At 41.1% G+C, this 115,051-nt stretch overlaps 6 protein-coding genes across 6 annotated transcripts; 1 reads left to right on the forward strand and 5 right to left on the reverse strand.

The window, feature by feature from the left end:
* Positions 1 to 4,832: 4,832 nt before the first annotated feature.
* LOC124275897 (DBH-like monooxygenase protein 1) lies at positions 4,833 to 11,649 on the forward strand. The gene is made up of 8 exons (XM_046711580.1): positions 4,833 to 5,072; positions 5,564 to 5,699; positions 6,764 to 6,862; positions 7,124 to 7,306; positions 7,652 to 7,809; positions 8,576 to 8,819; positions 10,209 to 10,305; positions 10,502 to 11,649. The coding sequence occupies exons 1-8, from the start codon at positions 4,848 to 4,850 to the stop codon at positions 11,055 to 11,057; spliced, it is 1,698 nt and encodes a 565-aa protein (XP_046567536.1). The 5' UTR covers positions 4,833 to 4,847; the 3' UTR covers positions 11,058 to 11,649.
* A 5,509-nt stretch (positions 11,650 to 17,158) lies between these two features.
* LOC124275932 (DBH-like monooxygenase protein 1 homolog) lies at positions 17,159 to 68,686 on the reverse strand. Its single transcript, XM_046711634.1, has 10 exons — positions 68,664 to 68,686; positions 50,348 to 50,549; positions 47,033 to 47,168; positions 46,159 to 46,257; positions 45,716 to 45,898; positions 45,296 to 45,378; positions 43,994 to 44,237; positions 42,393 to 42,489; positions 41,492 to 42,053; positions 17,159 to 17,344 (listed from the first exon to the last, which is right to left on the reverse strand). Exons 1-9 carry the CDS (start codon positions 68,669 to 68,671, stop codon positions 41,498 to 41,500), a joined length of 1,608 nt encoding a protein of 535 aa, XP_046567590.1. The 5' UTR covers positions 68,672 to 68,686; the 3' UTR covers positions 17,159 to 17,344; positions 41,492 to 41,497.
* Positions 17,571 to 27,802, reverse strand: LOC124275898 (dopamine beta-hydroxylase-like). The gene is made up of 9 exons (XM_046711581.1): positions 27,780 to 27,802; positions 23,359 to 23,560; positions 22,703 to 22,838; positions 21,700 to 21,798; positions 21,257 to 21,439; positions 20,780 to 20,937; positions 19,507 to 19,751; positions 18,283 to 18,379; positions 17,571 to 17,946 (listed from the first exon to the last, which is right to left on the reverse strand). The coding sequence occupies exons 1-8, from the start codon at positions 27,785 to 27,787 to the stop codon at positions 18,376 to 18,378; spliced, it is 1,035 nt and encodes a 344-aa protein (XP_046567537.1). The 5' UTR covers positions 27,788 to 27,802; the 3' UTR covers positions 17,571 to 17,946; positions 18,283 to 18,375.
* Positions 68,687 to 78,748: 10,062 nt separating the features above from the next.
* Positions 78,749 to 85,291, reverse strand: LOC124275900 (DBH-like monooxygenase protein 1). The gene is made up of 5 exons (XM_046711583.1): positions 85,191 to 85,291; positions 82,561 to 82,804; positions 80,493 to 80,589; positions 79,595 to 80,156; positions 78,749 to 79,554 (listed from the first exon to the last, which is right to left on the reverse strand). The coding sequence occupies exons 2-4, from the start codon at positions 82,751 to 82,753 to the stop codon at positions 79,601 to 79,603; spliced, it is 846 nt and encodes a 281-aa protein (XP_046567539.1). The 5' UTR covers positions 82,754 to 82,804; positions 85,191 to 85,291; the 3' UTR covers positions 78,749 to 79,554; positions 79,595 to 79,600.
* On the reverse strand, positions 85,214 to 93,405 carry LOC124275899. The gene is made up of 6 exons (XM_046711582.1): positions 93,287 to 93,405; positions 87,697 to 87,898; positions 87,054 to 87,189; positions 86,099 to 86,197; positions 85,663 to 85,845; positions 85,214 to 85,347 (listed from the first exon to the last, which is right to left on the reverse strand). The coding sequence occupies exons 1-6, from the start codon at positions 93,322 to 93,324 to the stop codon at positions 85,229 to 85,231; spliced, it is 777 nt and encodes a 258-aa protein (XP_046567538.1). The 5' UTR covers positions 93,325 to 93,405; the 3' UTR covers positions 85,214 to 85,228.
* Positions 93,406 to 101,292: 7,887 nt separating this feature from the next.
* LOC124275892 (dopamine beta-hydroxylase-like) lies at positions 101,293 to 110,769 on the reverse strand. The gene is made up of 9 exons (XM_046711577.1): positions 110,716 to 110,769; positions 109,281 to 109,488; positions 108,344 to 108,473; positions 108,112 to 108,210; positions 106,473 to 106,661; positions 105,830 to 105,987; positions 105,111 to 105,354; positions 102,406 to 102,502; positions 101,293 to 102,021 (listed from the first exon to the last, which is right to left on the reverse strand). Exons 1-9 carry the CDS (start codon positions 110,721 to 110,723, stop codon positions 101,472 to 101,474), a joined length of 1,683 nt encoding a protein of 560 aa, XP_046567533.1. The 5' UTR covers positions 110,724 to 110,769; the 3' UTR covers positions 101,293 to 101,471.
* Positions 110,770 to 115,051: the final 4,282 nt, after the last annotated feature.

Consider the following 115,051-nt stretch of genomic DNA (forward strand, 5'->3'; position numbering starts at 1 on the left):
ATGTATGTATGTATGTATGTATGTATGTAGGTATGTAGGTATGTAGGTATGTAGGTATGTATGTTGATATGTATGTTGATATGTATGTTGATATGTATGTTGATATGTATGTTGATATGTATGTTGATATGTATGTTGATATGTATGTTGATATGTATGTTGATATGTATGTTGATATGGATGTTGATATGGATGTTGATATGGATGTTGATATGGATGTTGATATGGATGTTGATATGGATGTTGATATGTATGTTGATATGTATGTTGATATGTATGTTGATATGTATGTTGATATGTATGTTGATATGTATGTTGATATGTATGTTGATATGTATGTTGATATGGATGTTGATATGGATGTTGATATGGATGTTGATATGTATGTTGATATGTATGTTGATATGTATGTTGATATGTATGTTGATATGGATGTTGATATGGATGTTGATATGGATGTTGATATGGATGTTGATATGGATGTTGATATGTATGTTGATATGTATGTTGATATGTATGTTGATGATATGTATGTTGATATGGATGTTGATATGTATGTTGATATGGATGTTGATATGTATGTTGATATGTATGTTGATATGGATGTTGATATGGATGTTGATATGGATGTTGATATGTATGTTGATATGGATGTTGATATGTATGTTGATGATATGTATGTTGATATGGATGTTGATATGTATGTTGATATGGATGTTGATATGGATGTTGATATGTATGTTGATATGTATGTTGATATGTATGTTGATGATATGTATGTTGATGATATGTATGTTGATATGGATGTTGATATGGATGTTGATATGGATGTTGATATGGATGTTGATATGGATGTTGATATGGATGTTGATATGTATGTTGATATGTATGTTGATATGTATGTTGATATGGATGTTGATGATATGTATGTTGATATGTATGTTGATGATATGTATGTTGATATGGATGTTGATATGTATGTTGATATGTATGTTGATATGTATGTTGATATGTATGTTGATATGTATGTTGATATGTATGTTGATATGTATGTTGATATGTATGTTGATGATATGTATGTTGATATGGATGTTGATATGGATGTTGATATGGATGTTGATATGGATGTTGATATGGATGTTGATATGGATGTTGATATGGATATGTATATGGATATGTATATGGATATGTATATGGATATGTATATTGATATGTATATTGATATGTATATTGATATGTATATTGATATGTATATTGATATGTAGATATGTTGGTATGTGTGTATGTACGCATGCATACTGATAATCCTTCGCTATAGTGTTTGTGCTCAACTTTACTTCACACACACACTCACATACACATGTGTCCATATAACTACGTGCCACACATAAAAAGCATGTAAATATGTATATATTTACATATTTTCAAACGAGATATTATCAACGTGATAAGTACATTACCTCGGGGTCGGCAAACTCAAAGTCAACATCTCTTGCTGTTGGAGTGCCTCAAGGTTCAGTACTTGGCCCTCTACTTTTGAGCGACCATACATCCAGTCGATTGGAGATATTTTGAGGAGCCACTGTCTACATATCCAACGGTACAGAAGACCGGTTTTTCTGAAGATAGGTTCTAAATGAAGAAAACCACTTGTTCAAGTTCTGTAATAATCTTCAAAAAGCCATTTATACAGGTATGAAAGGTTAGGTGTTTTTCCTGATAATATTCCAGCCCAGTATGTTACCATACGTGTGTCTCCTTGTATATGCAGAGCTGTTCTGTCAAGCTCGCCATATGTCAAAAAACAGGTCGTACATATTCACTGAACTGCATCAGACACAGTGGAGTCCAAACATTGAAACCTACATAGCTGATATGAGGGTATGGATGACCCTTAATTACCTCAAAACAGAATTTCTGACTCAAAAATAAAAACAGCAGCTACAAAAAAGCCCCATCATCACTCACTGTCAATATCGGTGATATTGCATCACCTGCCTGTACCAGAAATGTGCCATCACCTGCCTGTTCCAGAAATGTGCCATCACCCGCCTGTGACAGAAATGTGCCATCACTTGTCTGTGCCAGAAATGTGTCATCACCTGTCTGTGCCAGAAATGTGCCATCACCTGCCTGTGACAGAAATGTGCCATCACCTGTCTGTGCCAGAAATGTGCCATCACCTTCCTGTGACAGAAATGTGCCATCACCTGTCTGTGCCAGAAATGTGCCATCACCTTCCTGTGACAGAAATGTGCCATCACCTTCCTGTGACAGAAATGTGCCATCACCTTCCTGTGACAGAAATGTGCCATCACCTTCCTGTGCCAGAAATGTGCCATCACCTTCCTGTGCCAGAAATGTGCCATCACCTTCCTGTGACAGAAATGTGCCATCACCTTCCTGTGCCAGAAATGTGCCATCACCTGCCTATACCAGAAATGTGCCATCACTTGTCTGTGCCAGAAATGTGCCATCACCTTCCTGTGCCAGAAATGTGCCATCACCTTCCTGTGCCAGACATGTGCCATCACCTTCCTGTGACAGAAATGTGCCATCACCTTCCTGTGACAGAAATGTGCCATCACTTGTCTGTGCCAGAAATGTGCCATCACCTTCCTGTGACAGAAATGTGCCATCACCTGCCTATACCAGAAATGTGCCATCACTTGTCTGTGCCAGAAATGTGCCATCACCTTCCTGTGACAGAAATGTGCCATCACCTTCCTGTGACAGAAATGTACCATCATCTTCCTGCGACAGAAATGTGCCATCACCTGCCTGTGACAGATATGTGCCATCACCTGCCTGTGACAGAAATGTGCCATCACCTGCCTGTGCCAGAAATGTGCCATCACCTTCCTGTGACAGATATGTGCCATCACCTGCCTGTGACAGAAATGTGCCATCACCTTCCTGTGACAGAAATGTGCCATCACCTTCCTGTGACAGAAATGTGCCATCACCTTCCTGTGACAGAAATGTGCCATCACCTTCCTGTGACAGAAATGTGCCATCACCTGTCTGTGCCAGAAATGTGCCATCACCTGCCTATACCAGAAATATGCCATCACCTTCCTGGGACAGAAATGTGCCATCACCTTCCTGGGACAGAAATGTGCCATCACCTTCCTGTGCCAGAAATGTGCCATCACCTGTCTGTGACAGAAATGTGCCATCACCTGCCTATACCAGAAATGTGCCATCACCTTCCTGTGACAGAAATGTGCCATCACCTGCCTGTGACAGAAATGTGCCATCACCTGCCTATACCAGAAATGTGCCATCACTTGTCTGTGACAGAAATGTGCCATCACCTTCCTGTGCCAGAAATGTGCCATCACCTTCTTGTGACAGAAATGTGCCATGACCTTCCTGTGACAGAAATGTGCCATCACCTGCCTATACCAGAAATGTGCCATCACTTGTCTGTGCCAGAAATGTGCCATCACCTGCCTATACCAGAAATGTGCCATCACCTTCCTGTGCCAGAAATGTGCCATCACCTTCCTGTGCCAGATATCAAGGAGTTACACCGCAGAGTAACATGCCCATGGAGCAACACGTAAATCAAGTGTCAAGCGCTTAATCTTTCTCCAAATTCACAACATAAGTCAAATACCATATCTTCTCAATACAGATCTGTCAAGTTGACAAACTGTCACTGACTTGGTTGATGCATGTCATCGTATCCCAAATGCGTAGATCGATGCTGATGATGTGAATCACAGGATTGTCACGATTCGATTATTTACTGACCGCCGCCATATAACTTCACAATAGCTAACCAACAAACAGACCTAAAACTTTCCTTTCATGAAAGGGAAACCCAGATGATATATCTGAGTTTAATGGTCTGTAAATGTAGCCTGTAAACCTACACAATAATTATGCTTTAACATGTGAAACCCGTTCTAGTTTGACAAGCCGTCAGGTAATTGCTGCGCTATTTATACCCAACTTGGCTGAAGGAGGATACTTGCGAAAAACTTGAGCTGAATAGTGTGTACACCCTAGAAGGACAGACACGACTTGCATATGCGAGCCATATGTACAAATATCAGGTATGGCGTATTACTGCCACATTGCTACCATCTAGGTAGGACCCGTGAAGATCCGGGTTACAGCTGGTGTTCAACAACCCATGCTTGTCGTATGAGGCGACTAACAGGGTCGGGTAGTCAGGCTTGCTGATATGGTTGACACATGTCATCGTATCCCAGCTGAGTACATCGATGTTCACACTGTTGATCACTAGATTGTCTGGTCCAGACACGATTATATACAGACCACCCCCATATAAATGAAATATTGCTGAGTGCGTCGTTAAACAAGAAATAAACCAAAACGTAGTTTAACCATTTACACCGTGAGGATTCCAGCTATGCCGGCCATAATAGGGAACATAACGATTTACCACGTCAGTGTTGATTTGCTCATTGCATCAACCACCAGTTTACCTGATCATTGTCAAAACACAAAATAGCTGGTTTATTGTCAAGTGCGACGGTAAACAGCAAACCCCAAACTAAAAAAACCAAAACAAATTTAACTGAAGGAATGCTTAATTCTGATACGACCCACACATGAACTGTTTGTTCCATCCTGTAGGTCCAGTGTTTGAATATCCTATAGTAGTAACGTAGTGAGCAAAGACACCACGAACCTTTAGCAAACATCATTCGTGAGCATCAAGGTCTCCATATATATCTGAGACTCCATATAGAGTTATCGCCATGATCTTTACAAATATCGCAACGTCTATCTATCTATCTATCTATCTGTCTATCTGTCTATCTATCTATCGGTTTTTTTTATTTTACTTTTTTTATTTGCCTACCAATACAATGCCACACTCGTGTTTCCGCAGGGTACTGACAATTTCCCTGCTGCTTCTGGGGGCGTGTGGTGTGTCGGGTTATGGAGAATACCGGAAGCGCCTTCCAAATGGCGAACGGGTCCCTCATCCCTGTCGGGCCAACTTCTACTGGCATGGCGTGGGTCACATCAACGCTCTTGGTGGAGGAAACCGAAACGACTTTGGCAAAGACTTCGCTTCTCAAGGTCACATGGTATATATATTTAATATTTATCTATTTTGTGAGACAGTTGTCATAATATCTCCATATCCGTGATGGGAATCAAGGGAGTGAGTGAATTTAGTTATACGGCGCTTTTAGCAATATTACCAGCAATATCACGGCGGGAAGCAAACCAGAAATGGGCTTCCCACATTCCACCTATGTGGGGAATCAGTAGGGTACGCTTGTGGTTAAAGCCTTCGCTCGTCACGCCAAAGACCTGGGTTCGATTCCTCACATGGATACAATGTATGAATCCCCTTAAACCACTTCAGCAAAAGGTTCATATCCTTATTTCGCAACGCATTTTAAGACAGATCTATCCTATTTAAAACGTCTCAGCAAAATATCCAAATCCTTATGTGGTAACACACAAGACTAGGGTTCTGTGTCTAAGAAAACTTTATTCATCTCTTGACCATGAGTCGCAAAATGTACTTTGAAGCATATTTCTGTTCACAATGGTTTATATTCTGTTTAAGTGGACACAAGAATTGTGCCGTTTAGATTCTGATGGTGACGGTATGACCAACGGTCAAGAGCTGGGTGACCCGAACTGCGTGTGGACTGCAGACAGTGGTAATCTCCCGTCACGGACAACCGACATTACTCACCCAGGTATGCAATATAAATTACATTGATTTCATCCGTGTTGATATGCAGTTGGTGATTCTGGGAACATAGGTTACAACTGCTCTCTGCTTTCCAAGATATATTTATGGATTAAACTTCAATCTTTATAATTTCCCTCACGACGTTTCGAGACCATTCCAGGTCCCTTCATCAGGTGACCTTGAATGGTCTCGAAACGTCGTGAGGGAAATTATAAAGAAGTTTAATCCATAAAAATATCTTGGACATCAATATACAACTTCTAAATGCCACTGAAAGACATCATAATACTCTCTGCTTGTTTTGGAAATGAGGAATGTGTCAAGGCTAAGTGGATCATTAAGTACCCAATCAGTGGTCAAAATTATTTACAAGTGTCCAGGTTCCCGTGATAAGGCGATAATATTACTGAGGCATAGAAAAGACAGTTTCACTGCCATCAGTCCTGTATGGAATCCTAGAAGGGACATTATCGCGTTGTCGCATTGTCGCGCATTTTAATGCTTATTTTACATACGAGGAGACAAATCGACAACGCGGCATATTTTGACCTTGAAATATGCTCAGTATGTCGCAAAGTCGCCGTATGGTTGAATTCAATATATTCTTCAAACAGCGCAAAAGGCCAAAATGTCGCGTGGTCGCTTGTACTTTGGTTAATTTTGACACTTTTTGCCCTTTTCTGTAAGCGCGACAACGTGGCATTGTCCCTTCTAGGATTCCATAGTCCTGATCTGTTTTACCAGGTAAAACTATCTCTCAAGGAACTATTTTGTAGTCTTTTAGAATATATCTCCTCCCTTAGATGCGCCAGGATCCGCTTATCATCGCTGCAAATCTCGTTTTCGAACAATGATAAATACAACTATTGAATCTTTTTCGCAAGAATTTGGTGACTTTGAACAATAGGTACCTTTTAAATCGCTTCAAGTTACTATGATCATCAAATCTACATTACTATTAGCTGAGGACTGAATAACACCCCAAAATAGAACTCATCATATGTGCATGTGCACACGTTCATACAATACCAGTTCGGTTTATGGAGAACGACCTTCTATATATTCCAGGTGTGTGTGACCCTTTTGACTCCCCTGCCTGTCAAGCGAAGAATGCGTGGGTTTCGTGTAAAGGGTCAGAACTGGAGTGCGATGCTCTCAACGCACCAGGTAAATCGTTTTAGTTGCATTCCCGAATGTATGTGCAATGCTTTCATCGTTGACACGTTGTCATGATTTAAGTGTGAAACAAAAGGGTATGTTGTATATCTGGACCCGCCAGGTAAGTATGCTTAGTCATTCATTCATTCATTCATTCATTCATTCATTCATTCATTCAGCCTTCAAAGATATGATGAAGCTCACTCACTCTAATACCTACCCAAATAATGCACATAGTGTCGTTCTTAAGTCGTCATCTCACCTTCACAGATGTGAGGAACTTCACAATCCGTTTCCCCGAAACCGACGTGCCCGCCGAGGACACCACCTACATCTGCATGATCTTCGACGTCCCCTCTGACCAGGACTACCACTACATTGGAAGCAAGCCTCTCATCGACAACGAAAACGTCATGCATCACGTCGTAGTCTACGGCTGCTCTGACACATCAGGTGAGTCGAATCAGCCTTCAATTGAAACCAAATCCACGCAGTGTATGCTATGCAGTGATGGTTATAAAAAACACAACATAGGAACATTTTCTTTATGATTTGCAATGTCTGGGGATTCAGGTAAAGAATAGTGGCCGTAAGTGGCGACATTAGAGATAGGATGGTCAGGGTCGGTAACGTCGTTATATTGTTTCATCGTTCTCCGACGTTGCTCATAATATCAACCATTGGGTCCTGATGGTGAGTGTGGCTCTGAGTGAAACAGCAAAGGTACAGAAATATTACCTTCCTAGAATTCCTTAAAAATGGTGACCTGTATATATCTATATATATCTTTGTTTGCAGAGGAACTACCAACGGAACCATACAAATGTGGCATGGATGCTGGAAAGGGATGCACAGCAGCTCTCGGAAGCTGGACAGTTGGGTCTCCTGGAGAATGCCTTAATGATAACTTTGGACTAGTTTTTGGAAAATCAAAATACACTCGGATTGCTCTGGAGGTACTATTGACCAAATTTCTTTCACTATATATGAGGTAGCCTAGTGGTTAAAGCGTTCTCCCGTCACACAAAAGACCCGGGATCGATTCCCACATGGGTACAATGTGTGAAGCCCATTTCTGGTGTCCTCCAGCCGTGATATTGCCGGAATATTGCTTAAAGCGGCGTAAAACCCAACTCACTCACTCACACTCTTTCATATACACTGTTGCTTATTTAAAGCTGCACACAGCGTATTCTGTGCCATACAAATAAGCAGTTCACACAGGCGCCATTACGATCTTTGTGTGTATTTTGAATGAATCAAACTAAGAGAGGATAAACCTTTCACACACTTCCAGTGATATAAAGAACATACACATTTTCCCGAAAGGGAGGTTCAAATTAATGGCGTTTCATTGTATTTTCATGTGGATTGTAATAATCAAGAAATATCTAATGTCGAGCAAGATACGCTGTAGAATTAATAGCTCTGCTGGATTGTGGTACCAGCCTATCTCAACACAAGTTTTTTCCAACATTTCCAATTACAATTCTAACGCGTGCAACGATATCAACCCATCACATCACAAGCTCTGTCCAACCTTGCCAACAACTATACAAACGCATGCACCGATACCAAGAAATCAACAGTTCTTTCAAACTTTGCCAACAACTTTCCGAACCCGTGAAACCATACCAGCCCAGCACATCTTAGTTTTCCTCCCAGTGTTAACGGCAACGCCCTTCACCACTGTGTGTTATATTCATTTTCACTCTTTATCAGTTTCACTGGAACAACCCGAACGAAGTGTCAGGCTGGAAGGACAGTTCAGGAATGACGATCTTTTACACCCCCAACTTACGAAAGAATAATGGCTCACTCATGTCACTCGGACAGATGAACCTAGCAATCCCCCCTGGACAATCAGAGGTCACGTTCAGAGGAGAATGTACATCTGAATGCACACGAAAACTTATGACAGAGCCCATTTATGTCCCAATGGCTGGGAATCATATGCATTATTTAGGTAAGTAATGTACATCTGAATGCTTGGTTGGTTGGTTGTTTAACACCGCACTCAGCAGTATTCGGGTGCTCAGACTCGCTGGCTTGCTTTGTGACATGGTATCGTATCCCAATTGCGTAGATCGATACTCATGCTGTTGATCACTGGATTGTCGGGTCCAGACTCGATTATTTACAGTCCGCCGCCATATAGCTGGAATATTGCTGAGTTCGGCGTAAAACAACAAACCAAACCCACTTAGCCCCTCTGGATTAATGTGCTAGATTATGACATCGCTGCATTCGGATAACTTAAATCAGGAAAATCTTTCAGAATGAAATTACAACACGCATCTCAAGGGACAAGTACGTTACGCACTGTCCTGTAAAATACCTGTACAAAGTTTCAATGCACGGGCCCTGGATTATAAAAGGGGTTCATTCCTTAAGGCAGATATGTAATATCGGATGCGATTTTCTGGTAAAACACAACTGAAACATTAAAGGAATGTAAAGACTGTGTATAAATTTATTCTTTCAATCATAAACTCACAAAGATGCAATAGATACTTGACCACTCACCCAAAATATATCTGGAGCTGTCCGGCGGTCTCATAAGGGCACGCCAGCATGTGAATAAAGACACCCTTGTGAATATCTTCCTAAACAGTCCCTTTAAAGTGAAATTAAAATCATATAGAGTCATGAATCCACACATTTTCATTTGGAGAGTAGGACGTGACATATGTTATATTTGGAATTACACTTTCTCCGTAAAGCACAGATTCTAGTAATTTCGGCTTCCAGAACTGGTGAGGTCATATCATCCGCTGTTACCACAGATAGCTAAGTACACTGGCTGACAAGACTATCTACAACACATCGGCTGTTACTATCACTCGTGAGTTAATTAACTGAACGCTCTATTGGCCAACTAACTAGTTAACTAACTAGCTAACAGACAAACAAACGAACGAACGAACGAACGAACGAATAATCCACAGAGTTCACTGTATCCACCGCTAAATAAAGTTAGCAAGTATAAAGCACAACTGTGACAATTTACATAGAACTCACATACAAAGCTGTACACTTTCCTTTTTAACTATTCTCAAGCTGATTTTGCCACACAGAAAAAACTGAAAGAAAAATGTTGATCACTATTTAAGCAATATCAGGGCGTGCCTCCACAGTGTGGGGCAAAAACCAACGTACAAGGACGTACATACATACCACGTGGGTGAAACGTACGAAACTGGTTATCATAAAAGACTAGAGCTTAAAGCTAAAAGGCGTCTTCATATATCGAGCGCTCAGGCACCGTGACTTGGTTTATGGTATGCTATCATTAGGAGTGTTGCCGCTTACAAACTGTTATGTTTAGTAAAAGGTAAATGTTTTATCTTCACAGGCAGATCAGCGTCCGTAGAACTGAGGCGAAATGGACAAAGGGTCCAATATCTTACCAATGAACCTGAGTTCAACTATGACAATCCTCGCTACTTCAAGTAAGAACCTCCTTACTAACTTTGAGAATCACGTCTTGAAATGATCTGCATAAACCAAGCGAGCGAGTGAGTTTAGATTTACTCCGCTTTTGGCAGTATTGTAGCAATATCACGGCAGGAGACACCAGAAAGCAGCTTCTAACTGAACTCACTCACTCACTCACATATTGTAATACCTTCATTCTATATATTACAGATATGACGATCCAGTTGAGATTCTTCCTGGAGATAGCTTAGTGACCACCTGCACTTACCAGTCGACGTATAAGAAGAAATGGGTATTCTACGGCGATGGGACATCAGATGAAATGTGCTTTGGGTTCCTTTGGTACTACCCAGAACATGCTCTGAAGCATGGCGTGTGTGTGTCGTGGAAGAGCATCAATTTGTGTGTGGGTGAGAGCCTCATTGAGGAGAACTGCAACGTCTGGGAATTTTTATTTGAATCCGATCCTGAGTCTAAGGCGCTCTCAAACGCCTTACGAGACAACTGTAATCTCCTGGCCAATATATGCACTCCCGAATGCAAGATGGCGGCCATGGACATCCTGAAACACCCTTGCTTAAGTGGAGGCGATATCTCAGACTATGTCAGAAATCTGATGCGACAATCCAAAGAAGGGCTGGAGTTCCTCGGCATGATGACAATATGTGATGTGAATAAGAATGACTTTACCTATCCCCACACTAGTGGCGCAGGAGCCCTTATGGCCTCCCTGGCGTTGATCTTCCTCGCGTTGATCATGGCTTAGATTCAGAAGACACGTTAAGGTTTTAATCCTTTCCAAACCTGTGACCTCGACAAAGTTTTTGCTTTTTTATAATTTAGTCTTTTTTAAAATGTCAGCTTGCATTTAAAGTCAGATATAGTACTATTCTCGGTGTATGGCAGTGTCAATGAAAATACCCCGGAAACAAAGTATTCTTATATGTGCTCAAAGCATATCCCTGAGTGACGTGGATGAGGCGCTATAACAGTACTCTTATTATTATTCAAGATATTCCGAATAATGGACACTTGCTGTTTGGAAAGTCTTAGTCAAGACCAACTATTTCTTTTTATACGTTTGGATTGGCAGTTTTTGGATGCGAAAAAAACTTCTGAAATGCATGATGATATATTTGAAATGTATGTACATGTAAATATTAGCAAATCAGTGTCTCACATGATGCTTTTAAGTTTAGTGATTGTAATCGAGGTTTAAATCAACAAAGATTCTATTTTGCATTATATTGATAATAATTGTTTGATCCATCATCATACCTAATTCACTGTACATGCATACAATAGATGTATCAAGCACTTATACACATCACACACACACACACATATATATATAAATATATATATTCATATATTTGTGTGTGAACATAAACATACTGTTCAGTTACAAAGTTGGTGAACAGGGAATCTTAGATGTCATATCTACACATAGTACTATTTACACCTATTCTGATGTATCCTTCTTTCTGTACTGTCGGTGACGTAATCTGGAGGTTAAGGCGTCGGTTTGTCTTGCTTCGAGTCTTACATGGTTGTAATATTTGAAACTCGACTACCCCAATCGCGCGCACGCACGCACGCACGCACGCACACACACACACACACACACACACACACACACACACACACACACACACACACACATTTCTGATGTCCCCCGCCGTAATATTGCTGGAACATTGCTAAAACGACGACGACTACAACTACCTATTCCAAATGTTTCATCCATACGTCTTTGTTTTTCGGTTCTTTTGAATAAATGTACATATTTTTTATATACCATCCATCAAAAGTTTAGACTCAGTGAAAGCATTCACTATATGTTATGTATATATATGTGGTTACATCGAAGATAAATTTCTCCCCTAACTTGGGGGAACCAACTGCAAACCTTATGAGGATCATGCATCAAATTGCTGAAAAGCATGTGTAAATATCGTGCATGTGAACAGCTGCGTTTTGGTGTAGAGTTTTGTTAAGAATTCGCCCATTTTCACTGAGTTTCATCATTTACTGAACTCATGACAATAATCTTTTCAACGTTACGAACTTGTTTACAATACATCCGTTCATGTGTAAACAGTACCTTCAAACAGTATGGAATATTTTACAAAATCTAGTTTATAACAGTTGACTGAAATTAGTGGCTACATTTACACTAGTGAGTCTAAACTTTTGATGGGTTGTATATTATTAAGCAATTCCTTTACACACTTTGAATAAAGAATGTTAACGCACATGGTCTACATTTTCTTGACAGTTTGCCATTCTCTACTCCAGAGTCGTCCTATTACCACACTCAGCAATAGTTCAGTAATACAGATTAACCATCAACGTGATGAACGTCTGTGAATGATGACACCCACTCAACAAACGGACTGCTCATGATGAGGGACTATGAGGTAGCATAATGGCGATGTTGAAACAAGCAGCGAGCCATGCCATCATGTTTTTTTAAGGTGTGCTTTTTGTGCCAAGGAAGGGCATCGAACAAGTTGTTTGGCAGTCTCTGTAAATTCATTGCACAATCGACATTCCATGCAAATATTTTCATTTAGTGAATCTAAATGAAAATATTTGCATGAAATGTCGATTGTGCAATGAAATTTAAAACCAGCTGACTAACGACAAGTATGGGTTGCTCAAGACCAATTCTACCGCGGATCTTAAAGGGTCTCGTGAAGTTTTAGAATAACAAGTTAATGTGACTTTTTATAATGATTTGGTTCTCTGAGAACTCAACAATATTTCTACTTGTATTTAAATACGAACTAAGTCACTCTCAAAGAGCACCTTCTGAGAACAGGTGTCTTCGTGAATTCTACCGGCAAAGTATGACGTTTTACCTTTTTCTCAAAACACGGATTTTCAGTGAGACATTAAATATTTTGTCAAGCCATGTTCGTTCCACACAAAATTTAAACGAACCAATAACGACTGATATCTTCATTAGGATCTGGGGCGGTGGGGGTAGCCCTAATGGTTAAAGCGTTGGCTCGTCACGCCGAAGACCGGGTTCGAATCCCCACTTGGGTACAATGTGTGAAGCCCATTTCTGGTGTCCCCGCCGTGATGTTGCTGGAATATTGCTAAGCGCGGCGTAAAACCCAAACTCAGTCAGTCAGTCATAATACATTTCCTACATAATATACAACTACCAGTACCCCGTCAGATTCACGTGAGCGTTGATGTAACACAACGGTAGAATTATTAGCTGGAATTATTCGCATAATTACTGTTTCGACAGTTGACGTTTTGTCAGTTGAAAGGAGGGGCAATTAGTCTGTACCACATTAATGCATTTATGTGAATCTGCTATTTGTGAACAGAAAAATAAAGTTTAGGTTGTAAAATTACGAAAAAATACCGAATCCTTTGATTGTGATTTCTTAAAAGTTGCGAATTGATGGACAACGGTGTAAATATATCAGCGCCTTTACAACGTGATATCGAAGTTGGTATCATGAACGCCTTCTTGTCATAGGTAAAAAATGAGATATATGTATGGTTTTAGCAATACTCCAGAAATATTATGGCGAAGAACGCTAAAAATGCGCTTCACAGGTTATACCCATGTGGGAATCAAACCCAGGTTTGTGGCGTGATCAGCGAATGGTATAACCACAAGGCTACCCAATCGATCCATGACCTTTGACAATTTTCGTATTCTTTGACAGGAAGAGCGTAACAATGCTGTCCTGCTCCGACCATCCCGCAAGTCCGGTTGTCTGACTGTCCGGCTAAGGATGTTGCGTTCTTGCTTGTGCGTATGCAAAATGTATGACAAATTCATGTACATGTATTCCAATATGTCTTCGTAAAGAAAAAGCAGACCTAGTTTCAAAATTTTGTATTTATATATGGTCAAATGGAGCTAAGTGAACCTTCGTTGTTCCAAAATCAATTATCTTAACTATTATGAACATTAGCCAACAAGATAGACTGGCACTGGTGATAAGTTCAAACATTTGACTGACTAGGAAGGTATTGATCCAGACTAATAAATCAGTGATGGTACCACAATCGGATATAAAAGCCACAAAACCCTTTTCTTCACTATCTCTGTGATCAGTGTACATGTACTAGCGTTAACAATACCCCATGGCGTCTTTAGAAAAATCCTCTCAGAAAAATGTTTGAAAAGTAAATACGCTCTAAGCGTCCGTATGTCTTCAAACAAATTAAGTTTAAGTAAAAAATATTCTTTCATGTATAGCCAAACACTTGGAGAGAAGGCGGGCATTTTGCCAGTAAGATTCCGTGGGAAATGCTGCAAGGTATTTACATAACGCACAAACTGTTTGATCGGGGCCTCAGATATATATCAAAGCTTTGGAATTTACACAATATTATGTACAATAGGTCAGGCGGAGTGGGACAAATGGGTTTTTCTGTGTTTCCCGCAGAAACATAACAATAATGATAATCAATTGTTTTCCTTGTCGAGTCCTTTTCTGTGATATTAGCATGACATTTGGACTCGATAAATGCAATACACTTCATTTGAAACGTGGAAAGGTAATTAATGATAAATCGGTCAAGTTACAGGGGGAAGGAATTTTTGAGCAACTTGTGGAAGATCAGGCCTACACCCATCTTTGAATGCAAGTTCGAGACAAGCTACACAGAATGCCCAGATTCAAGAAAAACTTAGGCAGAGTATAAATGTGGAACTCAGAGCTAAAATGCTCGAAACAAAGGTCAAACCACCAATAGGCTAGCTGTGTCAATCCTTTCTTATTCCTTTGGAGTAATTGATTGGACAAAACAAGACATCCAGAGTCTTGACCGCCTGACCAGAAGAACATGTCTGATAACAGAGCCCACCACCATCATTCCTCTCTTAATCGTTTATATATGCCAATCAGTTCGGGAGGTTTGATTAATGTGGAAGCTCTTCATGATAGAATTTTATTGTGTATTGTGTACGGATGATCCTTTGGTGATGCATGTCAAGACTCAAGGTGAAAACAAGGAATTTTAAGGACAGAATCTGAAATTTGATGTTGATTTTGTTGATGGCGATGTATTGCTGGACGGTACAGCGATAGGAGTAAACCAGGTGAAGTCCTTCACCAAGTCTGCCCAGAGTCGGTCATTTGTGGAAACGTTTTCTGAGAAGCCATTGCATCGTCTGTACAGGCAGTGAGTGGAGCAGAACTACAATTCCACCGACTCCTTCGCCTGAATGAAGTCGGCCGGTCTTAAATGTGAAACAGAGGGCTTTCTTTTTGCTGTCCATGACCAGTCACTTCCCACTCGCAGTCGCCTATAGGTGAGTCTTAAAGAAAATATCAATATGAAATTGTCGATTGTGCAATGAAAATACAGAGACTGTCCAACACCTTGTCACTGGATGTCCTTCCTTTGCACAAACAGCATATCTTAAACAACATGATGGCCTACTATCGTCTTCGCCATGCCTGTGGCTTTGACTCCGAGGTCCATCCATGGTACGACCCTGACCATGTTCAAGGCGCAGAGACATTATTACCCTGGATAAGCCAAACTGCCTGTATGGCACTAGAAGGTGAACAGTTATATGACTTATCCGACCGGGTACCCATTCACTGCTGAGGCAATTATAAACAAACTCACTTGCCTTAGGTTAAACCACATGTGTCACGTGTGCTTTGTTGTGGGACACGACTGAAGTCATAGAAGCTCACAGGAGTCAAGCTGCTGAAAAACGGTCACCCATCCAAGGACTGTCCATGACCAACGTTGCTTAACATCACCTGATTTGTGACCTGAGCTCTATGCTCAGGACCACATACTATAGAACTTGTTGATAATGTCAGAAGAACACAAGCTGACCGACCGGTATATCCCCGGTAGATGATTAAAGTAACACTAGTGAGTGAGTGAGTTACGTTTTACGTTGTTCTCAACAATATTCAGCAATATCATCGACAGGGGACACCACATTGAAAAATGTGGGAATCGAACCCGGGTCTTCGTAGTGACGGACGAACGCTTTAACTACGAGGCTACCCACACTCCTCATCATGAGCAGTCTGATTGTTGTCATCTATCACAAACGTTGTTCATCACGTTGATGGTTTGTCTGGTCCAGATTCGACAGGCCGCGGGTGTATGGCTAAAATATTGCTGAGTGTAGCAATAGGACGACACTGGAGTAGAGAATGGCAAACTGTCAACAAAATGTAGACTATGTACGTTAACATTATTTATTCAAAGTGTGTAAAGGAATTGCTTAATAATATCAAAAATATGTACTTTTATTCAAAAGAACCGAAAAACAAAGACATATGGATGAAACTTGGAATAGGTAGTAGTAGTCGTCGTAGTTGTTGTTGTTGTTGCAGTAGTTGTAGTAATCATCCTTGAAGTAGTAGTAGTAGTAGTAATAGTAGTAATGGTAGTAGTAGTAGTGGTAGTAGTAGTAGTAGTAATAATAGTAGTAGTAGTAGTGGTAGTAGTAGTAGTAATACTAATAGTAGTAGTAGTAGTAGTAGCTGTAGTAGTAATAAACAATGATAAACTATGTGCGCTTAACACATTGCAACCATGTAGGGCTCGAAACCCGCATCGCGAAGCAAGACAAACCAACGCCTTAACCTCCAGGTTACCTCACCGGTAGCACAGTAAGAAGGATATATCACAATAGATGTAAATAGTACTGTAAATGTTCAGAAATGACATCTAAGATTCCCTGTTTACTATTTTTGCTAAACAATTATCATCGTTAATTAAAACTGTGATCATGCCGTCTTGAGTACAATCACCAAACTAAACGCATCATCTAAGACATTGATTTGCTAATATTTATAGTACATTTTAAATATACCATCGTGCATTTCTGAAGCTTCTGGGATTTTTTTTCTCCAAAAACTGCCAATCCAAGCGTTTAATAATTGTCCAATATCAGAAAGATTTTGACTACTTGGGCCCGGGTTTTCGGGGTATTTTCATTAACACTGCCATACACCGAGAATAGTACTACATCTGACTTTAAATGCAAGCCAACATTTTAGAAAAGACTAAAAAATGGAAAAACCAAAACTTTGTCGAGGCCACAGGTTTGGAAAGGATTAAAACCTCAACGTGTCTTCTGAATCTAAGCCATGATCACCGCGAGGAAGATCAACGTCAGGGAGGCCACATGGGTTCCTGCGCCACCGGATTGGGGATAGTTAAAGTCATTCTTATTCACATCGCACATTGCCAGCTTGCCGAGGAACTCCAGCCCTTCTTTGGATCTACGCATGAGTCTTCTGACATAGTCTGAGACATCGCCTCCACTTAAGCAAGGGTGTTTCAGGGTGTCCATGACCGCCATCTTGCATTCGGGAGTGCACAAATCGGACAGGAGATTACAGTTGACGGTCACGGATTTGAAGAGCGCCTTAGACTCAGCATCGACTTGAAATACAAATTCCCAGACGTTGCAGTTCTCCTCAATGAGGCTCTCACGCCCACAAATATTGATGCTCTTCCACGACACACACATGCCATTCTTCAGAGCATGTTCTGGGTAGTACCAAAGGAACCCAAAGCACATTTCATCTGATGTTCCATCGCCGTAGAATACCCATTTCTTCTTATACGTCGATTCGAATTTGCAGGTGGTCACTAAGCTGTCTCCAGGAAGAAGCTCAACTGGATCGTCATAGCTGTAGCGATAAAAAGTAAGAGGTAAGAAAATACATGTGTATGTAGCAATTCAGAATTTCAGTAAATATGCTGGTCGTTACAACCCAATTGTGTTACGGCTGACGATGACTATTTATTGTTTTACCCAAGCAGTTGTTCAATTATATGACAGTGGTCTGTAAATAATCGAGTCCTTACCAGAAAATCAAGTCATCGATATTATGAGTAACGATCACGTGATACAATGATGTCAGCAGTCACCGAATCCAACAATCAAAACCGTTTAATTATCTCCCAAGACATTGGCTCATGTGAAACAGTTCAATTCCTGATTCTCAAAGCTAATAAGGTCTCACTTGAAGTAGAGAGGCTGGTCATAGCTGTACTCTGGTTCATTGGTCAGATAGCGGACCCTTTGTCCATTTCGCCTCAGCTCTACGGACGCTGATCTACCTTTAAAGATAAAACATTTACCATTTACTAATGATGCCAGTCTGGAAGCAGCAACAATAACAATGTTAGAATTGTCAAAAGGAGAAGTCTACTTCTTATTTTACGGTACATTTTATATGCGTTCTATGTAAATAAGTCCGTTGTCGTAGTTGTTCTTTATACTTATTTACTTATGTCCTTCCTTCCTTTCTTCCTTCCTTCCTTCCTTACTTATTTCATTCATTCAATCAATCAATCAATCATTCATTCATTCATTCATTCATTCATTTAAAGTTAGTTATTAGCCTAATAGAGCGTTCAGTTCATTAACTCACAAGTGATAGGAACATCTGATGTTTCTGTGCATGTTGATTGTCTTGCTAGACAGTGTACTTAGCTGCGGATAATCTGGCCTCACCAGTTCTGTTCCTCACTCTGACAGCGTGAGTTCGAATCCCGGGTGAGACTCAAAGCAAAAATTACTAGATTTTGTGCTTTACGGAGAAAGTGTAATCCCAAATATAACATATGTCACGTCCTAAATGAGAATGTGTGGATTCATGACTCTATATGGTATTATTTTCACTTTAAAGGGACTGTTTATTTGCATGTTGTCGTGCCCTTATCTATTGCATTTTTGTGAGTTTATGATTGAAAGATTAAATTGATACACAATCTTTACATACCTTTAATGTTTCAGTTGTGTTTTACCAGAAAATCGCATCCGATATTACATATCTGCCTTAAGGCGTGAACCCCTTTAATAATTCAGGGCCCGTGCATTGAAGCTTTGTACAGGTATCTTACAGGACAGTGCGTAACGTACTTGTCGCTTGAGGTGCGGGTTGTAATTTCATTCTGAAAGATTTTCCTGATTTAAGTTGTCCGATTAGGCTTAATGCAGCGAAGTCATAATCTAGCACATTAATCCAGAGGGGCTAAGTGTGTTGGTTTGTTGTTTTACGCTGAACGCAGCAATATTCCAGCTATATGGCGGCGCTCTGTAAATAATCGAGTCTTGACCAGTCAATCCAGTTGACATCAGCATGAGCATCGATCTCCGCAATTCGGATACGATAACATGTTTCAACCGCTGTATGCGGTGTTAAACAACCAACCAACCAAGCATTCAGATTTACATTACTTACCTAAATAATGCATATGATTCAAGGCTGTTGGGACATAAATGGGCTCTGTCATAAGTTTTTCGTGTGCATTCAGATGTACATTCTCCTCTGAACGTGACCTCTGATTGTCCAGGGGGGATTGCTAGGTTCATCTGTCCGAGTGACATGAGTGAGCCATTATTCTTTCGTAAGTTGGGGGTGTAAAAGAACGTCATTCCTGAACTGTCCTTCCAGCCTGACACTTCGTTCGGGTTGTTCCAGTGAAACTGAAAAAGAATGGAAATGAAAATAATACACGGTGGAGTGAGTGAGTGAGTGAGTGAGTGAGTGAGTGAGTGAGTGAGTGAGTGAGTGAGTGAGTGAGTGAGTGAGTGAGAGTGAGTGAGTGAGTGAGTGAGTGAGTGAGTGAGTGAGTGAGTGAGTGAGTGAGTGAGTGAGTGAGTGAGTTTTTATTCCACTTTTAGCACTGTGGGGGCCACCTGAAAGGAGCTTCACACATTGTACCCATGTGGGGAATCGAACCCGGGTCTTCGGCGTGACGAGACAACGCTTTAACCACTAAGATACCCCGCCACCCGGAAACTGAAGAAGGGTGGGCATGACAATAACACCAAGGTGTGTGTGTGTGTGTGTGGGTCTGGAGTGTTGTTGCTAAAATTGGAAAGAAAAATATGATGTGATGGGTTTATATCGGTACTCGCGTTGGAATACTTGTTGGCAATTGTGATGTAATAGACTGGTATTCGTGCATCTTGGCAAGGTTGGAAAGAACTCGTTATGTTATGGACTGGTATCCGTGTATCCTGGCAAGGTTGGAAAGAACTTGTTATGTAATGGACTGGTATCCGTGTATCTTGGCAAGGTTGGAAAGAAATTGTGATGTGATGGGATGGTACCCCTTTCTAGCAGATATATTATTACGACAGCGTAGCTAGCTCGACATTAGATAAGTATTTCTTTATTATTACAATCTTCATAAAAATACAATGAAACACCTTTTACTTGGACCTCCGTTTAAGGAAAATTAGTATGTTCTATATGCCACTGCGAGTGTGAAAGGTGGATCCACGACGAGTTTGATTCATTCAAAATTACACACAAAGGTCGTACTGGAGCCTGTATGAACTGCTTATTTATCTGGTACAGAATGCACTGTGTGCAGCCTTAAACAAGTAACACAGAATATTTATAAATTAATGAACATATATATATATATATATATATATATATATATATATATATATATATATATTATTAATATGAATATATATGAAAGAAATTTGGTCACTAGTACCTCCAGGGCAAACCGTTTGTATCTTGATTTTCCGAAAACTAGTCCAAAGTTGTCATTGAGGCATTCTCCAGGAGACCCAACTGTCCAGCCCCCTAGACCCGCTGTGCATCCCTTCCCAGCATCCATGCCACATTTGTATGGTTCTGTTGGTAGTTCCTCTGCAAAGAAAATAGATATATACAGCTCACCATTTTTAAGGGATTCTAAGAAGGTCATATTTCTGTACCTTTGCTGTTTCACTCAAAGCCACACTCACCATCAGGAACCAATGGTTGATATAATGAGCAACGATGAAACAATATAACGACGTTACCGACGCTGACCATCCGATCTATTATGTCGCCGGTTACGGCCATTATGATTAATAACCTGAATCCCCAGACATTGCAAATCATAAAGAAAATGTTCCTATGATATAATCATCACTGCATAGCATACACTGGATTTGGTTTCAGTTGAAAGACTGGTTCGACGCACCTGATGTGTCAGAGCAGCCGTAGACTACGACATGATGCATGACGTTTTCGTTGTCGATGAGAGGCTTGCTTCCAATGTAGTGGTAGTCCTGGTCAGAGGGGACGTCGAAGATCATGCAGATGTAGGTGGTGTCCTCGGCGGGCACGTCGGTTTCGGGGAAACGGATTGTGAAGTTCCTCACATCTGTGAAGGTGAGATGACGACTTAAGAACGACACTATGTGCATTATTTGGGTAGGTATTAGGGTGAGTGAGGTTCATCATATCTTTGAAGGCTGAATGAATGAATGAATGAATGAATGAATGAATGAATGAATGACTAAGCATACTTACCTGGCGGGTCCAGATATACAACATAACCTTTCGTTTCACACTTAAATCATGACACGTGTAAACGATGAAAGCATTGCACATACATTCAGGAATGCAACTAAAACGATTTACCTGGTGCGTTGAGAGCATCGCACTCCAGTTCTGACCCTTTACACGAAACCCACGCATTCTTCGCTTGACAGGCAGGGGAGTCAAAAGGGTCACAAACACCTGGAATATATAGAAGGTCGTTCTCCATAAACCGAATTGGTATTATATGAACGTGTGTACATGCACATATGATGAGTTCTATTTTGGGGTGGTATAGATTCCGTACATCGACGCTCAATCAAACTTTCATCAAATGGCTTGAAGTGAGTTATTCAGTCCTCAGCTGATAGTAATGTAGATTTGATTATCATACTAGTAACTAGAAGCGAATTTAAAAGTCACTCATTTTTCAAAGTCAATGTTTAAATTTGTCAAACACTTGCGAAAAAATGTTCAATAGTTGTATTTATCATTGTGCGAACATGAGATTTGCAGCGACGATTAGCGGATCCTGGTGCATCTAAGGGAGGAGATATATATTCTTAAAGGGCACAGGATAGTTCCTTCCGTGATCAGGACTATGGAATCCTAGAAGGGACATTGTTGCGTTGTCGCCCTGACAAAAACAAACAAAAAGTGGCAAAATTTGCGACAATGCAACCACGCGACATTTTAGCCATTTGTTTCTGTTTGAAGAATATTTTCAATTCAACCATAGGTCGACCATGCGACATAATGACAGGTTACAAATATGTCGCATTGTCAATTCGTCACCCTAACTAAGTTGTGTAAAATATGCATTAAAATCTGCATCGACAATGCGACAACGGGATAATGTCCCTTCTAGGATTCCATACAGGACTGTTTTATTTACGCCTCAGTAACATCCCGCCATATCACGGTCACCAATTTGAACCACTGATTGGGTACCACTGATTGGGTACCTCTGATTGGGTACCACTGATTGGGTACCTCTGATTGGGTACCACTGATTGATCCACTTAGCCTTGACACATTTCCTCATTTCCAAAACAAGCAACTGCATATCAATACGGATGAAATCAATGTGATTTCTATTGTATACCTGGGTGAGTAATGTCGGTTGTCCGTGAAGGGAGATTACCACTGTCTGCAGTCCACACGCAGTTCGGGTCACCCAGCTCTTGACCGTTGGTCATACCGTCACCATCAGAATCTAAACGGCACAAATCTTGTGTCCACTTAAACAGAATAAAACCCATTGTGAACAGAAAGAAACTTCAAGGTACATTTTGCGACTGATGGTCATGAGACGATAGAAGTTTTCTCAAACACAGAGCCCTGGTCTTAAAATGTGTTACCACATAAGGATATGAATAGTTCGCTCAAACGTAAACATATGACACATGACACTGTCTTAAACTGTGTTGAGAAATAAGGATATGAATATTTTGCTGAACAGTTTTGAACATAGGGCGCATCAGTTTTAATATGTGTTGAGGGCATAAACATTTTGCTCAGACGGTTTTAGGGACGGTGGGGTAGTCAAGTGGTTAAGTCTTTCGCTCGTCACGTCGAAGACCCGGGTTCGAGTCTCCACATGGGTACAATGTGTGAAGCTCATGAAGTCCCCCGCCGTGATATTGCTGTAATATTGCTAAAAGCGCCATGAAACTAAACTCACTCACTCGAATCCCATCACGGATATGGAGATATTATGACAACTGTCTCACAAAATAGATAAATATAAAATATATATACCACGTGGCCTTGAGAAGCGAAGTCTTTGCCAAAGTCGTTTCGGTTTCCTCCACCAAGAGCGTTGATGTGACCCACGCCATGCCAGTAGAAGTTGGCCCGACAGGGATGTGGGACCCGTTCGCCATTTGGAAGGCGCTTCCGGTATTCTCCATAACCCGACACAGCACACGCCCCCAGTAGCAGCAGGAAAATTATCAGTGCCCTGCGGAAACACGAGTGTGGCATTTTATCGGTAGGCAAATTAAGTATATAGCTTGTGAACAATAAGCCTCTGGTATAGAACCAGTATGTTATTATATTATATTGAAGTAAAAAAGATAAAGGATTGAGGATCGCATCTATCTTTGAGAACGACTTAACGGTTTCAATGATAGTTGTGTTGTACATCACGCAAACCCTGGCGCCCAAACGCTTCATATTCAATAAGATGGGTTCATGAAAATCGGGCACTTCGAGGTTTTCCATCCTTTGTCTGGTATAAAGGGTGCCTTAAAGATACAGATTAAAGTCAGCATTGAAAATTTGCTTTAAATGGCAAAACAGTACATGGATTTTCTAAAAAAATGGCAGGCAATTTGTATGGTGAGTTGCAGGACGCAAGTCAATGAGAGTCTTATCTCGACTATGGAACCTCTAATGTCAGACTGGTGATGTTGCGCTGACCTATGAAGACCACACCTTGACCGAATGATTATACGGTGTGCCTTACAGGATCGCTTTCAACCAGCATCCGAGATAAAGGCTGAGCTCAGGACAGCCACACAAGTACAGGTTTGTGACCGAACAGTACGAAACAGGCTCAAAGCAGCAGGTGTGAAAAGTAACGACCCGTTGTCGGCAGTAGAATGGCGCAGCAACATCAGCAATGGAGACAGGTATGGGTCCGGCGGCATGGTGTAAGACAGCTACGTCATTGGCGTTACATCATGTTCAGTGATAGTCCAGATTCAATCTGGACTATGTAGATGGCAGGGTACTGGTTTGGCGACGCCGAAATGAAAGGTATCAGCATAGCACCACCAAACAGCATGACAGATACGGTGGTTGGTCAGGCATTGTATGGGGCGGGATCACCTACGATAACAGAACCGAGCTCATTGCTATTGTGGAACTCATTCGTATTGTGGACGTTTGACAGGAGTGCGATACCGTGATGAAGTCCTCCGTCCTGTGGTAGAACCGTTTGCAAGGAGAACAGGGCGGCGGTTTAAGCTCCAGCAGAACAATGCTCGTCCCCACACGGATTATGTATCAGCTGATTGTCTAAGGAACAGTAACACAGTGTTGCCTTGGCCGGCTCAAAGTCTGGAAATAAACCCTATTGGACATTTATGGGATGTGTGTTCGTGTTCGTGGGCTTTCGCCACGAAATTTAGATGAAATTTTCAGTGTTTCCAGCACGAGTGACGTGGTATCCCAGTATGCCCATACGTTGCCAGACAGTTGCGGGAGCACGTGGTGGGGAACATACTCGATACTGACTCCCTTCATTTAAACTGAAAACAATGACTCAAGTCTGTTATGTTTGATGTGATCCCTTATCTTTCTTACATGTGTGTGCCTGAGGCCCCCCTCCCTCTCTCTCTCTGTGCGTGCGTGCGTGTGTGAGTGTGAGTGTGTGAGTGTGTGAGTGTGTGTGTGTGAGTGTGTGAGTGTGTGTGCGTGCGTGCGTGCGTGCGTGTGTGTGTGTGTGTGTGCGCGCGTGGTGTCACTCTCCGTGAACTAAAAGGACAACAGATAAATATCTTATTACTGCGTTGCCTGGTCGAACACGACTTGCAACACATGTAAAAAAAACAACGTTGCGAAATATGTACAGAGCATGGCGAAATACATACGCCTTGAAGCGTCGCCACGGCGCACCCCTTTCATTTGTCTGTGACGCTTGCACTTGAAGGGTAACAGAAGGCTTTCCAAACTCAGTACAGCTCAACTAAGACGCACTCTAACGTCTCTTTGTAAATCGAGCGATTGGAAACATTAAACCAGGTCAGGGTTGTACTGGTAATGTCAGTTCAAACAAAGTGCCATACCATTGGCTTTAGTATGCTTGTTCATAACTATATACGGAGTCACAGACAGACCTTGATGAACTCAAATAATGTTTGCTAAAGGTTCATGGTGTCTTTGCTCACTTCGTTACTACTATAGGATAGTCAAACACTGGACATACAGGGTAGAACAAGCAGTTCATGTGTGGGTCGTATTAGAATTAAGCATTCCTTCAGTTAAATTTGTTTTTTGTTGTTTTTTTTAGTTTGGGGTTTGCTGTTAACGACTATTAGTTTGCGTCTTGTAAATGATCAAGTAAACTGGTGGGTGATATAATGAACAAATCAATTCTGACCTCGTAAATCGTTAAGTCGCCTGTTATGGCCAGCACAGATTGCTTAATGATTAAAATGCGATTTGTTTCGGTTGGTTGATGATTTTCACCGCAAAGTCTATATGTAAGCAGCAAAGATGGTTCGGGTGATCCTGGAACTGTCATGCTTGTTAAGGACTGCATTAGCTCAGGGTCCTTATCCTGCTTACAGGCAATCCAGACTGCCTACGGGACTTCTCCCAGGCAATGCCGTTCAGTCCAATCAGACTCCGAAACACAGGGGCTTTCTGCACTGCCAAGAGTGTCAGAGTGTCTGTGTTCCTAGCAACAACACCGTGAACTCTAACAATGTCACTCAACAGATTTGGAGGCAACAAACCTAAGCCACCAAGAGCAATAGGGAGAACGTGCAAAGGTAAGATTTCGAAAGCGAGCTCCGGATACTTTGCCATGTTTGTCCAGAATCTTATCGGTCACAGGCGTCAAAATGGAGAGAACAAAATCAGTATTATATATAATTTCATTACTTTTATAACACAAACCTCCTTAACTGACGTAAGATGACGTTTAGGATGCATCGAGCCAAACGGGGCGGTGGGGTAGCCTAATGGTTAAAGCGTTGGCTCGTGACGCCGAAGACCCGGGTTCGAATCCCCACATGGGTACAATGTGTGAAGCCCATTTCTGGTGTCCCCCGCCGTGATGTTGCTGTAATATTGCTAAAAGCTGCGTAAAACTAAACTGAGTCAGTCAGTCAGTCGAGCCAACAGGATATGCCAATGTCATTGGAGAATAGATGCAGTCGTGAGTAAGAAGCATAATTTTGTATTCAATGCGCTGTTTCACTGGTAACGAGCGGGGGGATTGCAAGGTTGCAGAGATGTGGTTTGAGCATCTGGAAGGCGTAATGAGTCATGCAGCCTCTCTGAAGTTGAGATAGTAGGGTTGTTGGGATATTGTAGCGGAGATCGTTACAGTGGTCCAGCCATGATGGGGCCAGAGTTTTCAACAAAAGCTTGACAACTGAGCTTTCACTGATGCTGTGAATCTGGAAGAAAATGATGCTCTTGGGAGTTGATGTACGTGTTGTTCCATCGACATGTTACTCTTCCGCATAACACCTAGATTTCTGGCACAGGGTGATGACACATTTCTGGTACAGGCAGGTGAAGGCACATTTCTGGTACAGGCAGGTGATGGCACATTTCTGGCACAGGCAGGTGATGGCACATTTCTGGCACAGGCAGGTGATGGCACATTTCTGGTACAGGCAGGTGATGGCACATTTCTGGTACAGGCAGGTGATGGCTCACTCCTGCACAGGCAGATCATGCAATGTCACAGTCATCGATTCTGTCAGAGAGTGATGATGAGACCTTTTGTAGCTGATATTCTATCCTAGAGTCTGAGATTTTGTTTTGAGGTTATTAAGGGTCATCCATACCCTCATATCAGCTATGCAGGCTTCAAGCTTGGACTCCACTGTGTCTCAGGCGGTTAAATGGATATCTATGACCTGTCTACATAACATACGGCGAGCTTGACAGAACAGCTCTGCATATACAAGGGTACACACGTATGGTAACATACTGGACTGGAATGTTATCAGGAAAAACACCTATCCTTTCATGCTTGTATAAATTGCTTTTTGAAGATCATTACAAAACTTGACTAAGTGGAATTCTTCATTTAGAAAAAGTGGTCTTCTGTACCAGTGGATGTGAGGACCAAGGCTCACAATATCCACAACTGGCAGATGTAGTTGTTAAAAAGGAGTGGACTCAATACTGAACCTTGAGGCACTCCGACAGCAAAAGATGTTGGATTTGAGTTTGCCGACTCCGAGGTAATGTACGTATCTCGTTGATAATATGCAGTTTTGAAAATATGTTTATATATATTCATTTATATGGTTTATATTATTTGGCACGTAGTTATGTTGAGTACAAATACTGTAGTGAATGAGGTGATTATCTTTAATAATGTAATTAAGACAGACATGCATACAGACAGACATATGTCCAACATAACTGCATAGCTCGCCACACACCGTTTGATATAACGGTAAAATTAAAGAGGAAAAAGCTTCACTCACCCGCTCATGGCTGTGCCAGTGTAAGAAATGACACACATTCAATTCACAGCACTGTGAAATAGGTCTGGCAAAGATCACGTGATATAAACACACATTTCACAACTCGGAAAACGCTCCCTCGTGAAGGTGAATCTAATACATGTACGTATATGCTCGACACAGACAATAAGTATTTCAAGCCTAGACTGTCCCTATTGTTCCGTGTTTGTCAACCCGGATCTGACTAATAAGACATTGCGAAAGTGCGTTTAGCCTTTATTCTCCCTTCATTTTTTCAGCTTTTAGGTAACCATATGCTTTGGGAAAAGGTATATAGGCTATCACGCGAGTGTGTTTTAGGATGGTTAATATTCTGCATTAGGAATAAACATGTGTATTCATGATGCAGGATATTACCCATCCTAAAACACACGAGTGTGATAACCTTTTTATCATACAATATCATTCTTACTTTATAATTTTTAAAAATGCGATTTCATGTGCCACAAATCATGAAACTAAACTTCGTGGAATGTGTCCACATATCTATGACGTCACAAATATTTGCGTAGTAATACTTGACGTCACAAGCTCGGTGACGCAATTTTCTACTGATCACTCATTTGACTGCGTTACGTCATCTTGTTCCTGTCAGTTGTTTTGTTAAAGTACGTATTGTTGTCAACAAATCTTAGCTTACGATTGAAAAATAACAACAAACTCGCGTGGAACTTCAGAAACCTTGAGTTTTTTTTAACAACAAATACACTTTAATCTTCTCGTGACATTGTGCATCTGGGTTCCTAGTGCCGTTCGATGTTGGTATCTTCGTAAACCTATGAATTTCTATCTTCGCTTTGTAATCTACTCCATCTATCATAACCAGACATGAATTTTCTGGGATCAAAGCACTGAAAGTACCGTTACCACGGCCGTCAATCCGGACACGACCGCCGCCGCCATGTTTGTTTACACTGTGAAAGTAGTCCCTAAAATTTGCATATGACCCCAACGGATACCGAAAATATCCGTTAGCTTTATCCTGCCGAGAACACTATCCATTGTATGATAAATGTAAATATCAGTCACTTGCTTAGATTTTTCAGCTAAGAAAACCTTAGATTTTTCAGCCGTTCATACAACCACCATTCATACTGAAAATTGGATACTCTAAACAACAGATTTGACCATTTGTCATAATGCCGCGGTGCTTTATTTCTGAGCTATGAATAATAATGATAATTGAAAAAAGGGCGACAATGCGACCTTTTTCAAGTTGAAACTATGTAGCGTGTGAAACAGGCCTCAAAACAAATGACACTGTTATACTAATAATAGCGAATTGTCGCCTTTTCCATAAATGGTGCGCGCCTATAGATTTTAACTGTTCTTGGCATGCTCCTTTGTGGGTCCTGGGATATGACGACATGTGTCAACCAAGTCAGCTAGCCTGACCACCCGATCCCGTTAGTCTCCGAGAGGGAGCGCTTCATTGAGACATACATTTTAGGCGTGTAGAAAAAGACATATGATCAGGACATAAATAATTTATCTTTCCATTATATACGCCGACTGCTGTATTTGTTTACCACGCTTAAACTGATAAAGTATTTTATTAATCCGCCTGACATTAAAGGGAGACCAATCCACTTAAAGTATGTACTCGCAATTGGTTCAAGTCGCCCTAAAATATCACCACCACCACCATGAACTCGCAAGAGAGATGACCTTGAGAGGAATAAATCATTTAATTGTAGGGGCGCTTGGGGGTGGGGGTGGGGGTGGAGAGGAGGAGTGACTGTCTTTCCCCCCCCATTTAAAACACCCTACTCGACACAAACACAAGCAAAACATGAGTAACATTATGTTCAGGTGATGTGGATGAATCCCCTCGGTGACGCAGATCTTAGGCGTTTACCACTTTGATGTCTCCCACGGTCAGAGGGGCTGACAACATGGAAACATAATGAGGCCTGTCGGGCTTAAGGACGCTGCTCTAACAGCCATACTTGGACAAAATTGCCAGTGTTTCATAATTTTGTGCTGAATATATTTTGAAGAGCGAATGTCCATTTTATGATATAAAATATCATTTCCTCATAGTCAACACACCATAACGTCACAAAGAGTATACCATAGTGAATATACCATAACGTCACAGTGAATATACCATAACGTCACAGTGAATATACCATAGTGAATATACCATAACGTCACACTGAGTATACCATAGTGAATATTCCATAACGTCACAGTAAGTATACCATAGTAAATATGTCATACGTCACAGTGAGTATACCATAGTGAATATATCATAATGTCACAGTGAATATACCATAGTGAATATACCATAACGTCACAGTGAATATACCATAGTGAATATACTATAACGTCACATTGCGTATGCCATAGTGAATATACCACAGCGTAACAGTGAGTATACCATAGTGAATATACCATAACGTCACAGTGAATATACCATAGTGAATATACCATAACGTCACAGTGAGTATACCATAGTGACTATACCATAACGTCACAGTGAACATACCATAGTGAATATACCATAGTTTATATACTATAACGTCACAGTGAATATACCGTAGTGAATATACCATAACGTCACAGTGAATATACCATAGTGAATATACCATAACGTCACAGTGAGTATACCATAGTGAATATACCATAACGTCGCAGTGAGTATACCATAGTGAATATACCATGACGTCACTGTCAGTATGGCATAGTGAATATATGATAACGTCACCGTGAGTAAACCATCTTGTAGAGAATACAACATGACGTCACAGTGACTTTACCATAGTGAATATACCATAATATCACAGTGAATCTGCCACAGTGAATATAACATAACGTCACAGTGAATGTACCATAACGACACAGTGATTATACCATAGTGAATACACCATGACGTCACAGTGAGTATACCATAGTGTATATACCATAACGACAGAGTGAGTATACCATGGTGAATATACCATACCGTCACAGTGAGTATACCAGTAGAGGATACTAAACGACTTTCCGTGGAATTCCATTTTTATTAAACGAGTTAAATAAAATGGTATTTCATGGAAGCGAGTTTAGTATGCTGTTTATTACTCTCCAACAAAAATTGATAGAAACTGCCTACAGTGTGATGACTTTCAGCTTTCTGCGAGTTAAGCAAGGTCTTATACCATTGTGACAGAGGTATTAGCATTGTGACGTCATATCTGTAAATCGCTATGACGTCATTACACTAGCGTAATATTGCGTAAAAATATTACACTGCAGTATCTTTCACAGGCGAGTAATAATAGTGAATATACCAAAACGACACAGTGAATATACCATAGTGAATGTACCATAACGTCACAGTGAATAGACCTCAAGGTGATAATGAATGTAACATATTGCCACAAGGAATATACTGCGAAGCCACACTGATTATACCTTGGTCCCAAAATAGATATGCAGTAACTCCACACGCGAAACTAAGTATGACCTTATTAATGATAAATGTACAACCGTCCTCCTACATGTACACCATACCTGGTTCAGTATAACACACTCTGCGGTAAAAAGAAATCCATTCCATATACCCCAAAAGAATAAAGTTTCTTATTGCCAAGGAAAACTATTTAAAAATGAAAATACGCCACAGAAAACAAACTACAGATTACTAGGTTCTGTTCATTGTGGCATATCTAACATATAAATGTTTCGATTATTTTGTTTGATTTTTGTTTGTTATTCATCGCTTTTCAGATTTGTTTCTATGATCTCTGATGGATAAAATTCTCTTTGGCATTGATTTAAAATTAAATAAACAATAATAATCTAGATTATATAAATGATAGTTTGGTGATGATTTGACAGAATCCATTTAATCTCATGCTGAGAAATCTTTTCCTTGCATGTGCTTCCACAGTTAGCAAGTAATGCCTGATATGAAATCTTATTAATAGAAATATAGTATCTCGATGTATCATTTAAGACGATATAACTATTTAGCACCCAAAACCGCTTCCACAGAATATGGTGCTATTGGTAGATCAAGCGATATAAACAACAATACAATGTTTTGGAGACCATTATGTCGTGACCAGTTACAATTGAATGACATTCACTACTATCTAAAGATTGTCAGCTGTACTTTTCCCTCTCACGACACTGGTTATTTCCGTGTACAAACTGAACAAATAACAAATGACTTTGAATGATAAATATAATGTGAAACACTAAGAGTTTTTGTTAGAGAAACTGTATACTACAGATATTAACAACAAATGAGCCCAAATGATTTATAAACGCTGAAAAACACACGATCAAACCGATGTATTTGGATATATGCATCAGATGATCCACCGGCTCTTTTCCACGACCCTCACACCACCCCTGCTTTAACCCCCAACCCCCTAAGCTAGTTCCACGTGACCGGAATTGTTTACCCGCAGGGTGGTAGCAGTCATATGACAGTGATCACGGTTATTTGTGGAAAGAGCAACCCTCACGTGAGCTTGATCTGTTCTATTTGAAAGGATATTAGGTCAACCGGGTATAATTCCCCGCTGGGTACTCCAGTTCACACGCACACGGTTATCGCCCAATTGACAGACACCCATTTGACAGACACCCAATTGACAGACACTGAACTAGAAGGTTAATTAGGGTAACACCTACGGGTATAATGGAACAGTCCACTGTCTAGTGAGTAGAGCAGGGTGAGCCTGAAACAGGTTCGCTACTGCGAAGTTTGATTGTGGGTAAATAGAACTTTGTTGTGATTAAATGATAAATGATTTCTCTTCTCAAAATTGATTTTAATATCAATTACTATCGAATATAAAAACAGGTTTGTCACTGAGAGGTTTGATTGAGTTTATTGATAGAAAAGCCACCTCCCAATAATAGCATATGTACAACAGAAGTTAACTGAGAAAACGTTTTTTTGGAGAGATATAGATATGTACATATTTGAAAACATTTCTGATTTGCAGTAAATGAGACACCTGCATTGCCATGTAAGATCAGATTAATACAAATCAGTGTTCTGATTTTAACAATCCTTTCTAAAGATTGTAACAGTTTATGTCTTTGAATATAATACAATGGACGTTGAAGGAAGTAATGAAAAACATTCTCACATCCATGGCCACATCACATGATGCGTCATATTTTGAGTATTTATTCTAAATAAATCGTAATTAAGTGCACTCGTCATATATCATAATATTGTGTGCAAAACATATAACTTCTTTATTCCATATGAATATTTAGGTTCACATTTGTCTTTATTTGATTTATATGATACAACAGTGTCGCAATTTCTAATAGCTAAGCTAGTGTTTTCAATATGATGATGCCGACTCCCGTTAGACTAGAAGGTTAAACCGAAATATTTATGAAAATAAATTGTTTTTATATTGCAGCAATAAAAATTCAAATTACTGTCTTTTCGTCCATCTTTCAAAATAAATAATATAGCTTCAGTTTGTTCCTGTGTTTTTATTTGGACTATTCCATTATAATGTGTAGGTAACAGGTAGTAGATAAGCTGTTCACTGAACCGTAAATGTTGTTGTTTTAAGGTGTCTGCGAACTGGCTGTCTGCGTAATGGGAGGACACCACGCACACATATACATGTGCGTTACTGTGTGATTGTATAATCAAGGTCGCCATTAAACCTACCGGATTAAATCTAAAACGGACGCCTAAGTTTGGTTTCATGCCGCTTTGAGAAAGTGAGTGAATATGGTTTTACGACGCCTTTAGCTATATTCCAGCAATATTACGGGACACCAGAAATGGGCTTCACACATTGTAACCATGTGGGGAATCGAACCCGGTTCATCGTTGTGACGAGCGGACGCTTTAACCACTAAGCTATCCCACCGCCATCAATCCTTCAACACACTATAATAGATGCATAAAAGAAAACAGTGTTTGATAATTCATGAACAATATTTTGTCTGTGTATTAGGGCTACACGGTATTACCATAGTCTGTCTCACAGTCCCTGAACCACATTATTTTCCCTACTGCCAAGCCCTCTCTGCAGTGCTAAAGCCCTAAATAAAGCAAGTCTAGCTTGTCAAGTTCAAGCAAATCTCTGGTCTCCCTGGAGCTCCTTTTCAATTTAATTAAGGATTGACTGTGTATTTCTTTCGTTGCATTGAGGTATGAAACTAAAAACCAATGTGCAAACTTTTGTAAGAATCCGCTACGCGGATTCATACAGTTTGCACATTGGTTTTTAGTTTCATACCTCAATGCAACGAAAGAAATACACAGTCAATCCTTATAATTAAATTCAACATCAAATACTATATGCTTTCAACAATATTTTATTTAAACACAATCAAATTCATCGAAACAGATATCTTTGTTACCACCGATTAACATTTTCGGTGTAAGAATTCGGTAATGGCGTGACATGACTCAGGTGACTCATTTACATAAAATGACACGCCTACCAAACCATCAGCCAATCAGCATAGAGCACACAATAAAAATTTAATAACTTCGAATGGACGACTACAGACAATAAACATCCACAAAAAGAAACACAAAATGGGGTGTTAAACTATTCCAAGGTAGATATACACAATTCATATAAATATTATTTTCAAATTCCATCCTACGTATATTTTCTCAAAATGAAACACAGTTCATCAGCACAAAGTTGTTTTTTTAAAAATGGAACAATTATCAGAATGAGATTAAATTATGTAGATCTAACCGAGAAAAATGATTTGCTATAAAGTTACCTAGTTCAAAGTTTACATAGTTGGGTCTGTCATAGTCAGGTTTCTAGATATTGTTTTCGTTCTGTTTATTTAGATTGGTCGTTCGAGAGCGAGGGGAGGACTGTGGATTTTTCAACAATTACACCAGAGGAACTTAACACAAAGTTTTCTAAACTGAGGCAGAGCCTAAAAACCAGGAAACAAGATGTGAAAATATGCCGGCTGCACATGCTGCCGAGTATCACAAGAACACTTTAAAAAATGTTCGTTCTGCCCTGAAAAGACACTTAAATGATATCGGGAGAGATATTGACATTGTAAGAGATAAGCAGTTTAAGTCTGCAAATGATATGCTTGATGCTAAATTAAAGTACAATGTACAACATGGCTTGTCACGTCCCACACAACATAAATCAATCATTGAAACAAGTGATCTGATGAAAATTAGCACTTATCTGCATTCGGCATCCAATCCTGTTATCCTCCGGTACAAAGTATGGTACGACTTGGCCATCCATTTTGTAAGTCGTGGTCTTGAATTTCACCAGCAGCTTACGCCCACATCCTTTGAATTTGCGGTAGATGATAGCAATGTTGAATATGTCCCACTGTCCCACGAAACGAAACAAAAAAACATCCAGGGTGGTCTCAGCAGCGATGAAGGGCAAAGCGACAAACGAATGTACGCGACGAATGATATAAACCAATGTCCCGTCAATGCACTTCGCCAGCTCCTTGACAAAAGTGACCCAAATGCCGGATCACTTTTTTCGCACTGTAATAAAGATGCACTTAGTTCTCCAGACGCACACAACATTTGGTATACATTAACCCCAGTCAAAAAATACCAGTTCACTCGTTTCATGTCTGACATATGTCGCAATGCCCAATGTAGTCAGTCATACACTGCTCATTGCCTTCGCGCCACAGCAATCCAAGCCATGAGTGACGCTGGCTTTGAACTTCGTCACATAATGTTTATGAGTGGCCATAGGAATGAAAGTTCCGTGCGTAGTTATAGTCGCCACACAACGACTACTCAAAAACTAAGAATTAGCGAGATGCTTTCCGACATTGTAACGCCTCGACAAGAGCATGCGCATGTTGGAACATCAGTTCATGGCATCGCAATCCCAGTCATATCACAGCCCCTTTCCACTTGCGCAAATACTGCTGCCACTAACAATCTCAGTTCCACTAACTTCATGTCATCGGGCTTCATTTCCAATTCTCACTTTTCAAACTGTGTCTTTCAGTTCGCTGGTAATAATTGAAATGTTTGAACTTGAAACTTTGCCGTTACCGGAACGCGTCACGTTGTGTTGTTCCGCTCTGATTCGCAACCCCGATGTTAGCTTGGTTGATTGACAGCTGTTTGGGGGTGCTCTATGCTGATTGGCTAATGGTTTGGTAGGCGTGTCATTTTATATAAATGAGTCACCTGAGTCATGTCACGCCTTTACCGAATTCTTACACCGAAAATGTTAATCGGTGGTAACAAAGATATCTGTTTCGATGAATTTGATTGTGTTTAAATAAAATATTGTTGAAAGCATATAGTATTTGTTGTTGAATTTAATTATAAGGATTGACTGTGTATTTCTTTCGTTGCATTGAGGTATGAAACTAAAAACCAATGTGCAAACTTTTGTAAGAATCCGCTACATTATTTGATAAACGTTTGAAACGATGTGTTTGGGATGGCTTATCATCGACTTGCATTGCACACGTCATCTCGTGATTTGCCGATGTTTTTGTAGATCTGGTTGATGCTGTTATCTCTAACAAACTTTCTATTTCTTCCAGGTCTAAATCATCCGGAAAATCAATGTTATCCGTGCTAAGAGTTGCAACGTTTCCGGTAGACTGATCTTCGAAAATCGACTCAAAATTCCCCAGATCAAAACGTCCGTACTTGGAATCGGCCATCTTGTTGGAATGTAAACAAGACAAGTTGCAGACGACCGTTCGCTGACTGCACGTGGTAACCACAGTAACCAGTCAAATAATGTATTATGACAAACACTTTTTTATTAAATAAACACTTTATTAACGTTAACGGATAATTTTGAGTTATTTGTTTATGTTAACCACAATGTATCACTTCAATGTTTATCCAAAGTTCATTAAGGTACCCGAGTGCAAGGGAATTCCCTCGCAGTGTAAAGGTATTCCCCGACATTCCTCAGGTCCGAAAGTAGTCCGGTTCGGTGGGCGTGGCTTATTTTTTTAGATTCATTGGGAAATGAAATCAAAAGAAATGTTCCCAGTTAACCAATCAGATTGCCAGAATTTTAATGAACACAATAAAAATTTAATTATATGGGTTTGTTTGTTACTATCAAAATTATATATATTCAGAGACTAACCATGAGTCTAGGTATTACCAGTATACCGGTATATCGCAATACGCTTTTCAAACGATACGTATTACAATATTTTTTCTGAGAACCAGTATCTTGGGTAAAGAACATATATGATGTTTTGTGATTATCGTTTTGGTTTAGATTAAAATCTACACATACATTCATTCACAACAGATGTTTTCCTTGGCTATTGAATGACAAAACTGCATATTTTAATGCAACAAATTGTGTAAAGAGGAAAATAGAATTTATGATTGCAACCTAATTTTGAGATTGCTGTTATCAGAGCCATAACATATATAGAGATTACTTAACGAGTGTCTGTCAGATACCATTTATCTGACAACGAGTTGTAAGATAAATGGTATCTGACAGACACGAGTACAGCAATCTATATCTTACACACCGAAAATCACACCACTTTTGGATCAAATCGATGCATATTTTGCCCTTTCTCTGATTGTAGCAGCGCATTAATACATAACACAACATCATGAATGAGTGACGTCACTCAGCAGACTACTTACTACACATGCATTGTGTAACCCTCACACAAGAGTATCAGTCATATTTGTGCATTTTTAAGGCAACAACGATGATGTAAACAGATAAGATCAAAGAACTAATATTAAACACTCAAAAAACATGACTTTGCAACTGTATATGGTTCTTTGTCAAGTGAAATTAATTTCACAGTGTGACGTCATTATTATCGTTCCGAACATGTGCTAGGTGACGCTCATTCAATTTGAATACAGTCATCATCGGAGGATCGCTTGGATTTCTTCGCACGTGTGGGACTTGCACTTCCCTAAAAGTTAATGTTGAATGTACCCCCATACACCGGAGCTGCAAATATTGAGGAGAGTTTGTCATTAAACGTAACCTTTGTGCTGGACTGGGACATTGCGGAGGTTACGTTCACAGTTGAAGGAAGGGAAGCTACTCTTCGTTGACACAGCCTGCTTGCGTTCTCGGCTCTCGACACTGCCACTAAGGATGTGACTTATGTTTCGGTGTTGCGAGGATGAAATTTGACTATAGTTGTTTACACTCTGCATGTTACGATGACCTGATATCTGCATAATGTGAGTTGGAGGAATATTTTCATCAGACAGTTTTTGGACAAGGAATTTTCTTGCTGAATGGTTTGTGAAGTTCCTGTTTTCAAAGCCAGCATGTTTTGACATTCGTCTCATAATAGAACTCAGTTTATTCATACCAACAGGTTGTCGTTTGAACCAGGGGAATTTGCTAGGTGGTTCCTTGGTGTTAGTGGCAATATAGAAAGGAGTATCTGGACTGGAGTACCCTGCAGGACGGAGGCTCGAGTACAGCTTGTACATGGATACTGGACAATGTTCATCATTAGTCGCCCAAGCTTTGGGGTGCATGTTACGGATAGCTAAAGGATTATCCCCTTGGCATGTTTTCGACTGTCTCTCTCTGAATTCAAGAAATTCTCTACCATCTGAGTCAGTTTTAAGTGCAACATGCCCCCCATTTCATGTCAGTGTGTGGTTTGACACAACGGATTCCAAAATGAGTGGTGTTGTTCCGCCACATGGTGTTCAAAATGGATTCGGGATCGTGAGGACCAAGTTGTTTTGTTTCATAGAGTTTGTGAATGTGATCGTCAGTGAGCGATTCAGCACGGCGAGGTAGGTTACCCATTCCTTCACTCTTCAGGACTTTTGATGACAGTGTTTAACTTTTCGAATTCACGATCATTGATAAGTGATGAACAGTAGTGCTTTGACTTAAGGTACCTGTCAAAACTGGACAACATCCCGCGAACTGTAGATGGTTCATAATTGCTGCCATCTTTCTTTCTGAGGTTAATAAAAAGTGTACACAAATTGTCACAAAGTTCTGTTGGTTGAATGGACTCGATAGGACTTGTGTCGCCATTTGCAATCATGAACCCTTGCAAACGCCTCATGTTGTACATTGTTTTAAGTTGTGTCTTTCGGTTCTGATTGTCATGAACGAATTTGTCAATTTGAAAATGATCATATAGTTGTTCAGGGTTTGGGGATCGATCCGTATCGTTACAACCGCCAGGTTCATTTGAAACGTGGCAAGGTAGTTAATGCTGGATCGGTCAAGTTGCAGGAATGGGGGTGGGTGGGGGTCGGGGGTGTTGAGTTATTGAGCATTTTGTGGTAGATCGGGCCTACACCTATCTTGGAATGCAAGCTCCAGACAAGCTCCAGAATGTCCAAATCCAAGACAAACTTCGGGCCGAGTGCATATCTCGCTTAAAGAAAATCTGGAGCTCAGGAGCTGAATGCTCAAAACAAGGTGAATGCCACCAATTCTTTTGTTGTGCCAGTCCTCTCCTATTCCTTTGGAGTAGTTGACTGGACAAAACAACACATCCAGAGTCTTGACCGCCTGACCAGAAGGATCATGTCTGATAACAGAGCCCACCACCATCGTTGCTCTCTTAATCGTTTTTATATGCCAATCAGTTCGGGAGGTTTGATTAATGTTGAAGCTCTTTATGATAGAATTTTATTGTGTATTTTTGCACATATTTATTTTTCGGATGATCCTTTGGTGATGCATGCCAAGACTCATGGTGAAAACAAGGAATTCCACAGCTATTTTAAGGACATAATCTGAAATTTGATGTTGAATTTGTTGCTGACGATGTATTGCTGGACGGTACAGCGATAGGAGTAAACCAGGTGAAGTCCTTGACCACCTCTGCCCAGAGTCATTCATTTGTGGAAACGTTTTCTGAGAAGCCATTGCATCGCCTGTACAGGCAGTGAGTGGAGCAGAACTACAATTCCACCGACTCCTTCGCCTGGATGAAGTCGGCTGGTCTTAAATGTGAAACAGAGGGCTTTCTTTTTGCTGCCCAAGACCAGTCACTTCCCACTCGCAATCGCCTATATGTGATTCGTAAAGAAAATATCAATATGAAATGTCGATTGTATAATGAATTTACAGAGACTGTCCAACACCTTGTCAGTGGATGTCCTTCCTTGGCACAAACAGCATATCTTAAACAACATGATGGCATGGCTTGCTGCACCTGGTACGACCCTGACCATGCTCAAGGCGCAGAGACATAATTACCCCGGATAAGCCAAACTGCCTGTATGGCACTAGAAGGTGAACAGTTATATGACTTATCCGACCGGGTACCCATTCACTGCTGGGTGAACAGAGGCAATTATGAACAAACTCACTTGCCTAAGGTTAGACCACATGTGTCACGTGTGCTTTGTTGTGGGACAGGACTGAAGTCATAGAAGCTCACAGGAGTCAAGCTGCTGAAAACGGTCACCCATCCAAGGACTGTCCGTGACCAACGTTGCTTAACATCACCTGATTTGTGACCTGAGCTCTATGCACAAGACCACATACCATATTACTTGTTGATAATGTCAGAAGAACACAAGCTGACCGACCGGTATATCCCCGGCATCGTTACAAATAACCCAGAAGATTATTAAAGTAATACTAGTGAGTGAGTGAGTTAAGTTTTACGTCGTCTCCAGCAATATTCCAGCAATATCACGACAGGGGACACCACATTGAAAAAATGTGGGGAATCGAACCCGGGTCTTCGGCGTGACGAACGAACGCTTTAACTACGAGGCTACCCACACTCCTCATCATGAGCAGTCTGATTGTTGTCATCTTTCACACACGTAGTTCATCACGTTGATGGTTTGTCTGGTCCAGATTTGACAGGCCGCGGGTATATGGCTAAAATATTGCTGAGTGTAGCAATAGGACGACACTAGAGTAGAGAATGGCAAACTGTCAACAAAATGTAGACCATGTGCGTTAACATTATTTATTCAAAGTGTGTAAAGGAATTGCTTAATAATATCAAAAATGTGTACTTTTATTCAAAAGAACCGAAAAACAAAGACATATGGATGAAACTTGGCATAGGTAGTAGTAGTCGTCGTAGTTGTTGTTGTTGTTGTTGCAGTAGTTGTAGTAATCATCCTCTAGTAGTAGTAGTAGTAGTAGTAGTAGTAGTAGTAGTAGTAGTAGTAGTAGCTGTAGTAGTAATAAACAATGTTAAACTCTGTGCGCTTCACACATTGCAACCATATTGGACTCGAAACCCGCATCGCGAAGCAAGAGATATCGACGCCTTAACCTCCAGGTTACCTCACCGGTAGCACAGTAAGAAGGATATATCAGAATAGATGTAAATAGTACTATAAATGTTCAGAAATGACATCTAAGATTCCCTGTTTACTATTTTTGCTAAACAATTATCATCGTTAATTAAAACCTTGATTATGCCGTCTTGAGTACAATCACCAAAATACACGCATCATCTAAGACATTGATTTGCTAATATTTATAGTACATTTCAAATATACGATCATGCATTTCTGAAGCTTCTGGTTTTTTCTCAAATCCAAGCGTTTAATAATTGTCCAATATCAGAAATATCTTGAATACTTGGGCCCGGGTTTTCGGGGTATTTTCATTAACACTGCCATACATCGAGAATAGTACTACATCTGACTTTAAATGCAAGCCAACATTTTAGAAAAAACTTAATCATGGAAAAGCCAAAACTTTGTCGAGGTCACAGGTTTGGAAAGAATTAAAACCTCAACGTGTCTTCTGAATCTAAGCCATGATCACCGCGAGGAAGATCAACGTCAGGGAGGCCACATGGGTTCCTGCGCCACCGGATTGGGGATAGTTAAAGTCATTCTTATTCACATCGCACATTGCCAGCTTGCCGAGGAACTCCAGCCCTTCTTTGGATCTACGCATGAGATTTCTGACATAGTCTGAGACATCGCCTCCACTTAAGCAAGGGTGTTTCAGGATGTCCATGACCGCCATCTTGCATTCGGGGGTGCACAAATCGGACAGGAGATTACAGTAGACGTTCACGGACTTGAAGAGCGCCTTAGACTCAGCATCGACTTGAAATACAAATTCCCAGACGTTGCAGTTCTTCTCAATGAGGCTCTCACGCCCACAAATATTGATGCTCTTCCACGACACACATCCCCCATTCTTCAGAGCATGTTCTGGGTAGTACCAAAGGAACCCAAAGCACATTTCATCTGATGTTCCATCGCCGTAGAATACCCAGTTCTTCTTATACGTTGATTCGAATTTGCAGGTGGTCACTAAGCTGTCTCCAGGAAGAAGCTCAACTGGATCGTCATAGCTGTAGCGATAAAAAGTATGAGGTAAGAAAATACATGTGTATGTAGCAATTCAGAATTTCAGTAAATATGCTGGTCGTTACAACCCAATTGTGTTACGGCTGACGATGACTATTCTATATTGTTTTACCCAAGCAATTGTTCAAGTATATGACAGTGGTCTGTAAATAATCGAGTCCTTACCAGAAAATCAAGTCATCGATTTTATGAGTAACGATCATGTGATACAATGATGTCAGCAGTCACCGAATCCAACAATCAAAACCTTTTAATTATCTCCCAAGACATTGGTTCATGTGAAACAGTTCAATTCCTGATTCTCAAAGCTAATAAGGTCTCACTTGAAGTAGAGAGGCTGGTCATAGCTGTACTCTGGTTCATTGGTCAGATAGCGGACCCTTTGTCCATTTCGCCTCAGCTCTACGGACGCTGATCTACCTTTAAAGATAAAACATTTACCATTTACTAATGATGCCAGTCTGGAAGCAGCAACAATAACAATGTTAGAATAGTCAAAAGGGAAAGTTTACTTCTTATTTTACGGTACATTTTATATGCGTTCTATGTAGTTGTGCTTTATACTTACTTACTTATGTCCTTCCTTCCTTTCTTCCTTCCTTCCTTACTTATCATTCAATCAATCAATCAATCAATCATTCATATATTCATTCATTCATTTAAATTTAGTTATTTGCCTAATAGAGCGTTCAGTTCATTAACTCACAAGTGATAGGCACATCTGATGTTTCTGTGCATGTTGATTGTCTTGCTAGACAGTGTACTTAGCTGCGGATAATCTGGCCTCACCAGTTCTGTCCCTCACTCTGACAGCGTGAGTTCGAATCCCGGGTGAGACTCAAAGCAAAATTTACTAGATTCTGTGCTTTACGGAGAAAGTGTAATCCCAAATATAACATTAGTCACGTCCTACTCTCCAAATGAGAATGTGTGGATTCATGACTCTATATGATTTTAATTTCACTTTAATAAAGGGACTGTTCATTTGCATGTTGTCGTGCCCTTCCTTATGAGACCGTCGCAAACGTTCACCGGACAGCTCCAGATTTATTTTGAGTTCATGATCGAAAGAACAAATTCATACGCATCCTTCACATTTCCTTTAATGTTTCAGTTGTGTTTTACCAGAAAATCTCATCGATATTACATATCTGCCTGAAAGCATGAACCCCTTTAATAATTCAGGGCCCGTGCATTGAAACTTTGTACAGGTATTTTACATGACAGTGCGTGACGTACTTGTCGCTTGAGATGCGGGTTGTAATTACATTCTGAAAGATTTTCCTGATTTAAGCTGTCCGATTAGGCTTAATGCAGCGATGTCATAATTTAGCACATTAATCCAGAGGGGCTAAGTGGGTTTGGTTTGTTGTTTTACGCCGAACGCAGCAATATTCCAGCTATATGGCGGCGGACTGTAAATAATCGAGTTTAGACCCGACAATCCAGTGATCAACAGCCTGAGTATCGATGTACGCACTTACGTTGACATCTGAGGTAACAGCGGATATTCTGACTTCACCAGTTCTGTGCTTCACTCTGACAGTGACAGTTCGAATCCCTGGTGGGACACAACCCCCAAAAGTACTGGAATCTGTTCTTTATGGAGAAAGTGTAATCCCCAATATAACATATGTCACGTTTGACTCTCACGTTTGAAACCAAACTGACTCTGTCATAATCTGGCACATTACTCTTGAGGGCTAGGTTGGTTTGGTTTGGTTTGGTTTGTTGTTTAACGCCGCACTCAGCAATATTCCAGCTATATGGCGGCGCTCTGTAAATAATCGAGTCTTGACCAGACAATCCAGTTGACATCAGCATGAGCATCGATCTCCGCAATTCGGATACGATAACATGTTTCAACCGCTGTGTGCGGTGTTAAACAACCAACAAACCAAGCATTCAGATGTACATTACTTACCTAAATAATGCATATGATTCAAGGCTGTTGGGACATAGATGGGCTCTGTCATAAGTTTTCGTGTGCATTCAGATGTACATTCTCCTCTGAACGTGACCTCTGATTGTCCAGGGGGGATTGCTAGGTTCATCTGTCCGAGTGACATGAGTGAGCCATTATTCTTTCGTAAGTTGGGGGTGTAAAAGAACGTCATTCCTGAACTGTCCTTCCAGCCTGACACTTCGTTCGGGTTGTTCCAGTGAAACTGAAAAAGAATGGAAATGAAAATAATACACGGTGAGTGAGTGAGTGAGTGAGTGAGTGAGTGAGTGAGTGAGTGAGTGAGTGAGTGAGTGAGTGAGTGAGTGAGTGAGTGAGTGAGTGAGTGAGTGAGTGAGTGAGTGAGTGAGTGAGTGAGTGAGTGAGTGAGTGAGTGAGTGAGTGAGTGAGTGAGTTTTTATTCAACTTTTAGCACGGTGGGGGACACCTGAAGTGAGCTTCACACATTGTACCCATGTGGGGTTCGAACCCGGGTCTTCGGCCTGACGAGAGAATGCTTTAACCACTAGGATACTCCACCACCCGGAAACTGAAGAAGGGTGGACATAACAATAATACCAAGGTGGGGTGGGGGTTGGGGAGTGTTGTTGCTAAAATTGGAAAGAAAAATATGATGTGATGGGTTTGTATCGGTACTCGCGTTGGAATACTTGTTGGCAATTGTGATGTAATAGACTGGTATCCGTGTATCTTGGCAAGGTTGGAAAAAACTCGTTATGTAATGGACTGGTATCCGTGTATCTTGGCAAGGTTGGAAAGAACTCGTTATGTAATGTACTGGTATCCGTGTATCTTGGCAAGGTTGGAAAGAAATTGTGATGTGATGGGATGGTACCACTTTCTAGCAGATATATTATTACGACAGCGTAGCTAGCTCGACATTAGATAAGTATTTCTTTATTATTACAATCTTCATAAAAATACAATGAAACGCCATTAACTTGGACCTCCGTTTAAGGAAAATTAGTATGTTCTATATGCCACTGCGAGTGTGAAAGGTGGATCCACGACGAGTTTGATTCATTCAAAAATACACACAAAGGTCGTACTGCAGCCTGTATGAACTGCTTATTTATCGGGCACAGAATGCGCTGTGTGCAGCCTTAAACAAGTAACAAAGAATATTTATGAATATATGAACATATATATATATGAATATATATGAAAGAAATTTGGTCACTAGTACCTCCAGGGCAAACCGTTTGTATCTTGATTTTCCAAAAAACTAGTCCAAAGTTGTCATTGAGGCATTCTCCAGGAGACCCAACTGTCCAGCCCCCCTAGACCTGCTGTGCATCCCTTCCCAGCATCCATGCCACATTTGTATGGTTCTGTTGGTAGTTCCTCTGCAAAGAAAATAGAGATATACAGCTCACCATTTTTAAGGAATTCTAGGAAGGTCATATTTCTGTACCTTTGCTGTTTCACTCAAAGCCACACTCACCATCAGGACCCAATGGTTGATGTTATGAGCAACGATGAAACATAGGAGAACGATGAAACAATATAACGACGTTACCGACGCTGACCATCCGATCTATTATGTCGCCGGTTACGGCCATTATGCTTAATAACCTGAATTCCCAGACATTGCAAATCATAAAGAAAATGTTCCTATGATATAATCATCACTGCACTGAATACACTGGATTTGGTTTCAGTTGAAAGACTGGTTCGACGCACCTGATGTGTCAGAGCAGCCGTAGACTATGACGTGATGCATGACGTTTTCGTTGTCGATGAGAGGCTTGCTTCCAATGTAGTGGTAGTCCTGGTCAGAGGGGACGTTGAAAATCATGCAGATGTAGGTGGTGTCCTCGGCGGGCACGTCGGTTTCGGGGAAACGGATCGTGAAGTTCCTCACATCTGTGAAGGTGAGATAACGACTTAAGAACGACACTATGTGCATTATTTGGGTAGGTATTAGAGTGAGTGAGCTTCATCATATCTTTGAAGGCTGAATGAATGAATGAATGAATGAATGAATGAATGAATGAATGAATGAGCATATTACCTTGCGGGTCCAGATATACAACATAACCTTTCGTTTCACTCTTAAATCATGACAACGTGTCAACGATGAAAGCATTGCACATACATTCAGGAATGCAACTAAAACGTTTTACCTGGTGCGTTGAGAGCATCGCACTCTAGTTCTGACCCTTTACACGAAACCCACGCATTCTTCGCTTGACAGGCAGGGGAGTCAAAAGGGTCACACACACCTGGAATATATAGAAGGTCGTTCTCCATAAACCGAACTGGTATTGTATGAACGTGTGCACATGCACATATGATGAGTTCTATTTTGGGGTGGTATAGATTCCGTACATCGACGCTCAATCAAACTTTCATCAAATGGCTTGAAGTGAGTTATTCAGTCCTCAGCTGATAGTAATGTAGATTTGATGATCATAGTAACTTAGAGCGATTTCAATAGTTGTATTTATCATTGTGCGAACATGAGATTTGCAGCGACGATAAGCGGATCCTGGTGCATCTAAGGGACGAAATATATATTCTTAAAGACCACAGGATAGTTCCTTGCGTGATCAGGACTATTGAATCCTAGAAGGGACATTGTTGCGTTGTCGCCCTGACAAAAACAAACAAAAAGTGGCAAAATTTGCGACAATACAACCACGCGACTAGCCATTTGTCCCTGTTTGAAGAATATTTTCAATTCAACCATAGGGCGACTATGCGACATAATGACAGGTTACAAATATGTCGCATTGTCGATTCGTCGCCCTAACTAAGTTGTGTAAAATAACATCTGCGACAACTCGACAATGCGACAACGGGATAATGTCCCTTCTAGGATTCCATACAGGACTGTTTCATTTACGCAATATCACGGTCACCAATTTGAACCACTGATTGGGTACCACTGATTGGGTTACACTGATTGATCCACTTAGCCTTGACACATTTCCTCATTTCCAAAACAAGCAACTGCATATCAATACGGATGAAATCAATGTGATTTCTATTGTATACCTGGGTGAGTAATGTCGGTTGTCCGTGAAGGGAGATTACCACTGTCTGCAGTCCACACGCAGTTCGGGTCACCAAGCTCTTGACCGTTGGTCATACCGTCACCATCAGAATCTAAACGGCACAAATCTTGTGTCCACTTAAACAGAATAAAAAACATTGTGAACAAACAGAAACAGAAACATAACCTGCATATCATCTGTGTGTACAGACCCCCACCGTCAGCTAAAAATAAACTTTCAGCCTCCAAATTTCAAGATGACTTTGAAAATTTTGTTCAACTTCAGAGCAGCAAAACAGGTGAAATTACCATTCTCGGTGACATGAATATCCATTTCGATGACCCATTAAAACCTGACAGAGAAAAAATTGTCACATTCCTGGACTCAATTGGACTTGTCCAAATTGTGCCAGCGCCAACCCACAAATGTGGACATATTCTAGACTGGGTAATCGTCAGAGACACAAACAAAGAACTTATTCAAAAAGTGACTGTTGAAGACCTACAAATGTCAGACCACTTCCCTGTGTTTCTCTCTTTCAACAAGGAAAGACCAACAAGACAGAAAATAACGAAAACATGTCGAAACTTTCGCAATATGGACATTGACAAGCTTAAAACAGATATTGGGAACTCTCCTCTCTACAAGGTGAAACCGAAGACTGCCACAGAACTTGCAGATCTATACAACAGAGTTCTATCAGAGCTTCTAGACAAACACGCCCCTCTTAGAACCAAGATTATATCTGTGAAACCAAGCTCACCATGGTACACAGACGATATAAAACTGGAAAAAACCAACAGGAGGAAGCTAGAAAAGCAATGGCAAAGAACAGGCTTCGAAATACACCGCCAGATGTACGTTTCACAGAGGAACAAGGTGAATTGTTCCATCAGACAGGCTAAGACCGAGTACCTTAACACTAAGGTGCTGGATGCAGAGGCCAACTCTAAACAGCTCCATCGACTCGTCTCCAAACTGTGTAACAAATCCAGTGATACCAATCTGCCCGAGGACCAATCTCCTCAAGAAGCTGCTGCGAACTTTGCACAATACTTCAGAGAGAAGATCGAGAGAATTCACAGCAAGCTAGTAACTTCGGCTTCAACGCTAGATGACAACACATCCACTCCAGGTGACCAGTGTGACGAGTCAACTTCAGCTACCTCGGGCTATTTTGATGAAATACAACCTTTCTCAACCGATGAAATCGAAAAGATCATTAAGCTTCTGCCAGACAAGAGTTGTGAGCTCGATCCTATACCAACTCAATTTGTGAAATCATGCCTGGAGGTTTTAGTACTTCCAATAACCAACATCATCAATCTCTCAATATCATCAGGCGAGTTCCCTAAAACTTTTAAACAAGCTCTGGTGAGACCCCTTCTGAAGAAAAGTAACCTGGACAATAATACTCTGAACAACTACAGACCTGTATCTAATCTTCCGTTCGTCTCGAAGGTGTTAGAAGGCTGTTTGTACCCGCCTCTCTGAACATCTGAAGAAACACAAGCTGCTTGACAAACATCAATCTGCATATCGACCAAACCATTCCACTGAAACAGCACTCATAAAAGTCACCAATGACATTCTAACAGAAGCAGACAAAGGAAATGTATCAGCACTGGTTCTTCTAGATCTTTCGGCAGCCTTCGACACTATTGACCATCACATGTTGTTGTCAAGAATGGAAAGTGACCTGAAAGTCAGGGGTACTGCTCTTTCATGGTTCCAATCTTACCTATCAGATCGATCTCAAGTGGTTAAGATTGAGAGCAAAACATCATGTCCCACAGATCTCAGGAGTGGCGTCCCACAAGGTTCCGTGCTAGGACCAGTGCTGTTCTCTGTGTACACTACACCACTGGGAAGAATAGCAGACAAGCACAAAGTCAACCAACATCAATATGCAGATGACAATCAAATCTATTCTTCATTCCCTACCACAGAAGCCCTGCCATCGTTGGACACCCTTTCTGATTCCTGCAATGACATTCAGACATGGATGACTAAAAACCTACTGAAACTTAATGAAAGCAAAACAGAATTCCTGCTTATTGGGTCGAAAACAACACTTTCCAAACTTGACAAGCCATCTCTCCAAATAGGGAATACTGCCATAACTCCAACCCGAAGGTCAAGAATCTAGGGTTATTCTCGATGAAAGTCTGAAAATGGACAAGCAGATCTCCAACATCATTAGCACGGCCCATATGCATCTCAGGAACATTGGAAGACTCCGCAACTATCTGAGTGCTGATGCTACTTCAAAACTTGTCCTATCTCTGGTCATGTCCCGAGCAGATTACTGCAACAGCCTCCTCACCAACGTCAACAAAGATCAGCTACGTCGCCTTCAAGCCCTCCAAAACACTGCTGCAAGAATCATTACAAAGTCTAAAGTCTTCGATCACATTACTCCAATTCTAAATGATTTACACTGGCTACCAATCACCGGAAGAATTGACTACAAAACTATTGTAATGACGTACAAGTGTCTCAACGGAATGGCCCCTGACTACCTCGCAGAGTTACTGCCCCTGTATCAGCCCTCACGCTCACTGAGATCACAAAACCAAATGCTAGTGACAGTGCCTAACATCAAAACCAACTTTGGCAAAAGGTCGTTTCGCTTTCAATGCAGCAATGAAATGGAACGCACTACCGCTTGAACTCAAAACCAGCGAGTCACTAACATCTTTTAAGACTGGCCTCAAAACATTTCTTTTCAAGTGTCAATTTCCATCTTAAGCGCACAGAGCATTTATTAGTGAATGATGCGCTATATAAATGCAATTATTATTATTATTATTAAACAGAAACGTCAAGGTACATTTTGCGACTCATGGTCACGAGACGATTAAAGTTTTCTCAAACACAGAGCCCTGGTCTTAAAATGTGTAACCACATAAGGATATGAATAGTTTGCTGAAACGTTGTAAACATATGACACATATGTCTTAAACTGTGTTGAGAAATAAGGATATGAATATTTTGCTGAAAAGTTTGAAACATAGGGCGCATCTGTTTTAATATGTGTTACGAAATGAGGGCATAAACATTTTGCTCAGACGGTTTAAGGGACGGTGGGGTAGTCAAGTGGTTAAGGCGTTCACTCGTCACGTCGAAGACCCGGGTTCGAGTCCCCACATGGGTACAATGTGTGAAGCCCATTTCTGGTATTCCCCCACCGTGATATTGCTGTAATATTGCTAAAAGCGCCATGGAACTAAACTCACTCACTCGAATCCCATCACGGATATGGAGATATTATGACAACTGTCTCACAAAATAGATAAATATTAAATATATATACCATGTGACCTTGAGAAGCGAAATCTTTGCCAAAGTCGTTTCGGTTTCCTCCACCAAGAGCGTTGATGTGACCCACGCCATGCCAGTAGAAGTTGGCCCGACAGGGATGAGGGACCCGTTCGCCATTTGGAAGGCGCTTCCGGTATTCTCCATAACCCGACACAGCACCCGCCCCTAGTAGCAGCAGGAAAATTGTCAGTGCCCTGCGGAAACACGAGTGTGGCATTTTATCGGTAGGCAAAATAAGTATATAGCTTGTAAACAATTAGCCTCTGGTATAGAACCAGTATGTTATTATATTATATTGAAGTAAAAGAGATAAAGGATAGAGGATCGCATCTATCTTTGAGAACGACTTAACGGTTTCAATGATAGTTGTGTTGTACATCACGTAAACCCTGGCGCCCAAACGCTCCATATTCAATAAGATGGGTTCATGAAAATCGGGCACTTCGAGGTTTTCCATCCTTTGTCTGGTATAAAGAGTGCCTTAAAGATACAGATTAAAGTCAACTTTAAATGGCAAAACAGTACATGATTTTTCTAAAAAATGGCAGGCTATATGTCTGGTGATTTGCAGGATGAGAGTCTTATGTCGACTATGGAACCTCTAATGTCAGACTGGTGATGTTGCGAGGAGGAAAGGTCGTGGACGACCTATGAAGACCAAACCTTGACCAAATGATTATACGGTGTGCCTTACAGGATCGCTTTAAACCAGCATCCGAGATAAAGGCTGAGCTCAGGACAGCCACACAAGTACAGGTTTGTGACCGAACAGTACGAAACAGGCTCAAAGCAGCAGGTGTGAAAAGTAACGACCCGTTGTCAGCATTAGAATGACGCAGCAACATCAGCAACGGAGACAGGAATGGGTCCGGTGGCATGGTGTAAGACAGCTACGTCATTGGCGTTACATCATGTTCAGTGATTGTCCAGATTGAATGGACTATGCAGATGTCAGGGTACTGGTTTGGCGACGCCGAAATGAAAGGTATCAGCATAGCACCACCAAACAGCATGACAGATACGGTAGTTGGTCAGGCATGGTATGGGGCGGGATCACCTACAATAACAGAACCGAACTCATTGCTATTGTGGAGCTCATTCGTATTGTGAACGTTTGACAGGAGTGCGATACCGCGATGAAGTCCTCCGTCCTGTGGTAGAACCGTTTGCAAGGAGAACAGGGCGGTGGTTTAAGCTCCAGCAGAAAGCAGAACAATGCTCGTCCCCACACGGTTCAGGTATCAGCTGATTGTCTAAGGAACAGTAACACAGTGTTGCCTTGGCCGGCTCAAAGTCTGGACATAAACCCTATTGGACATTTATGGGATGTGCTAAGTCGAAGGGTTCGTGAGGTTCCGCCACGAAATTTAGATGATCTTTTCAGTGTTTCTAGCACGAGTAACGTGGTATCCCAGTATGCCCAGACGTTGCCAGACAGTTGCGCGAGCACGTGGAGGGGGACATACTCGATACTGACTCCCTTTATTTAAACTGAAAACAATGACTCAAGTCTGTTATGTTAGTCTGTTATGTTAGATGTGATCCCTTATCTTTCTTACATGTGTGTGCCTGAGGACCCCATCCCTCTCTCTCTCTGTGCGTGCGTGCGTGCGTGTGTGCGCAAGGTGTCACTCTCTGTGAACTAAAAGGACAACAGATGAATATCATATTACTGCGTTGCCTGGTCGAACACGACTTGCTACACATGTAAAAAAAAAAACGTTGCGAAATATGTACAGAGCATGGCGAAATACATACGCCGTGAAACATCGCCACGGCGCACCCCTTTCATTTGTCTGTGACGCTTTCACTTGAAGGGTAACAGAAGGCTTTCAAAACTCAGTACAGCCCAACTAAGACGCACTCTAACGTCTCTTTGTAAATCGAGCGATTGCAAACATTAAACCAAGTCAGGGTTGTACTGGTAATGTCAGTTCAAACAAAGTGCCATACCATTGGCTTTAGTATGCTTGTTCATAACTATATACGGAGTCACAGACAGACCTTGATGAACTCAAATAATGTTTGCAAAAGGTGCATGGTGTCTTTGCTCACTTCGTTACTACTATAAGATATTCAAACACTTGACATACAGGGTAGAACAAGCAGTTCATGTGTGGGTCGTATTAGAATTAAGCATTCCTTCAGTTAAATTTGTTTTCTGTTGTTTTTTTAGTTTGGGGTTTGCTGTTTAACGTCGCATCTGCCATTAAATTTACTACTAGTTTGCGTCTTGTAAATGATCAGGTAAACTGGTGGGTGATATAATAAACAAATCGATTCTGACCTCGTAAATCGTTAAGTCGCCTGTTATGGCCAGCACAGATTGCTCAATGATTAAAATGCAATTTGTTTCGGTTGGTTGATGATTTTCGCCACAAAGTCTAGATGTACTCAGCAAAGATGGTTCGGGTGATCCTGGAACTGTCAGGCTTGTTAAGGACTGCATTAGCGCAGGGTCCTTATCCCGCTTACACGCATTCCGGACTGCCTACGGGACTTCTCCCAGGAAATGCCGTTCAGTCCAATCAGACTCCGAAACACAGGGGCTTTCTGCACTGCCAAGAGTGTCAGAGTGTCTGTGTTCCTAGCAACAACACCGTGAACTCTAACAATGTCACTCAACAGATTTGGAGGCAACAAACCTAAGGCACCAAGAGCAATAGGGAGAACGTGCAAAGGTAAGATTTCGAAAGCGAGCTCCGGATACTTTGCCATGTTTGTCCAGAATTTTATTGGTCATAGGCGTCAAAAGGGAGAGAACAAAATCAGTATTATATATAATTTCATTACTTTTATAAAACAAACCTCCTTTCCAAGTTAACTGACGTAAGATGACGTTTAGGATGCATCGAGCCAAACGGGGCGGTGGGGTAGCCTAATGGTTAAAGCGTTGGCTCGTCACGCCGAAGACCCGGGTTCGAATCCCCACACGCCGTGATGTTGCTGGAATATTGCTAAAAGCGGCGTAAAACTAAACCCAGTCAGTCAGTCAGTCGAGCCAACAGGATATGCCAATGTCATTGGAGAATAGATGCAGTCGTGAGTAAGAAGCATAATTTTGTATTCAATGCGCTGTTTGATTGGTAACGAGCGGGGGGATTGCAAGGTTGCAAAGATGTGGTTTGAGCATCTCGGAGGCGTAATGAGTCACGCAGCCTCTCTGAAGTTGAGATAGTAGGGTTGTTGGGATATTGTAGCGGAGATCGTTACAGTGGTCCAGCCATGATGTAGCCAGAGTTTTCAACAAAAGCTTGACAACTGAGCTTTCACTGATGCTGTGAATCTGGACGAAAATGATGCTCTTGGGAGTTGATGTACGTGTTGTTCCATCGACATGTTACTCTTCCGCATAACACCTAGATTTCTGGCCCAGGGTGATGACACATTTCTGACACAGGCAGGGGATGGCACATTTCTGGCACAGGCAGGTGATGGCACATTTCTGGTACAGACAAGTGATGGCACATTTCTGGTACAGGCAGGTGATGACACATTTCTGGCACAGGCAGGTGATGACACATTTCTGGTACAGGAAGGTGATGACACATTTCTGGTACAGGCAGGTGATGGCACATTTCTGACACAGGCAGGTGATGGCACATTTCTGACACAGGCAAGTGATGGCTCATTTCTGGCACAAGCAGGTGATGGCAAATTTCTGACAAAGGGAGGTGCTGACAGTAGTATAAACAATGGGGGTACGGGACCAGCCTATATAAGGCAAGGAATCAATAAGTATACATTCCTAACTCATATTAATTTATAAATCCATAACACAACTACTTTTCATCTCCCCTGTAAAAAGTAGCCACAGTCTTACTAAAAGACTATGTGGTACGGGACCAGCCTATATAAGGCAAGGAATCAATAAGTAACTATTCCTAACTCATATTAATTTATAAATCCATAACACAACTACTTTTCATCTCCCCTGTAAAAAGTAGCCACAGTCTTACTAAAAGACTATGTGGTACGGGACCAGCCCATATAAGGCAAGGAATCAATAAGTATACATTCCTAACTCATATTTATTTATAAACCCATAACACAACTACTTTTTATCTCCCCTGTAAAAAGTATCCATAGTCTTACTCGAAAGAGTAAGACTATGGCTACTTTTACAGTGATGATAAAAAGTAACCATAGTCTTACTCCTCTAAAGAGTAAGACTATGGTGTATGGGGTCATCCTATATAAAAGGCAAGCAATCAATAAGTATCTATTCCTGAATTTGTAAACCCATAAGATCACATCAATTTAAAATATTGACTTCAGCAAAACAATTTAACGTGTATCTTCTATGATGTCTTTGGTTTTCGTAATAAATGCTTGTTGGGCTTGTTGTATCCCTTGGTTTATGTAAAAAAAATTCTCGTTCTCGCCGATAGCAGAACTTTTTTGATAAAACTTTGATTGAATCTCTCTTTCATTTTTTTATATTTTTCAAGTTCACATAGGATCAAACGAAACTCTTCCTCTGAGATTTTATTATCATTGAGTGCGGTGGAAATATGGTCTTCTATCGTGTTTAACTTTGCTTCAGCAAGAATTCTAAATTCATCGTGTTTCTTAGCTTTACGTTTCAATTTGCGAGATACAAATTTAAACACTGACCCAGCTATTCCTGTCACTACAGCTGTTATTTCAAGGCCTAACACCACTGGTGCGGCTACGATGGTGGTCAACAATCCAACTCCTACTGCTCCTAATCCCATGCTAGTTGTCATAAGAGTGGTATCAGCCCAATCCATGTAGTTTAAAGCTCTATTGTATTTTTTGTGTAGCGATGCCGAATATCACGGTCTTGTTCTAGCTGACGTTTTATTTCACATATCTGTTTAAGTCGAAACCCTTCTACACTTCCCTTTATATTTCCTTCTTCATTTATGGCTGGGTATAGCCCCATTTTATGAGTTTATAATATATTTTATAAAAAAAAAATTAATTATATGTCATTTAATTTTTGATTAATATATTTGAGGCTTATAAGGTTTAGATTATTGTACAGGTAAATGGGTGAGACATTAATAGGTATGTTTTCGTCTAAAATACTAACCCCATCTATGCTTATTAATGGTTTATAACCTTGTCTTATATGATTCAGCAACGTTTATTCTCGTGTCTTTTAAACCAAATTATTCTCAGGCCGTCTAAAAGTATTCTTGGACTGGACATCTCTGCGAGATATACGTCTATAACTAGCGTGGTGTGTGATTTCATACCATAATTTGAATCTGAAAAAAAATCACGTTGGTAATCGTAAATGCTGCGAATGAATAAACTGGCATTCAAGCCGACTGGAGCTAACATGTTACCAGTGTGCCCTGGTATTCGTAATACTTGAACAGTATTTTCTTTGAAGGGATTAAAGGACGTGAGAAGAATCCCGTTGTCTGTAATTTTGGAAATGAAATCATTTTGATTAAAAAAGATGTAAGGTGAGGTTAGTGTTATTTTAATTAACCATCCAAGCTCTGAAAAATCTGTTAGTGGCATTCGTTCGTATACGTCGTCTGTATAGTATAGTAGGTACGGGGTGTCTTCCTCACCAGGTAAATTGAACCGCTTTGTGTCTCCTAGATCACCGAGTGTTACATTGGGGTGATGACTTACCATTGTTTATATAACTGTTATAAAATAGTTTCCAATTGATTTTCTGATAATTTCTCAGGCGTTAACTTCAATTCCATAAAATGTATGTTCTCGGATAGAAAATACTGGCTAGAGATATAGTGTCTTCAACGTTAACGGTGACACCCTGCAGACTGGTGTGTGAATCGTCTCCCACCCGCACGTAAATAGAGCAAACGCGATACTGGTGTTTTTTAACCCACTGGAGTTTGATTCTCTTCACGATCTCAATCTCACTCTGCGTTGATTGACCTAGGTAGACTTGGATGAACAGCGTGGAATTCTCCTGTAGATTTGGAAGATGTTGAGCATGCCGTCGAATTCAGACACCAACTTCAATACCGCGTTTTTCTCCCCGGGTTTAACCGATAGCATGTGGGCTGACATAGTCAAGAGTGGGCTGATGATTACACTGCGTCTCTCTGATGGGACGTAAGCCACGATTAGGGTTCCGCTGTTAACGACTTTGTTTAGTAAGTGGTCTTTGTTTTCCGTGAATACGTATTGGGAACTTAGTGTGATGTTGAGAAACCAGTTGATTCGAGATGGTAACATCATCCACTTGTTATCGTTAGTGAGCATTAGATAGTACGGTTTGTTTTGATCAACGTTCGTTCTGTCAAAGTCTTCTAAATCGAACAATTTACCACCGAACGATGGGTATACTCTCCATTCATCCTCGGCGTTGCGAAATATATCGTATCGAGTGTTGCTGGCAGATCTTGATGTGTCTAGGTTAAAAGTACTACCAGATCCACCGACGACGGGAACTTCAACTCGTTTGTAAATGCTGTTTAAAAGCTTAAAAGCGTGTATTTTACCATCTATTCCTCAGTCATCAAACCCCCTAGTATCACCTAGGTCTGATAATCCTACATTACTGCATCTTTTTACTCGCATTCCTGGGCCTTGATTGCTAGCCATTATTGTATATGTAGTGTTATGCTGAGGTATCCTATATTTATATTATTATTTTTTGTATCTAAAATTGATGTTTTTAATTCAGAAATATTACCATTTATCAATTTTTTATACTGTCGTGATGAAAATGACTCGGTGCGTCCGTCATTGTATTTTTCTGTTTTAACCGGGACAGCCCTCGACAACGTGGAAGGACGTTCACTTTGTACATTATCTGTTGTGCTAAGCTGATCGAGATGAACGCATAGCTCGCGGTATGGAACTAGATCTGGTAACTTCGTACCAGTAACGGTAATCTTAGGGTTTATTTCTTCTGGTGACAGCCCTAGTATCTTCGCCAACGGTCGACCGAATCTCAATTTGTTTGGACTGTTGTTAATCAACACCACTGTTCCGTTTGAGTCATTTATTTTGAGTTCAGCTCCTAAGGGTTTGAAAACTTCATCATTTAGAGAACACACGCTGTAGTATCCATATGTTATTTTATGTAGGAATCCACCAAAGAACACCTTATTATTATTGCTGTTGATGTTTGTCCATCGCGGGTAGTAGGTTATATCACATAGTGCTATTTCGAGTTGACCAGACGTGTTATCAATAGCGTGCATAAGTTGAACGGCCTCACCGCTCGTTACACCCGGAAGCGTAATGTACATATTTATATATTATATAATAATATGTATAAACCTGAAGTACGTTACCCAAAAACCGACAACATAAAGGCTTATGACTTCACACACATGAAAATAGTGGTTGACACGGCTGGTTCGTACTTCAAAACCCAGTTTATAGACGTGTTTAAAAATTATAGGTTTTCAGTCACTAATGTTAAAACCGTTCACGATTGGTTTCACAACCCCACGCAGTTCTGGCAGAATCAATTCAATTTTGCCGTGTGGTGTGCGACAACTGGATGTGGTTTGACATTGACAGACACTAGGCGTAATGAGCTAAGTAAATCCGTTTTCACTTTTCACGTGTATTACCAGGTAAGGCGTATCCTCAAAGAAATCAGCGCCCCGGTCCCACAGGACAAGGCATGGGATGCAGTAAACAATCCGTAAGATCGACGTGCGTATGAACGGATTTGTAATGAATTCGAACTAGACCCAAAGACGGATTGGCGTTTGACGGACCCGAACCTTGGGTTGGGTATCCCTATCGTTCACAACATGCCCCTCGTGGAGGCCATCAAAAAGCTAAAAGAATGGGGTGGTAAAACATATGCGAATGCTTACGTCACGAGTAACGAGTGGAGAGATGACCTCATGTCTTTCGACGGCAGCAAGGATTACCGAGTATGGAGGTTCGAGCAGGGTCCGAATGACTGGAAAATATTTATGCTGGACACGTCGAAGGGTTTTACTCGTGCTGGTGTTATCAGATTGAACGATTCGATTCGACCGTACGTGTGGGCTATTCTAGGGTCTCAATCACAGACACGTTCTAATATTATAGGTAAGGGAACGGCTTACAATTCTCAAAACAGTTCGTGGCTAATATTGAGGATGCTAAAGCATCACCAGTAGATTGACCTAGTGCTATAAAACGATATCAGGATGCGTTGCAATTAGCCAGGTCAAAAGTCGACTACGTGTTCGGTGTTGGATTGTACATGGCTCCGAGTGATATGCGTCTGAGAATCAATAAAATAACAGGCTACAACAATGAAATAATCATCGCCACAGCCGACCAAAAATTGGGTGTTAACGCCGACATCAATGTCTCCCATGTACCACCACCCACGCATACTGGTGAAACGGGTATAGTGGCATCACCCCCAGAGTCTAGGGTTCAGTCCACACCACCACAACCCCAACCACCACACGTACAGGTGTCTAATCAGCAGCACATCGATCCGTAAAACAGCGCTGGTGGTTGTTGGGATCGCGGTTGGCTTGGGTTTCATCTGGTTAAAAATTCCTTAGCAGCCACGTACACCAACCCGGCAATGGCGACGATGAACGCCCACAGGTTTTGACTGAGCCACGTGACTGTTTTCGAGAGAGTGCTAAGCAACCACGAGACGATGCTACCCAGGATACCTGGCAGGTCTTCGGCGGCTTTACCGGCGAGTTTAGCCAGGGCTTCCCCTAGTGATTTCAGATGTTTTTTTATCCAGTCTCTGATGTCACCACCACTCGGTGGTTTTGGTGGTGTTGGTGTGATGAAGCCAAATGCTGTAAGAACGCTGGCAATGGTGATGCCTTGCTCTCGGAACAATATTCTGATCCTTTCAGCCAACGTGATATCCTCGTTCAGTACTCGATCGATGGTTTCCCGCATTCGGATGATCTGAGATCGAAGCTGTTCTCGATTCGAGGAAGCGGATTCCAATCGGGTCTGTCTCTCATCTTGTAAATTACGTAGTCGTTCTGTGATACGACGCTTCATATCATCGTCTTCAGTTTCGGTGAGTTTGGTTTTTTCACTTGCGATGTGCTCGTCGAGTTCGTTCAGTTTACCCATGTTGTTCACGAGTTCTCCACGTACATGTTTCAAGGCTTCATCTAAGCCGTACAGTTCCCTCATTGGAAATTTAAAACCAGGCAATGGTTTGTCCCAGTACGTGCCCAACAGTTTTTTCGATGCTGTCTGACGCTTCTTTTGCACCACCATAATCATGCATGTTTAGTTTATTACGGATAAATTCGGTAACATGGCGACTGGCTAGCGTTGACAAGGCAAGTGGTTTTCTAGTGCACGTGTTCATGATATCAACCTCCGGGTTATCCTTAAGGCGTAGAATGCCCTTATCATCTATGGTAAACTTCGAATACTCTTTGTACTGAGGCTCGACGTAGTTTCTATCGCGTTTTAATCCATCGTAATAATCGTCTACTGTTGTTTTCAGTAGTTGGCTGCTCTATGATGAGCTAGTAAACGAAGTGTCTTCATCGTAATCAACATCAGCAGAGGCCATAGATCCAAAATCATCCATCGGAATATCGTCCATCTTTTTGAAATTATATTATATTAATATAATATTGGTCATATGTCATATGGTGGAAAACTAAATCCTTTTCGAAGATTAAGAGAACCACTAGGCGTCAAAGCCGTGTGTCAGTCGGTGACTATTACAAACAACCCCAGCAAGATAGACCAGAACCAAGTACTGTTGGTTAGATTCCCCAACTTGGGGGAGAACGACGTCATAGTACCAGCTACGGTACGATTGGCATCACGTTAAAATTAGACAACGACAAACGTGAGCTAGTGAATAATGTGGGCCGTGCTATAGTCAAGAGGACTTCCATAAAAATTAGTGGTAACGAGGTGCTTAGCATAGACGACAGCGATGTATATTACTGTTACACAGACCTATGGAAAAGTGATGGAGAACGCGCCAACGACGTGTACTAGGGAATCAGTAAATCGACTAGGTTACGTATCGGGTACGCCTTCACACAAGACGAGACAGCTAAACTATCGAATAGTGAAAAAGCGATCGCCGAAGCGTATGGAAACAGGTTCTGTATCCCGCTAGACTTTGAGTTGCTAACGGGGCACGCACCATTTTACCAAGCCGCATTAGGTGACAGGTTTGAATATGAACTCACGTTCAATGATTACAGCAAAGTCGTGTATACACCGAACGGTGAAGAGGGTAGTTACGAGATCGATAACATCTCGTTGGAGTTCGACATGGTGACTAATACTGATCTCGCCCGGCAGATTCGAAATCAGTACTCTGGGAAAATGACCATCCTGTACGATAGGATACTACGACATAGAATGATATTACGTGACAAGAGCGACACGGTATGGAATATCAACATGAACGTGCCGGCGCGATCGATGAAAGGTATATTAATCATACCCGTGGAGGAATACGATCCATTCGAAAGAGACAGCGAGAAATGTTTCAACCCAGGGATCACCAAAGTGGAAGTGACCATAGAGGGAGTACCTAATCAGCTATTTAGCCATGGAATGAAGGCATATCAGCAGTGGGATGAAGCTACCGGCTATCAAACGAAACTCAATAGTCAACAACGTAGTCAATGACCTGGATCTATCCTCCGTGCATATCGGGGATTACCTAACCACAAAGTACGCGTTATGGTTGGATATGAGATCGACAGATGACGACACTCTTCACGGTAGTGGTCGTCGCATCGACAACGGAAGCGAGGGTATAACCATTCAAATAATGAAGAAGGCTCAACCAACTGGTAAATTAAAATTATATTTATATGTAATTATGGACGCGCAACTTAATATAGAGAATGGGAGATTTGTGCAAGCCATCTATTAATTTACCACGAGATTCGCACTGCGCCATAATATGTGGGCAGACGGGTTGTGGTAAGACAGTTTTCGTACTGGATTTGTTGGAGGGGTACTATAAAGACGTATTTGACAATATCATTATCTTATGTCCTACTATAAATATTAACAAGACTTACACGGATAGATCTTGGGTGATGAAGGATCCCGATGTATATAAAATCGATCCGGGAACACACCTGCAGGACTATTTGAAAGTTTATCACAACAAATTTAAAGGGAAGCCGACGCTATTCATCCTGGATGACTGCAGCGGTAATAGAGAGATAACGAAAAAGAGAGATATGCTGTCCTACCTAGCGTTTTCAGGTCGACACGCAGAACATAGCGTCTGGGTGCTGACACAAAAATTCAACTCTGTGTTAAAGGATTTACGTGAACAGACGCTATGGGTGGCTCTATTTCACTGCAAGGACAGGGATTCGTTCGAGGAATGCTTGAGAGAGAAGGATGTGATGAGTAAACTAGACCGGGAACTGGTTAAGAAACAGCTCGCCAAAACTAAACATGCTAAGCTCGTGTTGAAAACCGACCAACCAGTGGATTACCAAGTAATAGTTTAGTAATTTTTAGTAAATTTTAGTAATGTTTTAGTAATTTTTAGTAAATTTTAGTAATGTTTTAGTAATTTTAGTAAGTTTTAGTAAAAATGTCGGTTTTTGAAGTTATAGTCGTGTGTAACCTAACCTTTATCTCTCTGTATTTAGTGTTGGTTGGTTATTATTTAAAAAATTAAAACTAGATTACTATATTATAAAATGGATTGTGATGAATTACTAGAACAGATATTAGTTTCAGATGAACAAAAGGACGACAAGCAGCGAGACAGACTAGTAACATTAGTTGTGGGTGGAAAGCCTAAACAATATTTAGGAGATAATATTACTGCTGATAAAATTCAGAAAATGTCAGATGAGGAAATAAATAAATTATACGCCAGGTATGAGTCACAACTCGGGGCTGAGATGACAAAAGTTATAGGTTCTACTATTACCCAGATTTACACAGGTATAGCATCATTATTTTTACCCATCCCACTGGAACGTCGACTCTATTTGTGGGAGGACCTAGAGAAAGACCCGTTTATTGAACACACCTTGAGCTCTATCAGCTGCGTGCTGTACCACAAATACGGGATGTTTTTAGCCCCGGTGACGGTGGCGATTATCACAGCAAAGCATTGTCAATTTAAAGAGGAAAAAAATAATAATAATAATATACAAGATGGATACTACCCAGGAAGAAATGACCAAGATTCCAGAGGAGGAAACACCGAAGACGGAGCCAGTGACGCATGTCACAAAGAAGAAGAACAAAAAAAGAGTTGAAGCTGGTAGAAAAAACGCCTTAGCCAGGCACCATAAAAATAATTACACATTGTGGTTTACCGTAGGTGGTGTAGTAGCGACTGCTGTTGTTTCATTATTTATGTTATTTAAACCAAAACAAACACAACCACAGCCATCACCAACACCCCCAGAGGAGATCAACCCCCACATTATGTTATAATTAAAATTATATTTCTATTAATATATATTATGTCTGAGGGAAAAACATTCGTTAATGATGCATACCACGCCTTAGTGGTTTCCGGACTAGCAGTAGGATACGCTCGGTTGACTAAAATGATTATAAAACAACCGACTATAAAACTCGACTTCGACCTGCAGGATATTGCTATGCTTACTATGAATATTGGTATGGCGATGGCCACCAAGGACGTTCTGATAAAACAAGGTATTATACCTGAAAATATTTTAAAGTAATATATATAATATGGCCACGATAGCAATGATGGTTGGTGGAGCTCTTGTGAATGCCCTAGCATTTTCCGGGAGTAATTATCTATTTTCTAAATTAAGAGAGTCAAACGTGGCTGATGTAGAAGCGGAGAGAAAACGACACGATATAGCTGTAGAAAAACTGCAGACCGCACAGGCTGAATACGCTAAGAGACGCATGAAGAGATTAGATTTTATCAATAATCAACTACAACGCGAAAATCATTCTGTTAGAACTTTCAAGGACGTCGACGAAGCTATGAAAGAATACTACGTGCTAACAGGTAAACAACTAGAACCATTCGGCAATGCACCAAGGATTTCTCAGTATTACACTCCTTCCGATGGACAAAAAGATCGTGAATTGGCATTCGTGGCACTGGGTTTAGCATCGACAGTGTTAATTGTGAAACAATTAGACTAATTACACAAATTATTATATCAAAAATGAGATACGCACCATATCTTTGTCAATGGGTTCTTATGGGGAAAACTGAAATTTGTGGTAATAAAAGCCGCATTGAGGGTTATTGTTGTTTTCACCGTAAAGGTTATACTAACTATATTTGTTCGGTGTGTGGTACAGGAGTTAAAGGTCATTACCGATTATGTAAAGCTCACGGCGCGGATAAATTACGATTTAAACTTATTTATGATAAGAAAAAAGACTACATCTGCGAAGTTAAACTTTTGTTAAAGATAATGGTATAAGTATATATATTTTTTTATCACTGTGGTATGATTTGTAATTCCTCACGTACGAAACCTCTACGTGGTCCGTCTTTCAAGAAGTATAGGTTAGGTTCCCCGTCTTTGACATCCACTCGACTGATATTGTACGTTTTCATAGACCATATAGGATCTGTAGCACGTTTACAGGTGTCTCCCTCGTATTCACCTGGTTGATATAAATATCTAACAAGCGCGCGATCTGGAATTTTTTTTTCCTTTTTACGACGGGGTGCTGCTGCCTCTGATACAACGGATTTCATACGGATTGCTTCGACTGGTCTCTTATCAAGTAGTCTTGTTATTTCATGATTCATGAAGTCAACCACCCGTGGAAGTTGTTCTACCCATTCAGTGTTTCTGTTATTAGGATCCGCTAAATCAAGTGAATATTGGTGTGAAAACAAACGTTCGGCTATGGAGCGATTGAATCTCTCTACTGTAGCTTGACTTCGATGGGCTCCCACCTCACCGCGTCTAACTTCTACGTTATGCTTGGTTAGCAGTTTCGACACGGATCCCATGAATTCCCTGCCTGGATCGACTTGCAATAAATAAGGCCATGTAAGCCGACTACGCTTGTATATTCGCTTAAACGTTTGTGCTACTTGAACCGAGTCTTTCGTGGTTAATGGTTCAGCTTCCTTGTAGCGGCTGGCTACGTCTACAACTGTCAGGGCGTACTTATAGGTTTTACCTCTCACCCTGTCGTGTGGAAGAAACAACAGGTCGGCCTGGTGAACTTGATTAGGTGTATGTATACCGAATTTTCTCCTCGGTATATATTTTGGTGCTGGTAAGTATATTTGCCATATAGCTTGTTTTTGTAACCAGGCTTTGGCTTTTTCTTCCGAAACACGTGCGGTTTTAGATAATTTTGTAATAGCAACTACCCCTTTCCAATATCCTCGCGGGCTGTAGTAAATTTTCTCCATTATATATATAAATTTACATTTTTTTTATGACCGTAAACAAAGGTTTTGACACCATCTGAAGCTATCCATCGTTTTGTATCCATTGGTGATAGAGACGTCTTATTTATAGTCATCCCGTATATCTTGTGCCCGTCACTACGAAGTATGTTCATCTGGTGTTTGAACAGTTTTCATCTCGAACAGGGTCTGTTTGTAGAGGGTATGTTTAATATGTCGTTTCACCACGTTCTTTTTCACACCTTTAGCCTTTCTTATTTCAGCGTCGTCTTCTTTTTTGATAGAATACATCTTAGGTCTCAATCCGACGCATTCGGTGATTGGTGTGCCTTCATCTTACCTAACACCTTTTTGTTGACTTGGCTATTCATGGGGTGGTCTTTTGAGAAATCGCTGGTATCGTATAGGTGTATATTGTTTTTCATATCCTCGTACACGTCCTCGGTTTGAATTTCCATGAGTAATGAATCCGTATCCGTGTACAACACCTCGCACCCTTCACCGTATTGTTTCTTGAGCTCGTTATAGTAGAAGTCATACATGAGATGTTTGGATAGGTCTAGAATGCTCATACCAACATAAACCGGTCGATTAAGTATAATGTGGCTCTTTTTCATATGTATCGCTGCCAAGTCATCATCGAATATAATACTTCTATTGTATGCGGGGCTGGATATCAATTTCCATCGTTTTACCAAATACAGAGTTGTTCATGAGTTTGTACAGGTTTTTCTCGAAGTCGCTGGTGGCTATTTTACGTAAATCCGTGTTCATTCTGATGTATGGTTCCATCCACTTGCTTTGATTGAATTTTAGTACCCTATGTATTTTAGTCAGCTTCATACTCAGCGACAGATATAGTTGTAAATTGCGATAGTGAATGATGTACTTGGTTTTATTCATCAAGTTAGGCACGAGTTTTTCAACGTTTACCACCCGTCCTGTAGGACCCAGCAAATTTCGTTGGTAGTCAGACATCCATTCCATATTCACCTTCAAACGCTCTGGAGCCAGGGGATAACTGTTGTGTGAGGTTGTGTGGGCGTGCGCGTGGTGTCACTCTCGGTTAACTAAAAGGACAACAGATGAATATCATATTACTGCGTTGCCTGGTCAAACACGACTTGCTACACATGTTAAAAAAAACCGTTGCGAAATATGTACAGAGCATGGCGAAATACATACGCCTTGAAACATCGCCACGGCGCACCCCTTTCATTTGTCTGTGACGCTTTCACTTGAAGGGTAACAGAAGGCTTTCAAAACTCAGTACAGCCCAACTAAGACGCACTCTAATGTCTCTTTGTAAATCGAGCGATTGCAAACATTAAACCAGGTCAGGGTTGTACTGGTAATGTCAGTTCAAACAAAGTGCCAAACCATTGGCTTTAGTATGCTTGTTCATAACTATATACGGAGTCACAGACAGACCTTGATGAACTCAAATGATGTTTGCTAAAGGTTCATGGTGTCTTTACTCACTTCGTTACTAATATAGGATATTCAAACACTTGACATACAGGGTAGAACAAGCAGTTCATGTGTGGGTCGTATTAGAATTAAGCATTCCTTCAGTTAAAGTTGTTGTTTGGGGTTTTTTTTGTTTATTTAGTTTGGGGATTGCTGTTTAACGTCGCACCTGCCATTAAACTGACTACTAGTTTGCGTCTTGTAAATGATCAGGTAAACTGGTAGGTGATATAATGAACAAATCGATTCTGACCTCGTTAATCATTAAGTCGCCTGTTATGGCCAGCACAGATTGCTTAATGATTAAAATGCGATTTGTTTCGGTTGGTTGATGGTTTTTCGCCGCACGCAGCAATATGCCAGCTCTATGGTGGCGGTCTGTAACTAACCGAGTTCGATCCAGACAGCCCAGTGATCAACAGCATAAGCATCAATCTACGCAACTGTTTAAGTTGACGTAGTGCTGACGGTATATACATAATGGCTTAACATGTATCTGTGCATACTCATTCAATTTCAGAACTTGTGCTGTTTGTCCCTTTTCCCATTAGAAAAATCATCATTTTCGTGTTCTTTTAATAGTTTTGTTAAAACTCATCTTTGAAGCGTCCACTATTCTATTTACTTACATTCTTTAACGTTGCGGTGGGAACACGTGGGTAGGTAGGTTCAGTGCATTACATACGTCCATTATTATGTTTTTACAGATTAATAAGTGTATGCAGAACAGAGGGATCGGGTGAACCTGGCACAGTCAGGCTGGTAAGGCTCATCATCAGCTCAGGGCCCTTGCAGTCCAGACAGCGAATGGGAGTTCTCCCAGGAAACGCTGCCTAGTCGAACCTATCAATAACTCTCTGGAGAATATGTAGACTCCCAAACACTGCAGCCTTCTGCATTACCCAGAGTGTCAGAAGGGCTGTGCTCCCGGTGGAGAACTCGGGCACTCTCCTGATCTGCACTTAGTGATCAGGAGGTACCAAACCAAGGGCACCGAGAACAATGAGGAGCCTGACGACAGTGTACTTGGGATGTAAGCGAAACATTTCAAAGGCGAGGTCCGCATATTTGGCATGCTTTGCAATGGTTTCACTCTTTGGAGTTGATGTACGTGTTGCTTCATTGACATTTTACTCTGCCGCATAACTCCTAGATTTCTGGCACAGGCAGGTGATGACACATTTTTGGCACAGGCAGGGGATGGCACATTTCTGGCACAGGCAGGTAATGGCACATTTCTGGTACAGGCAGGTGATGGCACATTTCTGTACAGGCAGGTGATGGCACATTTCTGACACAGGCAGGTGATGGCACATTTCTGGTACAGGCAGGTGATGACACATTTCGGACACAGGCAGGTGATGGCACATTTCTGGCACAGGCAGCCGATGGCACATTTCTGATACAGGCAGGGGATGGCACATTTCTGGTACAGGCAGGTGATGGCACATTACTGGTACAGGCAGGTGATGGCACATTTCCTGCACAGACAGGTGATGGCACATTTCTGGCACAGGCAGGTGATGGCACATTTCTGGTACAGGCAGGTGATGGCACATTACTGGTACAGGCAGGTGATGGCATATTTCCTGCACAGACAGGTGATGGCACATTTCTGTACAGACAGGTGATGGCACATTTCGGACACAGGCAGGTGATGGCACATTTCTGGTACAGGCAGCCGATGGCACATTTCTGATACAGGCAGGGGATGGCACATTACTGGTACAGGCAGGTGATGGCACATTTCCTGCACAGACAGGTGATGTACATTTCTGGCACAGGCAGATCATGCAATGTCACAGTCATCGATTCTGTCAGTGAGTGATGATGAGACCTTTTGTAGCTGATATTCTATCCTAGAGTATGAGATTTTGTTTTGAGGTAATTAAGGGTCATCCATACCCTCATATAAGCTTTGCAGGCTTCAATTTTGGACTCCACTGTTCAATGGATATGTACGACCTGTCTACATAACATACGGTTAAGTTTGACAGAACAGCTCCGCATATACAAGGGTACACGCGTATGGTAACATACTGGACTGAAATGTTATCAGGAAAAACACCTATCCTTTCATACTTGTATAAATTGCTTTTTGAAGATCATTACAAAACTTGACTAAGTGGAATTCTTCATTTAGAATCTATCTCTTGAAAAATGGTCTTCTGTACCGGTGGATGTGAGGACCAAGGCTCACAATATCCACAACTGGCAGATGTACTTGTTAAAAAGGAGTGGACTCAATATTGAACCTTGAGGCACTCCAACAGCTAAAGATGTTGGGTTTGAGTTTGCCGACTCCGAGGTAATGTGCGTATCTCGTTGATAATATGTCGTTTTGAAAATATGTTTATTTATATATTCATTCATATGGTTTATATATTTGGCACGTAGTTATGTTGAGCACAAATACTGTAGCGAATGAGGTGATTATCTTTAATAATGTAATACAGATAGACAGACAGGGTATATGTGCAACATAACTGCATAGCTGGCCACACACCGTTTGATATAACGGTAAAATTAAAGAGGAAAAAGCTTCACTCACCCGCTCATGGCTGTGCCAGTGTAAGAAATGACACACATTCAATTCACTGTACCCTTTATACATACAGCACCGTGAAATAGGTCTGGCAAAGATCACGTGATATGAACACACATGTCACAACTTGGAAAACACTCACTCGTGAATGTGAATCTAATACATGTACGTATATGCTCGACACAGACAAGAAGTAGTTCAAGCCTAGACTGTCCCTATTGTTCCGTGTTTGTCACCTCGGCTCTGACTAATAAGACATTGCGAAAGTGCGTTTAACCTATATTCTCCCTTCATTTTTTCAGCTTTTAGGTAGCCATATGCTTTGGGGAAAGGTATGTAAATATCAGTCACTTGCTTAGATTTTTCAGTTAAGAAAACCTTAGATTTTTCAGCCGCTCATACAACCACCATTCATACTGAAAATTGGATACTCTAAACAACAGATTTGACCATTTGTCATAATGTCGCGCTGCTTTATTACTGAGCTTTGAATAATAATGATAATTGAAAAAAGGGCGACAATGCGACCCTTTTCAAGTTGAAACTATGTAGCGTGTGAAACAGGCCTCAAAACAAATGACACTGTTATACTGATAATAGCGAATTGTCGCCTTTTCCATAATGGTGCGTGCCTATGGTTTTAAACTGTTTTGGGCATGATAATATGTGGAAATACTCCTTTGTGTGTCCTGGGATATGATGACATGTGTCAACCAAGTCAGCGAGCCTGACCACCCGACCCCGTTAGTCTCCGAGAGGGAGCGCTTCATCGAGACATACATTTTAGGCTTGTAGAAAAAGACATATGATCAGGACATAAATAATTTATCTTTCCATTATATACGCCGATGCTGTATTTGTTTACCACGCTTAAACTGATAACGTATATTATAAATCCACCTGACATTAAAGGGGGACCAATCCACTTAACGTATGTACTCGCAGTTGGTCCAAGTCGCCCTAAAATATCACCACCACCACCATGAACTCGCAAGAGAGATGACCTTGAGAGGAATAAATCATGCGATTTTAGGGGCGCTTTTTTGGGGGGAGTGACTAAGTAGCGAGTGAGTGAGTTTGGTTCAACGCCGTCTTTAGCAATATTCCCGCAATATCACGGCAGGGGACACCAGAAATGGGCTTCACACATTGTACCCATGTGGGGAATCCGGGTCCTCGGCGTGACGAGCGGACGCTTTAACCACTTGGCTACCCCGCTGCCCAAGGGACAGGGTTGGCTGATTCGTGGCAAACTTCACCTGTGCGCCCCTTACGCGTGCCGACATCTATTATCTCTAAGAAATCCTAGCATCACTTGCGTCTTACCTCTAGCATCAACAGGGACTGTGGGTAGCCTAGTGGTTAAAGTCAAAGTCCCGGGTTCGAGTCCCCGGGTTCGAGTGTGAAACTTCAACTACTATCATACTTCAAATATGCAACGCATACGCTTTAACCATGTACTGTTAATTCTCCTAACTGTTTAACATCATCTTCAGTGGGCGACACACATTAGGCCTTGGGCAATGAGCGAAAGTCTATCGCAGTTTGCTTCCCAAGCCTGTTTATCGATGTTATGACACATTCCACACGCCTACACTGCTTCCAGTGTCAATATACACAGCTACTCTCGTTGGAGGAAAACTGTCATTTAAAACACCCTTCTCGACACAAACACAAGCAAAACATGAGTAACATTATGTTCAGGTGATGTGGATGAATCCCCTCGGTGACGCAGATCTTAGGCGTTTACCACTTTGATGTCTCCCACGGTCAGAGGGGCTGACAACATGGAAACATAATGAGGCCTGTCGGGCTTAGGGACGCTGCTCTAACAGCCATACTTGGACAAAATTGCCAGTGTTTCATAATTTTGTGCTGAATATACTTTGAAGAGCGAATGTTCATTTTGGTAAACTTACATACAGATTCATCTTTATGATCCATTTTATGATATAAAATATCATTTCCTCATAGTCAGTACACCATAACGTCACAATGAGTATACCATAGTGAATATACCATAACGTCACAGTGAGTATACCATAACGTCACAGTGAATATACCATAGTGAATATACCATAACGTCATAGTGAGTATACCATAGTGAATATACCATAACGTCACAATCAGTATACCAAAGTGAACATACTATAACGTCACAGTGAATATACCATAGTAAATATATGATAACGTCACAGTGAGTATACCACCTTGAAGCGAATACACCAAGAGGTGAGGTGAGGTGAAATTGGGTTTAACGTCGTACTTGAGAATATTTCGCTCATATGACGACAATACACCAAGACGTCACTGTGACTATACCATAGTGAATATACCATAACATCACAATGAGTATACCATAGTGAATATACCATAACGTCACAGTGAATATACCATAGTGAATATACCATAACGTCAAAGAGAATATATCATAGTGAATATACCATAACGTCACAGTGAGTATACCATAGTGAATATACCATAACGTCACAGTGAATATACCATAGTGAATATACCATAACGTCACAGTGAATATACCTATAGTGAATATACCATAACGTCACAATGAGTATACCATAGTGAATATACCATAACGGCACAGTGAACATACCCTAGTGAATATACCATAACGTCACAGTGAGTATACCATAGTGAATATACCATAACGTCACAGTGAATATACCATAGTGAATATACCATAACGTCACAGTGAACATGCCCTAGTGAATATACCATAACGTCACAGTGAGTATGCCATAGTGAATATATTATAACGTCACCGTGAGTATACCATCTTGTAGCGAATACGCCATGACGTCACAGTGACTATACCATAGTCAATATACCATAATGTCACAGTGAATGTACCACAGTGAATATACCATAACGTCACAGTGAATGCACCATAACGACACAGTGAATATACCATAGTGAATACACCATGACGTCACAGTGACTACGACCATAGTGAATATGCCATAGCGTAACAGTGAGTATACCACAGTGAATATACCATAACGTCATAGTGAGTATACCATAGTGAATATACCATAACGACACAGTGAGTTTACCATTGTGAATATACCATACCGTCACAGTGAGTATACCAGTAGAGGATACTAAATGACCTTCCGTGGAATACCATTTTTATTAAACGAGTTAATGATTTCTTTCACGAGTTTAATAAAATGGTATTTCATGGAAGCGAGTTTAGTATGCTGTTTATTACTCTCCAACAAAATTTGATAGTAACTGCCTACGGTGTGATGACTCTCAGCTTTCTGCGAGTTGAGCAAGGTCTTATACATTGTGACAGAGGTATTAGCATTGTGACGTCATATCTGTAAATCGCTATGAGGGGCGGTGGGGTAGCCTAATGGTTAAAGCGTTGGCTCGTCACACCGAAGACCCGGGTTCGAATCCCCACATGGGTACTATGTGTGAAGCCCATGTCTGGTGTACCCCGCCGTGATGCTGCTGGAATATTGCTAAAAGCGACGTAAAACCAAACTCAGTCAGTCAGTCAGTCATTATGACGTCATACGTCTTGCGGTATTACACTAGCGTAATATTGCAGTAAAAATATTACACTGCAGTATCTTTCACGGGCGAGTAATAATAGTGAATATACCAAAACGACACAGTGAGTATATCATAGTGAATATACCATAACGTGACAGTGAATAGACCACAAGGTGATAATGAATGTAACATATTGCCACAAGGAATATACTGCGAAGCCACACTGATTATACCTTGGTCCCAAAATAGATATGCAGTAACTCCACACGCGAAACTAATTATGACCTTATTAATGATAAATGTACAACCGTCCTCCTACATGTACACCATACCTGGTTCAGCATAACACAATCTGCGGTAAAAAGAAATCCAGTCCATATACCCCAAAAGAATAAAGTTTCTTATTGCCAAAGAAAACTATTCAAAAATAAAAATATGCCACAGAAAACAAACTACAGATTACTAGGTTCTGTTCATTGTGGCATATCTAACATATAAATGTTTCGTTTATTTTGTTTGATTTTTGTTTGTTATTCATCGCTTTTCCGATTTGTTTCTATGATCTCTGATGGATAAAATTCTCTTTGGCATTGATTTAAAATTAAATAAACAATAATAATCTAGATTATATAAATGATAGTTTGGTGATGATTTGACAGAATCATAATAATAATTGCATTTATATAGCGCATCATTCACTAATAAATGCTCTGTGCGCTTAAGATGGAAAATGACACTTGAAAAGGAATGTTTTGAGGCCAGTCTTAAAAGATGTTAGTGACTCGCTGGTTTTGAGTTCAGAATCCATTTAATCTCATGCTGAGAAATCTTTTCCTTGCATGTGCTTCCACAGTTAGCAAGTAATGCCTGATATGAAATCTTAATAGAAATATAGTATCTCGATGTATCATTTAAGACGATTTAACTATTTAGCACCCAAAACCGCTACCACAGAATATAGTGCTATTGGACGATCAAGCGATATAAACAACAATACAGTGTTTTGGAGACAATTATGACGTGACCAGTTACAATTGAATGACATTCTCTACTATCTAAAGATTGTCAGCTGTACTTTTCCCTCTCACGACACTGGTTATTTCCGTGTACAAACTGAACAAATAACAAATTACTTTGAATGATAAATATAATGTGAAACACTAAGAGTTTTGGTTAGAGAAACTGTATACTACGGATATATTAACAACAAATGAGCCCAAATGATTTATAAACGCTGAAAAACACACGATCAAACCGATGTATTTTGGACATATGCATCAGATGATCCACCGGCTCTTTTCCACGACCCTCACACCACCCCTGCTTTAACCCCCAACCCCCTAAGCTAGTTCCACGTGACCGGAATTGTTTACCCGCAGGGTGGTAGCAGCCATATGACAGTGATCACGGTTATTTGTGAAAAGAGCAACCCTCACGTGAGCTAGATCTGTTCTATTTGAAAGGATATCAGGTCAGCCGGGTAGAATTCCCCGCTGGGAACTCCAGTTCACACGCACACATATACATGTGCGTTACTGTGTGGTTGTATAATCAAGGTCGCCATTAAACCTACCGGATTAAATCTAAAACGGACGCCTAAGTTTGGTTTCATGCCGCTTTGAGAAAGTGAGTGAATATGGTTTTACGACGCCTTTAGCTATATTCCAGCAATATCACGGGACACCAGAAATGGGCTTCACACATTGTAACCATGTGGGGAATCGAACCCGGTTCATCGTTGTGACGAGCGGACGCTTTAACCACTAGGCTATCCCACCGCCATCAATCCTTCAACACACTATAATAGATGCATAAAAGAAAACAGTGTTTGATAATTCATGAACAATATTTTGTCTGTGTATTAGGGCTACACGGTATTACCATAGTCTGTCTCACAGTCCCTGAACCACATTATTTTCCCTACTGCCAAGCCCTCTCTGCAATGCTAAAGCCCTAAATAAAGCAAGTCTAGCCAGTCAGGTTCAGGCAAATCTCTGGTCTCCCTGGAGCTCCTTTTCAATTTAAATGGGTTTGTTTGTTACTATCAAAATTATATATATTCAGAGACTTACCATGAGTCTAGGTATTACAAGTATACCGGTATATCGCAATACGCTTTTCAAACGATACGTATTACAATATTTTTTCTGAGAACCGGTATTTTGGGTAAAGAACATATATGAAGTTTTGTGATTATCTTTTTGGTTAAGATTAAAATCTACACATAATTCCATTCACAACAGATGTTTTCCTTCGCTATTGAATGACAAAACTGCATATTTTAATGCAACAAATTGTATAAAAAGGAAAATAGAATCTAAGACTGCAACCTAATTTTGAGATTGCTGTTATCAGAGCCATAACATATATAGAGATTACTAAACGAGTGTCTGTCAGATACCATTTATCTTACAACGAGTTGTAAGATAAATGGTATCTGACAGACACGAGTACAGTAATCTATTTCTTACACACCGAAAATCACACCACTTTTGGATCAAATCGATGCATATTTTGCCCTTTCTCTGATTGTAGCAGCACATTAATACATAACACAACATCATGAATGAGTGACGTCACTCAGCAGACTACTTACTACACATGCATTGTGTAACCCTCCACAAAAGAGTATCAGTCATATTTGTGCATTTTTAAGGCAACAACGATGATGTAAACAGATAAGATCAAAGAACTAATATTAAACGCTCAAAACACATGACTTTGCAACTGTATATGGTTCTCTGTCAAGTGAAAGTAATTTCACAGTGTGACGTCATTATTATCGTTCCGAACATGTGCTAGGTGACGCTCATTCAATTTGAATACAGTTGTCATCGGAGGATCGCTTGGATTTCTTCGCGCGTGTGGGACTTGCACTTCCGTAAAAGTTAATGTTGAATATACCCCCATACACCGGAGCTGAAAATATTGAGGAGAGTTTGTCATTAAACGTAACCTTTGTGCTGGACTGTGACACCCCGGAGGTTACGTTCACAGTTGAAGGGAAGCTACTCTTCGTTGACTTAGCATGCTTGCTTTCTCGGCGCCCGACACTGCCTTTAAGGATGTGACTGATGTTTCGGTGTTGCGAGGATGAAATTTGACTATAGTTGTTTACACTCTGCATGTTACGATGGCCTGATATCTGCATAATGTGAGTTGGAGGAATATTTTCATCAGACAGTTTTTGGACAAGGAGTTTTCTTGCTGAATGGTTTGTGAAATTCCTGTTTTCAAAGCCAGCATGTTTTGACATCGTCTCATAATAGAACTCATTTTATTCATACGAACAGGTTGACGTTTGAACCAGGGGAATCTGCTAGATGGTTCCTTGGTGTTAATGGCAATATAGAAAGGTGTATCTGGACTGGAGTACCCTGCAGGACGGAGACTCGAGTACAGCTTGTACATGGATACTGGACAACGTTCATCATTAGTCGGCCAAGCTTTGGGGTGCATGTTACAGATACCCAAAGGATTATCCCCTTGGCATGTTTTCGACTGCCTCTCTGTGAATTCAAGAAATTCTCTACCATCTTAGTCAGTTTTAAGTGCAACATCCCCGCATTTCATGTCAGTGTGTGGTTTGACACAACGGATTCCAAAATGAGTGGTGTTGTTCCACCACATGGTGTTCAAAATGGATTTGGGATCGTGAGGACCTAGTTGTTTTGTTTCATAGAGTTTGTGAATGTCATCGTCAGTGAGCGATTCAGCACGGCGAGGTAGGTTACCCATTCATTCACTCTTTAGGACTTTTTTTGTGGTTTTGATGACCGTGTTTAACTTTTCGAATTCACAATTATTGATAAGTGATGAACAGTAGTGCTTTGACTTAAGGTACCTGTCAAAACTGGACAACATCCCGCGAACTGTAGATGGTTCATAATTGCTACCATCTTCCTTTCTGAGGCTAATAAAAAATGTACACAAATTGTCCCAAAGTTCTGTTGGTTGAATGGACTCGATAGGACGTGTGTCGCCATTTGCAATCATGAACCCTTGCAAACGCCTCATGTTGTACATTGTTTTACGTTGTGTGTTTCGGTTCTGATAGTCATGAACGAATTTGTCAATTTGAAAATGATCATATAGTTGTCCAGGGTTTGGGGATCGATCTGTATCGTTACAATCACCAGGTTCATCGGTAACAAAATCATCCTTCATCAGTTCATCAATTAAGTCAGTAGGTAAATCGATCTCACCACAAACTGGCACTGACGTTACCGTGTCAGGTAATTTCCTAAGGCGATACCTTGAAACCTGTCGCATCTCTCCTGTATCAGTTCTAATATTGTACATGTTGTATGTTCCAGCTGGAGCCACAATGGAGATAAAACGCCCTTTGTCTTTACCATCGATCCTCACGTAATCGTTTACACAGATGTTACTTATTGTTGAAGCCATTTTGAAGTCGTGACTATGCATAATCTGCAGCAACTCCGGTAGCAGACGACAAAGGAAATAAAGAAAAGAAAATATACATGTTACTATCTAAACTAAGTTCGGTTTATTTCATACATGCATACTTACAAGACAGTCGCATAAATAAGGTAGGCGACAGCTAAACAGATATTGTTTGGCACACGTAACAGGTCTGCATTCGATTGAAGCACGAGAAACTTATGATTGAATTTTAATCTAGAATGTAATCCGTCATAATCTGACCCTAGGCCATCATCATGGAGTAGCCATTCACGGGCTTGGAAATCGACCGTACACATATGTGCAATACCAGTTTTCTCACATGGGTTTCTCACCCACGGGTGTGTAAGAAAATACTCTTCATTTGAAACGTGGCAAGGTAGTTAATGGTGGATCGGTCAAGTTGCAGGAGAGGGGGGGGGGGGGGGGGAGGGGGTCGGGGATTATGGAGCATTTTGTGGAAGATCGGGCCTACACCTCTCTTGGAATGCAAGTTCGAGACAAGCTCCAGAATGCCCAAATTCAAGACAAACTTCTGGCCGAGTACAAATCTAGCTTAAAGAAAATCTGGAGCTCAGGAGCTGAATGCTCGAAACAAGGTCAAAGCCACCAATGCGTTTGTTGTGCCAGTTCTTTCCTATTCCTTTGGAGTAGTTGACTTGACAAAACAAGACATCCAGAGTCTTGACCGCCTGACCAGAAGGATCATATCTGATAACAGAGCCCACCACCATCATTCCTCTCTTAATCGTTTTTATATGAAAATCAGTTCGGGAGGTTTGATTAATGTGGAAGCTCTTCATGATAGAATTTTATTGTGTACTTTTGCACATATTTATTTTACGGATCATCCTTTGGTGATGCATATCAAGACTCAAGGTGAAAACAAGAAATTCTACAGCTATTTTAAGGACAGAATCTGAAATTTGATGTTGATTTTGTTGATGGCGATGTATTGCTGGAGGGTACAGCGATAGGACTAAAACGGGTGAAGTCCTTTACCAAGTCTGCCCAGAGTCGGTCATTTGTGGAAACGTATTCTGAGAAGCCATTGCATCGTCTGTACATGCAGTGTATGGAGCAGAACAGCAATCCCACCGACTCCTTCGCCTGGATGAAGTCGGCTGGTCTTAAATGTGAAACAGAGGGCTTTCTTTTTGCTGCCCAAGACCAGTCACTTCCCACTCACAATCGCCTATTTGTGATTCTTAAAGAAAATATCAATATGAAATGTCGATTGTGCAGTGAAAATAAAGAGACTGTCCAACACTTTGTCAGTGGATGTCCTTCCTTGGCACAAACAGCATATCTTAAACAACATGATGGCATGGCTTGCTGCACCTACTATCGTATTCGCCATGCCTGTGGCTTTGACTCCGAGGTCCATCCATGGTACGACCATGACCATGCTCAAGGCGCAGAGACATAATTACCCCGGATAAGCCAAACTGCCTGTATGACACTAGAAGGTGAACAGTTATATGACTTATCCGACCGAGTACCCATTCACTGAGGGTGAACAGAGGCAATTTTAAACAAACTCACTTGCCTAAGGTTAGACCACATGTGTCACGTGTGCTTTGTTGTGGGACAGGACTGAAGTCATAGAAGCTCACAGGAGTCAAGCTGCTGAAAACGGTCACCCATCCAAGGACTGTCCGTGACCAACGTTGCTTAACATCACCTGATTTGTGACCTGAGCTCTATGCACAAGACCACATACCATAGAACTTGTTGATAATGTCAGAAGAACACAAGCTGACCGACCGGTATATCTCCGGCAACGTTACACACACCCCAGTAGATGATTAAAGTAATACTAGTGAGTGAGTGAGTTAAGTTTTACGTCGTCTTCAGCAATATTCCAGCAATATCACGACAAGGGACACCAATTTGAAAAATTGTGGGAATCGAACACGGGTCTTCGTCGTGACGAACGAACGCTTTAACTACGAGGCTACCCACACTCCTCATCATGAGCAGTCTGATTGTTGTCATCTTTCACACACGTTGTTCATCACGTTGATGGTTTGTCTAGTCCAGATTCGACAGGCCGCGGGTATATGGCTAAAATATTGCTGAGTGTAGCAATAGGACGACACTGGAGTAGAGAATGGCAAACTGTCAACAAAATGTAGACCATGTGCGTTAACATTATTTATTCAAAGTGTGTAAAGGAATTGCTTAATAATATCAAAAATATGTACTTTTATTCAAAAGAACCGAAAAACAAAGACATATGGATGAAACTTGGAATCGGTAGTAGTAGTCGTCGTAGTTGTTGTTGTTGTTGCAGTAGTTGTAGTAATCATCCTCGAAGTAGTTGTAGTAGTAGTAGTAATAGTAGTAGTAGTAGTAGTAGTAGTAGTAGTAGTAGTAGTAGTAGTAGTAGTAGTAGTAGTAGTAGTTGTAAACTATGATAAACTCTGTGCGCTTCACACATTGCAACCATGTAGGGCTCGAAACCCGCATCGCGAAGCAAGAAAAACCAACGCCTTAACCTCCAGGTTACCTCAACGGTAGCACAGTAAGAAGGATATATCACAATAGATGTAAATAGTACTGTAAATGTTCAGAAATGACATCTAAGATTCCCTGTTTACTATTTTTACTACAAAATATCATCGTTAATTAAAACCGTGATTATGCCGTCTTGAGTACAATCACCAAACTAAACGCATCATCTAAGTCATTGATTTGCTAATATTCATAGTACATTTCAAATATACCATCATGCATTTCTGAAGCTTCTGGGGTTTTTTCTCCAAAAACTGCCAATCCAAGCGTTTAATAATTGTCCAATATCAGAAATATCTTGACTACTTGGGCCCGGGTTTTGGGGTATTTTCATTAACACTGCCATACACCGAGAATAGTACTACATCTGACTTTAAATGCAAGCCAACATTTTAGAAAAGACTAAATCATGGAAAAGCCAAAACTTTGTCGAGGCCACAGGTTTGGAAAGAATTAAAACCTCAACGTGTCTTCTGAATCTAAGCCATGATCACCGCGAGGAAGATCAACGTCAGGGAGGCCATATGGGTTCCTGTGCCACCGGATTGGGGATAGTTAAAGTCATTCTTATTCACATCGCACATTGCCAGCTTGCCGAGGAACTCCAGCCCAGGTTTGGATTGTCGCATGAGACTTCTGAGATAGTCTGAGACATTGCCTCCACTTAAGCAAGGGTGTTTCAGGATGTCCATCACCGCCATCTTGCATTCGGGGGTGCACAAATCGGACAGGAGATTACAGTTGACGGTCACGGCCTTGAAGAGCGCCTTAGACTCAGCATTGACTTGAAATACAAATTCCCAGACGTTGCAGTTCTCCTCAATGAGGCTCTCACGCCCACAAATATTGATGCTCTTCCACGACACACACACGCCATTCTTCAGAGCATGTTCTGGGTAGTGCCAAAGGAACCCAAAGCACATTTCATCTGATGTTCCATCGCCATAGAATACCCAGTTCTTCTTATACGTCGATTCGAATTTGCAGGTGGTCACTAAGTTGTCTCCAGGAAGAAGCTCAACTGGATCGTCATAGCTGTAGCGATAAAAAGTATGAGGTAAGAAAATACATGTGTATGTAGCAATTCAGAATTTCAGTAAATATGCTGGTCGTTACAACCCAATTGTGTTACAGCTGACGATGACTATTTATTGTTTTACCCAAGCAATTGTTCAAGTATATGACAGTGGTCTGTAAATAATCGCGTCCGTACCAGAAAATCAAGTGATCGATATTATGAGTAACGATCACGTGATACAATGATGTCAGCAGTCACCGAACCCAACAATTAAAACCTTTTAATTTTCTCCCAAGACATTGGTTCATGTTGAACAGTTCAATTCCTGATTCTCAAAGCTAATAAGGTCTCACTTGAAGTAGAGAGGCTGGTCATAGCTGTACTCAGATTCATTGGTCAGATAGCGGACCCTTTGTCCATTTCGCCTCAGCTCTACGGACGCTGATCTACCTTTAAAGATAAACCATTTACCATTTACTAATGATGCCAGTCTGGAAGCAGCAACAATAACAATGTTAGAATATCCAAGATATTTTTATGGATTAAACTTCTTTTTTAATTTCTCTCACAACGTTTCGAGACCATTCCAGGTCCCTTCATCAATGAACTGGCAGTTAGGGCAAGTGACACGTCGTCACTATGACGTCATAACTGAGTTAGTGACGTAATGATGAAATATGTAACATAACAGTACACTAGGGAGAGTACTGTATAAGTGAGTTAGTTACATAATGATGAAATATGTAACTAACTCACTTATACAGTACTATTCCTAGTGTACTGTGATGTCACTTGCATTGTGACGTCATAACTCAGTTATGACGTCATAGTGACGACGTCATAGCCCTAACTGCCAGTTCACCTGATGAAGGGACCTGGAATGGTCTCGAAACGTTGTGAGAGAAATTAAAAAAGAAGTTTAATCCATAAAAATATCTTGGACATCAATGTACAACTTCTAAATGCCACTGAAAGACATCAATGTTAGAATAGTCAAAAGGGAAAGTTTACTTCTTATTCTACGGTACAACATTTTATATGCGCTCTGTGTAAATTAGTCCGTTGTCGCAGTTGTGCTTTATACTTACCTACTTATTTCCTTCCTTCCTTTCTTCCTTCCTTCCTTCCTTCCTTATTTCATTCAATCAATCATTCATTCATTCATTCATTCATTCATTTAAAGTTAGTTATTTGCCTAATAGAGCGTTCAGTTCATTAACTCACAAGTGATAGGCACATCTGATGTTTCTGTGCATGTTGATTGTCTTGCTAGACAGTGTACTTAGCTGCGGATAATCTGGCCTCACCAGTTCTGTCCCTCACTCTGACAGCGTGAGTTCGAATCCCGGGTGAGACTTAAAGCAAACTTTACTAGATTCTGTGCTTTACGGAGAAAGTGTAATCTCAAATATAACATATGTCACGTCCTACTCTCAAAATGAGAATGTGTGGATTCATGACTCTATTTGATTTCACTTTAAAGGGACTGTTTATTTGCATTTTGTCGTGCCCTTATGAGACCGTCGCAAACGTTCACCGGACAGCTCCAGATATATTTTGAGTTTATGATCGAAAGAACAAATTCATTACGCATCCTTCACATTTCCTTTAATGTTTCAGTTGTGTTTTACCAGAAAATCGCATCCGATATTACATATCTGCCTTAAGGAATGAACCCCTTTTATAATTCAGGGCCCGTGCATTGAAACTTTGTACAGGTATTTTACATGACAGTGCGTGACGTACTTGTCGCTTGAGATGCGGGTCGTAATTTCATTCTGAAAGATTTTCCTGATTTAAGTTGTCCGATTAGGCTGAATGCAGCGATGTCATAATCTAGCACATTAATCCAGAGGGGCTAAGTGGGTTTGGTTTGTTGTTTACGCCGAACGCAGCAATATTCCAGCTATATGGCGGCGGTCTGTAAATAATCGAGTTTAGATCCGCCAATCCAGTGATCAACAGCATGAACATCGATCTACGCAATTACGTTGACATCTAAGGTAACAGAGGATATTCTAACTTCACCAGTTCTATGCTTCACTCTGACAGTGGCAGTTCGAATCCCTGGTGGGACCCAACCCCCAAAAGTACTGGAATCTGTTCTTTATGGAGAAAGTGTAATCCCCAATATAACATATGTCACGTTTGACTCTCACATTTGAATCCAAACTGACTCTGTCATAATCTGGCACATTACTGTAGAGGGCTAGGTTTGTTTGGTTTTGGTTGTTGTTTAACGCCGCACTCAGCAATATTCCAGCTATATGGCGGCGCTCTGTAAATAATCGAGTCTTGACCAGACAATCCAGTTGACATCAGCATGAGCATCGATCACCGCAATTCGGATACGATAACATGTTTCAACCGCTGTGTGCGGTGTTAAACAACCAACCAAGCATTCAGATGTACATTACTTACCTAAATAATGCATATGATTCAAGGCTGTTGGGACATAGATGGGCTCTGTCATAAGTTTTTGTGTGCATTCAGATGTACATTCTCCTCTGAACGTGACCTCTGATTGTCCAGGGGGGATTGCTAGGTTCATCTGACCGAGTGACAAAATTGAGCCATTATTTTTTCGTAAGTTGGGGGTGTAAAAGATCGTCATTCCTGAACTGTCCTTCCAGCCTGACACTTCGTTCGGGTTGTTCCAGTGAAACTGAGAAAGAATGGAAATGAAAATAATACACAGTGGTGGAGAGTGAGTGAGTGAGTGAGTTTTTATTCCACATTTAGCACTGTGGGGGACACCTGAAATGAGCTTCACACATTGTACCCATGTGGGGAATCGAACCCGGGTCTTCGGCGTGACGAGACAACGCTTTAACCACTAGGCTACCCCACCACCCCGAAACTGAAGAAGAGTGGATATGACAATAATACCAAGGTGGGGTTGGGGTGGGGGAGTGTTGTTGCTAAAAATTGAAAAGAAAAATATGATGTGATGGGTTTGTATTGTATCGCGTATTTGTTCGCGTTGGAATGGTATTGTTGGCAAGGTTGGAAAGAACTTGTTATGTAATAGACTGGTATAACTGGTATAAGTGTATCTTGGCAAGGATGGAAAGAACTTGTGATGTTAGAGACTGGTATCTGTGTATCTTGGCAAGGTGGGAAAGAACTTGTGATGTAATAGACTGGTATACGTGTATCTTGGCAAGGTTGGAAAGAACTTGTTATGTAATGGACTGGTATCCGTGTATCTTGGCAAGGTTGGAAAGAACTTGTTATGTAATGGACTGGGATCTGTGTGTCTTGGCAAGGATAGAACGAACTCGTTATGTAATAGACTGGTATACGTGTATCTTGGCAAGGTTGGAAAGAACTTGTGATGGAAATACACACAAAGGTCGTACTGGAGCCTGTATGAACTGCTTATTTATCTGGCACAGAATGCGCTGTGTGCAGCCTTAAACAAGTAACAAAGAATATATATGAGTGTATGAACATATATATATATATATATATATATATACTGAGTCAAAAAAGAAACTTCACATTCTTTCTTAAGGGCACTATAAAAGAACAAGAGATGGTAAGATGGTTAAATTGTTATTATTTCATTGCTGAGATCTGTGTAATGTACTCGATACACTGACAGTGCCATTAGAAGTTCCATTAGGCTACACCGTCGTTTCAAAACATGGGTATACAGAATGTCAAGTCACAAGAATAAAAATGCGAAATTTCTCAGTTCAATATCGTGTATGGCCGCCCCGCGCATTCACCACTGCCAAACACCGTCTCCTCATCGACTGCCTGATGCTTGTGAACACATGGTTGGGGATTCTGCGCCATTGCTCTTGCAAGGCAGCGCCAAGTTCCTGCAAATTCTGAGGTTGGTTCCTAAGACCACGAAGCCTTCTCCCAAGTGCATCCCAAACGTGCTCTATTGGATTAAGGTCAGGGGACCTCGATGGCCAGTCCATGACGTTGATTCCAGCGTTTTGAAGGAAATTTCGTGTCAACATCGCGGTATGCGGCCGAGCATTATCATGCTGGAACTGTAGACCTGGGCCATGAGCCGCCATGAAGGAACGAGTTCAGGGGTGAGCACCTGGTCGCGGTAAGCAGCAGCTGTGAGGTTTCCACGGATGACCAGAAGTCGGGAACGCTTGTTCCCACAGAAAGATCCCCACACCATGCAACTTCCGCCCCCGAATCTGTCGACTTCCTGTACACAACATTGGGCATACCGTTCACGACGTCATCTCCAGACTCTATGCCTGCCGTCCGCCAATCTGAGGGTAAACCTGGATTCATCGCTAAAGACGACTCGATTCCAGTCTCTCTGGGTCCATTGGGGGTGACGTTGGGCCCACAGCAGACGTTGACGTTGATGAAACGGCGTCAATATTGGCCCACGATATGGACGTCGAGAATTGGAGATTGGCAGCCCGCAACCAATTTCGAATGGTCTGTGAGGACAGTCGACCTCTAAACATCTCAGCCCTGGTTCGTGTAGCCGGCAGAAATCTGTCACGTAGGTGACGTAGGACGATTTGACGGTCTTCTGCTCGTGACGTCACACGTGGACGACCCGACCTTGGGCGATCAGAAGTGGTGCAAGTTTGTTGTAGACGACCTCGCAAGTCATACACAGTACGACGGCTGCATCCCATTGCTCTTGCGACGTCAATAACTGATGTTCCCGCTTGTAACATGCCAACGGCACGTTCACGTTGCACATTTGACAATCGTGGCATTTCAAGTACCGTTAGAACTGTGGTTTAAAAGTGTTTTTTTCAATTCTTGAGGCCAATGCAAACACGTGCATATGAAGAACAACTTCGATGCGAAGATCACGTGATCGACTGCACGTGCAAAACCTGATTTGGCACTAACGTCATTTGCACGACAAATGGATGGGTTTGAGTGGGTTTTGCTAACGTTTTTCTAGAGTCGAAAGATAGGGATCCCATTTCGGATACATAGATGTATCATCAGAGAAACATTATTCGTTATTTTTCAAATTACATTTTGTGAAGTTTCTTTTTTGACTCAGTTTATATGAATATAAATGAAAGAAATGTCGTCACTAGTACCTCCAGGGCAAACCGTTTGTATTTTGATTTTCCAAAAACTAGTCCAAAGTTGTCATTGAGGCATTCTCCAGGAGACCCAACTGCCCAGCCCCTAGACTCCCTGTGCATCCCTTCCCAGCATCCATACCACATTTGTATGGTTCTGTTGGTAGTTCCTCTGCAAACAAAGATAGATATATATACATGTATACAGCTCACCATTTTTAAGGAAGGTAATATTTCTGTACCTTTGCTGCCACACTCAGCATCAGGACCCAATGGTTGATATAATGAGCAACGATGAATCATCGGAGAACGATGAAACAATATAACGACGTTGCCGACGCTGGCCACCCGATCTTTTATGTCGTCACTTACGGTCATTATGATTAACCTGAATTCCCAGACATTGCAAATCATAAAGAAAATGTTCCCATGTTATAATCATCACTGCATTGAATACACTGGATTTGGTTTCAGTTGAAAGACGCACCTGATGTGTCAGAGCAGCCGTAGACTACGACGTGATGCATGACGTTGTCGTTGTCGATGAGAGGCTTGCTTCCAATGTAGTGGTAGTCCTGGTCAGAGGGGACGTCGAAGATCATGCAGATGTAGGTGGTGTCCTCGGCGGGCACGTCGGTTTCGGGGAAACGGATTGTGAAGTTCCTCACATCTGTGAAGGATGAGATGACGACTTAAGAACGACACTATGTGCATTATTTGGGTAGGTATTAGAGTGAGTGAGGTTCATCATATTTTTTGAAGGCTGAATGAATGAATGAATGAATGAATAAATGAATGAATGAATGAGCATACTTACTTGGCGGGTCCAGATATACAACATACCCTTTCGTTTCACACTTAAATCAACGTGTAAACGATGAAAGCATTGCACATACATTCGGGAATGCAACTGAACGATTTACCTGGTGCGTTGAGAGCATCGCACTCCAGTTCTGACCCTTTACACGAAACCCACGCATTCTTCGCTTGACAGGCAGGGGAGTCAAAAGGGTCACACACACCTGGAATATATAGAAGGTCGTTCTCCATAAACCGAACTAGTATTGTATGAACGTGTGCACATGCACATACGATGAGTTCTATTTTTGGGTGCTATAGATTCCGTACATCGAAGCTTAATCAAACGTTCATCAAATGGCTTGAAGTGAGTTATTCAGTCCTCAGCTGATAGTAATGTAGATTTAATGATCCTAGTAACTTGAAGCGATTTTAAAAGGCAATCATTTTTCAAAGTCAATGTTTAAATTAGTCAAACACTTGCGAAAAAAGGTTCAATAGTTGTATTTATCATTGTGCGAACATGACAATTGCACCGACGATGAGCGGATCCTGGTATCATCTAAGGGACGAGATATATATTCTTAAAGACCACAGGATAGTTCCTTGCGTGATCAGGACTATGGAATCCTAGAAGGGACATTGTCGCGTTGTCGCACTGACAAAAACAAGCAAAAAGTGGCAAAATTTGCGACAATGCAACCTCGCGACATTTTGGTCCATTTGTCGCTGTTTGAAGAATATTTTCAATTCAACCATAGAGCGACTATGCGACATAATGACAGGTTACAAATATGTCGCATTGTCGATTCGTCGCCCTAACTAAGTTGTGTAAAATATGCATTTTTTAACGGGATAAAGTCCCTTCTAGGATTCCATACAGGACTATTTTATTTACGCCTCAGTAATATCCCCGCCATATCACGGTCACCAATTTGAACCCCTAATTGGGTACCACTGATTGGGTACCGCTGATTGGGTTCCACTGATTGATCCACTTACCCTTGACACATTCCTCATTTCCAAAACAAGCAACTGCATGTCAATACGGATGAAATCAATGTGATTTCTATTGTATACCTGGGTGAGTAATGTCGGTTGTCCGTGAGGGGAGATTACCACTGTCTGCAGTCCACACGCAGTTCGGGTCACCCAGCTCTTGGCCGTTGGTCATACCGTCACCATCAGAATCTAAACGGCACAAATCTTGTGTCCACTTAAACAGAATAAAAACCATTGTGAACAAACAGAAACGTCAAGGTACATTTTGCGACTGATGGTCACGAGAGTTTTCTCAAACACAGAGCCCTGGTCTTAAAATGTGTTACCACATAAGGATATGAATAGTTTGCTCAAACGTAAACATATGACACATCTGTCTTAAACTGTGTTGAGAAATAAGGATGTGAATAGTTTGCTGAAAAGTTTTAAACATAGGGCGCATCAGTTTTAATATGTGTTGAGGGCATAAACATTTTGCTCAGACGGTTTAAGGGGCGGTGGGGTAGTCAAGTGGTTAAGGCGTTCGCTCGTCACGTCGAAGACCCGGGTTCGAGTCTCCACATGGGTACAATGTGTGAAGCCCATTTCTGGTATTCCCCCGCCGTGATATTGCTGTAATATTGAAACTATGAAACTAAACTCACTCACTCGAATCCCATCACGGATATGGAGATATTATGACAAATGTCTCACAAAATAGATACATATTAAATATATATACCATGTGACCTTGAGAAGCGAAGTCTTTGCCAAAGTCGTTTCGGTTTCCTCCACCAAGAGCGTTGATGTGACCCACGCCATGCCAGTAGAAGTTGGCCCGACAGGGATGAGGGACCCGTTCGCCATTTGGAAGGCGCTTCCGGTATTCTCCATAACCTGACACAGCACACGCCCCCAGAAGCAGCAGGAAAATTGTCAGTGCCCTGGCGGAAACAAAAGGGTGGCATTGTATTGGTCGGCAAAATAAGTATATAGCCTGTGAACAATAAGCCTCTGGTATACAAGCAGTATCTCTCTCTCTCTCTCTCTCTCTCTCTCTCTCTCTCTCTCTCTCTCTCTCTCTCTCTCTCTCTCTCTCTCTCTCTCTCTCTCTCTCTCTCTCTCTCTCTCTCTATCTATCTCTTCTCTCTCTCTCAGTCTCTCTCTCTCTCTCTGCGCGTGCGTGCGTGTGTGTGTGCGTGGGTTTGTGTGTGTGTGTGGTCACTCTCCGTGAACCAATGTAAAAACATTGCGAAATATTTACAGAGCATGGCAAAATACATACGCCTTCAAACCTCGCCACGGCGCACCCCTTTCATTTGTCTGTGACGCTTTCACTTGAAGGGTAACAGAAGGCTATCGAAACTCAGTACAGCCCAACTAAGACGCACTCTAATGTCTCTTTGTAATTCGAGCGATTGCAAACATTAAACCAGGTCAGGGTTGTACTTGCAATGTCAGTCCAAACAAAGTGCCAAACCATTGAAAGACCGGCTTTAGTTTGCTTGTTCATAACTATATACGGAGTCACAGACAGAGCTTGGTGAACTCAAAGGATGTTTGCTAAAGGTTCATGGTGTCTTTGCTCACTACGTTACTACTATAGGATATTCAAACACTGGACATACAGGGTAGAACAAGCAGTTCATGTGTGGGTCGTATTAGAATTAAGCATTTCTTCAGTTTAATTTGTTTTTTGTTTGTTTGGGGTTTGCTGTTTAACGTCGCACCTGCCATTAAGCTGACTACTAGTTTGCGTCTTGTAAATGATCAGGTAAACTGGTGGGTGATATAATGAACAAATCGATTCTGACCTCGTAAATCGTTAAGTCGCCTGTTATGGCCAGCACAGATTGCTTAATGATTAAAATGCGATTTGTTTCGGTTGGTTGATGTTTTACGCCGCACGCAGCAATATGCCAGCTCTATGGTGGCGGTCTGTAACTAACCGAGTTCGATCCAGACAGCCCAGTGATCAACAGCATAAGCATCAATCTACGCAATTGGAATACGATGGCACGTGTCAACCCCGTCAGCGAGCGTGACCACCCAATCCCATGGGACCACGTGGGTAGGTAGGTTCAATGCATTACAAACGTCCATTATTATGTTTTACAGATTAAAAAAAGTATGCAGAACAGAGGGTCGGGTGAACCTGGCACAGTCAGGCTGGTAAGGCTCATCATCAGCTCAGGGCCCTTGCAGTCCAGACAGGGAATGGACATTCTCCCAGGAAACGCTGCCTAGTCGAACCCACCACTTACTCTCTGGAGAATATGTAGCCTCCCCAACACTGCAGCCTTCTGCAATACCCAGAGTGTCAGAAGGGCTGTGCTCCCGGTGGAGAACTCGGGCACTCTCCTGATCTGCACCAAGTGATCAGGAGGTACCAAACCAAGGGCACCGAGAACAATGGGGAGCCTGACGACAGTGTACTTGGGATGTAAGCGAGACATTTCAAAGCCGAGATCCGCATATTTGGCATGCTTTGCAATGGTTTCACAGAAAGCTTCTCCACAAATGACCGACTCTGGGCAGACTTGGTCAAGGACTTCACCAAGTATATATTACTCCCATCGCTGTACCGTCCAGCAATACATCGCCTTCCACAAAATCAAAATCAAATTTCAGATTCTGTCCAACAACCTTGGCACGCTTAAAATAGCTGTGGAATTCCTTGCTTTCATCAAAAGTCTAGATGTAAGCAGCAAAGAGGGTTTGGGTGATCCTGGAACTGTCAGGCTTGTTAAGCACTGCATTAGCTCAGGGTCCTTATCCCGCTTACCCGCAATCCAGACTGCCTACGGGACTTCTCCCAAGAAATGCCGTTCAGTCCAATCAGACTCCGAAACACAGGAGTGTCTGTGTTCCTAGCAACAACACCGTGAACTCTCACAATGTCACTCAACAGATTTGGAGGCAACAACTGACTGACTGAGTTTGGTTTTACGCCGCTTTTAGCAATATTCCAGCAACATCACGGCGGGGGACACCAGAAATGGGCTTCACACATTGTACCCATGTGGGGATTCGAACCCGGGTCTTCGGCGTGACAAGCCAACGCTTTAACCATTAGGCCACCCCACCGCCCCGGCAACAAACTTAAGGCACCAAGAGCAATAGGGATAGCGTGCAAAGGTAAGATTTCGAAAGCGAGCTCCGGATACTTTGCCATGTTTTTCCTGAATCTTATCGGTCATAGGCGTCAAAAGGGAGAGAACAAAATCAGTATTATATATAATTTCATTACTTTTAATAAAAACTCCTTTCCAAGTTAACTGACGTAAGATGACGTTTAGGATGCATCGAGCCAACAGCATATGCCAATTTCATTGGAAAATAGATGCAGTCGTGAGTCAGAAGAATAATTTGCGCTGTTTGATTGGTAACCAGCGGGGGTATTGCAAGGTTACAGAGATGTGGTTTGAGCATCTGGAAGGCGTAATGAGTCACGCAGCCTCTCTGAAGATGAGATAGTAGGGATGTTGGGATATTGTAGCGGAGATCGATACAGTGGTCCAGCCATGATGGAGCCAGAGTTTTCAACAAAAGCTTGACAACTGAGCTTTCACTGATGCTGTGAATTTGGACGAAAATGATGCTCTTGGAAGTTGATGTACGTGTTGTTCCATGGACATGTTACTCTGCCGCATAACGCCTAGATTTCTGGCACAGGGTGATGACACATTTCTGGTACAGGCAGGTGGTGGCACATTTCTGGCACAGGCAGGTGGTGGCACATTTCTGTCACAGGCAGGTGGTGGCACATTTCTGGTACAGGCAGGTGATGGCACATTTCTGACACAGGCAGGTGATGGCACATTTCTGGTACAGGCAGGTGATGGCACATTTCTGGTACAGGCAGGTGGTGGCACATTTCTGGCACAGGCAGGTGGTGGCACATTTCTGTCACAGGCAGGTGGTGGCACATTTCTGGTACAGGCAGGTGATGGCACATTTCTGGTACAGGCAGGTGAAGGCACATTTCTGGTACAGGCAGGTGATGGCACATTCCCGGCACGGGCAGGTAATGGCACATTTCTGGTACAGGCAGGTGATGGCACATTTCTGGTACAGGCAGGTGATAGCACATTTCTGACACAGGCAGGTGATGGCACATTTCTTGGACAGGCAGGTGATGGCACATTTCTGGCACAGGCAGGTGATGGCACATTTCTGGCACAGGCAGGTGATGGCACATTTCTGTCACGGACAGGTGATGGGGAATACATAAATTTTATGAAATTGAAAAGGTTCATCTAACAGCTTGCAAACGTTTCTTGAATGTCAGCCCTCAAACACCTACTGCTATTGTATATGGCGAGTGTGGAAGATATCCTCTCTTTATAAACGCATTGTGTAAAATATTGGTTAAAGGTTATTCATATGCATCAAGATAGAACTCCTTTGAAAGTGTACAAAATGCAAATGTATTACGATAACTGTGGATATAAGACATATGCTTCATATATTAGAGAAATACTTTTTTCACATGGATTTGGTTACGTTTGGATGTCTCAGACAGTTGGTGATGCAGCTTCATTTGTAAATAGATTCAAGACTGTTGCAATCAATATGCTTTTTCAATCATGGAATTGTACATTGAATAACAGTTCACGATACCGTATTTACCCGAGAGTTTAAAAGTCTGTTAACTCCAGAAAAATATTTATCATGTATCTTGGACAAAAAGTTTCGAAATATTTGATCAGATTTAGATGTGGGTTATTAAGGTTACAGTATAATGAGGGAAGATGGTTAAATGTTGAAGTTGCAGAACGTAATTGTCATGAGGGAAGATGGTTATGACACATTCCACACGCCTACACTGCTTCCAGTGTCAATATACACAGCTACTCTCGTTGGATGAAAACTGTCATTTAAAACACCCTACTCGACACAAACACAAGCAAAACATGAGTATGCTTTTTCAATCATGGAATTGTTTGGACAAAAAGTTTCGAAATATTTGATCAGATTTAGATATGGGTTATTAAGGTTACAGTATAATGAGGGAAAATGGTTATGACACATTCCACACGCCTCGATGCTTACAGTGTCAATATACACAGCTACTCTCGTTGGATGAAAACTGTCATTTAAAACACCCTACTCGACACAAACACAAGCAAAACATGAGTATGCTTTTTCAATCATGGAATTGTACATTGAATAACAGTTCACGATACCGTATTTACCGAGAGTTTAAAAGTCTGTTAACTCCAGAAAAATATTTATCATGTATCTTGGACAAAAAGTTTCGAAATATTTGATCAGATTTAGATATGGGTTATTAAGGTTACAGTATAATGAGGGAAGATGGTTAAATGTTGAAGTTGCAGAACGTAATTGTCCATTGTGTAAGCTGGGTGTGGAAGATGAGTATCATTTTATTTTTATATGTACTGAATATAACTCCCTTAGATTAAAATACTTGCCATATGTATATCAGAAACAACCAAACTACTATAAATTTAAGTCCCTGAAACACTTTTAAGAAATTTATGTAAATATATCTTTCATGCTTATGAAATCAGAACAATCAAACTCCAATAAATTTTCTTTAAACCACACATTTTTCCATTTTAAATGTTTATAAAGATTTGTATATATGTTTATATTAAATATTATATTTATACTGACAAGAAATCTATTTGAACAAATAACACGTGTATTATTGATATGTATGCCCTTTCAAGTGTATCTATATTTGTAAACAAATGTATGCATGCTGTATATGGTTCTGTGGCCTATATACGGAATAAAAATACTTGACTTGACTTGACTTGACAGAACAGCTCTGCATATACAAGGGTACACACGTATGGTAACATACTGAACGGGTATTGTATCAGGAAGAACACCTATCCATTCATACTTGTATAAATTGCTTTTTGAAGATCATTACATAAACTTGACTAAGTGGAATTCTTCATTTAGAATCTATCTCTAGAAAAATGGTCTTCTGTACCGGTGGATGTGAGGATCAAGGCTCACAATATCCACAACTGGCAGGTGTAGTTGTTAAAAAGGAGTGGACTCAATACTGAACCTTGAGGCACTCCAGCAGCAAAAGACTCCGAGGTAATGTACGTATCTCGTTGATAATATGTCGTTTTGAAAATATGTTTATATATATTCATTTATATGGTTTATATATTTGGCACGTAGTTATGTTGAGTACAAATACTGCAGCAAATGAGGTGATTATCTGTAATAATGTAATTAAGACAGACACACATACAGACAGACACATGTGCAACATAACTGCACAGCTCGCCACACACCGTTTGATATAACGGTAAAATTAAAGAGGAAAAAGCTTCACTCACCCGCTCATGGCTGTGCCAGTGTAAGAAATGACACACATTTAACCCACTGTTCCCTTTGTAAATACAGTACCGTGAAATAGGTCTGGCAAAGATCACGTGATATGAACACTCGGAAAACACTCTCTCGTGAAGGTGAATCTAATACATGTATGTATATGCTCGAGACAGACAAGAAGTATTTCAAGCCTAGACTGTCCCTATTGTTCCGTGTTTGTCACCTCGGCTCTGACTAATAAGACATTGCGAAAGTGCGTTTAACCTTTATTCTCCCTTCATTTTTTCAGCTTTTAGGTAACCATATGCTTTGGGAAAAGGTATGTAAATATCAGTCACTTGCTTAGATATTTTAGTTAAGAAAACCTTAGATTTTTCAGCCGTTCATACAACCACCATTCATACTGAAAATTGGATACTACTAAACAACAGATTTGACCATTTGTCATAATGTCGTGCTGTTATATTAATGAGCTTAGAATAATAATGGACATTAAAAATGGGCGATAGAGTGACCCTTTCCAAGTTGAAAATATGTAGCGTGTGAAACAGGCCTCAAAACAAATGGCACTGTTATACTGATAATAGCGAATTGTCGCCTTTTCCGTAAACGGTGCGCGCCTATAGTTTTAAACTGTTCGTGGCATGATAATATGTGGAAATACTCCTTTGTGTGTCCTGGGATATGATGACATGTGTCAACCACGTCAGCGAGCCTGACCACCCGATCCCGTTAGTCTCCGAGAGGGAGCGCTTCATCGAGACATACATTTTAGGCGTGTAGAAAAAAGACATATGATCCGGACATAAATAATTTATCTTTTCATTATATACGCCGACTGCTGTATTTGTTTACCACGCTTAAACTGATAACGTATTTTATAAATCCGCCTGACATTAAAGGGAGACCAATCCACTTAACGTATGTACTCGCAATTGGTCCAAGTCGCCGTAAAATATCACCACCACCACCATGAACTCGCAAGGGGCGCTTTTGGGAGGGGGGGTGGGGGGTTGACTTAGTAGCAAGTGAGTGAGTTTGGTTCAACGCCTCCTTTAGTAATATTCCCGCAATATCACGGCAGGGGACACCAGAAATGGGCTTCACACATTGTACCCATGTGGGGGAATCCAGGTCTTTGGCGTAACGAGCGAACGCTTTAACCACTTGGCTACCCCGCTGCCTAAGGGACAGGGTTGACTGATTCGTGGCAAACTTCACCTGTACGCCCCTTACGCGTGCCGACATCTATTATCTCCTAGAAATCCTAGCATCACTTGCGTCTTACCTCTAGCATCAACAGGGACTGTGGGTAGCCTAGTGGTTAAAGTCAAAGTCCCGGGTTCGAGTGTGAAACTTCAACTACTATCATACTTCAAATATGCAACGCATATGCTTTAACCATGCACTGTTAATTCTCCTAACTGTTTAACATCATCTTCAGTGGACAACACAAATTAGGCCTTGGGCAATGAGCGAAAGTCTATCGCAGTTTGCTTCCCAAGCCTGTTTATCGATGTTATGACACATTCCACACACCTACACTGCTTCCAGTGTCAATATACACAGCTACTCTCGTTGGAGGAAAACTGTCATTTAAAACACCCTACTCGACACAAACACAAGCAAAACATGAGTAACATCATCTTCAGGTGATGTCGATGAATCCCCTCGGTGACCCATCTTAGGCGTTTACCACTTTGATGTCTCCCACGGTCAGAGGTGCTGACAACATCGAAACATAATGAGGCCTGTCGGGCTTAAGGACGCTGCTCTAACAGCCATACTTGGACAAAATTGCCAGTGTTTCATAATTTTGTGCTGAGTATACTATGAAGAGCGAATGTTCATTTTGGTGAACTTACATACAGATTCATCTTAATGATCCATTTTATGATATAAAACATCATTTTCTCATAGTCAGTACACCATAACGTCCCAATGAGTATACCATAGTGAATATACCATAACGTTACAGTGAGTATACCATAGTGAATATACCATAACGTCACACTGAGTATACCATAGTGAATATACCATAACGTCACAGTGAGTATACCATAGTGAATATACCATAACGTCACAGTGAGTATACCATAGTGAATATACCATAACGTCATAGTGAATATACCATAACGTCACATTGCGTATACCATAGTGAATATACCATGACGTCACAGTCAGTATGCCTGTGAATATATGATATCGTCACCGTGAGTATACCATCTTGTAGCGAATACACCATGACGTCACAGTGACTATACCATAGTGGATATACCATAATGTCACAGTGAATGTACCACAGTGAATATACCATAACGTCACAGTGAATGTACCACAACGACACAGTGTGTATACCATAGTGAATACACCATGACGTCACAGTGACTACACCATATTGAATTTTCCCCTATCGTAACAGTGAGTTTACCATATTGAATATACCATAACGTCATAGTGAGTATACCATAGTGAATATACCATAACGTCATAGTGAGTATAGCATAGTGTATATACCATAACGACACAATGAGTATACCATGGTGAATATACCATAACGTCACAGTGAGTATACCATAGTGAATATACCATGACGTCACAGTCAGTATGCCTGTGAATATATGATAACGTCACCGTGAGTATACCATCTTGTAGCGAATACACCATGACGTCACAGTGACTATACCATAGTGAATATACCATAATGTCACAGTGAATGTACCACAGTGAATATACCATAACGTCACAGTGAATGTACCATAACGACACAGTGTGTATACCATAGTGAATACACCATGACGTCACAGTGACTACACCATAGTGAATTTTCCCCTAGCGTAACAGTGAGTATACCATAGTGAATATACCATAACGTCATAGTGAGTATACCATAGTGAATATACCATAACGTCATAGTGAGTATAGCATAGTGTATATACCATAACGACACAATGAGTATACCAGTAGAGGATACTAAATGACCTTCCGTGTAATACCATATTTATTAAACGAGTTAATGATTTCTTTCACGAGTTTAATAAAATGGTATTTCATGGAAGCGAGTTAAGTATGCTGTTTATTACTCTCCAACAAAAAATGATAGAAACTGCCTACAGTGTGATGACTCTCAGCTTTCTGTGAGTTAAGCAAGGTCTTATACCATTGTGACAGAGGCAGTAGCATTGTGACGTCATATCTGTAAATCGTTATGACGTCATACGTCTTGCGGTATTACACTAGCGTAATATTGCCGTAAACAGCAGTATCTTTCACGGGCGAGTAATTATAGTGAATATACCAAAACGACACAGTGAGTATACCATAGTGAATGTACCATAACGTCACAGTGAATGTACCATAACGTCACAGTGAATAGACCACAAGGTGATAATGAATGTAACATATTGCCCCAAGGAATATACTGCGAAGCCACACTGATTATACGTTGGTCCCAAAATAGATATGCAGTAACTCCACACTCGAAACTAATTATGACCTTATTAATGATAAATGTACTCGTGAGCACAACCGTCCTCCTACATGTACATCAGACCTGGCTCAGCATAACACAGTCTGCGATAAAAAGAAATCCATTCAATAAACCCCAAAAGAATAAAGTTTCTTATTGCCAAAGAAAACTATTCAAAAATGAAAATACGCCATAGAAATCAGACCACAGATTACTAGGTTCTGTTCATTGTGGCATATCTAACATATAAATGTTTCGTTCATTTCGTTTGCGTTGTGTATGTTATAAAAATTCATCGCTTTTCCGATTTGTTTCTGTGATCACAGGTGAATATAATTCTCTTTGGCATTTGAGTTCAAATCAACCAAACATGTATAATATTGATTGTAAAACCCAAATGATAGTTTGGTTGTGTATGATTTGACAGAATCCATTTAATCTCATGCTGAGAAACCTTTTCCTTGCATGTGCTTCCACAGTTAGCAAGTAATGCCTGATATGAAATCTTATCAATCGAAACATAGTATCGGATGTATCATTTAAGACGATTTAACTATTTAGCACCCAAAACCGCTTCCACAGAATATAGTGTTAGTGGACGATCAAGCGATATAAACAACATTACAGTGTTTTGGAGACAATTATGACGTCATCGGTTGAATGACATCACTCATATCTAATGCTGGCTAGCTGTACTTTTCACTCGCACGACACTGATTATTTCTGTTTACAGACTGAACAAATGAAAAATGACTTTGAATGATAAATAAAATGTGAAACAAGTGTTTTTGAAATGATATACATCTAAACTAGTTGATAAATGTGAAGAGTTCTTCTTAGAGAAACTATATACTACAGATATACTGAAAGGCAAAAGAAACGTCGTAATATTGGAAATGACATTTGAGTATCAATGGAGTATTTGAACCTATTTTTTGGAAATAATACGCCACTGAAATGCAGTACCGACTTTCATCAGAGAAGATGACCCCTCTCCATTGTCCCCCACGACAGTTTTGCCGCTGTTGTGTCCACTTGGATACGTTCCCGGCGGTGACGTTGGGTGAATGTGGGTCTCCTGGCAGGACATCGACAAAACAGGTTCCTGGCTTGGAGACGTCGCCGAATGGTAGGTCACTGACTGGTCGCTGGTGGTTTCCTATGGTCACCCAAGCTGTTTCTCTGGCCCTTGCGAATAGGTCTTGCACGTGTTGATGGACGATATGACGGTCCTGGCGACGTGTTGTTACACGGGGTTGACCACTACGTGGACGGTCATCAGTGCTGCTGGTGGCGTTGTATCGCACTCTAAGACGTTCTATCGTTCGTACGCTGCAACTGAAGTCATTAGCAATGACTCGAGCATGTTGAGCAGCGTGCAGACGTCCAATAGCTTGTTGTGGTTGATCTCTCGTGAACCTAGTCATAGCTGCTGTGTTCAGAAAACAAGTGAACGATTGCCATTCAAGCCGGCAGTTTATGCCTGAATGCATTTATGATGCACGTGCATCTCGATTTCAATGTTGTGTTTTGTGGGAACTTTTCCCCTCTCCAAAAAACAAAAACATTTCTAACTTCAATCTCAAACAGTACTTTATTGGGCAATGCAGGCTATACGACCACGATTCATGTTTCCTCAAACTTGACTTCTGGTGTATATTTAAAAAAATCGGTTCAAATACTCCATTGATACTCAAATGTCATTTCCAATATTATGACGTTTCTTTTGCCTTTCAGTATATATTAACAACAAATGAGCCCAAATGATTTATAAACGCTGAAAAACACACGATCAAACCGATGTATTTGGATATATGCATCAGATGATCCACCGGCTCTTTTCCACGACCCTCACACCACCCCTGCTTTAACCCCAGACCCCCCTAAGCTAGTTCCACGTGACCGGAAATGTTTACCCGCAAGGTGGTAGCAGTCATATGACAATGATCACGGTTATTTGTGGAAAGAGCAACCCTCACATGAGCTTGATCTGTTCTGTTTCAATGGATATCAGGTCAGCCTGGTAGAATTCCCCGCTGGGTACTCCAGTTCACACGCACACATATACATGTTCGTTATTGAGTGATTGTATACTACCCATCAAAAGTTTAGACTCACTAGTGTAAATGTAGCCACTTACTTCAGTCAACTGTCCTAAACTAGATTTTGCAAAATATTCCATACTGTTTAAGGTACTGTCTACACATGAACTGATGTATTGTAAAACATACTTGTAACGTTGAAAAGATTATTGTCATGAGTTCAATAAATGATGAAACTCAGTGAAAATTGGCAAGTTCCTAACAAAACTTTACACCAAAACGCAGCTGTTCCTATGCACGATATTTGCAGAAGCTTTTCGGCAATTTGATGCATCATCCTCGTGCATTTCATCTGCATAAGCTTTGTAGTTGGTTAGTGGAGAATTTCATCTTCGATGTAACCACATATATATACATAACATATAGTGAGTGCTTTCAGTGAGTCTAAACTTTTGATGGGTAGTATATAATCAAAGACGCCATTAAACGTACCGGATTAAATATAATACGGACGCCTAAGTTTGGTTTCACGCCACTTTGAGTGAGTGAGTGAATATGGTTTTACGCCGCCTTTAGCAATATTCCAGCAATATCATGGGACACCAGAAATGGGCTTCACACATTGTACCCATGTGGGGAATCGAACCCGGGTCTTCGGTGTGACGAGACAACGCTTTAACCACTAGGCTACCCCACCTCCCCGAAATTGAAAAAGAGTGGACATGACAATAATCAAAGGTGTTGGTTTTTTGTTGGTTCGTGTGTGTGTGTGTGTGTGTGTGTGTGCGTGCGTGCGTGTGCTTTTCAAACGATACGTATTGCAATATTTTTTCTGAGAACCGGTATCTTGGGTAAAGAACATAAATAAGGTTTATGTGATTATCTTTATGGTTTAGAATAAAATCTACACATACTTTCATTCAAAACAGATGATTTACTTCGCTATTGAATGACAAAACTGCATACTGTAATACTATAAATTGTATAAAAAGGAGACTAGAATCCATGACTGCGCAACCTAATTTTGAGATTGCTGTTATCAGAACCATAACATATATGTTTAGTGACTTATAATGTAGAAAATAGGATGACATGCACAATTAGTGCCACTCACTGTCAAATATTTAAGGTCCCAATATATCGCAATACGTATCGCAATACCGGCACCTAAATCGCAATATATTGCAATACAAATTTTTGCCAATACACAGCCATACTGTGTGTTTTGTTTATTGTCATGTTCAATATTGTTTTGCATACGAAACGAACAACACCCTTCCTTCGTTTTATGGGTACCTGCATTTATTGTTTTACTGTGACGCTACTGTTATAATATGTATACATGGAAAAAAGCATCGCAACACATATGATTAACAGCCCCTATGTAACCAATAATATTCATGTCATAATTTTGTTATTTTATGATTATTTTGACCCGTCGGTCGGTAAAAAATAACCACTGAAGTAATGCATTAAGTGTATTGTTCAACGCAAGTACAAATAACATTTCAGTTTAAGCACTTGACTGACGTAATCAAATGAACACTCAGCGTCGTCGTCGTCGTCGTAGTCGTAGTCGTAGTCGTAGTCGTAGTCGTAGTAGTCGTCGTCGTAGTCGTAGTCGTCGTAGTAGTAGTCGTCGTAGTCGTAGTAGTAGTCGTCGTAGTAGTAGTAGTCGTAGTCGTAGTCGTAGTCGTAGTCGTAGTCGTAGTAGTAGTCGTCGTAGTCGTAGTAGTCGTAGTAGTAGTGCGCTTCACACATTGCAACCATGTCGGGCTTGAAACCCGCATCGCGAAGCAAGACGAACTGACACCATAACCTCCGGGCTATCTCTCCGACAGTACAGCAAGTAGTTGCAGAACAGCTGTAGATGGTATGATGACAATGCAGGGCACGTTCTAATTTCAAAGATTATGTTTTCACCTGATAAACTCATATTGACTCGTTTGCGCGAGCGAACGTTAATGGTTTTATGAAACTTCGTTTGAAAGGAAATCTGTTTAATCTTAAAACAGCTCTACAAACTTTCAGGCTAACGTCTACAGGTTTTCTCATTTCACTCGATTAATAATTCATTCAGTGAATAATACCCAACATCGTGACATACCCTGCTTTTTCAGGAGAGAAATATACACATGCTATTGACAAAGTACGCACCCGTTGGTCTTTGAGTGCCGTGGAACGACTCCATGTGAACAAGTTATTTAGAGTCTGGTGGGGTAGCCAAGTGGTTAAAGCGTTCGCCTTGTCACGACGAAGATTCTGATCTACCAGTGTTGTAAACAGACAAACTATTCGGGGATAGGCAACTCTCCAAAAGCTATCATTACCCTGTAGCAAGAACTTTCAAAATTCATTTTCCTATTCACCCATTGTTAACGATGTTATATCCCCGGATGTTTAAGAGTTAGCTGTGATATTGACAATCTGCACTATTTCTAAAGATGGCATGATGACGGGGAACAAATCAAGAATGTTTGTGGATTGACAATCAAGAATGTTTGTGGATTGACAACTTCTTTAATACAACAGTTGTGACAAATAAGAACAAGAATTAAACCCCAAAAATTCAATCGAAAATATTGTTCACATGGAAATACAAAACTCTTGGTAAATGAAGCTAACTGATGTTTTGCATTATGGAGAAAATAGTTTCCATTGTACGACGGATCTGTATCATTAGAACATCATCTGTATCAGGAGCAGAAGAACGGTAGAGAAAGTATTTTGAGCTCCTGCATTAGGCGTAGGACAGGGGAAGACGTTGTCTGTAGGACACGTGTCAAGCAAGCGGAGGTACTCCAACCCTTCCGTGCTCCCATGAAGCATGTTTATAACGAAGTCGGCGATGTCCCCTCCTTTCAGACAGGGATGAGCCTTAGCCTCCGTCACAGCAGCTCTGCAGTCGTCGTGGCAGGATCCGCCCTGATGGCAGTTGTCCTTGACCTTCAGGTAGTGTTGCGTCCCATCTGGATCATAGCCGTAGACAAACGCGTAGGCGTTGCAGCCGTTGACCATCACCGGCCTCGTGGCACAGGTCTCGATGGATTTCCAATTTATGCAGTATTTGTTTTGCATAGCCTCTGTAGGGTAGAAGAAGATCAACGTAAAACACATCTCCGCTGACGTGGCATCGCCGTAGTAGACCCACTTCTTGGAGTAGGTGGACGTGTACTGGCACGTGGTAATAAGCTCGTCATTGGGATGAATTATTATTTCGTCTTCAAACCTGGTGATACAAAACATTAATCATTTTACGATGACAGTTATAGAGAAGTCATTCTGGAGGTGGTATTTGGAGAAGCAATAATTAAGCTATATAGCGTCGGTCTGTAAATGATCGAAACTGGGCCAGACAATCCAGTGATCAACATTATGAGCATCAACTGGGATACGATGACACATGTCAACTAAGTGAGAACTGACCATCCCGTTAGTCGCCTCTTACATTTGGAGGTTGGATATTTTGGTGAACTCGGAGTGTTGGGGATTAGGTGGAGTGTCACTTAAAATGGCATCGCTAAAGAAGCTGTTTGTCAACACGATAAAACTTTACTCTAATAGCCGGTAAGGGTCAGCAAAATATTACAGTCCTAACACCATGGACACTCACTGGTTGAATATTGGATTATCGTAGCTGTATTCCGGCTCGTCGGTGATGTAGCGTACCATTTCACCGTCACGACGTAGCTCCACAGATTGGGCGCTTCCTATATTAAATAAAACAAACAATACTGAAAACAATAGAGGTAAAAGAAACAATGCAAACAATACACACGAGAAATATACATAAAGCGCACAATACACACGAGTATTACAAAACTACACACAATACACAAGAGGTACGTCAAATAACACATACAATACACACGAGTATTACAAGAATACAGACAATACACACGAGGTACGTCAAATAACACATACAATACACACGAGGTACGTCAAATAACACATACAATACACACGAGTATTACAAAAATACAGACAATACACAAGAGGTCCGTCAAATGACACATACAATACACACGAGTATTACAAAAATACATACAATACACACAAGGTACGTCAAATAACACATACAATACACACGAGGTACGTCAAATAACACATACAATACACTCGAGTATTACAAAAATACATACAATACACACAAGGTACGTCAAATAACACATACAATACACACGAGGTACGTCAAATAACACATACAATACACACGAGTATTACAAAAATACATACAATACACACAAGGTACGTAAAAAAACACATACAATACACACGAGTATTACATAAATACGTACAATACACACGAGGTACGTTAAATAACACATACAATACACACGAGTATTACAAAAATACATACAATACACACAAGGTACGTCAAATAACACATACAATACACACGAGGTACGTTAAATAGCACATACAATACACACGAGTATTACAAAAATACATACAATACACACAAGGTACGTAAAAAAAACATACAATACACACGAGTATTACAAAAATACATACAATACACACGAGGTACGTTAAATAACACATACAATACACACGAGTATTACAAAAATACATACAATACACACGAGGTACGTCAAATAACACATACAATATACACGAGTATTACAAAAATACAGACAATACACGCTGTACGTCAAATAACCCATACAATACACAAGAGGTACGTTAAATAACACATACAATACACATGACCACTGAAACACAAAATATGCATTATTTATGCTTATAGCTAAAATACATGGAATTATCATGAAACGGCCCTCCTGTTATCAGAAATTTGCGGTCCGCTGCAAATGATATTGGACCGCTCAACCTTAACAACGGGCCACTATCAGTTCTGTTGTCAAGTGACGTCATAGTTCGACATTAGTGGCTTTCGACTGGCAGATATTCTGGGTCAAACAAGTCAAAGCAACCCCAATTCCCGCTTTAAATAGCTGTAATATTGGCTTTCTTGTTGGTGCTAACCTTGACAGTTGCACTATTAAGACTGTTGATGGACCAAAACCGAACACTGTCATAGCTTTACATGTTGCAGGCTATGGTCTTGTCAAAGGCCAAGGTCGAATATCGTCACTATCTGTTGTGACGTCACTTGAATTGTTCGATGACGTAATTGCATTCGGGCAGTCAAGCCCGTCAGAAGTTGATTTGGGTAAACGTACAGTCAAATTCCTTCATTGTTTCCTTTTTCTTTTCAACACAAATTCCATGTATTTTACTTAATAATAACGGTAATGCTATTTTTTGAGGGCATTATCATTTGCAGAAGCCCTCGGTCTTTATCAACTGCCCTCCTTCGTCGGGCAGTTAATGGAAGACCTTGGGCTTCTGCAAATGATATGCCCTCAAAAATAGCATTACCCTTATAGTACTAACAATATAATATAAACAATATTTATAAGTTAAACGTAAGTAATGAAAAATTAAACATCTAGTACACATGATAACTTTAAACAAAACATTCATCATATATACTTTAAAAAAATTAGGGGAAATTGAACTTTCAATTTGTATAGGAAGTATAAGCGTTAACAAATTTTTCAAAGACAGACCTCTTATGAACGCACCATCATTTCTCTTTACCACCACCCCTAAACACAATGGGATGCACGTGCTCAACACAGTAGCCCCATGCATGTGCGTGGGGTGTCATTCTTGATTTACTATACCGCAATTATGGTCATAAGGAAGTGCAAGTGGTGATGCACCTTCAAAACATTCATTATTATCATATCAACATTAACTCAGATATAATTCCCAACTTTTTCAATCGTAAATTAGAAATGAAGTGCCCCTACATTTTTAAAGAGAATATATGAGTTCGAACATATGTTGCAAACATTATAAATATTAATGCAATAAACATACGCTATAACAAATAATACATCCAATACACATGGCTGTAAATATCTACAACTGTAATAGCATACAGTGTTTACCAAGCATATGTAGAAGTAGTTAATGTCTAGAAAGAAATATTGCATCTATACCGAGATAATTCATGTGGTTCAGCGCGGCTGTGACTTACCCAGATAATGCATGTGGTGCAGGGCGGCTGTGACTTACCCAGATAATGCATGTGGTTCAGGGCGGCTGTGACTTACCTAGATAATTCATGTGGTGCAGGGCGGCTGTGACTTACCCAGATAATGCATGTGGTTCAGGGCGGCTGTGACTTACCAAGATAATGCATGTGGTTCAGGGTGGCTGTGACTTACCCAGATAATGCATGTGGTTCAGGGCGGCTGTGACTTACCCAGATAATGCATGTGGTTCAGGGCGGCTGTGACTTACCCAGATAATGCATGTGGTTCAGGGCGGCTGTGACGTGGATGGATGTGTTGAGAGCTGCGGATGTGCAGGCAGGTGAACATGTGGCTGTAGCAATGGTCTTCGGTTGCCCTGGGGGAATTTCCAGAAAGTTTTGACCAATGGTCATCATTCCCCCATTGTATGGTCTCAGGATGTCGGTGAAGAACAACGTCATCCCAGATGCATCAGTCCAATTGCTCTCACTCGCGGGGTTGTTCCAATGAAACTTTATGAAATAGAAAAATGTGAAAATATTCTTCTTTTTTTTCCTTTGAATTTCTTTGTAAGAGTATTGTCCTTTTGAAGTGAATGTGCATGCAAGTGTATGTGTATGTCTGTGCGTACGCGCGCGTGTGCGTGTGTGTGTGCACCCAATGTTTTTACTTGTAACTCACAATTTAAACACTTTAAAAAACATAATTTCAAGATACTCAGAACATTTATGTCCTTTTCTTTGGAAAAAATCCAAATCACCACTTGTATACTTCTTTTCAGATTAGTTAGGCAAGTCAGTCAAGATACGATGAAGAATCGGTTTTCAAAAGGTGACCTTCAAATGATGGAACGGCCAAAGGCCATAACGTTATCCATATCACGAACAAAGGACAAATACATGTTTCCGGTCATGTAAACAATGTTTTTATAAAAAACAAATCAATATAAGTTTTATCAATATTAAACGGTATTGATTTCATTTTTACCTCCAAGGCTACTTTCTTGTAACCATTTTTTCCAATAAGCATTCCCATTTTGTCATGGAAACACAAACCCGGATTTCCGAGGGTCCATACTCCAAGAATATCCGAACAGCCATTCCCGGCTCCCATATTGCAGTCATAGGGTCCACTGGGGTGGTCACCTATTGGCCAAGACAGTAAAAGGTTCTCGTTACATTCTTGCATCCGGTTTAGAATCGCTCTTTAGCCACACGTGGTTGTTGTAAGAGGTGACTAACGGGATCGGGTAGTCAGACTCGCTGACTTGGCTGACACATGTCATCGTATCTCAATTGTTCATACTATTTCTGACTGGGTTGTCTGGTACAGACTGTCGCCATATTGCTGGAATATTGCTGGGTTGTTTCTTGTTTAACACCACACTCGGCAATACTCCAGCTAAAGTGTCTGGACCAGACAATCCAATGATCAACAGCATGAGCATCGATCTACGCAATGACATGTGTCAACCAAGTCAGTGAGCCTGACCCGATCCCGTTAATTGCCTCTTACAAGCGTGGGTTACTGAAAACCAATTCTAACCCGGAGCTTCACGGGTCTTCTGCGCAATATGCTAAAAATTTAATACATGTATAAACTATCATAAATATATTTAGATATTAACAACCTGTTTCATCAAATTCACCGCAGCCGTACAGGAGGATGTGGTGCATGACGTTGTCGTTGTCGATGTAGGGCTTGATAGCCACGACGTGGTAGTCCTGGTCTTGAGGGACGTCAAATAGCATACATTTGTAGGTGGTCTCTTGTGCTGGAACCTGAGTTCTTGGGAACCGTAGCGTCAAATTTTGTGTGTCTACAAGGAATTAAATGGTTATCAAAGATTTCAAAATAAATGTCTTCAGCGAACCGTTGTATGCACGGTTCATAGGGCAATCGCAATGTTTTGGTTTTGTCCGGTTAACAAATTCTTTTTTCTGACAGCTGTACTATTTGACCAGCTCATAATGACAGGGTTATCTTGACTTCCCTGCTTATAATGAGTGATTGAATTGGCTTTTATACCGATTGTAACAATATTCCAATATCACGGCAGGGGGCACCAAAATAATAGGCTTCACACATTGTACCCATGTGGGGAATCGACCCCGGGTCTTTGGCGTGACAAGCGAACGCTTTCACCACCAGGCCACCCCACCGCCTTCCTACTGATAAAGAAAAGGGTTGATATTGACGAAACTTATTTGTCATTGAATATGTTCTTTCATGACCAAACATACCATGACGCTGGCATGTTAACCTATTTTCCCAATCGTGCGGAATATATTTTAACAATCATGATCCCTTTTCACAGGGCAATTAAAGCGACGCGAGACTGTGTCTATGTATAATGAGTTAGCGTGACATTACAATATTCGCACAATTGTTTGACAAGAGAGGTGACTGAAACTTTCCCTTTGCAGAAATATTCCAGTAACTCCAGCCTTTGGAGATTAACTTCTGAGATACTATCTAACATGCTATTACTAGGGAATATATTGGTTCAGTGTTGAACGTACTCTTTCGCTTGGAAGGTTGCATACGATGCTGGAAGTTCTTTGATCAGTGTTACAGCATTTAAGGCGTTATTATGTCTTTCAAATGTGGGGCGGCTTGGGAGTCTAGTGGTATAGCGTTCGCTCGTCACACCGAAGACCCGGGTTCGATTCCCAACATGGGTACAATGAGTGAAGCCAATTTCTGGTGTCCCCTGCCGTGATATTGCTGAAATTGATAAAAGAGGCGTGAGACTAAACTCACTCTTTCAAATGTACTCCAGGGGGGCTTGCCTTTGCATGTGTTTGTGACCAATGGCTACCAATTCCGTGCTAATCAGCTCTTCTTTAAACAGAGATTACTTATGTTTACAGCAACGGTTTAGTCCTTATATCTAAAGATGGTATGGAGTTAGATTTGCATTTTTCTTAAATTATATTTTTCCGCCGCAATCTGTTTTCGAGCTCTATGGCGGCTGCTAAAATCAAGATTTTATTATTCCGCATATTACTAATCCGGGTTGTAACAGTATTTGTCGTGTACACTTGTGAGAGATAAGACAATTGCCGACCAGAATGTCAGTCGTTCATCTGCCTTTATAGACAAGTTGACGGGGAGCTGCCAGACAGCGGGAAGAGCACGGGCCGACCAGCAGAAGGCAAGCCAGGGACAAGGAGGGAGGAACTCTGACCAGCGAGCCAAGCCCATCTGCTACCCAAGTGTCAGCCTGACCTCAGTGTTAAACAAAACAATCTCCAATCAATAGGTACCTGGACTATCCAGTGCAGTACAATTGAACTCCTCTGATGAACAATCGACCCAGTCGTTCATGCCACTACAGTTTGGAGACCCAAAGGGTGTACAGACCCCTGAAACAGATATCAGATTCATGAAAGGGCACCTCTATCAAGAGTCATGAATACATAATCAACATATTAAGCTCCTAAAAGAAAAGCGTCCTTTACACAAACAAATAACAGTCAAACCTTCGTAAAAACTAACCCGGGTGTGATAGGCCATCGATGCTGGCTGGGACCTCGCCTTTAGACCACGTGCATTGGGGATCTCCAAGTTCTTGACCATTGGTCAAACCATCGCCATCGGAATCCTTCAAGCACAGGTCACGGTTCCACTGAAACATAAGTAACCTCCCACTATGACCCGCATTGCTAAAGATCCAGAATACACGTGGTTTGTCTGTTGCAGTGAAATCTTCCGGATGTGCAACTCATAAATGTACAGGGAGAGATTTTAATCGTATATATTCACAACAGTAGGTAGTCTAGTGGTTAAAGCGTTCACTCGTTAACGCGTTCGATTCCGCCCATGCCGTGATATCGCTGGAACATAGCTAAACTGGGCGTAATCCACACTCAGTAAATTACAATACCCGGAAATAGAGTTTGTTCGAATAACTGGATCCCTACAAATGAGGTTTTTACGTTTACATGACGTCATCGAAAGCTGCATGACGTTGCCGAAATGAATTATTATAATAATTATAATGAACAAGAAGTTGTTATCCATATAATCGCACGCTTCATTATCGTCAAGAAGAGACACAGGTCGGCTGGTTGGGTGTTTAACGCCCCACTCAGCAATATTCCAGCTATATGATGATGGGGGACACCAGAAATGAGCTTTACACATTGTACCGATGAAGGGAATTGAACCCGGGTATTCGGCATGACGAGCGAGCGCTTTATCCACTAGGCTACCCCTCCGTGTGCAAACCACATTGAATAATCGAACCTGGACCGGACAATCCACTGATCAACAGTATGAGTATCTACTCAATTGGGATACGATGACATGTGTCAACCACGTCAGCAGCCTGACCACCCGATCCCGTTAGTCGTCTTTTATGACAAGCATGGGTTACTGAAGACCCGTTATAACTCGGATCTTCACGGGTAAGAGAGACTGCTATATCAGTTACCTTATGTCCATTACGAGCAAAGTCCAACCCAAACTGGTTTCTGGCACCTCCACCTTGTTGATTCCGATGTCCAACTCCCTTCCAATAAAAGTTGGGTTTGCAAGGGTGTTGAATCCTCTCCCCATTGGGTATCTCATACCTGTAGGTCCCATACCCAGCGACCTGACACACCCATAACACCGCACAAAGAGCGAAAAGAATTGTTTTGCTGGAAAAGTAAAAAACAACATGTTGACGAATTGTGCAGAGTGAGTGAATGAGTGAGTGAATGAATGTGATTTTACGTCGCTTTTAGCAATATTCCAGCAATACCACGTCGAGGGACACCAGAAATGGGCTTTTTTTACATTGTACCCATGTGGGGAATCGAACCCAGGTTTTCGGCGTGTTGAGTGAACCAGCGACCCTAATTGTTCTCAACTGTGTCGGAAGTCTAAAACATGTGTTTCCTATTTCGTTTCAAAGAACAAAATTCTATGTATAGAAACAGGGACAGAAAGTGAGTGAGTGAGTGAAAATGGTTTTACGTTGCTTTTAGCAATATTCCAGCAATATCATGGCGGACACCAGAAATGGACTTGACACCGCGGACAGAAAAAGATTTTCCTTTGCCAATAACAATATTCTTGCCTCTTTGCGAGAATCAAGAATCAAGCGGGGATTCATGTTGCTGTTGTACAAAACGACCTAAAGGCCAAGAATGTCAGTGATATTCTGTGTTAAGGTATAAGGCGACCTAAACGCCCAGCACTGTCAGCCGTAATTCTATGTTAAGGTTTGAGAGTTACCGCTGACACTGCTTTGTACAACGGACCCCAGGGTTACGGGTGGTGGGATCGCCTTGTGGTTAAAGCGTTCGCTCGTCACGCCGAGGACTCCAGCCGTAATATTGCTGGAATAGTACTAAAAGCGGCGTAAAACTAAACTCACTCACTCACTCCAATAGACCGTGTCTGGTCTGCGTGGTTATCGGGTGGTCAGGCACGGTATGGGAGGCACGGTGACACTGATTGTGCGCGTGGCATGGATAATTGCTCATACTGTCAATCACCGGATTGTTGATTATTTTCATACTGTCAATCACCGGATTGTTGATTATTTACAGTCTGACGTCAGTGATGAAGCATGAATTTCGCAGTTTGGACAATAGCGAATAAAAAGTTGTTTAACAAACGTATATATATATATATGCTGGTAGAACAGCCGAGTAATCAACAAGGGTGTGTAGTGACATTTTTCAATTTCTCGCGTGCAACTCGCACACCTGTCTGTTCTACTTGGATTTGTTGCAATAATTAGACTTTGTGTTAATAAGCAATTCATAGGTCTCACATGAAACCAAACGGATTGTAAGTTGAGGCTACGCAAGTGTATGTATCTTGACAAATGCAGTTTGCTGTCACGTTCGTATTCAGCAGCACAAGCGTGAACTTACCCCTTCATTGCTGCGTCAGTCTGGCACTACACTGCTACACCTACGCCGGCCGAGCGACTTATGTTTGTGCATTCTTTATACACATTATAAGGTTGAGTGAGTGAGTGAGTGAGTGAGTGATTGAGTTTTTCGCCGTACTCAGCAATATTCCAGCTATTAGTGGTGTTCTGTAAATAATCGAGTCTCGACACATCGTATCCCATTTCGTAGATCGATGCTCATGCTGTTGATCACTGGATTGTCTGGTTCAGACTCGATTATTTCAGATAGCTGAAATCTTGCCGAGTGCGGCGTTAAACAACAAACACACACACAATCATCGTTGATTCTTGAGGATCTGTTCTAACCGGGTTGCTGTTGTAGAAAACGACCTTAGTACTAAGACTGTCGTAAGTCTATGTTACGGTATGGGAGTACCGATCACCTTAGAGCTGAGACTGTCATAAGTCTAGTTAAAGTGTGAGAGTAACGATCACCTTACTGCTAAGGCCGTCGTAAGTCTATGTAAAGTAATGGGAGTAACGATCACCTTAGCGCTAAGACTCTCGTAAGTCTAAGTGTGAGAGTAAAGATCACCTAACTGCTAAGGCAGTAGTAAGTCTATGTTAAGGTATGGGAGTAACCGTCACCTTAGCGCTAAGACTCTCGTAAGTCTAAATGTGAGAGTAAAGATCACCTTAGCGCTAAGACTTGTTACGGTATCGGGGACACCAGATATGGGGAAAGTAACGATCACCTTAGCGCTAAGACTTATCGTAATGTTATGTTAAGGCAAGGGAAAAACGATCACCTAGCGCTAAGACTTATCGTAAATCTATGTTAAGGTATGGGAGTAACGATCACCTTAGCGCTAAGACTGTCATAAGTCTAGTTAAAGTGTGAGAGTAACGATCTCCTTACTGCTAAGGTCGTCGTAAGTCTATGTTATGGTATGGGAGAAACGATCACCATAGCGCTAAGACTTGTCGAAAGTCTATGTTAAGGTATAAGCGTAAGGACCACACAAGCACTAAGACCGCAGATCCATTCGGTATCCTACGACCAAACAAAGTCACCGTGGATCAATTTTCACTAGGAATCAGTTGATCAACACAGCAATACGTTTCGAAAGTATCAGCATTGCACAATTCGGAAAACAAACACCTCCTCATTCTTGAACGCATGACATTAATACAACATGCTCACATACATCTGTGTGAAGTGCGTCTCGTGATGCAAACAAACACCCCGAAAATACCCGTCCTACTCAGAACCTATTTATAGATTTGACATAGGCCAGTGGTATCGCAAGTGGAATTGTTCTCTCAAATCCGGGTAAATTTAAGAGGAGTCATTGCGAAAGAGATTGTTGAACGTACACATACGGTGTCATAGTATGCAGATAAGTTATTCATATGTTTCCTGCTTACGGACCGTTCATACATTGACTCCACCCCGGTAGCCCCCGTCCCCCTAGCCCCCTGTTGTTAGAAGCCACTAATTAGTACCTCTAGCCCCTCGCCTGGCTGTTCTGTTAGCTGTACTCACACCCCTGTAACTGGATTAACTGCTACTATTAATTAACTTGTTAGGTCAGGTGTTGGTTGTGAGTAGGTGATACTTGGTATAGATGGCTAGGGGGGTGATGATGATTTTAAAGGAGGAGTGAGGGGTAGGGGTGGATCAATCATTGCTTTCTGGGGTGGGGGTGGGGGTGTCATCAATTTTATGCATTAAAATATGAAAAACATATTAAAATTTAGAGGGGGCATTGATTTTGTACATGACGTACAGAGAGGGGGGGGGGCTTACTTTGTACAAAAACTTTCAAATATGTGCGACAGCATTTGGACAGGATCCAATTGTTTGGGTTTGTTTTTTTCGTTTAAATTATACAGTGCCTAAACTTCGAAGTGAATGAACATTCTCATCTCCCATTAGCAGAGAGGATGAGAGTGATGAGATTCAGTACTTAAATCAATAACACACATACACACTAAGATAGACAGAAGCATGTTTACAATATATCTTTACAAACAAACTACAGACTGAAATTTAGGAATATGAACAGCGATTGTAGCACCACATCTGTCATAGGTACGATGTTATAGCTAAACTTTAACATGTTATAACGTTCCAATTGTTAATTGGCCAAATAGACTAAGTTAACTTGTATATACGATGACTTTAGTTTATCTTAAATGCACGGAATTCTAACGTTTACTACAATTTCACCCTATTTATTATGGTTTGAATAATTTAGGCATACCGTAAAGCTACTGGTTTTTGTACCGACAGCATGACTTCCAGAGTTTGACCAATGGGCATATATTTTACGGTATGAATAATTACGGCATACCGTAACGCAACAGTAATTGGTTTTTGTACCGACGGTATGGCTGCCAGAGTTAGACGGTATTTCTTAAGGTATGAGTAATTACGGTATGCCGTAAAGTTCTGGCAGTATGGCTGACAGACGTTTATTGAAATAATTTACGGTAAATGTTTACAGTGCCGTCAGCACGTTATTTGAATGTGTCTTATTGTAACCCGACTGAGTGGATGTTACAAATGTCTAATATGCATTACTTCGGGTTTTCATCCCATATTAACCATACAGAACTGTAATACTGTTTAAAACGGCAATAAAACCAACTCAATCACTCACTTTTCAGATACATAATATAATCATACCAATTGTCAACGAGGAGCTAAACCCAAATCACTCAACACTCTATATTTGTAAAATACGTTTTGTTAAGTGTTTTTTAGTTAAATGTTTCTACCATATCGACTCACCTGTTCATCCTCTAGAGGTGGGTCTGTCTTTACCCTGCTGTAGTAGAGAAATATATACTAGGCTTCGTTGAAGTGACATTGCGCTCGACCATTCTGATTGTAACGTATGACGTTATTGTCACATGCGTTGTTAAAATACAAAAATGGGTCAATCTACTGTTCGGACACCTTAACAGCATGAAGGTTTTATTGTCTTCATGTTAACTCAAGGGTTATTAAAGCAGCTTATTTTGAACCCCCTTGTAAATCTTGGTTATCAAGTTCTCCACATAAACGCAAATCAGGGCGTTGTCTTCCGTTACTGTAAACGGTACTCTTTGTGTTTATCTTTATTTGTTACTCACTGGGTATAATACCTGTGCCACGGTGACAACTACCTGTGTCATGGTGACAGCTACCTGTGTCATGGTGTCAGCTACCTGTACCAGGTAACAAGTGGAAAGTAACCAGAAATGAAAAGTCAAAGGAATATTGTTTAACGCCGCTCTCATCAATATCCCAGCTAATAAGGCAGTGGTCTGTTAATAAGCGAGTCCAGACCAGACAATCCAGTGATGAACAGTTCAGTTTTACGCCGCTTTTAGCAATGTTCCAGCAATAACACGACAGGGGACATCAGAAATGGGCTTCACACACTGTACCCATGTGGGGAATCGAACCCGAGTCTTTAGCGTGACGAGCTGACGCTTTAACCACTAGGCTACCCCCACCGCCCCAAAGAGAGAGAGAGAGGCGATAGAGTTAGTGTGTTAAATGTAAGTTGAGATCGAAACAGTTGACACGTTAGTTGAAAAAGAGTGCATTTTCCCCAAAAGAGTCACTACATTGCCAATATTGTGTCTATTTTTTAGATAGTGACATTACAACCGTGTAACTGTTCAGAAAACATTAGGTCAGATCACAAATCAGTTGAAGGTAACGTTGATCACTGAGAGTCCTTAAATGGGTGGTCGTGTTTGGCATCTTGACTCGTGAGAATTTCTAGGACTACTGTCTTGCCTCACAACGAAGCACACGGGAAACATGTGGTCTCGCCGTAGACAAGTGAGTTGCTTCAAAACTGCCTCTGTTCACCCAGCAGAAAATGGGTACCCGGTGGGAGAAGTAATATGACTTAACCTTCTAGTGCCTCACAGGCAGCTTGGTTTATCCGGGGTAATAATTAGGGGATAACTGTACTGCGTCGCCGATATAACTAAATGTGCGGCTATATAACCACCGGTATATGTCCCCAATTCGTCAAGCACAGTACAGTTATCCCCATTCTGATTCAACTCGTTTTGCGCTGTTGTTTCGTGAAAGAAATTCATTATTTAAACCAGGTCAAAGTTCCTCTAGGTCAAAGGTTAATCATATCACTCCTTGAACACCATCGCCAGAAAAATAGTCCCCTTTTCAAATTTCAACACGTTTATTATGTGCACACTAACTAAATCTGACAATGATAAATACATCATAGTGTTAGAACTAAAATGGGCGGAATTATCATGAAACCGCTCTCTAGTTATCAGAAAACCAATTCGCAATGTTAATTATATTCTTTCTTACTTATGCATGT

Source organism: Haliotis rubra, unplaced genomic scaffold (genome assembly GCF_003918875.1).
Source record: "Haliotis rubra isolate DU_JTF1 unplaced genomic scaffold, ASM391887v1 Scf204, whole genome shotgun sequence".
Lineage (NCBI taxonomy): Eukaryota > Metazoa > Mollusca > Gastropoda > Lepetellida > Haliotidae > Haliotis > Haliotis rubra.

Coding starts and splice junctions, on each gene's coding strand:
- LOC124275897 (XM_046711580.1), top strand. CDS start 4,848: ATGCCACACTCGTGTTTCCGCAGGGTACTGACAATTTCCCTGCTGCTT. Junction 5,700..6,763: donor AACCGACATTACTCACCCAG/GTATGCAATATA, acceptor TATATATTCCAG/GTGTGTGTGACCCTTTTGAC. Junction 6,863..7,123: donor CGATGCTCTCAACGCACCAG/GTAAATCGTTTT, acceptor TCACCTTCACAG/ATGTGAGGAACTTCACAATC.
- LOC124275898 (XM_046711581.1), bottom strand. Junction 21,440..21,699: donor CGATGCTCTCAACGCACCAG/GTAAATCGTTTT, acceptor TCACCTTCACAG/ATGTGAGGAACTTCACAATC. Junction 20,938..21,256: donor CGGCTGCTCTGACACATCAG/GTGCGTCGAACC, acceptor TTTTCTTTGCAG/AGGAACTACCAACAGAACCA.
- LOC124275932 (XM_046711634.1), bottom strand. Junction 46,258..47,032: donor AACCGACATTACTCACCCAG/GTATACAATAGA, acceptor TATATATTCCAG/GTGTGTGTGACCCTTTTGAC. Junction 42,054..42,392: donor GACCAGCCTCTCTACTTCAA/GTGAGACCTTAT, acceptor TTATCGCTACAG/CTATGACGATCCAGTTGAGC.
- LOC124275900 (XM_046711583.1), bottom strand. CDS start 82,753: ATGACGATCTTTTACACCCCCAACTTACGAAAAAATAATGGCTCAATT. Junction 80,590..82,560: donor GAATCATATGCATTATTTAG/GTAAGTAATGTA, acceptor TTATCTTTAAAG/GTAGATCAGCGTCCGTAGAG. Junction 80,157..80,492: donor GACCAGCCTCTCTACTTCAA/GTGAGACCTTAT, acceptor TTATCGCTACAG/CTATGACGATCCAGTTGAGC.
- LOC124275899 (XM_046711582.1), bottom strand. CDS start 93,324: ATGTGTGTCATTTCTTACACTGGCACAGCCATGAGCGG. Junction 87,899..93,286: donor ACTGGCACAGCCATGAGCGG/GTGAGTGAAGCT, acceptor TGTTTCCGCCAG/GGCACTGACAATTTTCCTGC. Junction 85,846..86,098: donor CGATGCTCTCAACGCACCAG/GTAAATCGTTCA, acceptor CATCCTTCACAG/ATGTGAGGAACTTCACAATC.
- LOC124275892 (XM_046711577.1), bottom strand. Junction 108,474..109,280: donor TTGCTCGTAATGGACATAAG/GTAACTGATATA, acceptor CTTATGTTTCAG/TGGAACCGTGACCTGTGCTT. Junction 105,355..105,829: donor ACAAGAAAGTAGCCTTGGAG/GTAAAAATGAAA, acceptor TATTTCATAAAG/TTTCATTGGAACAACCCCGC.